This window comes from Notechis scutatus, chromosome 6, assembly GCF_049901735.1.
Source record: "Notechis scutatus isolate UNSWTSFEM ecotype Mainland chromosome 6, rNotScu1.2, whole genome shotgun sequence".
Taxonomy (NCBI): domain Eukaryota; kingdom Metazoa; phylum Chordata; class Lepidosauria; order Squamata; family Elapidae; genus Notechis; species Notechis scutatus.
Window position 1 is genome coordinate 37642340 of NC_142014.1, and position 131029 is coordinate 37773368.

The 131029-nt window shown below is 36.7% G+C and overlaps 1 protein-coding gene across 1 annotated transcript; it reads left to right on the forward strand.

The window, feature by feature from the left end:
• Positions 1–26821: 26821 nt before the first annotated feature.
• On the forward strand, positions 26822–121678 carry LGR5 (leucine rich repeat containing G protein-coupled receptor 5). The gene is given in 19 exon segments (XM_087967998.1): positions 26822–27571; positions 47042–47113; positions 52464–52535; positions 54894–54965; positions 91858–92073; positions 94161–94232; positions 95483–95551; positions 97556–97627; positions 101035–101106; positions 101202–101270; positions 103814–103885; positions 107233–107298; positions 107728–107799; positions 110063–110134; positions 112925–113050; positions 114645–114790; positions 115789–115872; positions 120457–121480; positions 121482–121678. Coding segments are annotated over 19 exon segments (2706 nt in total). The 5' UTR covers positions 26822–27365; the 3' UTR covers positions 121534–121678.
• Positions 121679–131029: the final 9351 nt, after the last annotated feature.

The following is a 131029-nucleotide window of genomic DNA, read 5'->3' on the forward strand; positions in this document are numbered from 1 at the left end:
GACATCATCTTCTTGATTCCCATGTCCTCCATAGTTCCATTATTATGTGTTGGCTAACTTCCAACACATAGAAAGGGCTCCACATTTGGAAAGGCTAATATAATGTATATAATATAATATAATTATAATATAATTATAATATAATATAATATAATAATAATATATTATAATATAAATATATATATAATATAATATAAAGGGGGCGTGCATAAGCACACCAACGTGCCTACCGTCCCTGTCCTATTGTTTCTTTTATTTTTCTTATATGTATCCATGTATTCATAACTATGTTTTTACTTATACCTATTATCTTGTAAGCAATTGACAAACCAAATAAATAAATAAATGTGAAGAAAGGCAAGGAGAACAAATGAAAACACCTTGAGAAAAAGGTTTGATGGGCTGACTGTACCATGAAACTGAGTAACACTATTAGCTCAGGCAGCACATGAACATGAAATTAAAAGGAATTAAAAGGAATAACTGATTACATGTTTGGAAGAGTCCGACATCATGTGGATGTTTTCTGATGTTGTTATGCTGAATGTGATAAAGTACCTTGGTTGATTTAGACTATTATGCATTTTGATTTGGGATGTAAGTGACATTGGCTTCTCTGACTGCAGCAGCAAACTATCTTTGGATAATCAAGTTATTTTTGGTTGCTTGTTTTTTTCTACTGATATTTGAATACAATAATTAAATGGAAAAAAACATGAGATTGTTTCACATAAAAACAGGACACCAATTCACTAATAAGTAAACCACTGAGAACCCTTATCTCTAAGTTTCAGTGCAAGATTTAAAACTTCAGGCACGGTCCCAAAAAGTGAGATCTGCTGCATATGGGCAATCTAACATACATTGAAATATTCTTGTTTTTAAAATAAGCAATGAATTTGCCTCAAAATAACCATTTGAAGTAAAACTGCGCAGACCTTAATTTAACAAAAACGATTAAAAATAGGAATATAATGTGACATGGAATGTTCTTGTATTTCTTTATCCCGTCCCTCCCTCAGAGAAAGATAGAAAATACTGTCCCGTGAATGTCTATGTGTCTATGACAATTATTTCCCCAAAAGAGAAATACACTCAAAGCAAGACCGTGTCATCTGTTTCCTTTTTATTTAGCAGTAATAATGTCCAGAGTATTACAGATAGCAAATAATACCACCTAAGCCAATTTTAAGTCAATTTAAAAGTATTTATTCATTTTTTTCATTTGACAAGTAGGCAAACAAATAAAATACGCCATCTTCTCTAGAACATACCGCCCGCGTCCTTTCTTCGGTACCTGAGCGCGCAGCGCTGCAACTCGCAGCTTCCCACTTTTGCTTCTACCGGACGTGACTGCAAGAATCGGCTGCCCACCGTGCTTCTTGGGGATTGCCTACGCTTGTATACGTGGGGCCGGTAAACCCGGCAGTGCAGAGAAGTTGCTTTCGAAGACGTCTCGTCCATGTTGCGCTGACCCACAGAGTCCCCTCGCGAGCTCCTCCGGTACTGCTCGAAGGGACCGCTGAGGTCACGGGATGGCTGGCAGGAGGAGTTCTCCGGGATTGTTGCTGTTGTAGCTGGTGTCTTTTTTGGATAAAACCTGGCGGGAGTCCTTGCCGTGGCGGACGTTGCGACGATTTAGGTGCAGTTGCTTGAGTAATATTTGCTTCATGCTTTGTCAGGAAGGTGGTTCAATTCATCTCGAGAACAGAAAGAGCTAAGCCTCTAGCCAGCTGACAGAACGAGCGAGTTGGCGAGAAAAGCAGTACCTGATGCCAATCGGTCTATTGTTTCTCAGTGACATTTTTGCTGTATCTGTTTTTCATTTTAAAAGCAGAGAAAACATTTTCCTGGAAGTGGTTTCTTGGAAGAAAGAAGGGCAAGTTCTGTGATCATTAGTTATATTACTGGAGGGGAGAGTCTTAGTTAACCTCATGGAGAGTATCTCCACAGTGATCGTTCACCTAAAACCACAGTTGTGTGAATTTGCTAAGTTGCAAACATATTTGTTGTGGATGATTAAAGAGAACATGAAAGGAGATATGTAATTATTAAATTAGAAATTGCCAAATCTTTAAGGAGTACTTTTATTACTCATTCAGTATTAAGTACTTATATTTCTTTTAAAAATATGTTCAGTTTAAAATCGTTTTTGCTCTTGTAGTAGTTTTTTTTTTCTGGACACAACATCAGTTTCATATAATTAACCACCTCTGACTTTATCTTCAGAAATTACCACTGAATATTTAGTAATTTTTTAAACTGTGGCAATACTAATTTACTGCACAGTTCTTAAATCCCAGAAGAGGAAACTATATAGAATAGATTCTATACATCAGCGGGCTGAATCTGGAGATGAAATAGAGTAAGACTGCCTCTGTGTGTCATCCCATGATACAAGGAGAAATTCTGCTTTGCTCCATCAGTGCATGGCTGTTCTCAGCAAAATTTAAATATGGGGGCTCCACACACATACATCAATGTGTTTTCCTCCTATCCCTGAGTGGCCTTTTTATCATGCCTCATGCTGCAAGACCAATACAATTGCTACCTGCACGAAAGTTAATACATATTACTTTCTGGGCAATGGTGGTTTGTTGTAGACTGGGGAAAATAAAAACAGCACTTGCATTAGGAGAGTGCTCTGCGTTACTTTCTTCCATTTTAGAAGAAACAAGTGCTGTGTGGACAGCAGCTCACCTCTACCACACACACACAAACACACATGCATGCACACATACACACACACACCACTTTTCTTCTCTCTTTATGACTAGAAAAAGTAGCATATGATGCCTTTTCCATTACAAATGTAGTGAGTTAAGTCCAGTTTGTCAATGGACATGCCCAAAATGGCGATAGCAAGATCACAAGGGAAAGATCATGACATTTTGGGCATGCCCATTGTTATTTTTTCCTTCCCAGTAACCAAAAATCAGCAAAGATATTTAACATGGGAAACAGAAAATCCCACAAGCATGCTAATGTGCGCCAAGAATGTATATGTGTATTAAAATATGACAAGTTATCGGGATTTTTCTACCTTTTCAAGAGACAACCCTCCTCCCAACCTGTGGCCTGATTGCAGTACCATCTTATACATTTGTCAATGTCAACCTACTAGAAGACTTACTTCTATAACATTGATATTTGATTAACTAAAAACAAAAAGGGAATGGAATGGAACGGAACGGAACGGAATGGGACAGGCTGTATCAGCAAAGTTCTACTTTTTCTCGGAACCAGAGCAGAAATAGCTATGGAACCATAGAATCTGTCAGCCAGATAGGAGAGGAGTGGTCCTTAAATGAGCTTATTGAACCTCTACAGATCACCATCTTCTCTCAGGCTTCTCCTCCATATGATGCATGATATTTGCATAGAGATATTATTGAATCTTCCACTGGAAAATAACTGTTTGCTTCCAGATCCCTATGGTCGGGCTTCACTCAGCCTCAATAAGCAGGCTGTTAACACTGTAAAAAGTATACTCCGATCCAGGGCAAATAGGTTGTAGGAATGGACTTACAATTATGTAGCCATAATTACAATATGAAACTCAAAATAGAATTCATTAGCAAATATGACAGTAGAATAGCATTTCTAAAAACACTCTAAATATTAAATAAAGAAAGCAATTGTCTCTCTTAGATTCATTTACTCTTTTCATGCATGTTTCTGGAGCATTGAAGACAAGACAAGTCTATATTTGTTTTTGATTGCATAATATTAAACACAACTTTATTTTTTTAAGGAGTGATGCATGAATTCAAAATTAATTTATTATAATTAATTTTCTGCGATGCTCATAGTTAAGAAGCCGAACATGTTTTTCTCAAGAGAATTTGTATCTGTAATATCCAGATTATACTTTTAATAACTGAATGAATAAAGATACAATTTTTAAGTTGTTATTTCTTAAAAAAATACCAATCATGCAGTCCTCCTCAAAGAGTATCACAGCATCATGCAGCTATTCCATTAAGGACTGTGCATGCTTTATTTATAATATTTTCCGGAAGTGATGTAGTTTATTGCCAACACTTAAAGAAAATCCCTGGGTAATTCACAAAAAAGGGTTACCTTTTTTAGAAATCTTAGCTGTTTTTAATATTTTTATGTACTATACCATTTTATATTTTCACTAAACAACACTTGTGAGAAATTCTGGTAGTTAAATTGTTTCATTTAGCAATTTTAAATGTCTATCAATCTTCTGGAGAAGAAAATGACAAAAGGCTCAGAGGTATAGCAATATTGCTTTATATACTAACACTGGTACAGCTAATGTGTTTGTGTCAAAGTAAATCATATTTTTCTTGAGGAAAATGGCTACTGCTGTTTGATCTTTTTCCTTTCACCTCTAATTGCATTTCCTTTCAGCACAGAACTTTTAATCAAGTAATGGTAGGCTGCTTTTTGTTTTCTGCACATTGGTGCCCTCTTATATCACAAGCCACTTGATACAATGTATTTCCCAAGAAAGCTCCTGTACAGAAAACCATACAATTCCTATGTAATCTGTTTGTTTATATTGGTATGAATGTGTCTTTGCATAATTTTGAGTATTCATTTCCAGTATACATAATGATATACAAATGTGTGCCATCAATGTTTATAATAATCCCCACCTTTTTCAAAGTTCTTATGCAAGTGCCTATCTAAACCGTTAATCTATATATGTTGTTATATATTCTATAACATTTTCAAAAGTTGCTATTACTGATATTATACAAATGTTTCAATATCACAGTTAAATTCCATGTTATACAGTTTCTGAATACAGTATTATTTTCAGTAGATTTTCATTATTAGCTATAATTTTGAAAAATATTATTTCGACTTTCCTGGTACTGTAGGATGAGGAGACCAGAAGTGGCAACTTCACAGAGAGCTGCTTTCACTGAGTCATACCACTCGTCTTTTCAGCTTGGCACAAATCCACACTGATTGTTATTAATTGTTCCAGTATTTCAGACAAGAGATCTGAGAAACAGGAATACAATAGAAAACTGAGCCTTCAATATAGCAAAAATATCATTTACAGGAGGAGGAAAATACCTGCTAATTGCGCGTCACTATTAAAAGCAAAACTATTTAAGAATAAATATATTGATTGTAAATATAAGATATTACAAAAAAAATAGCCTACAAAATTTTGAATAATTTAGAAATATCAAAACGGAAGTGTTTATTTTAGAAAATGTAATAAGATTCTCCAGAATATCAATTCCAAAGTGAGAAATTATGAGAGACCTCCACAAAAAATACTTAAAACCAAATTTCAAAATTTTGATGGCCACCCTCCTTTCCCATGTCAAGTGATTGCATTATGAATGTTGGCAACTGGCATATCTTCATGGCCATTTGCAATGACCTGCAGTCACATAACCACAATTTGTGTGGTTTATGCCAGTTTCTGGCATTTATTTTTGGTTTTTGTCAAGGCTTCGACTAATGAACTCAAGCAAATCAGAACCCTGAGACTTGGATAAAACAGATTTGCTTAACAATCATTGTGTTCATTTAATGACCACATGTGCTGCTCCCCTCACACACACACACATATGTACATCATGAGTTCTAAAGCTGTTTACTCAAACCCCCAAACAGGTCCTCAAAAAGCACCATGTTGCACAAGTTTGGATTCTGAGCTCAGCAGGACAAGAGTCAGTGGGTAAACCATGTCTAAGGGGCATATACAAAGTCCAGGAAACAATCCACAAGTCAGATGGGTCAGGATACACAGCATGAACATACCAGGCAAAGAACTGGGCATGTTTCTCCAGTAACGCTCAAGTCCTCAGGGATTAAATAGTGTAGGAAGTTAGCACCCACCCCTCTCCTAGAAAAATGAAATATCCTAGGAAATATTAAAAAGGCAGAATATTTCCCCTAAAAAGGGTAGAAACTCAGAAGCAGAAACTCACCTCAGAAGCAGAAGCTCACCACCACCTTTGTTAATGGGTGAGTCATTAAGGCCTGGGCCAGAATATTCTACATAATAAAAATCTCCAGGTAGAGCTATAGGAATTGCCCAAAGCCCTTTCATTACATCATCATCCAGCAAGGCTCAACCAAGCCTGGAACTCAGGTGAAGCCATGTGGTCCAGACAAAGCCTACAAAGTTAGCTAAGACCCCCACTCCTGGGAGTCTGACAGCCAATGGGATACATTTCTTGCACAAGAACAGGAAACACTAAGGTGGGGCCCAACAGAGGGTATATAAGGGTCTCTCAGTACTGACTGGGAGTGCTGAGAATTAAGCAATAGCTGGACAATTTCAACAAATTTCTTTTCTGAGGTAAAGATTTTGGGTCTTTTTTCTTCTCCTGTCAGACTCGGTATCCTTCTTCTCAGCCACACCCTGGCTTATACTTGTTCTACTCTACTGCTAGGAATTTTGAAATGCCTCTAAATTCAGAGAAAAGCCATTGGTGTGGTCACATGACCTTCTATGGCTTCCCAGGACTGGATAAAAGTCACACTATGAAATTTGTGATTTTCTTCTTCCTCCCTTTCTTAAGTGAAGAAAGTAAAATAAGCAGCATTTATTGTTGAAGAAGTGTAATAATGGTGTTGCAAATAAAACTTTTCTTCTTTTGAAAAGCTTATGTAACTAATACTGAAGGTATTATATTCATTGGACAGTTTTGAAAGATTTTAAATAAAGAGTTTATTTTTAAATTGAAGAATTAATTGAAGAATATTAGACAGATATATTGGGAATTTACAAGTATTTTGGAATAAGGAATTTTTAAAAGACATTTTTGTTTTAACAAATGTTATGCTTTAAAGAATATTATATATTTTTCTTAAAATTCTAATATGTGATTATTTTATCAAAATACTATTGTTATGTTTATTAGATACTAGTAAATAAGAAGAGTTGAGTTTCATTCTCATGCTGAAAATGTAATATATTTGAGAGTACATTGATGAATATGATAGTTTATTTTACTTTTTGCATTATTCAGTGTATTTATTCTTATTTACCGGTAATAGCTATAAAATAAACAAATATGAGCTATTTAGTTATTTTTTTATAATTTTTTTTTTAATTTTTGTAACAAAAACAAAAAATAAAACCACCTTTCAGTTATACAGTGTGTCAACTGGGTACATATATCTTGTGCACATATTAATATTTGTATACATTTCTTACTAAGTTTACATTCATATTATATCCTATAATATCATTATATATCATTATAACAATATCATTTAATTTCTTACTTTATTTTCCAACTATTTAGAAAATAAATCCCAAATCGTATAATACTCCATTTCTTGTTCTCTAATTGCCAATGTTAATCTACTCATTTCTGCACTATTTAGTTCTATTGTTATATTATGGGCTAATATCAATAGGATTGTTAATATGATTTTGGAACAACTGCTATTGAAGATGTATTCTGAGGAGGATGGGTGGTTCATAAATGTAAAAAATAAATAAAAATATTTTTCTTAGTTGTATCTACAGTATTTGGAATGTATCAAGATATCAAGAACTATGGATCTCAGCAAGGTTTCGGCGGCAGCAGGGATTCGCGATACTGCGCGATCCCTGGTGCGTTCGCCGCCAAGGTTCCCCAGATCCGTTTGGATCTGGGGAATATAGCTGCCCCATAGAGGCAGCTGAAGACAGGGGGATCTGGACAGGGGCTTGGGGTGTCGCAGACCCCTCCCCAGCCAGCAAAACCCCTTTTCCCAAGGCGGAGGAACGGCGGTCAGCAATGGCCGCCACGAAGAAATCTGCAGCCGGACAAGCAGGTGCAGGAGGAAAAAGTTGGAAGAATTATGAAAGCTGCTTTCAACCAGGACAAGGCAAGAGAAAGTGACCTGGAATCTTGAAGGCTGCTAAGTATACATTGTTTCTAGTGAGAGTTACAAGCTGCGAATATCCTAAAAGGGAAAGTTTTTTTTCTTTTCGTTTCACTCTCCTTCCTAACGTGACAGCGGATGGAAAAAATATTTTTGGCTGTGAGTGGGAAGGGAGAGGGGGAAAAAAATTGGAGCAAAATTTGAAAATAAGGAGAAGATTGCCTAGAACTTTAAAGAGTTACTAAACATCAATAAGGCTTCTAAAAGATATATTTTAAAGGGAACTTTGTGATTAAACTTTAACCCCAGAAAGAGAAAGTGAAGAAGGAGAAGGTATTTAAAAGAAACAGCTTGTTTGGATTGTTTGGTGATTTTGGAACTTCTGAGAATTATTTCTGATTAAAAGCACTTGGGTGGTTGTTTGGAAAAACTTTTTCTATACACAATGGCATCACTTGTGGATGGACTGAAACTTGTATACCAAAAATATGAAAAAGAAAAGCAAGAAGGGAAAGATGTCCTTGGCACTCTTTTTCAATTTTTAGAAATGGCGGTTTATACTTATGTAAAGCTGAATGAGCAACAGGATGATGGGGACAAAGAAGAAGCCATTTGTTTTTTTTTTCAAAGAAGAAAGATAAATGGATAGCTGGAAATAGAACAGACAAAGAATAATAAATATTATGATTCGAATTGAGAGGAGATAAATAAAATAAAATTGAGAAAATTTAAAAGAGAGGAGAAGTTATATAGAAAATTGAAAATGTTAATAAGATATGAAATGGTATGTAAAATGAATATGAATTTGAATTTGTGTCTGTACCAAGAGTTTTAACCGGGACCAAGCAACTTTCAGAAAAGAGATTTTTATGTTTTTATGTTTTGTGTTTTTGTGTATCTATGTTTTGTATGTCTTTAAAAATTAATAAAATTTGTTCAAAAAAAAAAAAAAAAGAACTATGGATCTCCCCCCTCCCACTTTTTAGCTACAGCTGACTGGGATTTTATATGGAAAAAGCATCTGAAATTGGTATGAATACTGACAAAGCAGACTAGAGTTCTCTGTAGTGTTATTTCTATACTCTTTTTTAGCCACATCTTTATGCCTCCTGCAGGGTGACAGGAAATTGAAACTGAGCAGCAGTCAATACTTTCTTGGATTAAGTTGACATATTCTTTCAAAGAGACCATTATGTCTCCTCAAGAAACCATTACATGATCTAACAATTTTGGACAACTTTAGAAGAAAGGGGGAAGGTGATAGAGAAAGTGTTGGTTCTGCAACTTGAAAGGATCTAAAAGAATTAGATTGTCTGAACCCGAGGCAACCAGCTTTTAAGTCAGGATTCAGCATGGAAAATGTATTGCTCATGCTTTTTAGAGATCTTTGGAAACATAAGTACAGCAGTACAACCCTCCTTATTCCCCTCATCAGTGATATCTAATGCTATTTTTTAGTGTGGCTCCTATTTCCAAAGTGGTTATTTCCATTCATAAGGTAGGGATTAAGAATTATACAGGTAGTCCTTGATTTACAATCATAATGAAACCAAAAATTTCTGTAGCTCTGCTAGTTATTATAACTTATTATTTAGCTATATTATTTAGTTATTATTTAGTTATATTATTTAGTTATTAGTTATAATAATTTATTATTAAGTAATTAAGCGAATTTTATCCCATTTTACGTCTTTTTTTGCCACAGTTGTAAAATGAATCACTGTAGTTGTTAAGTTAGTAACACGGTTATTAAGTGAATCTGGCTGTCATGCCCCTGGTGGAGACTGACTCTGAGGAAGAGGAGGAACAGCCAACAGGGAGTGGGAGTGTGGCTCCAGAGGTGGTGGAGGAGGCTGGGGAAGGGCAGAGGCCGGCTGAGCAATCAGAGGAGGATCCAGGCCCATCCCCTATCCATCCTAGGTCACGCAGGGAGGAGAGGATCAGGGAAAAGTGAGGTCTACTCAGGAGGAGATTACCATGATCCTCCTCGTGGCTTGCAGCTGGGAGCTATGTATATAAGTTTGTAACTGCGTAGTCAGAATTGCTGGAGTCAAAGTTTAGTTTTTTTCTTTGAAAGAGATTTATCTTTGCTGGCATTCTTCCCATGAACTCTCCTCAGTTATCTTCCTGGAATGTATGATTAATTATCTTGACTTGCTTCGAAACTCTCATCAATGAGGTTTGTTTTGGTTTTCTTTTTGCCTCATTATTTACTTTTGTGACTTTAAACTGTGCCTAATAAAACAGTGAAGTTAAGTTGAAGGCATTACCAGACTTTAATGTATGTTTTGGGGTTTGGGTTATTTTGAGAGACTACAGGTCATCACACTGACTTTCCAATTGACTTTGCATGTCAGAAGATTGCAAAAGTGTCTGAATTTTGATCACATGACCAAGGGGATGCTGCAATGGTCATAAGTATGAAAAACAGTCATAAGTCAGTTCCATTCTAACTTCAAATGGCCACTAAATGAACTGTTGCAGTCAAGGACTACCTGTATATAGAAATGTCTGAATGGGAATGCTGCAGGGCTCTCTACTTTCCCCATTTTTCTTTAGCGTCTACATGAAAGTGTACAGAGGTAATTCATCAGCACAGGCCTATTATATTGGTCCCATGCTAAACAGGAGATACTGTATTAATGCTGACCCAGAAACTCACAGACTCTGAGTTAAAACGAATAGGTTGAAATAGAATCTGCCCAAGACACAATGACTTTGCATCTATGGGCCAAACAATTCCAGAGTAGCATCATCTTTGGCTCAGAAGGGGAATTTATTACTCTATTCAGAGGTTGGCTGCATCTTGGGACTCCTCCTGGAGTCACAGCTACTACCCAAGGAGCAATTACTCTTGTGGCCAGAACAGGTTTTTCAGTTACATTTGTATACCAACTCTAACCATTCCCGGATCTGGAAACTGTGCTTACAATGTATTGCAAGAATGTGCTCTACAGGAAAGTGCCCTTAGAATGCATACAGAGATTGCAGCTGCCACAAAATGTGGTTTTTCAGAAGATGATGGATTTTACCTCTTTTACTCAGGAGAATCTGTTTCTTCGGGAACAGCTCTAGTTATCAGTTGGCTTCTTAATTAATTTCAAAGTACTAATTATCCCTTTATGGCACTACAAAAGGTCTGGATCATGTGAAGGACTCATTTCTGGGTCCTTCTGGCCATTTCATGAGATTAAACAAGGTCTACTGCCTCCAGGTCCCAGTTCTCTGAGATTGCCTTCTAACAGAAGATAAATCGTTCTACTAACTTCAAAAGACACTAATCAAACCTTGTACATGTTAGCCCCAGAATTTGAATCTGATGCTCTTCTTCCCACTCTTTTGAGCCAAAGAACCTTGGCCTTTCTTATGATTGGAAGACTCATTGTTTACACAATGATTCTACTTAGCCTGAACAATGCTGTTCTCTCTTCATCAACTTGAACCCTTATGCACTGTGATTCTAGACCTAGAACTTAATGGATCATCTAGACCAGCGGTCACCAACCGGTGGGCCGCGGCCCACTGGTGGGCCATGGAAAAATTTGGGTGGGCTGCAGAAGAAATGGCCCCGCAAAGTAATTAATCTGGGCCATGCAGTTCTTGCACCTCCCAGCTCTCCGAGGGACCCCGGAGTCAGGTCCCTGAGATGCACATGCCAACCAGCAGTCCCCTCCCCCAGAACCTGTTGTCAGCTCTTCCCCATTAGTTCTCTAACTTTGAATTGCTCACAGCTCTCTCTCTTTCCTCCCCCCTGCCCACGTGCAGGCAGGAAAGGAAAGGGAGACGGAGCTGTGCACAACTCTCCCCTTTTCCAGCCCTTGCTGCCTCTCCCAACATTGAAGCCTCAGAGACGCAGGCAAAGCCACTGCAGCGGTAGTGTCCTGAGTTGCCTTAGCATGCCCGGTTAGTTAAGAATTGCCCTACCCAAAGAAGGAACACTGAGACATAATGGAGACCTAGAAGATGAACAGACCTATGGAACAGCTGTCCTGCCCTTCATAAGAGGTACTACAGACAAAATCAGTAAGATACTACACAGGCATCACATCAAGACTGCCTTCAAAACAGAGATTCGGTTTCCGGTTTGTCGGCTTCGCGGCGGTAGGGATTCGCGAAGCTGCGCGATCCCTGCCGCGCTAGCCGTTTTGGGGCTCCGACCGGACGGGTGCGGAGCAAGGCTGCCCTGCAGGGGTAGCTGAAGGTAAGGGGATCCGGAGGAAGGGTCTGGGGGTGTTGCAGACCCCCTCCTGGCCGGCAGAACCCCCTTTACCAGGACGGTGCAGCGGCGGTCCGCAATGGCCGCCACAAAGAAGTCGACAGCCGGGCAAGTATGCGCAGGAGGAAGAAGAGAAAGTTATTGAAAGTGAAAGTTCTTCTTGGTCGACCCAGGGCTTTGAGATTTATCTAATTTAATTCCTGGAAAAGATGTTTTTTGATGATTTTTCCACAAGAGAAAAAAAAAAGCGGCTATTTTGAGGTGCTGAAAGGAAAGTTTACTCTCCCTCCCGACGAATTAAGCCGGAAGGGAGAGGATAAAGAAAATATATAAACTTGGATCTTGTTGGAGGAGATGCCTTGAAGATTTGAGGACAGAAATATAATTTTAATAAGGCTTTAAAATATAGATTTGGACTTTTTTTTTTTTTTTTATTTGTTTGATACCACCCTGGAAGAGGAAGGGGAATTTTGGCTTGCTTGGATTTATTGAGGATTGTGGATTTTGGGATTGTTTTGCCTTTCTCTCGGAATATTTGGTTGGTGTAAGAAGAAAGAGGAATAAAGAAAAGAAAAGATTTATTTATAATGGCTTTCCTTTTTGAAGACCTGAGGGATGAATATGAGCAAATAAAAGCAGCCTGCAAAGATGGCATGGAAAAAGCTTTTCTATTTCTAGAAATGGCGCTGGTCAATTACCAACAGACAATGGAACAGATGGAAACGGAAGAAGAACAACAAGGAAGAGGCGAAGACGCCATCTTCATTGAATCCCAAAACTTATCTAAGGAAGAAGGAAGGAAGAGAGCAAGGAAAATGAAGGACTTAAGATCTAAAAAACATTTGAGAAAGAGAAAAATATGATGCAAAGCAAATATAATGATAGCAAACAAGAGAAAAAGGGAACACAACAGAGAAGGGATCCCAGCAAGGCAGAGGTTAGAAGAAGAAGGGGGTAGGAAGATTTGGTGGGGGAAGAAAGAAAGGGAAAAGGCGGAGAAAAGCCTCAAAGCTTTAAAATTGGATGGGAGAAGAGGATTTTTTTAGAGACAAAGGATGAAATATAAATTTTTGTAAGAAAGATTCTGCTAAGGTACAGAAGATGGTATTATAATATTTATATTTGAAATAGTAAATTAGAATGGTTTAAGATTTAATAAGAAATTAAAATGTTGAAGTTTTTAATAATGATTGATTTTTAAAATGTAATAAAATATTGAAGGAAAGGAGGATACAATGTATTTAAACATTTTTGGTGGATAGAATGTACCAAGCAGAACCAAATTGGGTATTTGTTATGTTGAATGTTAATTTTACTAACTTAGGGGGAGGATAGAAAGGCATCATACTCTGATTAGTGATTTCAGGAGAAATTCTTTTTACTATAAGAAGAGATAGAGGGATAATGAATGGGCAAAAGATACAAATTTAATGATTTATTAAGATGGATTAAATAAGATAGAATTGTGAAGAGTGATATGCGCTATTATTTTAGCCCATGCAAAGAGAGGTAACTGGGGCCAAGGTACTTTACTAAAAGATTTTTTATGTTTGTTTGTGTTTGTTTGTGTTTTATGAGAATATTGGGGAAATTATTGTAGAAAGACAGGGAAAGATTTAATATGTAATGATTTGTTTGTTGTTGAAACTTTTAATAAAACTTGTTTTAAAAAAAAAAAAAAAAGACTGCCTTCAAAACAGACAGAAAAATAGCAGCCATCCTTAGAAACCCCAAAGATAAAATTGACCTGGAAAAACAAGGCATATACGAAGTCCCCTGTGCATCATGCCCAGCCACATACATTGGACAGACCAATAGAAGAATAAGTACCCGCCTGGATGAACACAAAAATGCAGTAAAAAAGCTGGAACACACTTCCTCACTAGTCCAACATATGAAAGCTACAGGTCATAGCATCAACTTCAATGGCACCAAAACCCTAGCCACTATAGAAAACCCCAGCCACAGAATTATCAGAGATAATTATTATTATTATTAGAGATTATTATTAGAATTATTAGAGATTGAAAAAAGACCTGAAAGCATGAATAGAAGAGATGATTCCACCAGACTGTCAATCATTTGGAAGCCTGCACTCACAAACAAAAAAATCTCCACACTACAAGCCAGGCAAACACCTGGGCACAAACAGATCCCCATGGTATCCAGCTCAAAGACACCCCACCAGGCACCCAGATGAAACCCATCTTCCTAACAAATGATAGCCGTCCATTTACCAGGAGCCAAGCTGCACTAAAGGCCTCCAATACAGGAACACAATGTTGCCAGCCAATCAAGACACAAAAAGAGCCACAAAACAGACAGAAGATATTAGAAACACCAATCAAGCAGAACACAGCAAACTCCAAGACCAATAAACACAGACCAAGACTCCCAACCAATCAGGATGAAGAAAAAACCATTCTGGCACAGCAATAGGCTAGCTCCAAATTTAAACTGAAACATAAAAAATTATATTAAATATATTAGCTTTTTTAAAAAAATCATATTAATGGCCCTTGGGATTTAAAAGTATGTGTTTGGTGGTCCCTGAGATCCAAAAGGTTGGTGACCCCTGATCTAGATTAAGTTTCTCTGTGTGCTGACAGATGACTATTTGTCTTAGCCTGAAGATATTGAGGTGAAACACACCACTGTTCTGAACAAAGTCCCATTGCTTGTCAATTCTTAACTGTCAGAAGATCCCTGCTTACAATTTTTACAGAAAACAGATTGTTCCTTGCATGTAATTGTTTTTTTAAAACATATTTTAGAACTGCTATCCTATCTCTTTTTAGTTTTCTTTCTGCTTGGTTTCTAAACTCCTTATCATCCTGGTAGCTCTGATCTTGCTCCAGCTTCTCCATGTCCCTTTTAATGAATTTTGACCAGAGCTGGCTACAATACTCTATGTGTGATCTAGCCAGTGCAGACTACAATGGGACTTTATGATCATCTTGTGGTCTGGACACTGTGCTTGTTGAACGAAGCCAAAGATTGAACTGACCTTTTTAGCTGTTTACATTATATTGCTCACTCAAGTTTAACATCATTAGTACTCCGAGATCCTTTCCACACACTGTTGTTGAGCCAAATTTCCCCATAACTTTAAATACGGTTGGGAGCTTTTCCTATCCAGTTGCAGAACCTGACACTCATAACCATGGTTTTGTTCTGTTGAAGTTATTTTGATTTTGTCCTCTGTAATGTAAGCCAATCTCTTAACTTGGATTTATACATCAGTGATTTGTATATTTGTATATCAGTGTATTTTGTATGTTTGTAATTTGTATATAAGTGATTGCATGACCTCTGTAGATGGCATACACTAAATAAATAAATTAGCTTGGAGGTAATAGTTAAATGTAATAAGATTCTCCACCATTTTGTCTTTTAGGGGATTTACTGGACTGTGGACACTATCCTGGAGATCTCATTCAACATTTCCATCCAGATTGCGATCTTTGGGCATGTTGCAAATTAATCAGAATGTAATAACATCTAGAATACATGAACTCATTTTATATACAAACTAGTTAATGCATTTCTATTGAGTTACTGTTTGATAAATATATGTGTAACCTATGCACATTCCACTGAAATAAATTAGATTTAACATTTTGCCTTCTTTGTCAAATTAAGTCCACTGATCCTTAAGCGATTTGCACCATCATTCTCTCAATTTGCAATCTATATGTATTTACATTATATACATACATCTCTAAAGCAATGCAATGCAAAAAAGGAGGCAAATTTCAATTTGCAGAAGTATTACAAAAACAATTAGAGAAAAAACGAAAATTTTACATGCTTAGTGGGCATGTAATACTGTCTTATTGTTGAGAGTATTTTGTTTAGCAGTATGACAGTTTCCCAACTTTTTTTAAAAAAAAAATGGTAGGGCTGGATATCTGAACAGAAATCTATACGCACACTGACTGGTTTCAGTGGTGTCAAGCACAAAGAATCAGGACCTTTTGTATGTTTGCAACATAGAAGACTTTTTCAGGCCTATACACAATAATCTGATCAACTAAAATTCAACACAAAATTGGCACCTAATAAGGGTCAACATAATTCAGGAGGGTTTAGACTTGGAACACTTGTGGGAACGCTATGACTCTAAATTGATGATGCATTTAACTCCACCCCTCAGCTCCTGCTCTTCTCCTACACATGGTAAAGCCTGACTGAGTCAGACAGACTAATATTTCCAGACAACATTGTAGTGACCACCAGAATGAGGGCTATTTGAGCACTCTATTCTATTTCCTGCAATATTTTGTTACAGTTCACCCTTGTATTTTTATAGCATGAAAACCAGGTGATGCACTGTATATAGGAAAGTCTTTGAAAATAGGAGTTCTTTTTCAGAATGTCGTCAGATAAAAGAAAAAACAAACAACCTTCTACAGCCATCTTCCAGAATATTCCATATATCACACTTAAGGAATGCCTTTTACATTATTAAAATTCCATTCATTAAACCCTTCATCATATAAGCAAAAATATTCTCCCAAGTATTCCATAAAGTTGAAGATTATCCTCTTTAACCACATCCCTGTTCGGAATGAATGGGGGGATTCAGTCAATTTTGTTTGTAGTTCCAGTGAAAACAATGCCCCATTTGAGAAGATTAAGTGTGAATTAATGATGGAATATATTTAATACATCTTATTTACCAGACACAAGTCACAAATAAGGCTAAAAAAGAATCCCAGATACATGTAGTACATGTAGTACATGTACTGGTATAATGTAGTACATGTATATTTTTGTATTAGAGCAACTGCACCTTGGAAAGTGATCAGTAATGCTTTTAGACTATATCCATTTGATATATTTATCAGATCTGGCAAAGGATCTTTGCTTTGTTTGAATCATCAGTGAATTTGCGAAATGTTTTCCAAAGACATTAATGCAACATATGTGCTAGACTGTGAATGTTATCAGATGTATTTCTGAGTACCAATATTTTCACGGTGGCTAGAAGTGAAAGTTCAGTATAGTTGGGCACTGTAATGTCATTTACTGAGGAGAAACAGACTTTTAAATTGCTAAGATAATTATATTCTTACTTGATGCTTGTATTGTTGCCACTTTCTTTTCATCGAAATTATACAGTAAAACTCTTTCTTAATAATGATAAAAAGTAATCTTCTAATTCACAATTTTTTCATTGCTTTATCTCTGAATTGTTTTGCATACCTATTGTGAGAAAAGATAAGAGAGTGAATGTAATTTTCTATTGACAAAAATAGCCCTATATAATTACATTCCACTTCCTTCATCATCTTTTTATGGTATGTTTGGTTACTTTGTGTTTTTCATGATCGTTTTAAATATTTTTTCATATATTTGAATATTGCTTAGAGTTGTAAGATAGTGTCAGGATATATAAAGAGGAAGAGGAAGAGGAAGAGGAAGAGGAAGAGGAAGAGGAAGAGGAAGAGGAAGAGGAAGAGGAAGAAGAAGAAGAAGAAGAAGAAGAAGAAGAAGAAGAAGAAGAAGAAGAAGAAGAAGAAGAAGAAGAAGAAGAAGAAGAAGAAGAAGAAGAAGAAGAAGAAGAACGGTCACATTTACCTGACCCATGAGAGTGAGGAATGCTGTGAGTTCCACCCCTGAGGGAGATTCACCTAGTGGGACCCAGAAGAAGGGCCTTCTCCGTGCTGGCTCCTTCTCTCTAGAACATCATTCCCCCAGAGATTAGAATGGCCCCCACTCTAATACTCTTCTGGAAGGTGCTGAAGCCTGGTTCTGCCAGTGGACCTGAGAAACCCAGAGTGGGGTGGAGCCCATTAAATGGCTCGTGTGATCTGCTGTCGCCAAGCAGGGGGGGGGAGGTGAGGGGTGATTTTGTTATATTGTACTATATTAATTTTTTGATTCTTTTTGTTAGTTTTATTGTTTTAAATGTGGTTTTATATTCTGTAAGCCGCCTTGAGTCGCCATGGGCAAATAGGCAGCGATATAAATTCAATAAATAAATAAATAAATAAATAAATGAGCGAATAGTGCATCTTATATTTTACAAACATAGTTAAAATATGAGAAGTTTCTTGAATAATCATGCATAACACAGTTATGCCTTTCATCCTTCTTTCTATTGATAACTAGCACCTTATTCTTTTCCTCATCTTTTAAGTTCCCAAATCCAGAAATCAGCAATTCAATCTTTACTTCTTTAAACAAAAAGTCCACATAAGGTTTACACATGGAGAACATATTTCAATGAGTATCAGTGTGTGTTAAAGTTGCACTACTGTCTTATTTTTGGTGCTTTTGACATTTCCACAGCATAATCTACTTCCATGCAACAAGTCCTGAAGATGGCATGCTATTGTTTTTTCTTCTGTTAATCCAGAAACATTGAGAAGAATCAAAAATCACTGTCCAGCACTGCACTGCAGCAAATTTTTCCTATACTTTTAAGAGGAAGTATAATCAACTACTCTCTCCCCTCACACCTATGTACTTCATGTGGAATGTTTACAAATAACTCAAGGCAACAAGCATATCCAAAACAACTTGTTCTTCCTATTATCCCACAACAACAATCCTATGAGATGAGTTGGGTTGAGAGAGAGTGACTGGCCAAAATCACCCATCTGGCTTTCATGGCCAAGGAAGGACTTGAACTCAGGGTCTCCTGCTTTCTAGCCTGGAGCCATCAGAACAAACTTGAACAAATGTGACAGGCATTTTAATAGCTTGATTGCAAAGAATTACAACACAGAAAGTCCTGTATTCTGTACACATTTTTTGGATTTAATCTATTTTTTTTCTGGGGGGTTATCTTCAACCTTACAACCCTAACCCCCTCCCCACAAATTTATGGGCATTTATTATATAAAATTGTGTTTTATTTTCTCCATATACCAAGAGTAATGCCATGGTTTCATTGAATAAAACTTCAGAATCAAGAAAAACTATTATATGAATGATAAATTCTCAAAATGTTCAACATCATGTCCTATTGGGATATTTCAAAAGATCTCAAGACTTTCTAACCAAGGTATGCATTGAATCCACAAAACTCAGTTTTATTGATTAGTTCATTGACTTTATCAAAATGCAGGTCAACATCTATATGTAAAAATGTAAAATAAATATATTCAAAAATATAAAATTTACAGAGAAGATTCACATTTGTTGAAATCTTTTCAACCATCAGCTATCTAAAAGGACATTGTGGTCAGTGATATCAAAAGATGTTGAGATGTTACTAGTAAGGGCAATTGCCCTTCTCCTCTTCAATTGCTTGCCTATCGGAACAACCAAAGTTACCTCCATGGTGTGACCAGCCAGAAACTTAATTGAAATTGATCCAAAAATCAGTTTTATCCAGGTGCATTTCAAATTGGCAACCACCCTCTCAAACTTTTTGGCCAAGAATCAAAATTCTGATGATGATATTTTATTTTTTTCCCTCTGAATTTATTCTTAACTCCTCCTCCCGGAAAAGTCTCTGCAGTTTTCTTGGAAACTTTTTCAGAAGTGAGTTGCCATTTTCTTCTTTCTAGAGCTAAGAGAGAATCACTGACTTTGTGCCTGAGCAGGATTATTGTTCACATCCTTCTGATTAATAACCTGGTAACTTTAACCACTAACTAAAGTAGCTCTCAAAATTCCGACACTAATCTAAACTTATTAAAAAGGAATTGATCTAAAGATAGTATAGTCAGGATGAGATGCACCACAACTCCCTCAGCTGATTCTTTCCAATCAGTACAGCCAAGAAACTGCATCTAAAGATGTGAAATAGTACAAACTTATCCTAACAATTTATCCTTATCCTCAACAAGCACTAGCTGAAATTGATTCCACAGCACAGGAAAACAGGTGTGTGTCAGCTTCTTGTCTACTATCATTGCTAATGGTTTATCAGAAAGTAAAAAAAAATCATAAATGTTGCTACCTATAGCACTGGCAGACCAGTCCCAAGGGCTGCTTCAGTTCTTAAAATATTTTTCTAGCTAATTTCCAGCAGAGGCATGCTCTAATGAGTTCTATGTTGTGCTTGGTCATGTTTATGACTTATGCCACCAACTCTCTATATGTCTGCCTGCACATTTCATTATCTATAGTTCCTCAATAAACTATGGGTTGGAGGAACCATGGTTGGAGAAATAGACAAAGATTCCAAACCTTCATTCATCCTGGCTTGAGTTTGTCCCCTTGTCTTCTCAGTTTATTTGATGAAATTTTTAGTTAATTTGATGAAATAATGAAGATACACTGAGACAGAAATCTACAAAGATAACTTATTTCTATATTTATTACAGTAGCAAAATGCCATAGAGCCTGAGCTCAAATCATATCATGCAATTCTTATCAGTTTCAGTAAATACAGAATACATTTGAAATTAATCAGGCAATTTCTTGATTTCTTTTATTTCTACTACTTTATAGAACACATTGTTTTCATTCTTTTTTACATATCAGAGAAAGGTATCTTAAACCAAAGCTTCTTACAGTATCACTGACCTTATTATTTGGCATTCCCTCAAATAGTCATACCAGCTTGAAGTGATAATCTTGCTTGAGCAGGAAATAGAATGACTCATTGAATAACTCAATGAATCACTCACTTTGTTTAAGAGCCTAATTCTGATACTAGAGTTGGTACTATGTTATATAAAATCATTAAATAAAGTGTATAGTCAAATGTATCAGTTTTCTAGATAACAGGTTCACATTCAACAGGTTGTGAAATTCGTTGATAGTGAAACTTTTTAACATGATGGAATTTCAATTTCTTCAGCTAGGTAGGCTATCTTTTGGTAACTCAGTACTCACTAAAACATTTTTGAAGGGAAAGTCTTAAAATTATGTGAATGAGATAGTGCCTATCATTTAAATGGGTGGAGGGAGGAGCTTCTACATTAAAAGGTTTGAGGAGTGGGTATCTCTAATTTGGAGCTTACTTTACACAAAGTAGATGCGCCTACTTCGTGAAGATAGGTATTTCTGATCCCTAATTTGAAGAAATTATATAAATATTTCATTCAAAATTGTCAAATTATGAGAACAGATCAATATGGACTACCATCAAGATGAAAGAATTATATCAGACAGGTATCACAATTTAAAAATTAATAAGGTAATTTTGTAAGCGCAAGCAAATAGGAAAAGGGAAATCATTTTCTTATTTCCCACTATACAGAGTTAAAACCAGTTTGATTATTTTTTCTATCACTTAATATATGGGTTAATATATTAAATGTAGGGGCTCTGTGTCAAAAGTAGGCAAACCTTTGGATGCCAAGTACTAAGCAACATAAGGAAAGGTAAAAGTTGCAATTGATGGTACATCATACATAAAGGGCAAGCCTGTTTTATAATATGATCAGGGCTAGGATTTTGGAGGAAAGAGGTTCCAGGTTGGGAACTTGTTTTATTCAGGTCTGAATTGTAAATATAAGTTTATATATTCAACTATTTTCGTGTGTTTTGTAGGACACCGGCCTCAGAATGCTGATTTTCAGTAATTATCAAAAAGTTGCAGTGCTCCAGAGGCTGCAAAAGATTTCAAATGCTGTCTGAGTACTTGGATAAGATAAATTAAAGAGAAGACAGAAATGAAGTAATCTTGACAAAGATGAAAAGGAAGATGATATTAGGGAACAGCATAAATTTGGATGAGATTCATGGGAAATGTAGTTATTGGGGGAAAGAGGGAGCATGGAGTTAAAATCAATTGGCTATTTCCACCCTGTCACAATTCCCATTCTTTATTTCCTGAAAAACAGTTTGAAGATGATCCATGATTGTCTTCATTCCTGACACTGCAGAAACACAGAACAAGTGGAAAACACCCTTTTCTATCTTGGGCTGATGCAGGTCCTTCAGAAACCGAAATCTACTCAATCCCAATCCATGCAAAAAAGAAATAATTACTTTCACTCATAAATGTTCCACACGCTTATTCCCTTGTCTGCATTTGTGTGATCATATAAAAAAGAATTCTAGCAGTTTCTAAGAAGGACAGTTGGAAATCCTGAAGTTATACTGAAAGGTTAGGGGCCAGGTAGCATACTGAGTCATAAGATCCTCTGAATGGAGGGATGGGGCTCATATTTCTCGTTTTACTTCAAGCTCAAGTATTCCATAGTTGAACAAGAAATAAATTTGACCAGTTCTTAAACACAGCCAGCATCATAGATCACAGACATTTGGATCTGCTTTTGAACTGTCACACAATTCTTGGATGAATATACCCTTAAAAAAGAAAAATAGAACATTAATTTCTGAGTTGCCTGTTGATATCTAATAGGTGTTACTCTTTAGTCTTTGAGCCAATAGTTGTGTGTTATGAATTGATACAATTCTGTGTGGGACTGATCTAGAACACAGTTAAATAGTTATGTAAACATCAAGTTGACTCCAAGTTTTTTTTCATCATTCAGGACATATCTTTTAGAAAACCTGTAACTGCCTTAAATTTAAACACTGGTCTCTTTTCTTGGCTTTTCTTTTTGTTTTGCACCCTATTTGTACATTGATCTTTCTCTATCTCACTCTCACTCATTCACACACAAACATACACACATTAAAGCAATCCGAGATTCTTTTTGTTTCTGTGAAATCCCATTCAACCGATATTATCTCTACTATAATTACTCTAGTTTTTACTTCCTAATTTCAGAGCCTCGGCACAATTATTCTTTTCTTGATCTATTTAACAGTCTCCTGGTCCAGAAAAGTTATTTTTCCCTTAAAAAAGGACAGCTTGCTAAAGACAAAAGAAATACTTGTGTATTGCAACAGTAGTCAAATGATACCATAAAATTCTTTGCCAGTTTGGATACTGTTCATGCTTCACAGTTGGATTCTTTTCCACAACAGGCTGTAGATCAGACACTTTAAAGGTTCATAAGTTTATTGGCAAAGTGTGACTCTTAATAAGAGGGGTAACAGAAATTTCTACTGTTCCTGTTCCCATCAATTTAATGAGAAGAAGGTACACATGTCTCCTTAATTATGTACAGGGATAGAGAGACCATATGAACGAAAATACTATAATTCCCAAAGCTTTTTCTAGCAAGTCCACCTTATCCAAAACAAAACTACAAACATAATGGAAAGTCTGAGTCAATGTTTTTGGTTTAAGCAAGCATAAAAATTCAAAAAATACAAGAATGGTCAAATTTAAGTTCCTCTGTTGAGTTCTTAGTCCTCAAATCAGTGTCCCTATATATTCATACAGCATATTCCAGGAGCTGCCGATGGACTAGTGTATTGCCCAAAGCTCTGTGCACATGCCTAAATTTGGATCTAGTCCAATATCCTATTTTGGAGTAGTAATTGTGATTTCCTATATGGAATGTGTTGAGAGATCTTACATAAATGAAATTCTCAAATAACTTGAAGGGTCTGCTTTAAAGTACAGATATTTGGCATGAGCACAAAATAAATAATTCAAATCCAATCATACCCTGCTTCCAATAAGATAAAAACACAGTACTTAAATTCTAGGGCTAATATTTATATTACTGGCAATTAAATAACCCAGGGCCAACTGCACCAGCATATGGTCTCACAAGGGGTCTGAGGATCTCATCTTGGTACCTAATGGCAGTCAGGCTACCTCTGGCGAGCACATGGAGGGCTGTACAGCCCCTAAAGAAATGCCACCCCACACCATTACTGACCCACTGCCAAACCGGTCATGCTGGAGGATGTTGCAGGCAGCAGAATGTTCTCCACGTCTGTCACGTCTGTCACATGTGCTCAGTGTGAACCTGCTTTCATCTGTGAAGAGCACAGGGCACCAGTGCGAATTTGCCAATCTTGGTATTCTCTGGCAAATGCCAAATGTCCTGCACGGTTTTGGGCTGTAAGCACAACCCCCACCTGTGAATGTTGGGCCCGCATACCACCCTCATGGAGTCTGTTTCTGACCATTTGAGCAGCCACATGCACATTTGTGGCCCGCTGGAGGTCATTTTGCAGGGCTCTGGCAGTGCTCCTGTCCCTCCTTGCACAAAGGTGGAGGTAGCGGTCCTGATGCTGGATTCTTGCCCTCCTACGGCCTCCTCCACGTCTCCTTATGTACTGGCCTGTCTCCTGGTAGCGCTCCCATGCTCTGGACACTACGCTGACAGATACAGGAAACCTTGCCACAGCTCGCATTGATGTGCCATCCTGGATGAGCTGCACTTCCTGAGCCACTTGTGTGGGTTGTAGACTCCGTCTCATGCTACCACTAGAGTGAAAGCACTGCCAGCATTCAAAAGTGACCAAACCATCAGCCAGAAAGCATAGGAACTGAGAAGTGGTCTGTGGTCACCACCTGCAGAACCACTCCTTTATTGGGGATGTCTTGTTAACCGCCTATGCTTTCCACCTGTTGTCTATTCCATTTGCACAACAGCATGTCAATCAGTGTTGCTACCTAAGTGGACAGTTTGATTTCACAGACTTGGAGTTACATTGTGTTGTTTAAGTGTTCCCTTTATTTTTTTGAGCAGTGTAGTATCAATTAAAATGAAGCAGGGTTTTCAGGCTCTGAACTGTGATTCCAAATTGACTAAAACTGATTAACAATTCACAATGATTGTATAAAAACTGGCATTCATTTGAACTGCAACCCAAGCAATGCAATGGTGGGATTGGAATAACTTAACCAGTTCTCTGGCTGGATAGGCGTGGCTAGTTGGTCATGTGACCGGGTGACATCACTCATCACACCCAGCCCTGCCTCCCAGCCACTTGCCTCAAAGGCAGAGGTAGGATTCAACTGGTTGGGGCTAATCCCACCACTGGCTGGCCCCGCCCCCACCCGTTTTTTGCTTGGTTTGGGGGATGTTTTCAGGCCGTTTTTGGGCTGTTTTTGGTCCAAAAAACCAGCCAGAAAACAGCCAGAAAAATGGCCAGAAATGGTCCAAAAATGGCTAAAAGCAGGCCATTTTGGCCTTCTTTGGGGCTATTTTCAGGCTGTTTTTTGGGCCATTTTTGGCCCCAAAATGGTCTGGAAAACAGGCCAAAAATGAGCTGGGGCAAGGCCAGTCAGTGGTGGGATTTTCCAGTTTGTCGAACTGTGCAGAATATTAACTACTGGTTTGCCTGAACTGGTGCAAACTGGCAGCAGCCCACCTCTGAAGCAATAGTACTTTGTGAAGAAAAAATCTTTACTCAGTGTACTCAGTGAACCTTTACTCAGTGAACCTTTACTCAGTCACATTTACTGGATTACCTTGGCTGTATAAATTGGCTGTGGAAGTGTAAATCCCCAAAATGTACTTCCTCTGTGGGATGAAAACAGAGATTACTACAAAAATCAAACCATAGAAATATTGCCTGTATCTTCCACTAACCTTTCCCCCTCCCCCTTCCATTCAATCAGGTCAAATTCTTGGAGACTGCCTAGACAAGTTTTCTTGGCGAGGTTTTTCAGAAATGATCTGCTATTGCCTCTTTCCTAGGTCTCAGAGAAAGTGGCTGGCCCAAGGTCACCCAGCTGGCTTCATACCCAAGACTCAACTAGAAACTCCAGCCTGATGCCTTAACCATTTTTAGCCTGATCCCTTAACTGTTGCACCAAACTAGTTCTACAATTCCCTGCCTAGTATGTTTGGAATACATTGAATTTCAGCCCCATTCAGCACAAGTTGAAGAGGGTATTAAATGAAGGAAGCCTCATCTATAGTATAGTTCCACATGGAATCACAGAGTCTTTTTCCATTTGCACTTGACCACCTAAGACATAAGCATCTGTCAAAAAAAACATAGTTTTTCTTATGTTGCCTCCATTTCAGTCCCAGCCCTTGAATGAGGCAAGGGTTAAGTTGCCCTTTGCCATACAGGTATTAAAGTTGCATTTTGCCAATTATTTAAACATCACCCAAAGCAGCCTTGAGTTGTTTGAAATCTGTTAGGTTTTGTCACCCGTTACTTTGGACACCAGTCCCTCACCCCTTTCCTAAGAGGTCTGTAGGGGGTGTGCATAAGTGCACCAACGCCTACCTTCCCTGTCCTATTGTTTCCTTTTATTTTCTTATATGTATCCATTTCATGTATTCATAATTATGTTTATACTTATACCTATTATCTTGTAAGCAATTGACAAATCAAATAAATAAATAAATTTGTTGTGGCTATTGCCAATTTCTATGCAAAACAAAGGCAGTAGAGACTGTCTTCAAATTGGCAATAGGCACAACAAACTTCCATGTCAAAACACTTCAGCTCAGCAATTCAGAAAGTTTCATAAAAATATTGACAGTAAAAAAAAAAAAGCGATTTAGGCCACAGAAGTCAACTTTTATGTTCTGTCAGGAATGCAAAGGAATGCAAGTGACCGCCTCCAGCCTGTGCTTGAACCCAGCCAGTAAAGGGGATCCCACCGCTTCTCTGGCTAATTGATTGTTCAGTGGAGGAAACTTAGTGTTAGGAATCGTCTCCTAACATTCAGCTAGAGTGGCTTCTGTAATGCGAATCTCTTTGGATGACAGAGTAGGCTTCTTCTGTACTGCACTCTCTGTGGCTGCACCTGCTGACTTCGCGCCACCTTCCAACTTTTATAGACGCGTCTGCGGAGAGAGCGCGGAAAATTGGCAATCCGAGTAAGGCAAACTACTCCAGGTGGCTCCAGAGATGGGTGGGGAGCGGGAAGAAAACAACCTTTTATCTCAGCCGCCTTAATTGCGCAAATGGCCATCGCCTCGGACACTTGAGCTGCTGCCAGCCAAACCGACCTTTTCCCGTTTGGCACAAAAAGCCGCCAGGGAGGGAAGAGGGAGGGAACCTGCTCGCTCTGCCTCTCAGCGCCCCCGACTTGTTTTCGCGGGCTCCAGCGACACGAACCGCGACAGCGCCAGAAGCCCTCCCCTGTTCTCCCCACGCGCCCTCCCGGTTTCAGTCCAGCTCGCGAGTTTTGGCTGGCTGAAGCAAACACGACCTCCGGCGTGCAGCGGCAGGAGCTGCGAGCTCGCAGAGCAGGCAGCGCTGGGGCTACGTCAGTAGGGGCGCGCGGTTTAGACTTCAGCTCTTTAAAAACGGCGTGTAAACTGAGATGCTCCCATAGAGAGCCGAGCGCGGCAGCAGTCTTTTGGGTTAACGGCAGCGGGCGGCCTTCCAGCGCCCTCACCCACAGCTGCGCTGGCACGTGCGCGCTCCGCCACCCCTCGGCCTCAAGTTAGGCTTGTCCCGGAAAGCTTCAGACCGACCGCCTTCGCCCCCCTTCCCCTTCCCGCTCCGGCACGCGCTCCGTCTGGTTAGATAGTTAAAGGGGCGGGGAGGGGGGGAATGTCAGAAGCTCCTTCTACTTCTGGAAAAGCAACTTTGCAGCAGTCCCCGTTTGCCCCCGCGCTGCTTTGGCACCATGGACACCGCCGCGGTTGCAGCCGTCCCTGCCCGCATGTTGCTTCTCCTCAGCTTGCTCCGGTTGCCGTCCGGACTGGGGACGCGCCAAAGAAGCTGCCCGGGCTTCTGTCACTGTGAGCCAGACGGGATGCTCCTGCGGGTGGACTGCGCCGACCTGGGACTCACAGATATGCCCGCCAACCTCAGCATCTTCACCTCTTACCTGTAAGTACAGAATAATAACAGAATAGAGTTGGAAGTCTAACCCCTGCTCTGGCAGGAAATCCTATCCCCTTCCAGACAAGTGGCTGTCCAGTCTCTTTCTTAAAAGCCTCCAGTGACAACTTATGAAGGCAAGCTGTTCCACTGATGAACTGTTCTCACTGTTAGAAAGTTTCTCCTTAATTCCAGATTGCTTCTCTCCTTGATTAGTTTCCAACTATGTGTCTTATCTTGCCTTTTGGTGCTTTGAAAATTAGGTTAACCTCCTCTTCTTTGTGACAGCCCCTCAAATATTGGAACATTGCTATCATGTCACCCCTAGTCCTTCTTTCCACTAGATTAGACAAATATAATTCCTGCATATGTTTTAGCCTCCAGCCCCCCTGATCATCTTTGTTGCTCTTTTCTCCACTCTTTCCAGAGTCTCTACATCTTTTTTTTATAATATGGTAACCAAATTATAAAATATGGTACGATTGGCTCAGAAGGGAGCAAGGAGGGGAGAATTATTTTTTGAAGCCAAGAAAAGGAGCAGATGCTTTCCCTCAAAGGTCCTGGATTACTTACACCCCTCCATCATCCTGTTAAGATGGAATGCATATGCTATTTGTAAAGGATGAAGAAGCAACAGGTTGGTGGAATTTGGGATAGAAACTAAATTCAACTAAATCAATCATCCAGGAAAACTAAAGTCAGTTAAATTCATCACCCAGGAAAACTAATAAGCACTGCATAAGTTATAGCTAGTTCGCTAAGCAGCATCCCTCCTCTGTCTCATCTGGTACTTTTGATCATATCATCCAAGACTTGTGTTAGCAAAGTGTTAGCAAAAGCAAACGAGGAGGTAGGGGGAATATATTTATTTCTTTGCATCTGGCATAAACTGACTCTAATTATTTCTCAGAGACTTGCTTCCCTGGGAATATTACAGAAATGTGGCATTTTATAAAAGCAAAGACATTCTAGATGAAGTATGCATCTTGTGAGAAGAGTTGGAATGAGGAAGCAGTTCTATGGGTATCATATTTTGTATGCCCATTTTGCAGATACAAAGATAAGATACACTATCACAAAACGGAAAGTTAAGGAGCTGGGGATATATAGTCAGTTTCACAAATAGTTAAAAACACTGTGCAGCAAAACCATGTATGGAAGTGCCAGATGTGATCCAGGGTATTTTCTGCTACAGACTGTAGTAACAATGTACGGAAAATATTAAGAATCTGGATGTCCATGATTCCATCAAATCCCTGAACTCGGGTCTATACTGTCACACTCAGTAGGATAATGTCAGGCTAAATAATTTGAGAAGAAATTTATTTAATTTGGGTTATGATTTTTTTTTTTTATATTCAGAACTGATATTGTTGAAGGATCATGGAAGGAATGGTGTTCTGAAGTCTGTTTAAAATATATATTCTAAATCTGATACAGATACAGATAATCAGAGTTGGAAGGGACCTTGTAGGTCATCTAGCCCAACCCCCCGCCAAAGCGGGAGACCCTACACCATTTCTGACAAATGGCAGTCCAATCTCTTCTTGAAAGTCTCAAGTGCTGGTGCTCCCACAACTTCTGAGGGAAAGCTGTTCCATTGGTTGATTGTTCTCACTGTCAGAAAGTTTCTCCTTGTTTCCAGGCTAAATCTCTCCTTGTTCAGTTTCCATCCATCCATTATTCCTTGTCTGGCCTACAGGCGCTTTAGAAAATAGATTGACTCCTTCCTCCCTGTGGCAGCCCCTCAAATATTGGAAGACCTCTATCATGTCTCCCCTGGTCCTTCACTTTAGTAGAGTAGCCAAGCCCAGTTCCTGCAACCGTTCATTGTATGTTTTAGCCTCCAGTCCCCTAATCATCCTGGTTGCTCTTCTCTGTAATCTATATTAAAATTTCTCTAATTTGCTTGTCAATGCCAAAGTCCATGTCAATGGAAAGAAAGATCAGAAGCAACTGGTTAAATGATGGGTTATTATAGATTAATAATGTCTTTTTATTTTGTGTTTTCCTGTATTTCATTGTTTTATACAGCAACTGTAATTGAACCTATAATACTTTAATTTGACACTAATATTAAACTGGCCATATGATAAGGTTGGTATTTTTTCAAAGTTTGTTTCTTATGTTTTCAAATGCATTGAAATGCAAATGTTAAAAATGTCTACATGGGAAGTATTTGTATGCAAAAATTAATTTGCAACTTATAATTATGTTATATGATTTAATTGGTTTTGTAGTTTTAGTGAGAAACTGCTATCAGATGTACTATCTTGATATGTGTAACTAGACAATCTTTCAATATTCAAGGATTAAAACTGTATTGTGCAAACAAATTTGGGAGCCTGATGCCTGGACATTGAGGTGGTAGAGCATAATACTTTTTTTAAAAAAAGAATTGAAACAGCTTTTTCTTAAAAATGTTTTGATCATCTGTTTATCAAAAATGGGATAAAGGCCATTTGCAGACTTTACTGAGATGTTAAATTACATATGAAGTATTTTTTATAAATAATATATTTTATTTATAGCAGTTTCCCCCATTTGGTGTCCTCAGTTTTGTGTGAAATTACTTCCAACTTTTATGGACGATGGCACTTTGAGAAAGTCTAATATATAATGTGTGTAAAAATAGCCACTTTTATAAATATGATTACACCTGCTGGATGTTATCTTTACTAGGACTTCCAAGTCAAGTCTTTGAGTGGCATTATTTAATCTTTAACTAATCCTGAAAGATACAACAGGTATCTATAAAACAGAGTAAATGTTAATGCTCTTAAAGTATGAATGAGGGGGAAAAAATCAGGAACAAATCTATTATATAGAATCTATTAAGAGTATGAGTAAGCTCATGATCAATTTCTTTTTTTTAAATGAAGGTTGAAGTAACAAGATACAAATTTTACTTATTTGTGAACTACACAGCATTGTTCTAATTAAGTGGGTTTCACGATTTTGCATCAGTTATGCATTCTCTTCACTGAAGTTGTGACTGTAGGTTTACAGTTTGCAACAATAACTGGGACAAAGTATCCTCAAACTAGTGAAGTTTACTCCTTAATAAAGGTGCAATAGATTATAGTTATTGTTAGGGATATACACCCTAGCAGAACATGCAACGGCAGTCTAGCAGGCAAGCAGATATGTGAGACAAAACGTTGTAGTAGCTTACACTCAGTAAGACAGATACACTGTGCAAGTTAAATAGTTTTTATTCCAGCAAGAGTTATAGCATAGTCAAACAGTCCATATGTCATACACTAAGTTCAGTCAGTCCGGGGGTTAATCAGTTTGCAAAGTCCAGTGTAGAAAAAGAGTTCATTAAACTTACAATCAATCAGTCCAGTGATATATCTCTTTTGCAGTCAGAGATATGAAGAAAAATCAAACCCCTTTTCTTCTCTCAGCAAACACGCAGTTATCACCATCAATCCATCATTGTCAGCATTCCAGTAAAAGCCAGGCAAACAGTGAGCTCTCTTGCTCCCTCTTATGGTGATTTTACAACCGCACCCAAAATACTTGGTTTGCAGTTTAAAGTGATACATACACTTAAACTCACTAACATAGTTTATATATATTATTTTACCCAAACTAAGTTAGGTAACCAATGTTATCCCTAACATTCTCCCCTTTTGGGTACTATAATAATATATATATCTATCTACAATTTCAACCTATAGTTTTCACAATTTTCCTTGTGCTTTACTGCACCTTGGGCTTTTGTAAACCCATCTGCAAAATTTTCTTCAGTTATGCAGTATTCCAACCTTATCAGACCATTTTTCACAGATTGTCTAACATTCAAATATCTAAGGTCAGTGTGCTTAGATCTAGACTTTACAGCAATATTTGTAGCCAACCGTATGGCTGCTTGATTGTCCTCATACACTACAATGGCATCCTTAACAGTTACTCCTATATCTAACAACAACTGTTTATACAGAATTAAATCAGTACATAATAATGATAAACATGAAAATTCTGCTTCCATTGTGGACATACTTATATGTTGCTGTCTAATTGACCTCCAACCAATCAGTGTTTTACCTAGTAGTATAGCCATACCTGAAGTTGATTTTCTAGTTTTTATATCTGTTGCAAAACTTGTATCAGCATATGCACTTAAAATCAAATCATCTTTTGGCTCTAAATACAATGCATAGTGCATTGTCCTTTTAAGATACCTTAATATACGCTTTAGCGCTTGCCAGTGACGTTCATTTGGTTCAGCATTAAATCTTGCCAATTGATTAACGCCATAAGCAATATCTGGCCTTGACCAATTACTTATATATGATAAACTACCTATTAATGTCTGATAAATAGTCTTATCGAATTTTTGAACTTTGAGCATCAGTGTGACAAAATTCCTGACTCATTGGAGTTTTTGCCGGTTTACAAAGTTCCATTTTATACCTTTTTAGCAATTGGTAAATTTTATCTTCTTGTGATATCTTATAGCCACTATTGGTTTTGTTTATTGTCAATCCTAAATACTGTCTTATTTCTCCTAAATGCTTTAATTTTATCCTCTTACTTAATAATGATATTATCTCAGTAGCTTCATTATTAGTCTTCGTTATTAAAGCAATATCATCTGTAAACAACAATAATAATGATACTATTCCATTTGTCTCTCTCTTGAATAAACATGGATCAGCTAAACCTGCTTTAATTCCTATATTGTTTAACTCTTTTACAATATATTGGTCCCATTCATAACCAGATTGTTTCAATCCATAGATACTCTTTTTCAGTTTCCAACAGTCATTATTATTTTTATCATCTTTAATACCTACTGGTTTTCTTAAATATATAGTGTGCTGCAATGGTGCATGCAGATAGGCAGTTTCTACATCTAAATGATTTATAATATAATTTTTCTTAGCTGCCCACACTAAAGCTGCTCTCAAGGTTATTGCCTTTAAATTTGGTGCAAATACTTCATCATAATCACATGCAGTTTGATTAAATCCTTGAGCTACCAACCTAGCCTTATGGGTAACAGTCCCATTTTTACCAGTTTTTAACTTAAATATCCATTTGCAACCAATGGACTTTTCACCTGGAGGTAATTTGGCATTTTCATAAACTTTCATTTCCTTTAATGAATTTAGTTCCTTTTCCATTGCCTTATTCCAATTCTCCTGATCCTTTGCAGGATACATCCTAAGTTCTTCAACACTAGTTGGAACTTTACTAACTTGGCAAACTATACTTGCTTGATACCTATCAGGTGGTCTGGTTACACGTGTAGAACGTCTAGGTATTACAGGGCTTACAGGTGGACTTACATGTTCTACCTGTTCCTGATTATCTATTTCTTCCTGTTCTGGTCCTATATGCTCTTCATGTACTTCCTCTTTAATTGTACTCTTCTTATTACTGATTTTTTCTTTTTGTCTTTTGTAGGGTTCTATAATTACTTCCTTACTTGAATCTTGCTCCAGTTTTTCCCATCCTACATGTTCTAGGAATTGTGCACTAGCGCTACAGTAAACTCTAGATGTACCTTTTTCCCAGAATCTGTATGATTTGTGATTAGATTCATAACCTACAAAAAATAACCTTTTAGCCCTATGTTGCCCTTTCTTTCTCAGTTGTGTAGGGATATGCACCCATGCTGGTGCTCCAAATGTGTGCATGTAGCTTAGGTCAGGTTTTCTGCCATGCCACCGTGTGAATGGTAATTCACCAGTTGTTGAGTTAACAACATTATTCAATATATGATTACCACACATTATTGCTTCTCCCCACAAAGTATCAGGTAATCCTGAATCTGACAGCATAGTACGAGCCATTGCTTGTAATGTTTGGCCTCGTCTTTCTATAAAGGCATTATGTTGTGGCCTATATGGTGCAGATTTTTTATGTTCAACACCTGCCATCTTCAGTCTATTTTGGAATTTATTGTTTATAAATTCCTTACCATTATCAGTGATAAGAGTTACTAATTTCCTTTTAGTTTTTCTTTCTGCGAATTTAAGCCAATTAAAGAAATTTTGATATGTTTCCGTTTTGCTTTTCATTAGATAACAGAAACCATATCTGGAATAATGGTCCATTATACTTAGTATGTAACGAGCACCTCCCACGCTTGGTTTCTTAGGACCTATAATATCAGCAAATACTACCTCTAGAGGCTCTTTTGTTTTAAATCCATTAACTCTATTTGCTGGTATCACCTTGCTTTTCTCTTTACTACAAGTATTGCAGTGCAAATACTTACTGCAAGGTTTCAGTTTTATACCTTTAGATAGTTCTACCATTTGTTTAAGCATTTTAAAATTTATATGCCCTAAACGTCTGTGTAACAAATGTATGCACTCATCATGAGGTTTAACATTATTATAAACTGTGTTAGCCACCTCTAAATTATCATTTAACACATACAATTCACCTTTTAAAGTTGCAATCACTTTTTTACCTTCTTTTTCAATTATGCAATTGTCTCCCCTAAAGGTAATTACATAACCTAGTTTAACCAAAACTCTAACCGAAAGCAAATTAAACTTAAGCTGTGGTACATATAACATTTTTACATTTTCTTTTATGCAAGAACAATATGCTGTACCTTCACCTTTAGCTTTAAGTTTCCAACCATTAGCTAACGATATCTGCTGTGAACTCGTGGACATCTTAACAAATATTTTCTTATCTTTCGTTATGCAGTGCGATGCTCCACTATCTATCACCCATAAATTATTATTCACAGTTTCATTGCTATACATGGCTAACTCTATGCATTCTTTATCCTTTTGATGCCTTTTAGCATTCTGGCTGGCTTTTTGGCTTTTTGCTTTCTTGCAGAATCTAGCCAAATGTCCTTTTCCTCCACAGTTAAAACATTTTCTAATTGTATAGGCTGACGAAGATATTTTCTTTTCTTCACATTGTGGTTGTTCCCTTCTGAGTTGATCCCTTTCAAGCCTTCTCCTGGCTTCTTCAATTAATCTGCCAGTAATGTCAGTTAATGTAAGGTTATCTTTTGGCAGAACTTCAAGTGAAGTTACGTAGTCATCGTAGCTCTCATCCAAAGAAGACAAAATGATATAAACTTGATGTAGTTCAGTGAAGATAAGTTCTTTTTCATGCAGTTCCTGAAAAATTCTCTTCATAGAGTTTATATGATTCAGCATGTCTCCATTCTTTTGAAGATGTGTTCTAAACAGCTTCCGTGTAAGATTTATATGTGCTCCTACGCTGTCTCGAACATAAATCTTCTTTAAATTCTCCCAACACTTCGCAGCTGTTTCTTCTCCACGAATATGGACAAGCTGTTGGTCAGAGAGTGTCAGTCCTATTATACAGAGAGCTTGCTCATTCTTCAATTGATATTCTTGTATTTTCTGGGCATCATCCTCATCCTCCGGATCCCATGCATCTACTTCTGGTGGGTTTTGTATTATACTCCACAAACCTTCTCTTTGTAGAAGTAGGTGCATTTCATAGACCATGAAACATAGTTTGTTCCATCCAGTTTGGATATTAGAGACAAACTTGGTAAATTGACTTGTGCCATCTTTCTCTGGATATTAAACTATAATTAATAAAACACAGCTGTCTGTTTACAGTATTGTGTAACTACACAAACTCTCACTCACAAGCCTGTTATATCCTGGTTAGTCTGACTGTGCACCTGGGCCCATAACCAGTGTTAGGGATATACACCCTAGCAGAACGTGCAACGGCAGTCTAGCAGGCAAGCAGATATGTGAGACAAAACGTTGTAGTAGCTTACACTCAGTAAGACAGATACACTGTGCAAGTTAAATAGTTTTTATTCCAGCAAGAGTTATAGCATAGTCAAACAGTCCATATGTCATACACTAAGTTCAGTCAGTCCGGGGGTTAATCAGTTTGCAAAGTCCAGTGTAGAAAAAGAGTTCATTAAACTTACAATCAATCAGTCCAGTGATATATCTCTTTTGCAGTCAGAGATATGAAGAAAAATCAAACCCCTTTTCTTCTCTCAGCAAACACGCAGTTATCACCATCAATCCATCATTGTCAGCATTCCAGTAAAAGCCAGGCAAACAGTGAGCTCTCTTGCTCCCTCTTATGGTGATTTTACAACCGCACCCAAAATACTTGGTTTACAGTTTAAAGTGATACATACACTTAAACTCACTAACATAGTTTATATATATTATTTTACCCAAACTAAGTTAGGTAACCAATGTTATCCCTAACAGTTATCTTCCCTCTTCCCTCCCTATGAATAACATTTATGGTTTGAAAGCTCATGAAATCTTTCCCAAGACTATTCTAAGAACCAGTGGTGGTATTCAGCCGGTTCGCACCGCATCGGGTGAACCAGTCACAAGGATTTGGTGTGGGTTGCCGAACTGGTAGTAAGTTCTAGCTGGCCACACCCCCGACCCGGTCACTGGGTCACTTGGTCCTTCCCAATGCTCGCTCAGCCTGCCCGCCTGACGCTGGCCCCTTAAGATATTTCTTTCTTTCTTTTCCTTCCCGACAATCAGCTGTTCATACAATCAGCTGTGGTGGGATTCCCCTTGCTGAGGCCCAGGAAGGCAAAAAATGGAGGGAGAGGCTGTGGTGGGAGGCTCCTCTGAGGCCAGGAAGGTCCCAAAATGGAGCGTGGTGGGGTGCTGCATGCCCCTCCCATGCTTGTTTTTTCTCTTCCTGAACCTCAGAGGAGCCTTCTGGGAGCAAAAATGTCCCTCCAGGGGCTCTTCTGAGGCCCAGAAGGCCCAAAAATGGGTGGCGGTGGTGGGCAACTGCAAAAAAAGCCACGCCCATCCAGTCACATGGCCTAACCATGTCCACCAAGCCACGCCCACAGAACCAGTAGTAAAAAAATTTGAATCCCACCACTGCTAAGAACTCATTTCAGCCTTTCAGGATTCTTTTCAATTCAGGCTCAGGCTACCCATAACCCTGGTATTCCTTGATCCAAGTACTAAAGAGGCTTAATCAGTTTAGCTCCTAAGGTTAGCTACTTGCTTGTAGTCTATATGTCTGTCATTGACTTTTCCTGTTTTTGTTTTTGTTTTACTCCTAGCCTTATAGGGGTTAAAATTAATAACAAGGAACATCAGGTGGATTGTATTTGCTAGAGCTTCGGTGGTGCAGTGGTTAGAGTGCAGTACTGCAGGCTACTTCTCCTGCCTGCTGGCTGCCTGCAATTTGGCAGATCGAGTCTCACCAGGCTCAAGGTTGACTCAGCCTTCCATCCTTCCGAGATGGGTAAAATGAGGACCCAAATTGTTGGGGGCAATATGCTGACTCTGTAAAACTACTTAGAGAGGGCTGTAAAACGATATAAAGCGGTATATAAGTCTAAGTGCTATTGCTAATACTGTGAAATTCAGCAGGATAATTCATCTCTAAGAATAATGGCCTCAAGATTCACTTTATCTAACTCTGAATAATGAACTCCAATATTCCCAGATAGAGTTGTGGGGTATATTCTGTTAGAAAGTTCTGTCAGAAAGACCTAAGATAGTATTACATTTTATGACTATTATAGAACTACTTGATTCTTGAGACTCCTTTAAGAGCATGTGGATAGATGAAAACTGATCTTCCAACCAGAAGGGGGATGCTGCAACTCCATCTTGGTAATTTTAAGCTATTGACTTTTAAGCTAGTCAATGTGATTGTATTACAAAAATATAACTGATAATTAAAATATGTTGACATATTTTAAAATCATCTAAGTAATTAAGAAATTTGCCTTTTCTTTTAACTAAATTTACAATACATTTCATTTTATTCCCATCAGAGAAGGACTGTTACTAAAAGAGAGCCAGTTTGGTTTATTGATTAAGGCACCAGATTAGAAACCAGATGACTATGAGTTCTAGTCCTGCTTTACCCATGAAATCCAATCAGGTGACTTTGGATCAGTCACTCACAGTCCATGATGTCAGCCTTGGATGACAAGCTGGTTGGTCAATTTCTGTTGCAAGTAAATGGATCAACAGTCAGTTGATCTGGAAAAAAATTGATCCTTCACTTGAGGGAAAACACTAGGAAAAAGAAGTAGTCAGATTGTTACAATGCTATATAGTGTTGTACATTATGCATACTACTGTATTACTATATTATATTAGATATTATATATTTTGACTTCTATCCATTTTCTATCCCAATTTTGACATTCATTTGAAACATTGTTAGGCATAGTGTTTTGCATAGTATAGTGAAGTGCCTTCATTCAAAATTGATTTTTTTTTTGTTTAAAATATTTTTTATGTTGTTTGTTATCTTTTTGGAGACATTTATATTCTCTGGAATTAATCATTTTCAATGTTTGATAAATAATTATAAATGAACTAAGGTGGTGCAGTGGTTAGAATGCAGTATTGCAGGCTATTTCTGCTGACTGCCGATTGCCAGCTGTTTGGCAGTTCGAATCTCGCCAGGCTCAAAGTTGACTCAGCCTTCACATCCTTCTGAGGTCAGTAAAATGAGGAGCCAGATTGTTGGGGGCAATAGGCTGACTCTGTAAAATACTTAGAGATGACTGTAAAGCACTGTGAAGCGGTATATAAGTGTAAGTGCTATTGCTAAATGTACCATAAACAAAATTTAAAATGCTAGAAACAGATGAGGTTATGCCAGTTTAGTTATTAATCTACTGATGCCTTATATGCAAGTATATTTAAGAACTCTTCATTTTCAGTTGTACCAATATCCTATATCTAAGACAATTCACTTATTAATGTACACCTTGATTTGTCCTAACCACAGATATTTCCAAATGTTGATTAACATACCTACATAGTCCTTCAGATCATACTTGGGGCTACTGAATCATTCTGTTTATAAAGGTTTCTGCATTAGGAAAATGAATGTATTTGTGTAATTGTTGAGACAATAGAAAGTAAAATCATCTCTAAATGATACGTCAGCATTTAATATGTCTGAAACCATAAAAAATAATGTTGGTTCTAAATTGTGACTAGTGCAAGTATTGATTTCCCATGATGTCTAAAATAAGTCACAGTATCATTTATGGCAGTGGTAGTCAACCTGGTCCCTACTGCCCACTAGTGGGTGTTCCAGCTTTCATGGTGGGCGGTAGGGGTTTTGTCCCCTACTTTATAAATCACCATCACTGTGGAACTGGTGGGCGGTTAGAGAAAATTTTACTACTAACAGAGACACAAAAGTGGGGTGTAGGTATAAAAAGGTGGACTACCCCTGATCTATGGTCAAGTGCTATGTTTCTATGTTATGAATACAAATCACTAATAAGGATTGTTTAATTATCTGTCTTTTCTATCACCATTCCCAGCATGGCATATATGAACAATTATGGATTTCTCATTTATAGTACTAAACTGGGATTTGTGTTAGGAATATATCCAGTATTTAAGTTTGTTAATAGTGGATTACCCAGGTAATTGTCTTATTTCCTGAGTTTGTAGGCTACAATCATAGTACACTGACTTCTGATTTATATTAATAGGACGCACAGTTTCTAAAGGCTTGTGACATATTATATAGCATGTAAAAAGCTACGCAAATTGAAGCAATTTTATATGTTCTTGGATTTGTTTTTTAGTTATTCTGAGATATCTGTTTATCAAGAAGAAGTAAAAAGTTCATAGACATGAGCTAGAAAGTTTGTTTCTGTTATATTTGGGGATACCAGGTAATATAAAAACAATTTTTCTCTTTACAGATAAATGTTAAGAAATATGATGGTTTCCCATTCATTTTACACTTAAGAGCACATGTGGGATATTCACCCATGTTTATACAATGGGATTCAACATGATGTGATTAAACTGGTCGCCTTTGTTTATAGTTACTGATATTACTTCCCTTGTTTATACATAACACTAAGCCATATTTTATTTGTTTTTGACTTAGTAATAGTCCATACCTAGAGGGGGAAAGGGTGTTGTTGTTTTACAACAAATGAGAATTTGAAATCAACTAGGAAATAACCAAAAAAGTCAAGACTATCTCTAAGATTCATCCTGGTTTTTTTTTTTTAATTCAGCAAGCCTGAAGGAAAAAAAAAAAAAACAATCCTGACTTGGCATTATGTATGAGCCCAGCGATTTTGTCAGCCTGGTATTGTTTCATTGTATATAACAGACATAGATCCTTATCCACAGATACTTCATAATATCTTGGAACAATGCACTGCCATAGCCTAATTGTGACCCAGTTTAAAAAAGAACAAAACAGATGTGGGGAGGGCATTCTTCATTTTAGAACTAATTGTGCAGCCAAAGACAAACTGAAGTTTCCATCATCATTTATGGGTCCATTCTTGTATTTAATAATGGGTGATCAGAAAACAGTTAGGTTCTAATAAAGAATCTCTTTTCTACACAGATTCTTCTTCTCCCACAAATCTATAGTGCTCTCTCTTCTCTAACCATCTGCAAGTCTAAAGTTCTTCTTTTTACCTCTACCAATTCTGCGTGCTTTCAGAATCCGCACAAACTTAGCAAAGATTAAAAAAACAAAACACATAAGAACCATAAGGTTGTGCTATCATAAGTGTAAAATAAACCAACTTTCTACTAATCTTTTGCTGATTAAGCTATATTGTCCCAAAGATGTTTGTTCAAAAGGCAACTGGATTTTTTGTTTTTCATTGACCCCACTGAAGAAGCCTCTTGGATGGAAGTGAAATGTCTTCAAGGAAAAACAAAATCTAATTGCCTTTTGAAAAAGCACCTTTGGGACAACCATGACCTAAATGACTGAGAATCTCCATGGACATTAAGTTATGTTGTTTTTTGCCATAATAAATGGAACAAAGATCGGACCACATTGCATCCAATAAAAGTAGCTGATTTATTTCATTGTCTGAAAACTATTGTGCTTCCCAAATATCCAAGAAGGCAAAAAAAAAAAAATGGAAGTAAAGTAAGAGATTACACCTTTCACTATATACTATAAAATACAGGGAATATTAAGTGAAGTCACAATCTGATTTTATCTGCAATGGAGAAGAGAAAGCTACTTCCAATTAAGTAAAACTACTTCGTCTTAAGCTACACATAATATAACCTATAATATTTGCTTAACTGGATTTCTTTGTCAGAAGCATCCCCAGACTTCTTTGTTCTCTGCTCTTGGCAAATTGATTAATTGATTGATTGATTGATTGGTCATACTTCTTAACCATCCATCTCCCTCACAGGGGCTCCAATTAAATGTGCACCTTCTTAAAATGGAGTTTATAGAAATCTAACATATCTGCTATGGTTCCATTGTCAAAGATAGAAGGATGTATGTATGAATAGAAGTTAGATGGATGTATTGGATTAAATGGAAACAAAGCTTTTATAAAACAACAAAGTACATTTAAATGTCACTCCTCCCTTTTAAGATAAGAGACAGAAACTATAAGAAAAATGAAAGTTAAATGAGAAATAAACATTTTGTGGCTCAGAATAACATTTAATCTTGAACATACACATTCTCATTTTAAAAAATGTGGCACATTGAGTTTTTACTCATAGCTCTATACTGGGAAACATACCAAAAGCTTAAGTCCAAAATAGGTGTCATAAAATTTATAACCACAGGAAAAAATAATTCCAAAGATCCAGTCCCAATGTCCCATCCACTTGTATAATTACCATAGCCATAGTATGTAAGCCCCTGTCCCTGTAGTTCTTGCTGTACTTCCCAATCATATCATGGAAACAAGTGGAGACAATTGTCTATCCACAAATTTTAAATCTTGAGAGTTCTGATTTTTATTATAATGAAGGACTAAAACATCACTACATTCTCTTACAACTGTTTTTTTCTTGGCTTATGGTCTCATCTCAGTCAGCCAATTTAGTGACTATAAAAGATTTTTCCAAAAGTGAAAAAGAAATGCAAACCCTTTTCACCACCAGACAGCCACATGTTAAAACATATTTTTCAGTTTATGCCTTTCCACTAAAGCAAACTCCCTAGCTAAAGACCACCCAGGAATACTTTAAAAAATTACACGACAACTATTGTTGGAAAGGTATTTTATTCCCAAAAGCATGAGCTACTAATGAACAAAAATAATTATTTATTTTTATTCTACCAAGGGTTTTTAGGTGTAATGGATACTATAAAAAAGCATCATTAGTTGTGCAGCCTTATTGCAAATTATATTTTAGTATCTTAGTACTTGTATCTATGATATCTTTATAACAATAACAACAAAATTGTTTTGTTTTATTAAGTTTTATTTGTAAATATAACACATTATCAATATCACTGTCATCACTATTGTGTTATTGCATTGTATATGTATCACAAATTAAAAATGCTAATATTGAGTTAATCCTCATTCATTAAAAATATGTAAGAGAATTTGCAAACTTAATATAACAGAAAAGCAGAAGAGTCATGACTCACTCAGAGTAGTTGATGAACTTGATAAGCAAATCTGCAATCTGTATTTTCCCCCATACAACACGACAGAATTATGTGCTTGACTCTGCAGCCCTTGCAGGATCACATCTAGCTGCACCATTTGCATAACATTTCCATGGTCTAACTAGCTTTTCACTCACCATTGCAAATGCTCTTGATGAATAAGGGAAATTGGGGAAGAAAATACCACAAATGCAACAATTAGATAATCACTGAGCTGTGGTTTGCATAAATTAAGTTAGCCTGATCACACTGATGTTCAGATCTTTCAGAGACTGAAAATGGTTTGAGCTTCATATCAGCTTACTTGTTAGTTTAATTTTGCATTCTGCCCAAATGCTGTCTATAGTTTCTATTCTTATATTATTACCTAGCAGTATTTATTTAATATTTATGCCAACTAGATATAATAATGGGCTTTTTGCTTAATGTTTTATACCAAAACAATATAAATACAGTCAAATTATGCATTAAGTTTTGTTTTCTGAAACTTCACTGTGAATTCAGTACAAATGTCTCTGATATAAATAAAATTAAACTGTATTGTTTGTTTATAGTCCAGACAACTTAGCAGACTGTCTTAGAAATTCATTTAACTCATTAGATTTAAATCAACAATCAAGGTTTCTCTGGCTAGGAGGATTAATGTATTGGCATGATTGGGACAGCCAAGAGTAAACATTTTTTCAATGCTGAAGGTTTTTTTCCCCCTTCTTCTTAATAAAGTTTGATGGTGGATTAAAGAAAATAACTTCATCCTGATATCTGTGAATATGGAATATGCAATAATTATAGTAAACTTGAAATATAACTCTGCTTAAAACACAAGCATCACTCAATATAATACCTTTTAATATTTTATTGGGAACAAAACTATAATTGCCTATGCATTGCTCTGAATGCTATTACTTTAAATGGCATGTATGTTAAGAATTTAAATATGAATATGAATGAAGTAAATATAAATAAGAAATATGAAGGTACATGTAAAATAATTTTCACCAGCATATTTTAATAAGGCAAATAAATTAATGTTATAAAAGATATTCATTTTCACCAATAAAGTAAACTTTATTACATTTTAACCCACTCACAGAGCTTTCAGAATCTATTTTTCAGGCGAACCCAAATAAATTCTTTTAAAAGATGGGAAACAATTAAGTTTATTTGACAAGATTGCAATAAAAACTTATGATCAGAGTGCATATCAGTTATGCGTCCTTTTATTGGATTTATTTTTCTTTAGAAAAATGCAGTGACCACTTTGTTGACTGAAGGCTAGTAGGGTTGGACTCTCTGAATCTTAATTAACACATTCAGTCTCAGTGGATAACTCAGTGATACCTTAAAATCTTGCAACTGGACTGTAATTCAGCTAAGTTGATGTGTTATAAGCACTGGCAGGAGAAATAAAGAGAGTTATCAATAGTCATTTTGATTTTTATCTACTGAAGTGAAAGAAGTCAACAATTTTATTTTCAATCTGGAACTGAATTCCGAGGTTTAAATGGATCTAAATATAACAACATACTGCAAGGAGGCGAAATTGATGAGTGGCTAACATCTGGCAGAACCTACCTGATAATGAAAGATCCAACAAAAGAGACAGCACCAGGAAACTATAGCCAATTACCTGCTTCCCAACAACCTTATTAACTGGTGTGGTAACTGATGCAGTCCAACACCATCTAGTAAACAATAAGCCTTTTCCACCTAGGCAGAAAGGAAACCACCCAAACAGCAGAGGAACAAAAGATCAACTTCTAATTGACAAGATGATTCTGGAAAACTGCAAGAGAAGGAAGACCAACCTGAACGTAGCATGCATTGATTACAGAAGGCATTGGACTCCCTGCTGCATGATTGGATAATCAAGTGCCTAGAAATAACAGGAGTCAGTAGAAACATCAGAAGCACTGCAAAAATCAATGGCACAATAGAAGACATGGTTGCTGGTCAATGGTAATAGAATGGAAGAGATTAACATCAAGAGAGGAATCTTCCAAGGAGACTCACTATCCCCACTATTGTTTGTCATTGCATTGATTCCTCTGAATAATCAGGCCATACCTACCAAACATGAAAAACATCTGCTAGGCTATCCCACTGGAAGAGCAGCTCCCTGGTGTGCATTCCTGTGCTGGCACCCACATGCCAGAAACCATAAGTTCAACTGCTCTTCTGGTTTCCAGTGATCCCGTGCGCACGTGCCAGGGAGCTGCTCTTCCGGCTTCCAGCCCTTCCCTGCCCACATGCGCATGCTCCCGTTTCAGCACTCAGTGTTGAAAAGGTTCACCAACACTGTCCTAGAGGGTTTTGAAGATAGGACTGGCTAGAATCTCTATGCTCTATACCTTAACACCACAATGGGTCCTTTGCTAGGTTACTCTCATCTTTGTTTATCCTGGTACTCGCTATCTTAATCTATTCTATAGCCAAGAAAAGATTGCTATTACCTTCATTCTTAGCCTTCAATTGTAAATTATTTTCTAAATCTTAAAACATTAATCTAGATTTTTCATTTTTTTTTCTTTTGATTATATTGAATTATTTAAAATCAAATTTTTATTTCCAGATATAAAGTGATTTTATGGTAAGATCTTAAATTGTTAGTGTTTGACTTTCAAGTTTAATTCTGCCTGTCATTTCTTCTGCTATTCATATGATATATTTGCTATATAAAGTGGCAACACTATATACATTCTTGTTTTATATCTTTTTCAACTAAAACTAGTTAACAAAAAAAAACCTTCTTTTTTATATTGTCTATTCTTTCCATTCTGCATTTTAGGTTTAACTCACTGACTACATGTTCATCTGGCTTTTTGAAAAACTTCATTTATTTCTCTTTATACATAATCAGTTTTTAGAACTGATTATAAATGTTTTTCAGAAGTTAACATCCTGAAATTGTTTGGGCAATGTTCTTTCATACTTTCACAAAAGCTGTCCTTAAAACTGGAATTGTTGCATTTTTCAGTTCATAGAATAATGAGCGTTTGAAGGAAAAATGAGGACCGCATGATGGTGATCTGCTAAATCTAGCCCTTCTTTGAGCTTATTTGCTTCATTCTTCTCACTTCTATGTTTCTGGTTTACTAAAATGTTTTTCCTAGTTTTCAGCTGTACAGCAACAGTGGCTTGGCACTATGACTTTTTATGTCTGGTTATACACTAGATTTTGAATCAATCAGTTTATAGCTGAAAACTGCTTGGATTATGCTATAATTACAGGTAGTCCTCTACTTACAACATTTCATTTAGTGACTATTCAAAGTTACAATAGCATTAAAAAAGTTACTTATGACAGTTTTCAGAGTTACAGGTAGTAACAGGCAGCATCCCATAATCATTTGATTAAAATTCAGGTGCTTGGTAACTGGCTAATATTTATGATGCAATGTCCCAGGGTCACCTTTGATCACTTTTTGTGACTTCCTGACAAGCAAAGTCAATGGGTAAGCTAGGTTCACTTAACAATCATGTTACTAACTTAATAACTGTGGTGATTCATTTAACAACTACGACAAGAAAGATCATTATATGAGGCAAAATTCACGTAACTACCATCTTACTTAGCAACATAAATTTTGGGCTCAATTATGGTCATAAACTGAGGATTACCTGTAGTAATCTTTGTAGAAAAGGGAAAGAGTATAAAATTAGTTTCTGAAGGACTGACTAATGACATAAATGGTTCTTAAATTATCTCCAGAAATAATGCCAGCACATACACTTGTGACAGACCCTACAACCTGTGGGACTACAACTAAACAGTCATATAGTCTTTATTTGAAAAATTAGAAATACTGAATGTAAAATTAGTTTGCGTATTTTTCTCAAAACTACATTGTGTGACTATTCATGATTTATGTCCCACAAACCATTGACCAAATACAATGTTAGTCTGACATCTGAATTTTCTTTTGTTTTCTTGATAATTTATTGCTCACTATATTAAGTCCTTTGATTTCTTTCTATTCCTGCTCATATTAGGCATACCAATCCAGGAAGTGCCATAGTCAATGTATTAGTTTGGTTGGTTAATACATAGCCAATGTATTTAGTACCTGAACAAAGGCAGTTTGTGCTTCTGAAGCCACCTTGCCTTTGAGCAATGAGTCTCATATTTTAGGAAACATGCAACATTTTTAGAATACGTTGCCTACTTCTGAAAACTACACATCCAAGGACTTCCATTTTGTCTAGATTTATTCTATGTTTATTGCTCCAATTCAACAGTGTATTTTATGTATCGATCCAGCAGCTACAGATCATATTTAATTCTGATGACAATGAGCAATAGAACTCCTATTGTCAGTATGTAACAATGTTGTCCCAATGTTGCATCCAACTAATGTCGCTAGTGATTTCTTATAATGATGAAACATAAGGAGGACACAAATGCTACTATATGAAATTCTAGAATGTAATTTTCAATCTAATAGGATATAATGACTGATAAAATTCAAACCTGCCAAGCTTTGAAGCCCAAATATAGAACTAATCTTTAGAATTTCATCACCAAAAATAAAGTGTCCTAATATTTTCCTAATTGATTCATTAGAACAATTACCTCATTTTATATACTACTAATATGTTAACCAATAATTACTTTTCAAGGATACTCCATTATATTCAACTTTATCCTAGGTGTCTATTTTGTTTTTCAGCAATATGAAAGTCCTTGTTAAGCAGTACATTTTAGATTATTTCCTTTCCTGCCCAAAGATACTGTCATAAACCCTGGTATTTTTAAAAAGTATATATTATATTTAAAATCTCTGATATATTTATTCTAAGCTTGTATACAGAATTAGAAAACACTCATTCAGTACATAACATGGTAATAATGTAAGTAAATATTAAAATAATTTTAATAGTATAGAATTATACATGGTATCTTTTAACATTTTGGCACACAGGGCTGTAAACCAAAATATATTTTGTTTATGTTGTTAACAGCAGAAGTTATATAACAACTTAATACTATAGGCTCTGGGACAAGAAATATTTGTATTTGTTGATATTTACAAATTCCTTAAGATGTATTATTTATCAGCTATACATTGCAGTTATATTTCAGTCTTTTTTATTTTTCCTTTACAGAGACCTCAGTATGAATAATATCTCTAAACTGCCCTTGAACTCTCTGCATAAATTCCGCTTCCTTGAAGAGCTGTATGTACCACTGTATCCTTGACTGGCATAGATGAAAATTAAATATATTTCTGGGATTTTCTCTTCTACTTACTTTGAATATCAGTTAACATGACATGAAAAAGCTGTGAGTTTTGACACATACGGGAACATTTAGTTAAAACGCACTTACCCCTCCCTCCTATCCATGCTGGGTAAAATGTTACCATGAGGCTGCAACTTTTTAAAGTGAAGACAGAGCTCCACAAATTAATTTTGTTAACGGTTGTTTAAAAAAAATTAGTTTTTATTTGGATGTACTTAAGCAGCAGGATATTAAAAGTTTGAATGCTGGCTCATGTTTATTAAAATGGCAAGTAAAGTTATAATCAAAACCAAAACCCACTGACTATCAAGGACACTTGCATTCATATTTCAGACTACTAAGTCATCTTGTAATCACTTTTAATTACTGTTTCCTTACTCTTGAACTTTCAGCATCCCTCAAGGCTAACTATTCATCATAGCACCCCATGTAGCTTAGGTTTCTCATTCAGTGATTTGCTCACTTAAATTGAAAAAAATGCTCCAAAACCAAGTTAATCAAACACAGCATCACAAGTGGAATGATGGAAAACATTCAACAAACATAAAATTTGGTTGTAGTAATCAAACATGAAATTAGGAATTTGAAAATGAGGTATCACAAGTATTCAGTAAACAGAGCCAAATTTCTCATCTCTCTTACAAAATTTACTCTACCCTTGGATAGTCACCAATTACTTCTGTAAGATTCAGTATGCATAGAAGGATCTTCATAGCCCATAAAGATGCTGTCCCTATTAGGTGACAGCTGGTCAATATGCCAAACTTCCATATGAAGATCCAGTGTGTATTGCTCAAATACAGAGATTGAGTTTGTTTCATACATCATTTTAAGGTGATCAGTCATATACCAGATTTGAAATCCCATAGTAAGAAGATTGGGGTATTCTTATTACATGATCAATATCCGGATGTTTTGAAGGCAGTAGCAAATTTTATTTATAGCCTTAGTTAATAGAAATTGTTTGATGTCTTCAATGAGTTGTTTATTTTACAAAGTTTCTTCCCTAAATGTGTGTGTGTGTGTGTGTGTGTGTGTGTGTGTGTGTGTTGCTAGATATGTATGTGTTAAGAGTATTTTAATTTTTGTGACTTGGTCTTGGGCTATAAATAAAAAATATATAAATATATAAATAACCTGAGCTCATATTTCTTCATAATGTTAGCTATCTATAGCCTGTGATCCCTAATTACTGATGAGTCACAAAAAAACCATCTATAATTTAAAAATATAATTCTGTTTACAAGAAAAAATGTATCATATTCTCATTTCCCTTTTAAAATGCCAAAATTAATTTTTATTCACTTAAGAGTAGAGTGCTATTGGAATTAGCGTCCCTTGTTTTAGGTGCTTTGTTTTGTATTTTCCTCCAAATGGAGGCTTGAGCAGCTGGTATTAGATAGGCACCCAATTCTATTATAATACAATTTTTATCTTTAAAACACATCAACACTTTCACTGTCTTCTATGAACACTTAGGAACATCCCTGTGTAGAATCTAGCCATTTGCTGCAACCTTAGGGAGCTCAACCCAGTGTATTCTATTATCCTGCAGAGTCTCACCAGTCACTCTCCTACAACTGCATATGAACACCATGTACTGTAGAACTTGCAGGCATGATTGTTTCTACAATTCTGACAAAGAAAGCCAGCAATGTTATTGGAGCTAGTCATGGCACTGTTGAGAGAAACGTATCTGATTTCTTTTCTAAGGCTGAAAAATCACCATCTCAAACAAAAGCAGAATGGGCAAACCTTCAAGCAGTTTTTTGTGTACTGCTATTATTCAATAACTAAAACAGGTGCTATTAGTAGAATAATGCAAAGATAAATTCACTTGAGGAGAGATTTGTTCTTTCTTTCCTTCCCTGTTCCAAAAGAATTATTTGGCAGCTGGTTTCAGATAACAACCATTGTGCAGAGTACGTGACAAATGTTCCTTAAAATGTAATCAATATAACTAAGTTTCATGCCATAAAAAAAGTGGGATGAAGAACTTGTGTGCTTTTTAACATTTCTTTGACCATCACTGAGAAAAAACTTTATAACATTATTATACAACATTTGGTAGGAAAGTACCAGGTTAAGTAAAATAGACATTTACAATTTCCGAATAAAGAAAAATGCTGGTTTATAAAAACTGAAAATTTAAAAAATAAATATTACTCTTTTTATTTAATTGTGATTTCATATACTGCCACTTTTAAAATGGATAAAATGTGTCACTGTGGAAGAAAGGCTGGTTCCAACTGGCTTGCCATATTCGCTATATTGCATTTAAAGGTATCTTAGTCTGTAATGATAACATATAGTATAAGATTGTAATTGCAAGTGCTGTCCCATATCTGTAACCATGATATTCTACTGTTTGGTGGGAGTGTCGGAGAAGAAAAAAGACCCTGCCCTAAACCATGCGGACGGCTTCCAGGAATTCAACATTAAAATATATCTGGGATTGATCCAGGCTGTTTGGAAGTTTTACAGATTTATCTTTGTAAGCCCTATTTGGTGCACAGAACAGCAGCCCAGAATAAAAGAGCAAAGCTGAAAATGAGAAGTAGTTTCCCTTCTTTCTGACAAAGATTAATGGGGATGAAAAGTTCCAGGCTGCTGTAGTGTTTTCAGTGATTGCTTTAAAATGAATGGGTTGCTTGATCTTAATAGCCTGGACAGGTAAGAATTCCCACCAACAGAAGAATGGATTACCACAAACTCCAGCAGTGCAAAAGAAAAAGAAAGGCAAGCTTTCTTTTGATACAGTGCAGAGATAGTGGAGAAGAAAGGAGCTCAGCTTTTAAGATTAGTTAATGTCATTTGATCAAACAGGTGCCAGTTCAATTTTGAGCTTGGAAAAAGTGACCATGAATTAAAAGCAATTATTCTCATTTCAACATGATTCAATTAATATGCAGCAATTTATAAAAAAATAATATGGTAAGTCATCAGGCTAGAAAGTAGGAGCTTATGAATCCCACTTTAGGCGTGAAAGCCAGCTGGGACAGTCACTCTCTCACTGGTTGTATGTTGTGGGGAAAATAGTAGGAGAAATGAGTATTAAATATATTTCCCGCCTTGAATTATCTATAAAAATAATGAAGGTGAGAAATAAATAAAATGCACGATAAATGGGATTCTTTGTCAAGTGGAAAGATGATAAATTATAGAACTAAATTAAAAAAAATAACAATAAAATTTCCAGCAATATTCTCTTTATTGAAAATTCTAAAACTGATCACAATGAAAACAGATTCCTGGATGACATGGTATTAATGCAGATACCAGCTTTTGATGATCTATTCTAAAAATACTGTATAGTTCTCTCTGTAGTGATGAATTGTTTTATATTCTGTTTACAAAGCATGTATATAGTACAAAATATTTAGTTATATTTTAAAGTGCACTTATATTTATCTGTAAGACATGTCTGTCCCAAGCAGGAGGTAATACATTGTAAATATAAGTCAGACTTGATAATGCAAATAAAGGCACTATATCATTGTTTAAAACATTAAAAAGTTAATGAAATTTTATTCAAGAAAATGTAACAGATTCTGAACACCTACTATATAATAAATAATAATGAACTCAACAAGTAAATAGAACTATATTGTAAATAATCCATTAAAAGATGTGTATGGGTACAGAAATGAAAACATGGATGTTCAGCATAATGTATGCCTTTTTTAAGAAACTGATTGAACTTCAAACTTTTATATTTGGAATCTTATAAATTTAAAATAGAACAGAATAAAATGAAAACACTATCAAAGTGAAACCAGATCAATACATAATTAAAATGATTTTATTCCAGTGTTGGGCAAAGACAGAGGAGTTCTATATGCCTCTTTAACATGTAAACATAATGGGAAATTTTTGAGCCAACCATTCTTATTAGCCTATCTTATCTCACAGAGTTGTTGGGATCAGATGAAGGGAGATCTCATGTAATTTGTCTTGACCTCTGAAACAAAAAATGGATATAAATCTAATAAAGAAAAATTATATTTGTACAATACATTTACTGAATAATCAATAGAGAAATTTAAAGGTATAGTACAATGTGATTTGGTTTTGCATGATTCATTGTTTTCTAAAGAACTGCTTATGGCTTTTTGGATTGTGAGAACCCATCTAGTTAATCAACAAAGCATATTTGAAGCTAATTGTGGCTTCATGGAACTTGTAAGCCCAATCATGGTTGGCCATTATGTTTCTCATAATACTTGAAAAGTATATGAATACATATTATTTGACAGCTAACAGTATACAAAATTAACTAATAAATGCTGGGATCCTGTCCCATCGCTCCTGATAATATGGCTTTTAAGTGAATGCATCTCAAAATTCTTCAGGCTAGAGATTCTTGCCATTATTCTTATAACATCTATGGCAATCTATGGATTGTAAAATCACAGTCAACTATTCAAGGGCTAAGGCATCAAGTTTATTCCAAGAAATTTGAAAACATTCTAGCATAAATTCCAGTGCATCCAAAATGTTGTTGCTGTTGTTTAAGATTCTTATGGGTACATAAAGTTCTGAAGAGTAGACATGAAGAATATAAAGGCTTTCTCATTTTGATAGATAAGCCAATGAGATAACTTGATTAATGTTACATCAATTGAAGATAATAGGCCAGGCCAACAGGGCAGGCTGTAAACCAGACACACTTCTATTTTCTAGCAAAGGAAACAACTTGGGAATTAAGCAGGAAAAGCTGTAAGAGGAATGGCAATCCAAATCCAAAACTATGTTGTTTATATAAAAAAGACAATGTAAGAATGATTGTGAAGTTTTAAAAAGAGATTATTTTTAATTTTATCTCTTTCTGCCTGTTAGAAAGGAAGTGTTTATATATTGATTGGAGCTCATTTGCTTATGTAAATTCAAAGCTAATGAAGTTTCTACTTCAGAAAAAGTGCTTCCTCTGACTATGTTTGTGTCTTGTGGAAGAACTATAAAGTTATCATAATAATATACAACTAGTGGATCATCCACAGTCGACAATGTTGAATTATTTGCTACTGAAGCAGAACAGATTGAACAATTACACATGTAACATAAACTAGATTTATTGAGGCAAACTACATTTGCCCAGCTGCTTGTAAATGGACTGTAGAGTTACAGGATGTTTTGCACAGAACATTAATTATGACAAAACAGAGCTCTTAAACAACTACTTCTGGCTCTCTGGTGGTTCCAACACTGCTGTCTTAAACATTTTAACATCCAAATTAATTCCACATGAAATGAAATCTGTTTATCTTTTATCTTTTAACCCTGTAGGCGTCTGGCAGGAAATAGCTTGACATATATCCCCAAAGGAGCATTTGCTGGACTCTTTAGACTTAAAGTATTGTAAGTAAATTATAGTATTGTTTTATACGTTTTAGGCTATGCATTAAAATCTGGGGATTTATGTTAATTAAAGCACACTGTATTTAAAGCTAAAATATTGCTTTGATAAGGTCTTTATAATAAAAGATGTCCTTACTTTCTTAAAGAATTTTCCAAAATCAATTTACTCATGACATTAGCATCTTTGAACAATATCAGAGGAAATCTGATTTTATATAAATGGTTGCTTCTTTAACTTTTAACAAAGGATATGTTTTATTTCCAAAATAACATTCTATTGATAATTCTGCTGATGAAAATATTAATTTTTATTTCCAGTTTCATTTTTAATAGGGAAAATAGAAAATGATCACATTCATTACTATAACATAGTAACTAGACTGTAGATAATAACTTTTTTGTCTTTATAGATACACTCAGTCTAGAAAAAATATTGTTATTTTTGCTTGAAGCTATAGAATTTTTTTTTACTTTCCTAGGATTGTCATAATTTAATTTATGACCCTAAATTAACACTATATATATAGTGTTAATCTGCTTGCACTGGCACAAAGCCGAAAGCACCAGCCTGAGGATGGCGAGTGGGACCTCGCTGAAACGTCGCCAAGATACTCTTAATCTTACACGGGAAAAGACCCGAACACACCTAGACCTACATACCTGTACCCGTGAAAATCTATGAAAACAAATACATACATACATACATACATACATACATACATACATATATATATGTGGATCTTTGGTTATTCTGGTTTTCTCCCGCGTAAGATTGGAAGTATCTAGGCAACGTTTCGATGAAGTCTCATTCATCATCTTCAGGCTTGTGTCTTCAGCTCTGTGCTTCTCAGAGTGATGTGAGCTTGCAGCTGCTTCTTCTTTTTAACTGCTAGTGGGGGTGTGACTTGATTGGGTGGGGGCTTGGCTGTGTTCTGATTGGTTGGGGGTTGGCCATGTTCTGATTGGCTGGAGGTGTGTTCTGTTCAGATGGGGGCTTGGTTGTGCTCAGGTTAGTCTTAGTTGCTGGGGGATTTGAGCTGGTGAGCTGTGATCTTGCTGTTTGGCTTCGAGTTCGTGGTCGAAAATACCCGAACAAAGCTGAATGCCATATATATATATATATATATATATATATATATATATATATATATATATATATATATATATATGTGTGTGTGTGTGTGTGTGTGTGTGTGTGTGTGTATGTGTGTATGTGTATGTGTATGTTATATATATGTTATATATATGGTATTCAGCTTTGTTCGGGTATTTTCCCACGTCATTATAGTTATATATGTTATATAGTATATATAATAGTCATATAGACCTAGCATTTACAAGCATCTTGCATTACTAAAGATTATCCCATAAACTGCATTAGATAAGGAATTTGATATTTGGTAAATGCTATATCAATAGCAGCATTCAGATGTATCTCACAAATCTATCATAGCAGATCTTTGAAGGGACCAATATTCAATTTTCTTGCTAAATAACAATCAGGATGCAATTTTTTGTCTAATTTTTTTTTTCTTTTGGATTTTTTATTTTAATCTCTTGAGTAAAATAAAAAAAAACGTTTAAAAAAACTAGGTTCTGTCTTCTAGCTGAGCAAATGCAAATTGTAGCCTGCCTCAGTTTTCCTAGTCAGCAAGATAATATTTTTATTGATCACTTCATTTGATCATCAACTCTATAACCTAAGTAAATTCTACAGTGAGAAACTAGATGAGCAAAAGCTAGGCCAAATATGCAGCTAATCAATTCAGCTCTAAGTAATATTCATCAAGTCAGGTTCCTCAGTAATTACAGTTTTGTTATATACCCAGCATACTCAGCTGATGGAAAGCTACTTAATTTAACTCTCTTACATAAGGGTCCCCAACCCCAGTCTGTGGACCGACACTGGTCCACAGCATGCCAGAAACTGGCCCACACAAACAAGCGAAGCCCCATCAATTGCATGTAGGCATCAGACAAAATCATGTCTCCTCCAGTCCAGGGAAAAACCTCTTTCCAAGGAACCAGTCCCTGGTAGCCAAAATGTTGAGGGCCACTACACAGCTTTGTAATATAGATTAAACTGAGGGGTAAAGCAGGTTCAGTTTTTTTAAACAGTTTCATGACAGTGGAAAGTTAAAATGAAGTTTCTAATATTCTAACCCTTGAATAAAGTTTACATTACATTGACACTTTTGTAATATCAACAAAACAGTTATTGTACTTGAAATTCAGGTTTTGGAAAGCAGTAATTAGCAAGATTTTTCTGTGGAGTGATTAATGTAATTTATATTTGTAGTTAGCATAAGACAGCAAAATTAACTATTTTTTGTTTACCTATTTTATGTACTAATATAGAATGCTTCAGAATAACCTGTTAAGACAAGTTCCTTCTGAAGCACTTCAGAACCTACACTCTCTTCAGTCTCTGTAAGTATACACATATTTGTTATGTCAGCGTGTATTTTTTAGAGTTAATCCCAAAATATATTATTCAAACTATCTTCAGAACTGTAGCCTCCATTTGTGCTGACATATTTGAAGAGTGCTCAAGTGGCAGAAAGCTACGTTTGGATCTTCGCAGTTCTGACTATTTTCTGCATATAATAACAGGGAATATATAAACACAAGGAAATAATTGCGGCACTCCATTTTCTTCCTGGCCTTTTGTTTTGTTTTGGTTTTGTTCCTTTTCATTATAACAAAAAGGAAGATGTTTGTTCAATGTTTAGTCCAGCAATAGAGTTATCACTGGCAGATCTTTGCTACTTCAGTTCACAGAACCACACTGACTCCAATAACTTTGTTCAGCTGCCTCACTTTATAGATGTGGCTTCTGTGCCCCAATGCAATACCTAGAAAGGGGTGACCATTTTACTGGGCCCTATGAAATGGAGGCTTTATTTAAGTAGTATATTAGGGTTTTGTGCAGGCTAAATAAACAACAGCTGAGTCTAGAAAACATCAGAGAGATGGGGAGAGATGGGGGAGGGGAGGAGATTTGTTTGGGCACCACTTGCAGAAGAATCCTATTATATCTCTTCTTTGACTTTTCTAATGGTGGCATTTCTGCCACAGACAGGGCTGGGTAGGATACAAAATTGGAGGTAATGCATGCATGACATCAGATCCAAGTATGTAAATCATGGAATTTGCAGTGTGATATTGCCTTATGTTTTGTCATTGCCCCCTTGTGACCACTACAGATGCCTATACATGTACAATTTTAATAAATTTTATTTCCAAAGTTAAAATGCAAACTTCAACAGAAAAAAGGAAACAAAAACAAAGCAAAACTAAGTGCCCCCAAGTTGAACACTATAATAAATATATTTCAAAAATAATAGTTCCTCCCCACAAAACAGCTCTATAATTTATAATCTTCTACAACATTATTTGCTCTGCTAATTTGACCTACCATCTATCTACTCTTAAAAAACATTTAACAAATAAACCCAACACAAAACAAAACTTGAAAGCCCTCTGTTAACAATCTATTATTGTATTTCACAATTTCACAATACAATATGCAATAAGTTTTTTAAATCAATGCTGCTTTCAGCCTTCTCCTACAAGCCTGCAGTTCTCAAACAAATTTCCTTCTCCTTCAATTCTATCAGCCTCAAATTGACTTCCAATCCACCCAGAGGTGGTATTCTTCTAGAGAACCATCAGCAGAAATTTTTAATAGTTTGGAGAATCAGCAAATACCACCATTGACTGGCCCAGCCCCCATCTATTCTCTGCTGAATCCCAGCTGATCGGCTGGGTCTTCTTTTGTTGCCCTACACAGGAAAATGGAGCTGGAAAGCAGGTTAATGGGGTAGGGAGGGAATGGGGATTTTACAGTAACCTTCCCCCGCCATGCCCACCAAGCCATGCCCACAGAACCAGTAGTAAAAAAATTTGAATCCCGCCACTGAATCCACCCAATTTTAAGAATGATTTAGCTGCTGTTACCTGTATCCAAATGTCATCCTTAGGTTGATTTATAACTGTCGTTAAATCATTGAACCTTTTATTGAAATTTTCATCTAGCACTTTCTTTTCAGACGCTTTGACATTAATTTGATGTGGCTCTAGCCTTTCTTTTATGTCTCTTTTTGTGCGCATTGTAAATAGTACATAATGTACAGTATAATGTTCAATATCCCTAATTTATTGTTATTTTCATTTTTAAATTTGTTTTATAGCCAAACTTTCACAACCTAACACAGACAAGTCCTCTCGAGGACAAAAGAAGTAGATGTTCCATAACAAAATGACCACAGGAAAAACTAAAATAATATTTCCCATGATAGAGAGTAAACAGAAAAGAAAGGGAAAATTCTCTCTTTAGAAAAAAAGAAAAGAAAAAAGACCAGAGATATATACAAAAGAAAAATAAAATGGCAAAGTTCTTTTAAAAGCTAGTAAAATACAAAATACTTGCAGTAGAAATCTGATGCAAATGTAAATGAAATTACTTTCATTACCAAGGAGAAAGTCTTTGCACCATTGATGTCCATGTGGCAAAAGCAAAAATGTTTCATAACTCCAAAGCAAAGAAGTAAAATCAGGTAAAATTTACATTTTATGTCCAGCAAAGGGGTATAAAATCAATCAGCATTCAACTAGACAATGAATTAAAGATGTAAGTTAAAATTTAAAAAAATAAAAAAATTCAAAAGCTGATGTTTAAAACCTGAAAAAAACACAACCAGTGACAGGAAAAGATAGAGACCCAATCCTCTAACCACTCTTACCAAGAATTGCAATTATTTAGATTTTTCCTCCCTGGCAAGTACATGGTCATCTGAGGATCATCTTGGGTCATTCCTAGTTTTCCCATTCAAATCTGGGGAGCCCACTGTCAAAGGACCGCCTTTAGCAACAAAGTCAACTGTTTGTTGGAGGAGAAAAAAAATAATCCTGGTGCTCAGCCATTTTTTAGAAAGCTCCTACTTTTAAATTTTTAAATCATCAAATTGAAAATAATATGTGTAATTATTTTATTATTTTATTTCTGAGTTTAGAAAATCATTCTTTTACATTTAAAATAACTGAATGGCTAAAAATCAGTTATGCATGTTTACATGTGATGTTGATCATTTATGACAGTAAACTTCAAAGTCTGGTGTTAGAAGAAAATGGACTGTAATGGATTGACAGTTCATATAAACAATGGGTCCTTTATTGAGGCAGAGATACTTAAAGCTTCAATTCCATTTCTAAATAACTATCTCACTGTCCTTTATTCTTGGTTTAAATATCTTTCCAAAAGGTAGGAAAGGTAAATAAGTAAGAAAACAGAGGAGTTGGGAACCCTAGCTAAGCACTGGTGTTTGGTAACAGAATTAAAATAAAAAGAGAATGAGAGTGGTCAGCAGGAACTTTAAACAGCTGTGGATCAGGCTGTAGATAAAGTGATACATTCATGTGCAGAATAACTACTATCCATTTGAAAGAAGATAGTGGGCAAATGCAACCTCTTCAACAAAAAGAATTAGAACAATTTATTTTGTTGTAAATGAGCCTGAATCTGTTGAGATTCAGTTTCTTGTTCTGTATAGCCTAGTAATTTTCTTTCTATAGTTTGCTTCTAGTCTTGGTTTTCTATTTAAAAAGTAATTCAAACATTTGTTCCTCTTTTTTAATTTTCAACTTTGAAACTATGGGGGGGAGCAGTTGTATAAAAGGTAATTAGATCAGTTTACAAAATAAAATTTCTTCAAGAAATTACAAACTTCATAATTAGCATTAATTTGATGTGAATATTGTTAACCACTTTATCTAATTTAGTGATAAATAAATGAATTTACTGATGTCTAGCTAATCTTACTGCTCTTCTACAGATTGCACACTGTTCTGTAAATACATCTGATATTTTTCCCTGAAACTATTCACTTCCAAATTCATTTGTTGTATAGCATGAAATAAAATGTTTTTATACCCTGAACTTTTCCAACTTCAGACTGCTGTAATGCTATTGTTGTAGGAGTATGCAGTCATCAAGTAATACATCTTAACAGATTGTTGGTGGTAGCTGCATAGATCCTGCATCTAGTAAAAATAAGAGCAGTGTGCATGTAAAAGCCCAGGCCTCTTGATGCTCTCTCGAAGAATTTTGCTTAATGTGGTATATGCAATGGCTGTCAAACTAATTGTTTATTTTCATTCAGTCTGCAGCCCAGTCTACAAAGAATTGTAATTAGTTATCATATGTTTACTAGTCTGCTTATTGTCTTTTAACTAAAATGAAACATGGCTTAAAAAAGCATTCTAAAGCAATAAGCATACTTTCTTTGCTCTTGACGTAATTTGTATGTTTTAAGACCAAAATTTTGGTAATTTCTTCCAACAATAATAAATGTGTGTTCTTATAAACAAAAGACTCTCTGGGCAACATGTCAAAAAATCAACATACCAGTTGTAGCAGCACCTTTTGTCTTGGTGTGCAACATTTATGCATGTACAAAAGGAGGAGCACTTGTGTTACACTGCCACAACAAGCCATCTTGACTTTTTTTTTAACCTTCGAGGAGACTGCAAGTTACTTTCATTTCATTTCATATTTGAGTCATATTACTGCATCACAGGAGTCTTACAACTCAACAGAACATGAAGAGATTAATACATATTTAATGTTATTTCTTAATGAAAATGAAAATAATTTAAATGTCTAGTATTGTTTTCAGTATTATTTTCTTGTGCCTGCATAGCTCTGTTCCATCTTCATCTTCAGACTGTATTAACATACTATCAAAAAAGAGCCATAGTTATTATGGAAATTTTGTGTTATGGTCACTGCCATAGCATTTAGGGTATACCGCCAGATTCCATAGCTATAATCTTTAGTGGGTTTATGACACATTTTGTTTCTGCTTGTACCAAATGAGGGAATAAATAAACTTTTTTTCTGTTACTGTAGTCAAAGCAGAAGAAACTAAGATTCTTAAAATAAAATTTACATCTATGAAATGAAAATATGTATTTTTCTTATTTGTGTCTAGTTAAATGCATAAAACATTTGCTCATTAGTGAAAGAAATATTTATCAGACATAGATAGAAAAAATTAATGACTTGGGCGATAGCTTCAGGGAGAGTTTTCAAAAACCTTCTTAACTCTTTCCTCCTTCCCTCAAAAAGCGGCCCTGGCCCCAGGTTGTAGAGTAGAGGAATGGAAGCAAAAAGGAAAGAAAATACTTCTGCAGCTTTCCCCCTTGAACTGGAGAAAAAACCATTTATCTCCAAGCTACTGTACAGTAGAAACACGTGCAACAAAATGGGCCTATGCAAGCTTTAGCTGTCTGTCTGATTGCCTGTAGAAGGCAGTCTACAGTCTAGTCTTTAAGTCCTTAGCTGGGCTCTACAAGAAGTTAGACAGACACTTAAAGCTGACAAAGACCTAGCATCCCCCATTTTGCACAAGTTTCTACAGTATAGTAGTCAGCTAATTTTGGGAGGTGAAGGTTTTTTTCTACCCAAGTTCAAAGGAAAAGCTGCAGAAAGATCTTCTTTCCTTCTATTTTTCAGCCTGGAGTCAAAGTAAGGTTTTCAGAAGGGACAAAGATTGGAGAGCAGAGGTTTTAACAGCTAATTGGGGTGGGGGAAAGGGGAAGATCTACAAGTCTGTCCCTTGCAGCTTTTTAAAATTTTATTTATTGAAGAAATGTGGCTTTCTGGGGAAGGGCGGGGGGGTTAAGTAAGAGAAAGGTTTTGGGAAGGTCATCCTGAAGCTGTCACCTTTTATGCAAGGGTGAGGCTTCCCAAAACCTAGCCAGAGGCAGGAGAGGCTTGCAGCCTCCTGAGGATCAGCTGATCAACGACCAGCTGATGGGCACAGAAAGCTGTGACAGCAGTCACCATTTGTACAAGGAATTGTTGGGATCCTGATAGTGACAGCTGTTTCTAGGAGGCGTGGGGAGCCGTCCTGTCAGGGTGGGAGAGAAGAGAGGCAGGAGGATGCTGTAGCATCCCCAAAGTAAGGGTGAATGACCACAAGGCCATTAAAACTGACATAACTTTGAAATGGAGTAGTATGTAGTTTTGGAGTGTTGGTTATAACTTTGAACTATCTTTAAGAGGCCTGTTATTTCTCAAGGACTACCTGTACACTACATTATTTTGGACAATACAAACCAGGTAGTTATACCTTAGATGTCAGTTAAGAACAACTTCTCTTTTGAAAACACATACTATCATTATTACATACCCGTGTTTCCCCGAAAATAAGACAGGGTCTTATTTTCTTTTGGGCCCCAAAATAAGCACTAGAGCTTATTTTTGAGGGGGTGTCTTTTTCCCCCATATACAGGAGGCCCACTTCTTCTGCTTGCTCACACCAGGGCAGGAGGCTGTGTGGCATGCCATTGTTGGCACTAACAGGCAGGGGGATGGAGCTGCCCCATGCACCCTGCACCCCTCAGGGCCCTGCATCCAGGCCACTCATGCTCTAACACCTGCCTTGCTTTGTGACAGTGGCTCCACCAGTCCCATCCACCAGGACCCCACGTGGCCACCGGCCCACTTGTTCTGCTTGCTCACGGTGGCAACAGAGGGGAAGACTGAGCTATTCATCAGTGCTGCGGCCACAAGGCAAGCTGCCCTGTGCACTCTGTACCATCCTACCTCAGGGCCCCCATAGTCAGGCAATCCTTGCCCTGACAGCTGCTTTGTCTCGCAGGCATGGCACTGGCATGCTGCTCGGCCTTCTGCCCAGTTGCAGCCATGAGCAAGCAGAAGAAGTGAGCCAGCTGTTAATGCTGTCATTGTGAGGCAAGTGTTGGGATGTGGATGTCCTGGCTGTGGGGGTCCTGAGGCAGGGTGCATGGGGCAACTCCACCACCATCCTGCTTTGTATTGTGGCCTCAGCACCATAAGCAACCAGACAGAATGGACAGGTGGCTGGCTGTGCAGGCTCTTAAGTAAGGCTTATTTTGAGGATAGGGCTTATGTTAGGCACACACATAAAAACATGCTAGGGCTTATTTTCGGGATATATTTTATTTTGGGAAAAACAGGGTATTATTTACTGATTTCCTATAATTTTATTTCATGACTATGGCCCATACAAACATTGCAATGCTGTACTACAATAAAATCGGTATTTTTTAAAATCCTAGATACTGCATTCATATGTAGTATTAAAATACTAAATGTTCTTGTACTAACTGTTCAGGGATATATTTTGTTAAGCTATAGAATATATGGTCAAAACATATACAATATACTGTATTATTAAAATTATGCTGGATTATACTCTTTAAACTGCATGACTTTTTCTTGAATGATCTGGGCATTTTAAGTGAGTTTGTAAAAAATTTCATGTAATATTCCCCCCCTTTTTTTTTAAACAAGTTTTATTAATTTTCAAAACACACAAGTCATCATTATCCATTACATATTTAAACCTTTTTCCATTATAAATTTAACAAGTCAGATGAACTATAATTCTGTTTTAAACCATTTCCATATAAACATACAAAAACCTCTTATCCACTTTCTCTTTATTTCTCTTTACTCTTATTCCATTTTATTATTATTATTTCATCTATTTCTTTCTGACTTGGTTACCATTATTCTCATTCTATATTTCTGCAAGGTTTCATTAATTCTCCCCCAAAAAAAAAAAAAAAACATATATACACAACACACAAAACATAAAAAAGATCTTTTTGGAAAGTAACTTGGACCCAGGTATCTCTTTCTTCATGGACTTCAACTGTATTCATGCTCATCTTACATATCATTACTTATTTTATTTACCATTCTAAGTCTTCTATATTAACTTCTCCACATATTTCACTCTTTTTAATTCTATCTTAATTAATCATCTTAATTTGAGTCATTATATTTGTATCTTTTGTCCATTCTTTATTGTACCTTTGTCTCATTCCTTATAAAAAGAAAGAAATTTCTCCTGAAATCACTAATCAGAGTATGATGCCTTTCTATCTCCCCACTAAATTAATCAAGTTAATCTTTAAAATAACACCCAATACCCAATCCGATTTTGCTTGGTACATTCTAACTGAATAATACATCCAGAATAATTAAATACATAATTAAACAATAGATCTAAATATTAAAAACAAATACTATAATAAAAATTTTATAATAACATCAATACCATAATCTTATTAAACTCTTTAATTAAAACTCAATATTCCAAACCTCCCCTCATATTATTAAATTTTAAAACCAATCATTATTAACATTTCAACATTTTAATCTCTTATCAACTCTTAAGCCATTTAAGTTTTCTATTTCTAATACAATACTACAATATCATCTTATGTACCTTGCAAAATCTCTTTGAAGAAATTATACTTATCCTTTATCCCTAAAAAGATTCCTTTTTCCCATTTAATTTCAAAACTTTGTAGCTTTTCTCCACCTTTTCCTTTCTTTCTTCTCCCAACAAACCTTTCTACCCCCCCTTCTTCTAGCCTCTGCCTTACTGGCTTCCCTTCTCAGTCGTATTCCTCTTCCTTTTGTTTACTATCATTATATTGATTTTGCACCTTATTTTTCCCTTTCTTAAATGTTTTTTAAATCTTAAGTCCTTTATTTCTCTTCCTTTCCCTCTTCCTTCTTTCTTGGTCGAGTTCTGAGATTTATTAAAGATGGCTTCCTCTCCTTCTTCTTCTTCTGCTGTCTTCATCTGTTGTAATGTTTGTTGATAGTTAATGAGCGCCATTTCTAAAAAAAGGAAAGCGTCTTTCAAACCAGCTTTACCATTTTTTTGCTTGTTCATAATCTTTTCTCAGTTCCTCAATAGAAGGAGCCATTATAAATCTTTTCTTTTCTTTTCTCTTACAACAACCAGAATATTCCAAAGGAAAAATAAAACAATCCCAAAGTTATCAATCAGTCCAAACCAAGGCAGAGTTCTCACTTTCTCCTCCTAGAGTAGTATCAATCAAAGAAAAAGAAAGTCCAAATCTGTTTCTTAAAATCTTATTGCAATATATTTTAGTCTTTCAATCCTTAAGGCATCTCCTCCAACAAAGTCTTAGCATACAAATATTTTTTTTTAGTCCTCTCTTTTCCCACTCATCGCTTAAAGCCAGTTTTCACCTAAAAAAATAGGTTTCTTAATATTCACTTTTTAATCCGTAGAAAAAGAGGGTAAGCTATCCTTTCAGCACCATCAAACTGCCGCTTTTTTCCTCTTCTCGAAGGTATTCAGAAAGTCATACTTTTCAGGAATTTTGTTAAATATGTCTTAGAGTCCTAGGAACCAAGAAAAACTTTCTCCTTTCGAACACTTTCTCCACTTCCTCCTGCGCATTCTTACCTGGCTGCCAGCTTCTTTGTGGCGGCCATTACGGACCGCCGCTGCACCATCTCCTGGGAAGAGGGGTTCTGCCGGCAGGGGAGGGGTCTGCAACATCCCCAAACCCCTCTCCGGATCCCCCTACCTTCAGCTGCCCCTGCAGGGCAGCCTAGCTCGCACCCGTCCGGATCGGAGCCCCAAAAACGGCTAGCGCGGCAGGATCGTGCAGCCGCGCAAATCCCTGCCGCTCGCGAAGCCGACAAACCGGAAGTCCCCGTAATATTCCCTTTTATATGCTCTCTATAAAACAAAACAAAATATTTTTGGATTTCTAAGTTACTTGTCTTTGGGGTATAACATAGCTTTTAAACTATCTGCATGTTAACCATGTATTATAAATTGCATATAATGTATTGTTTATGAGTTAATGGATTTAGTTTTGAAAGTGCCAAAACTTTGATCAACTCAGCTGAAATAACTGAATGAAAACTGAAGGTTTCGTTGCATGCGTTAGAGATTGGCATGCCTTATTTACATTATGATAGGAAGCACAATCACTAATTAAATATTTTACTATCTACAAATAGAACAATGGTTCTTAAGAATAAAATAAAAGATCAGATAGACAGGAAACATTTGTGGCAGTAGATTTTAAGAGTACTTTATAAACCCTTTAACTGCGTTAAGTATTCTGTAACATATTCTACTGTAACTTCTTAGCTTGGTATTTTGAAAATTAACTCTGCTGGATTTGAATAAAATGTAACTTTATTATATTTTTACCAATGTACAGTGTATACTGTATTTGTTATACACTTTTTTTAATTTAAGAGATGAACATCATGAAAATGAATTTAAAACAGTTGTATCCAGATCTGAAGTTTTTTTTAGATTTTTAGACAAAGAATTTAAAATCTATAAATATTTCATGTCATGTGTAAGGAATTCTGAACTAAGATCCTAATTCAGTTAATATTGGCTAATTTAGGGGAGTGAGCAGATTTGAATACAATGGGGCTTTTGCATAAATGTTCTTAGAACAGGAACCAGTTTGATATAATGTCACAGCATCAGGCTGTGGAAGACTGCTCGTCCTGTCTTAGCACAACAAAGTCAATCTTGTTTGTTGCTCTAAGAAGCAGGCAATGGTGAGATAACTTCAGGGGCTTGCTCAGCCATTTTTAGAAAGCTCCTACTTTTAAATTTTTAAATCATCAAATTGAAAATTGTTGTAATTATTTTATTATTTTATTTCTGAGTTTAGAAAATCATTCTTTTACATTTAAAATAACTGAAACTAAAAATCAGTTATGCATGTTTACATGTGATGTTGATCATTTATGACAGTAAACTTCAAAGTCTGGTGTTAGAAGAAAATGGACTGTAATGGATTGACAGTTCATATAAACAATGGGTCCTTTATTGAGGCAGAGATACTTAAAGCTTCAATTCCATTTCTAAATAACTATCTCACTGTCCTTTATTCTTGGTTTAAATATCTTTCCAAAAGGTAGGAAAGGTAAATAAGTAAGAAAACAGAGGAGTTGGGAACCCTAGCTAAGCACTGGTGTTTGGTAACAGAATTAAAATAAAAAGAGAATGAGAGTGGTCAGCAGGAACTTTAAACAGCTGTGGATCAGGCTGTAGATAAAGTGATACATTCATGTGCAGAATAACTACTATCCATTTGAAAGAAGATAGTGGGCAAATGCAACCTCTTCAACAAAAAGAATTAGAACAATTTATTTTGTTGTAAATGAGCCTGAATCTGTTGAGATTCAGTTTCTTGTTCTGTATAGCCTAGTAATTTTCTTTCTATAGTTTGCTTCTACTCTTGGTTTTCTATTTAAAAAGTAATTCAAACATTTGTTCCTCTTTTTTAATTTTCAACTTTGAAACTATGGGGTGGGGAGCAGTTGTATAAAAGGTAATTAGATCAGTTTACAAAATAAAATTTCTTCAAGAAATTACAAACTTCATAATTAGTATTAATTTGATGTGAATATTGTTAACCACTTTATCTAATTTAGTGATAAATAAATGAATTTACTGATGTCTAGCTAATCTTACTGCTCTTCTACAGATTGCACACTGTTCTGTAAATACATCTGATATTTTTCCCTGAAACTATTCACTTCCAAATTCATTTGTTGTATAGCATGAAATAAAATGTTTTTATACCCTGAACTTTTCCAACTTCAGACTGCTGTAATGCTATTGTTGTAGGAGTATGCAGTCATCAAGTAATACATCTTAACAGATTGTTGGTGGTAGCTGCATAGATCCTGCATCTAGTAAAAATAAGAGCAGTGTGCATGTAAAAGCCCAGGCCTCTTGATGCTCTCTCGAAGAATTTTGCTTAATGTAGTATATGCAATGGCTGTCAAACTAATTGTTTATTTTCATTCAGTCTGCAGCCCAGTCTACAAAGAATTGTAATTAGTTATCATATGTTTACTAGTCTGCTTATTGTCTTTTAACTAAAATGAAACATGGCTTAAAAAGCATTCTAAAGCAATAAGCATACTTTCTTTGCTCTTGACGTAATTTGTATGTTTTAAGACCAAAATTTTGGTAATTTCTTCCAACAATAATAAATGTGTGTTCTTATAAACAAAAGACTCTCTGGGCAACATGTCAAAAAATCAACATACCAGTTGTAGCAGCACCTTTTGTCTTGGTGTGCAACATTTATGCATGTACAAAAAGGAGGAGCACTTGTGTTACACTGCCACAACAAGCCATCTTGACTTTTTTTTTAACCTTCGAGGAGACTGCAAGTTACTTTCATTTCATTTCATATTTGAGTCATATTACTGCATCACAGGAGTCTTACAACTCAACAGAACATGAAGAGATTAATACATATTTAATGTTATTTCTTAATGAAAATGAAAATAATTTAAATGTCTAGTATTGTTTTCAGTATTATTTTCTTGTGCCTGCATAGCTCTGTTCCATCTTCATCTTCAGACTGTATTAACATACTATCAAAAAAGAGCCATAGTTATTATGGAAATTTTGTGTTATGGTCACTGCCATAGCATTTAGGGTATACCGCCAGATTCCATAGCTATAATCTTTAGTGGGTTTATGACACATTTTGTTTCTGCTTGTACCAAATGAGGGAATAAATAAACTTTTTTTCTGTTACTGTAGTCAAAGCAGAAGAAACTAAGATTCTTAAAATAAAATTTACATCTATAAAATGAAAATATGTATTTTTCTTATTTGTGTCTAGTTAAATGCATAAAACATTTGCTCATTAGTGAAAGAAATATTTATCAGACATAGATAGAAAAAATTAATGACTTGGGCGATAGCTTCAGGGAGAGTTTTCAAAAACCTTCTTAACTCTTTCCTCCTTCCCTCAAAAAGCGGCCCTGGCCCCAGGTTGTAGAGTAGAGGAATGGAAGCAAAAAGGAAAGAAAATACTTCTGCAGCTTTCCCCCTTGAACTGGAGAAAAACCATTTATCTCCAAGCTACTGTACAGTAGAAACACGTGCAACAAAATGGGCCTATGCAAGCTTTAGCTGTCTGTCTGATTGCCTGTAGAAGGCAGTCTACAGTCTAGTCTTTAAGTCCTTAGCTGGGCTCTACAAGAAGTTAGACAGACACTTAAAGCTGACAAAGACCTAGCATCCCCCCATTTTGCACAAGTTTCTACAGTATAGTAGTCAGCTAATTTGGGAGGTGAAGGTTTTTTTCACCCAAGTTCAAAGGAAAAGCTGCAGAAAGATCTTCTTTCCTTCTATTTTTCAGCCTGGAGTCAAAGTAAGGTTTTCAGAAGGGACAAAGATTGGAGAGCAGAGGTTTTAACAGCTAATTGGGGTGGGGGAAAGGGGAAGATCTACAAGTCTGTCCCTTGCAGCTTTTTAAAATTTTATTTATTGAAGAAATGTGGCTTTCTGGGGAAGGGCGGGGGGGGTTAAGTAAGAGAAAGGTTTTGGAAAGGTCATCCTGAAGCTGTCACCTTTTATGCAAGGGTGAGGCTTCCCAAAACCTAGCCAGAGGCAGGAGAGGCTTACAGCCTCCTGAGGATCAGCTGATCAACGACCAGCTGATGGGCACAGAAAGCTGTGACAGCAGTCACCATTTGTACAAGGAATTGTTGGGATCCTGATAGTGACAGCTGTTTCTAGGAGGCGTGGGGAGCCGTCCTGTCAGGGTGGGAGAGAAGAGAGGCAGGAGGATGCTGTAGCATCCCCAAAGTAAGGGTGAATGACCACAAGGCCATTAAAACTGACATAACTTTGAAATGGAGTAGTATGTAGTTTTGGAGTGTTGGTTATAACTTTGAACTATCTTTAAGAGGCCTGTTATTTCTCAAGGACTACCTGTACACTACATTATTTTGGACAATACAAACCAGGCAGTTATACCTTAGATGTCAGCTAAGAACAACTTCTCTTTTGAAAACACATACTATCATTATTACATTCCCATGTTTCCCCGAAAATAAGACAGGGTCTTATTTTCTTTTGGGCCCCAAAATAAGCACTAGAGCTTATTTTTGAGGGGGTGTCTTTTTCCCCCATATACAGGAGGCCCACTTCTTCTGCTTGCTCACACCAGGGCAGGAGGCTGTGCGGCATGCCATTGTTGGCACTAACAGGCAGGGGGATGGAGCTGCCCCATGCACCCTGCACCCCTCAGGGCCCTGCATCCAGGCCACTCATGCTCTAACACCTGCCTTGCTTTGTGACAGTGGCTCCACCAGTCCCATCCACCAGGACCCCATGTGGCCACCGGCCCACTTGTTCTGCTTGCTCACGGTGGCAACAGAGGGGAAGACTGAGCTATTCATCAGTGCTGCGGCCACAAGGCAAGCTGCCCTGTGCACCCTGTACCATCCTACCTCAGGGCCCCCATAGTCAGGCAATCCTTGCCCTGACAGCTGCTTTGTCTCGCAGGCATGGCACTGGCATGCTGCTCGGCCTTCTGCCCAGTTGCAGCCATGAGCAAGCAGAAGAAGTGAGCCAGCTGTTAGTGCTGTCATTGTGAGGCAAGTGTTGGGATGTGGATGTACTGGCTGTGGGGGTCCTGAGGCAGGGTGCATGGGCAACTCCACCACCATCCTGCTTTGTATTGTGGCCTCAGCACCATAAGCAACCAGACAGAATGGACAGGTGGCTGGCTGTGCAGGCTCTTAAGTAAGGCTTATTTTGAGGGTAGGGCTTATGTTAGGCACACACATAAAAACATGCTAGGGCTTATTTTCGGGATATATTTTATTTTGGGGAAAACGGGGTATTATTTACTGATTTCCTATAATTTTATTTCATGACTATGGCCCATACAAACATTGCAATGCTGTACTACAATAAAATCAGTATTTTTTAAAATCCTAGATACTGCATTCATATGTAGTATTAAAATACTAAATGTTCTTGTACTAACTGTTCAGGGATATATTTTGTTAAGCTATAGAATATATGGTCAAAACATATACAATATACTGTATTATTAAAATTATGCTGGATTATACTCTTTAAACTGCATGACTTTTTCTTGAATGATCTGGGCATTTTAAGTGAGTTTGTAAAAAATTTCATGTAATATTCCCTTTTATATGCTCTCTATAAAACAAAACAAAATATTTTTGGATTCCTAAGTTACTTGTCTTTGGGGTATAACATAGCTTTTAAACTATCTGCATATTAGCCATATATTATAAATTGCATATAATGTATTGTTTATGAGTTAATGGATTTAGTTTTGAAAGTGCCAAAACTTTGATCAACTCAGCTGAAATAACTGAATGAAAACTGAAGGTTTCGTTGCATGCGTTAGAGATTGGCATGCCTTATTTACATTATGATAGGAAGCACAATCACTAATTAAATATTTTACTATCTACAAATAGAACAATGGTTCTTAAGAATAAAATAAAAGATCAGATAGACAGGAAACATTTGTGGCAGTAGATTTTAAGAGTACTTTATAAATCCTTTTAACTGCGTTAAGTATTCTGTAATATATTCTACTGTAACTTCTTAGCTTGGTATTTTGAAAATTAACTCTGCTGGATTTGAATAAAATGTAACTTTATTATATTTTTACCAATGTACAGTATATATTGTATTTGTTATACACTTTTTTTAATTTAAGAGATGAACATCATGAAAATGAATTTAAAACAGTTGTATCCAGATCTGAAGTTTTTTTTAGATTTGTAGACAAAGAATTTAAAATCTATAAATATTTCATGTCATGTGTAAGGAATTCTGAACTAAGATCCTAATTCAGTTAATATTGGCTAATTTAGGGGAGTGAGCAGATTTGAATACAATGGGGCTTTTGCATAAATGTTCTTAGAACAGGAACCAGTTTGATATAATGTCACAGCATCAGGCTAAAAACTGGAAGACTGCTCTGGTCCTGTCTTTGGCACAAATACAGCGGAGTAATCTTGAACCAGTCACCCACTATCAGCTCTAAGAAGCAGGCAATGGTGAGATAACTTCAGGGGCTTGTCTAAGTTGTTGTAAAAAGTCAAAACTGACTTAAAAGCACCAAAAAATAAAAATGTTCTTAGAGTTGCTCTACAAATACCGTGTTTCTCATATAATAAGGCTGGGTCTTATTTTTTTTTTGAGCCCTGAAAAATGGCTAGGCCATCTTTTCGGGGGTGACTTAATTCCCCTTGCATCTTCAGGCAGGCAGGCGGCGATGGCTTGGATGTTGACCTCGGCGTTGGTGGGGCACTTCGTATTGGGGTCAACGCAGGCAGCACCATATCCGGGTGTGCAACAAAAGTACTTGCTAACGGCAAGCCCCCCACTATTCCCCCATTTCGCATGTTTTAATATAGGCCTTAATTTGGGGGAGGGGCTTAATTTCATTTCATGCATATAAAACATGCTGGGACTTCCTATTGGGGGAGGCCATATTGTTGGAGAAACAGGGTATTACTGAACGCATAAGCTTGGTCATGGTTGTGTTCTGACCCAAACTTGGTTCCAAGAGAGCAAACACAAGACAAAGGCAGCAGCACAACCTTTTAATGTTTCATATATGAATTCTGTTTCTTCACAGATAAAAGGCTGCTTCCAACTAATTAGCTCTGACAAGAAAGAGCCTTGCCAAGTTTTTTCCAAGGCTGCCAAAAAACAACAGATAAGAAATAGTTTACAACACAAGAGTCTTCAAATACCAACTGTAATGTCCACAAGGCTGAGTTTCAAAATGTCTTTGTTTCCTACAAAGAACGTTCGCTGCACAGCCTCCTTCTTCTTGAAGGAGGGGCCATTACCTTGCAGCCTTACCCCTGAGTCGCCCATGCTGCTGTAGCTGCTCTTTCCTGCAAGCAATCCTGCGTGCACACGCACTTGGCACAGGCTTCTCGGGAACCTTCTCATCGCTGCTGCCAGCCCCCACAATCTCTGAAGGTAGCAGTCCACTCCCTAATGATCCTGGCCCCTCATCTGAGTCTTCGCTCTTCTCAGCCATCCACACCTGCTGCCGGCTAACCACAACAGATTGTTATTGTGGGATTCTAGTTATGTCCCCTTCCTGTAGAGCAGGGGTGTCAAACTGGTGGCCCGCAAACTGGATGTGTCACGTACAGGCCACACCCACCCCAGCTTCAGGTGAGGGGAAAAGTCATGATAAATCATGTGACTGCAACATGATACCGCAAGTTTGACTCCTGTGCTATAGAGGATTTTGATGGGAATTTACTTTCCTGACTCTTCTATGAATTAATTGTTCAAAGTCGATCAAAAATAGCATTAAAGCCTTCCTGTTATTAGTAGTAAATATAACAATATAATAATTCAGCATAAATAAATAATTTATTGTATAGATAGAAGATACCTGCCTCAAAAACAGTCACTTTCTGGGTTCAGCTTTTTTTTAATTAATGAAACAAAAGGAAAAACATTTAAAAACAATGAATGTGGTGCATACATCCCAACCACACCTGCTTATCTTACATCATCAAATAATACATATAACAAAAAAATACAAATTTACATATATACATAAACTTTAGTCATCTTTAATACATTTATTCCTTTCTTTTTTTTAACCAGTGATAAAACTTCTCCCAGATTTTGTAACAATCAGATTCAGTCTTATTTTTTAGTTCCTGAGTTACTCTAACCATTTCAGCGCGTGTCCAAATTTTCTTAATTATTTCCATCTCATCTGGCATATCATTACCTTTCCATTTTTGGGCAAGGGCTAGCCTTGCAACAGTGGTGACATGGACTATTAAATATGTTATCTTTTTATTATATTTTTCCACATCGATTGCCAGTAAAAAAGATTTCAGGTCTAAATTCTATTTCAATTTTACACATTTCTTCTAACCAATTTCTAATTTTCAACCAGTATCTTTGTGCTTTATCGCATTTCCACCATACATGATAATATGTTCCAATTTCTTTATTGCATTTCCAACATTTAGGGGATAATTTCGGATACATTCTTGCCAATTTTGATGGTGGGATGTGCCATCGATAAAACATCTTTTATAAATTTTCTTTATACTATGCTGCCAAAGTAATTTTTTTGTTTCTATCCTATAAGATCATCCAAGTTTATCCCATATCCAAAATCCTTCAACAAGGCCAACATTGTTTCTTTTACCTTTTCTTCTTCCAATTTGCATTCCAATAATACTTTATAAATTTTTTAAATCAGTTTCTCGTCTGTTCCTAATAATAATTTATCTAATTCTGTTTTCCGACTACTGATTCCCCATTCTTTCATATCTTTACCATATCTCGATTGTAATTGCAAATAAGCCCACCATTCTATCTCAAATCCCAAGTCTTTCAACTCGGGTCTGGTTCTTAATTCTCCCTTCTCATCTAATATATCCTCATATGTAATGACCTCCCCTCGATGAAGTAGATGTAGGTACATTAACACTTCTATTACAGATAACCAAGTTGGTATTTCAACATAAATTTGTCATTTAGTTTTATTCCATACATTTAGTAGAGCCTACCTAATTTTATGCCTTTGAAAATATCCGTGAATTTGTTGTTTGTCTTGCCACAAAAATGCATGCCACCCTGCCTGTAGATTATATCCTTCTAATGTTAACATTCTTTTATTCTTGACATTTATTCAGTCTTTAACCCAAGTCAGAATAGCCACTCTATAATACAATTCCCAGCCAGGTAGGCCAATCCTCCTCTTTCTGTAGCATCCTGCAACAATTTTAGTTTGATTCTGGCCTTTTTTTTTCTGCCATATAAATTGCGATACTAGCTTATCCAATTGGTAAAAAAAATAATAATTCTAATTTTACAGGAGCATTTTGAAATAGAAACAATAATTTTGGTAGTGTGTTCATTTTTATGGATGCAATTCTCCCCATAAAAGAAAGTCTTAAATTGTTCCATTTCTTAAAATCTTCCATTATTTTTTAATTAATGGAGTATAATTATCCTCCTTAAGAGTTATACATTTCACTGAGATCACAATTCCCAGATATTTAACTTTGTTGTCTGGATGTCCGTTATCCTTCTTTTTGTACATTTGTCATATTTTTTGTAAGTATTTTAGTTTTTTCTCTATTAATTTTTAGCCCCGCGACTTCTCCAAACTCTTGTAATTGCTCTATAAGTTTTGGTCCCGAATTTTGTGGATCTTCTAATATAAAAGCCAAATCGTCAGCGAAGGCTTGTAATTTATACTCTTCTTTTTTATTTTTAATCCCTTTATTTCTGATTCTTTCCTAATTATTCTTGTTAGTACCGCTAGTGTCGAAATAAATAATAATGGTGATAATGGACATCCCTGTCTCATTCCTTTTTGTATCTTGAATTTATTTGTTGTATAACCATTTATCAGTATCCTGGCTTCTTGTTTATTATATATTGCTGATACTACATTTAAGAATTTTTGCCCAAAATCTATATACTTAATTTGTTGCAGAACGAAACCCCATTTTACATTATCGAATGCCTTTTTGGCATCTAAAAACAATAGTGCTACCTGTTCTCCACTATGATCTTTGAAGTACTCTATGATTTCTAAAATTGTCCTTATATTGTTCCATTCTTCCATTCAATATACTTTTTTCTTCTTCTGATATTCTCGGGAGATCAGCTTTCTTTAGGTAATTTATCCATTTTTCTTCTATTAGGTATTCTTCTTCTTTATATAGGCTCTCATAAAATTTCTGAGCTATATTCGTTTTCGCTTCGTCTTGATAGCATATCTCCCCCTGTTCATTCTGTAGCTTAGTAAGCCATCTTTTTTCTGCTTGTTTTTTTCAGTTTGCAGGCTAACCATCTTCCTGGTTTATTGGCATTCTCAAATGTATTTTAACAGATAACAGATAATCAGAGTTGGAAGGGACCTTGTAGGTCATCTAGTCCAACCCCCCGCCCAAGCGGGAGACCTTACACCATTTCTGACAAATGGCAGTCCAATCTCTTCTTGAAAGTCTCAAGTGATGGTGCTCCCACAACATCCAAGGGCAAGCTGTTCCATTGGTTGATTGTTCTCACTGTCAGAAAGTTTCTCCTTATTTCCAGGTTAAATATCTCCTTCAGTTTCCATCCATTATTCCTTGTCTGGCCTACAGGCACTTTAGAAAAGAGCTTGACCCCTTCCTCCCTGTGGCAGCCCCTCAAATATTAGAAGATGGCTATCGTGTCTCCCCTGGTCCTTCTCTTTACTAGACTAGCCAAGTCCAGTTCCTGCAACTATTCATTGTATGTTTTAGCCTCCAGTCCCCTAATCATCCTGGTTGCTCTTCTCTGTACTTTTTCTAGAGTCTCAACATCTTTTTTATAATGTAGTGACCAAAACTGGATGCAGTACTCTAGGTGTGGTCTTACTAAGGCTTTATAGAGTGGTATTAGTACTTCCCTTGATCTTGATTGTATCCCTCTGTTAATACAACTTAAGATTGCATTAGCTTTTTTGGCGGCTGCTGCAAACTGCTGGCTCATATTTAGCTGGTTGTCCACTAAGACTTCAAAATCCCTCTCCCAGTTCCTGCTATTGAGCCTGGTTTCGCCCAGTCTATATGTGTACTTTTGGTTTTTCTTGCCTAAGTGTAGGACTTTACTTTTCTCTACATTGAATTTCATTTTGTTAGATATGGTCCAGTGTTCTAGTCTGTCAAGATCCATCTGGATCTTGAGCCTATCTTCTTGGGTGTCAGCTATTCCTGCCAGCTTAGTATCATCTGCGAATTTGATAAGTTCCCCTTCTATTCCCTAATCTAAGTCGCTAATGAAGATATTGAAGAGTACTGGGCTTAAGACGGAACCTTGTGGCACCCCACTGCTTACTTCCCTCCATGTAGACTTAGACCCATTAAGGACTACTTGTTGAGTACAGTTTGCCAGCCAGTTGCGAGTCTAGTGGTGGTGCTATCTATTCCACTTTTTTCTAGCTTACTAAGAAGTAGGTTGTTTTATTCTTTTCAGTTTGGGGGCTAGATCTTCTTTTTCCAACAGATTTATTTCATGTTTAATTAAGTCAATTCGTAGTTTTATCTCTTTCTATTTTAGTTTTTCTTGTAGCTTCATCTCCAAGTTTCTATATTCTATTTCTAATATTTTTCATTGTTGTTTCTTTTCCTTGTTTTTGTTTATCACCACCCTTCTCATAAATGCTTTAGCCATGTCCCAAGTGTTTTGTAGGGATGTGTCTTCTTCTTTATTCTCTTCAAAGAAGAACTTTCCTTTTCCAATTTAATTTTAAATTCCTCCTCCTTTAAGATCGTTCTTTTTTATTTTCTTATTTTCACCTTTATAATCCATTTCTTTATCTATAATTGCATTAAAATCACCTAGAATGCATATCTCTTCATATCTCAAAATTAAGTCCTTAATTTTGTTATATAATTTTTGAAAAAGGTTTTCTTTTGGGCCATTTGGGGCATAAATTTCTACCAAAAGAATCTTTCTATTTTCTAATTCTATCTCTACTATCAGTATCCTACCATCTTTATCTTTAAAATTTTCTTTGGCCAAAATCCAATTTTTTATGTATAACACCACCCCTCTTTTCTTTTGTTTATCTAACGACACAAAAACATTCCCTAGTTTTTTATTATTTAGCAGATATTTTTGATTCTCTTTTATATGTACTTCTTGTATGACTATTATGTCCGCATTCAATTTTTGTAGATTATGAAATATTTTTTTCCTTTTTGCCGGAGAATTTATACCATTGATATTCATCGATATTACTTCACATTTCTCTCTTTTCTTATCTGTTTCTTTGTCTCGTGCTTCTTTTTTTTTTTAAACAAGTTTTATTAATTTTTTCAAAACACACAAATCATCATTATCCATTACATGTTTAAACCTTTTTCCATTATAAATTTAACAAGTCAGATAAACTATAATTCTATTTTAAACCATTTCCATATAAACATACAAAAACCTCTTATCCAATTTCTCTTTACTTTTCTTTACTCTTATTCCATTTCATTATTATTATTTCATCTTTTTCTTTCTGGCTTAGTTACCATTATTCTCATTCTATATTTCTGCAAGGTTTTATTAATTCTCCAAAAAAAAAAAAAAAAACATATACATACAACACACAAAACATAAAAAAGATCTTTTGAAAGCAACTTGGACCCAGGTATCTCTCTCTTCATGGACTTCAATTATATTCATGCTCATCTTACCTATCATTACTTATTTTATTTACCATTCTAAGTCTTCTATATTAACTTCTCCACATATTTCACTCTTCTTAATTCTATCTTAATTAATCATCTTAATTTGAGTCATTATATTTGTATCTTTTGTCCATTGTTTATTGTCCCTTTGTCTCGTTCCTTTTTTTTTAAAAAAAGAAGTTTCTCCTGAAATCACTAATCAGAGTATGATGCCTTTCTATCTCCCCCTAAATTAATCAAATAAACCTTTAAAAATAGCACCCAATACCCAATCCGATTTTGCTTGGTACATTCTATCTAAATAGTACATCCAGAATAATTAAATACATAGTTAAACAATAGATCTGAATATTAAAAACAAATATTATAATAGAAATTTTATAATAACATCAATGCCATAATCTTGCTTTCCAAAACTCTTTAATTAAAACTCAATATTCTGAACCTCCCCTCATATTATTAAATTCTAAAACCAATCATTATTAAACATTTCACCATTTTAATCTCTTATCAACTCTTAAACCATTTAAGTTTTCTATTTCTAATACAATACTACAATATCATCTTATGTACCTTGCAAAATCTTTTGAAGAAATTATACTTTATCCTTTATCCCTAAAAAAGATTCCTTTTTCCCATTTAATTTCAAAACTTTGTAGCTTTTCTCCACCTTTTCCCTTCCTTTCTTCTCCCAACAAAACTTTCTAACCCCCCTTCTTCTAGCCTCTGCCTTACTGGCTTCCCTTCTCTGTCGTGCTCCTTTTCCCTTTTGTTTACTATCATTATATTGATTTTGCACCTTATTTTTTCCCTTTCTTAAGTGTTTTTTAAATCTTAAGTCCTTAGTTTCTCTTCCTTTCCCTCTTACTTCTTTCTTTGTCGATTTCTGAGATTTATTAAAAATGGCTTCCTTTCCTTCTTCTTCTTCTGCTGTTTTCATCTGTTGTAATGTTTGTTGATAGTTAATAGCGCCATTTCTAAAAAAGGAAGGCTTCTTTCAAACCAGCTTTACCATTTTTTTTATGCTTGTTCATAATCTTTTCTCAGTTCCTCAATAGAAGGAGCCATTATAAATCTTTTCTTTTCTTTTCCCCTTCTTTCTTCTTACAACAACCAGAATATTCCAAAGAAAAAATAAAACAGTCCCAAAGTTATCAATCAGTCCAAACCAAGGCAGAGTTCTCACTTTCTCCTTCTGGGGTAGTATCAATCAGAAACAAAGAAAGTCCAAATCTGTTTCTTAAAGTCTTATTGCAATATATTTTAGTCTTCAAATCCTTAAGGCATCTCCTCCAACAATCTTAGCATACAAATATTTTTTTTTTTTAGTCCTCTCTCTTCCCACTCATCGCTTAAAGCCAGTTTTCACCTAAAAAATAGGTTTCTTAATATTCACTTATTTATTCCGTAGGAAAAGAGGGTAAGCTTTCCTTTCAGCACCATCAAACTGCCGCTTTTTCCCTCTTCTAGAAGGTATCATTCAGAAAATCATACTTTTCAGGAATTTTGTTAAATATGTCTTAGAGTCCTAGGAACCAAGAAAAACTTTCTCCTTTCAAAAACTTTCTCCACTTCCTCCTGCGCATTCTTACCTGGCTGCCAGCTTCTTTGTGGCGGCCATTACGGACCGCCGCTGCACCGTCCTGGGAAAAGGGGTTCTGCCGGCCAGGAGGGGGTCTGCAACACCCCAAACCCTTCTCCGGATCCCCCTACCTTCAGCTGCCCTGCAGGGGCCTAGCTCCGCACCCGTCCGGATCGGAGCCCCAAAAGCAGCTAGCGCAGCAGGATCGCGCAGCTTCGCGAATCCCTGCCGCCGCGGCCGACAAACCGGAAGTTCGCGTGCTTCTTGTTGCTCTTGTTTCTCTAGGTTCTGTATTCTGACTTTCATATATTTCCACCTTTCTTCTTCCGTATCTTCTCTCCTTATTATCTAGTGAACTCTCTTCCTTATTTGCTGCTTATGCTCCTCTTTCTTCTGTCAAATCCTTCCCTTCTCCCACTTCTGCTGCTGCTGCCTCTTCTTCATTAACAAAATGTTGGCCGTAGAACTCTTCTGCTTTATCAAATGTGTCCAATCGGTATCTTTTCTCCTGCCAGTTGACCATAATTCCCTCCGGCATCAACCATCTAAAGCTAATATTATATTTTATAAGCTTCGTTGTCAAAAAGTGGTAAGGTCCCCTTAAGTCCCTTACTCTTCTCAGTACCTGTTTATGGATAATTATCTGCTTTCCACTATATTCTGCTGCGTCATCTCTCGTTCTATGCAATATTTCATCACGAGTCAATTTCTTGATTAATCGGACATGAACTTCTCTAGGAAGGTTGTGCCTCCTTGTGTAATTTGTCTGCACTCTATATGTTTCGTCTATTTCCTTCACAATTTCTTCTTTTTCAGTTCCTAATATTTTCGCAATTATATTGGCCATCACCTCCAGCAAATCTTTTTCCTCCTTCACATTTTGGAATCTCAAGTAGTGGGCTGCTTTTTCTGCTTCCAAGAAAATTACTGTAGATTCCAAGTCCTTATTTGTTTGCATCAGCTTATCAGTCAAGTCTTCCACTTCCCCCCCCCTCTTTTTCCATTCTAGATTCTATTTCCGCTATTTTTTCTTGATTTTTCCACATCTATTGTTGATAACATTCAAATTTTTCATCTATAATTTGAATTTTTTCTTTTAACTCAGATCTTACTGATCCTGTCTCTGTCTTCAAGTCTTCATGATTTTTGGATAACATTTCTTGCATGCTCAACATTAGTCCTTGTAAATCTTTTATCAAATTTTATCTCTCCCTTGGAATTATTTCGTCAATAGCTCTCTGCGTGGAGGGACTTGCCATTGTTGCCATTTTCAATGTTTGCGTGGGTATTTTTTTCCAGCTCCTACTTTGAGTAGGAGTTTGTGTTACTTGTCATATTAAATAGCTTTACTATAATATTATTTTTCAATCACCTCTTCCAATTTTTCTCTTCCCTTTCAAAACTCTCCACATCTATATATTCTAACTTTAACACAGCACACTACATTAAATAGCTTCTTTTCTTATGTCAATTCTATATCGACTATCAGATAACTTATATTAGTGATAGGACCCATGTAGTATCAAATATTCCATAATATATTAAGTTATGTCAACAATCAATATGTAATTAATAATTTTAGCAAGTACATTACTTAGGATAGTCCCAATTAATCAATCCTTAAAGACAATAATTGTGTGTCTAGATAGTCTATAACAGTGATGGCTAACCTATGACACGCGTGTCACTCGTGACACGCCGAGGCACTTTGACTGACACGCCTGTTGGTGTGGGGAAAACCTGCACATTTAGAGGCTGCCTGTGCTCTGCTCCAATCCCTGCTCCCTGCTTGTTGCGTGGAGGCTTGGTGTCACCGCTGCTGCAAGATCTTTGCAGCAGAGAACCAGTTTTAACCACCATAAACTGAGGTTTGTCAGTTTCATTACCTCAGGAACGCTACAGGAGGAAAGGAGATCCATGAGGTTCACAGCCCTGTAAGGTGGCCTTCCGATCCCCACATCCTGCACCTGCAGCCCTGAGACCAGGGAGACGAGTTTCACAGCCCTGTGTGATCACTCCAGCCCAGTCCATCATAAACCAAATTATTGATATTTCTTGAAGTGACACACGACCCGAGGAAGGCTACACTTTTTCCCGATTTTCGACACACCAAGCTGAAAAGGTTAGCCATCACTGGTCTATAATATAGGACATCAATATATTAAAATATGTAATAATAAAGAACTTCTCTTATAATTATATGAATTGACTTAACTACTAAATATATAATATATAGTTTATATTTGTATAATTGTATCAGACTTATATTATCCTATATATGCAGAGGCTTAAAATTCAACAAAATCTTATATTTACCTATTTCTGCAAAGATTTAGAAGTCAGCAAAACAAAAACAGAGAACAGAGGCTTTAACATAGGAGAAAAAGAAATCAAGTATCCCCCCTTTTTTTACTTGTTACAGTTTCTCTTCAGCTCAGTGGCCAGCAGGTTCTCTCACCAAGCGCTACAATGTCTCTTTGTCATCTTCAAAACTGCCATCTCACTGTCCCTGTATCGTCCATTTTAATTAGTTCAAAGTTTCTTTATTGAAAGGATTCAGATCTGTTCAAAAAGAGGTGTAAAACAAAAGATTAAGAAAATCCAATTTTGTCTCAGTATCTATTTAATCGCAATTATCAGTTCTCTCAGGCTTTTAATTTAAATACATTTAATTCAAATCCATTCAGAATTTTTTTCTTTGTAATCCCCACAAGACTCACACCACAGCAGCTCTTAACACTCTCAAATGTCACCGTTCCCCAAATTAAATCCAAGATTCCCTTTGGGGGGGGATCTTCTCCCATTCTAACCGCCAGATCTTCTCTGTTTTTTGGCTTCCCTATCTTCTTCCAATATCTTTGCCCGCCATTAAATTCGCCACTCCATCCGCTCTTAGCTAGGGCTGGCTCTTAATGCTGGGTTTTTTTTCTGTTCAGTTCGCTTTCGGCGCCCCTTTTCGTTTTACTCACTTTCAGGTTGTTAAGGCTGTCAGTTTAGTATGCACCTTCATTATGCTGTTTCACCGATAGTATGACCAGCTGCCAGTTTCTGTGGATGGTCTGCCAATCATCCTTCCTTCGTTTGCTCGATCCAGGTTCTCTCCATTCTCCCACATGAACTGCTGCCTCCTTTTGACCCCGAAAGGTCCTGCAAAATGAAGTTTTGAAGATCATGCTTCGCAGAGACTCCTGCTCGCATGTCCCAGACAGCTGGCTCCGCCCCTCCAAAGTTCAGCTTTTAAGTTTCAAGGCAGATTGTGTTACTTCCAATGCTTGAAGCAAAACATCAAGCTTTTAATCTCTGCCTTGAACAGGCCCTTCTCTAGATCAGAAAGCAAGTGCTCTTGCAATTAAACAATGCTTGCAATATATGGGTTTCTATGTGACATATTCTCCATCATTCTACTTTGTAGCAGAAAGAAAGCTGCTTAAAGGGCTATTTAGTCCAAATCCAGTTTTAAATAACAGAGCTATAAGAAGGGAGCACTTTTAGCATCTATTTGGCAAGTAAAGCATACTGTTTTTCAATATAACTGGATGCCCGTTATATATCTTTCCGAGGAGGCACACTCAGTTGTTAATCAATGAAACTCTGAAGAGCAACGCGGCGTGATGCTTATGGCTTAGTTAAATAGATGGCCAGTAGGAAAGTGTAGAAAATGTAGAAGATGATAGAAATATTTAAGAACCATTAACTAGATAAAAGATACTGAAAAACTTTTTAAGCCCTAAGAAACAAAATAATATCTGTAGTGGCTCAAGCAGAAGCTTTCCTTATTCACTGGAATATAAATCAGTTTGGTGTAGTGGTTAACCACCAGGCTAGAAAGTTGGAGGCTGTGAGTTCTAGTCCCATCTTAGCCATGAAAGCAGTTGGGTGACTATGGGCCAAACCCTTTCTCTCACCTCACCTTACCTCACCGGGCTGCTGTTGTGGAGAAAATATGAGGAGGATGGTGTTTTGGTTACATTTGCTGCCTTGAGTTATTTATAAAAATAAAAAAGATGGAATACAAATATATAAAAAATAAGAGAGAAGGGAAGATACAACAGATTTGTATCTCAGATTTGCAAGAGTCTGTCATTATAACCAATATCAATTAAAGTAGTCCTGTATGGGGCCCCAAACCAAGAATAATATGCAACAATACTTCCAAGTTGAATATTTTATTGTTTCACAGATCTTGTCAAACTGAGGATTTTATTATCTGCATCTATAATATACTCTAAACTTTCAGGGAAGGGCTGTCTTCATTCTCTTTGTCTCACACATAATATTTGGTCTAAGTTGCTTCTTACCCCTCCCACCCCCTCTCATCTTGGAATCCATCTCCTCACTACATTCCATCACTTCTTCCTGCAGAGATGATTTCCTGTTGTAGTCTACCTGTTGGAATGACGGAAAGTGTGTGACAATATTATAACCACCAAAGTAAAAATATCAGTGAAAAGGACAGTTGCATAGGAAGCAGTAGCAGATCCTCTTCCCATTTCAGGAAGCCATAGCTTTAGTCAACTTGGTCTGTTTTTGGAGTTAGTACATCATGGCCATTTAAAAACAAATAATTAAATGGTGGAAATTATAATATACCTTGAAGATGCTAACCATAAATTGCTCTGCTACTTTATGATTCCGGGCTGGAAGGATCATGCCTGGAAAGCTTGTAATCTAGGGATACACTGGAACAAGTTCATGCAAGGTGCAGGCATTCTTTGGTTTATTATCTAATTTTAGATTATACAATTGTTTTTTTAATAATTCAATTCATGCTATAGATTATGCCATTATTATTTTCCCAAAATATATTGTGTGGACTATGTCCATGAACATTGTATCTTGTATCAACAGCAACCTGAAATTATAAAAGAAAGAGTGGCAAGATCTAGGTCATATACAAGGCAGTTGTTAATCTTGCTGGAGGAAGAAAAACATGTGAACTGATTAAAGAGGAAAACAAAACAAAAGCAAAAAAGCTTTAATCAGTGTAACTGTCAAGCTGGTGCAACTCTAAAGTCCTTGGTTTAGACAGAAACATCACATAGACAAGAAATTTATTTCTGACTAAACATAAAGAACCCCACATTTTCTTTTCAAGTATATTTTATTTGAAAGCACAGCACAAAATATGTTCCTTTATTTGAAAGGAAAGATTCAGGCTGGGCATTTCTAAACATTTCCAGCTTTTCCAATTAGTTGACAAAATGTGAATTATTTTGGAGCTTTGTCCCTGTGGCTTGTCATGTCAGTTATTATATTGAAAAATTACTTATAAAAAGGCTTGACACTGAACTTTATAAATTTGTTCCAACTGACCTCGTCTCAATTATTTGCCATTCTAGCACATTGTTATGTGCCTTGTGAAACACTAGAAAAAACTGTAGCAAAAGACCTAGAATTTTATGTGCTTACAAATAAAGAATCTGCTTTAAATAAAGAAACCAACATGCTTGTTTCAAAGCCCATTTTCTCTCAGATGTATAAGGTTTGCTTTTTGTAGAATTCCTCATAAATGCTTGCATGTATTTTTCTTTTTAATTCAGTGAAAATGAACATTTAAACATTTGTAAATTATCCTTCTTTTCCCTGCAAAGTTTAAGCTAACAAAATTAATCTACAATTTCTAAATTTTCAGAATTCTATCTAAACTAATATTGTGGTTATATTATCAATCAATTTAGAATTTAGAATAGAATAGAACTGGAAAACTCTGTCCATTCTTTTCTTTAAAACTTCCAGTGATGGAGTGCCCACGATTTCTGAAAGTAAGCTGTTGCATTGGTTAATTGTCCTCACTGTTAGAAAGTTTCTCCCTAATTCCAGGATACTTCTCTCTTTGATTAATTTCCAACCATTATTTATTGTCCTGCTTTGGAAAATAATTTGACCCCCTCTTCTTTGTGGTAGCCCCTCAAATACTGAAATACTGCTATCATATCACCCCTAATTCTTCTTTTCTTTAGACTAGCCAGATCCAAAACCTGCAGCTGTTCTTCATATGGTTTAGTCTCCAGGTCTCTGATCATCTTAGTTGTTCTTCTCTGAACTTTTCTAAAATCTCAGCATCTTTTTTGTGGTATGGTGACCAAAATTGGTTGCAGTATTCCAGGTGTGGTCTTACTAAAGTGGCACGAATACCAGTGGTGGGATTCTACCAGTTTGGTCCAGTTCGGCTGAACCAGTAGAAAAAACAGTCCAGCTGAACCAATATTTCTTTTTTTTTCCTCCTGACGATCAGCTGTTCTGACTGTCAGCTTTGGAAGCCATATTGAGATTCAATGCTCCCAAGCTGCCACAGTTGGGTCTGTGAAAGTGGGAGGGAGGAATTCATTTGAATATATCTAGTTAGACAAATTCTCCTACAAATTCCAGCACCCTAAAAGGGGGCTGTCAGAGGTGCTGAGCCCCAGCACTGACTCCAAAATTGGAGCAGTGAGAAGACTCAGTGAAGATGAAAGGAAGGGAAAAAGCTACAGAAGGTGCTAGGGGTCTTGACACCAGAGAACTAATTGAGGCCCCCAGCTCCTTTTCTGAAGATTTTTTTCAAGCGATAGAAGCCGCAGAGGAGAGACAGAGATCAGGCAACCAGCCTCAGGAGTGGAAAAGCTGCCAGACAGAGCTGAATCCAGAGATGAAACTGGAGGAGAACCTGCCTGAATCCCTTTCCTTCTCCAGCCCTCTAAGGATGGCCCATGAGACAGAGTGGAGAAGTGGGAGAACATTGGAATCAGACAACTCCTAAGACTGGACCCTGGTGCCTCCATCCTGAAACCAGTCATTGGCAGGGATCCCAGAGCATTTCCAGCCACTTATGGTGGAAAGTTATGTATCACAGCCTCAAGCTCTCCAGACAAGCTGGGTCTTAATGCAGCCCACCTTTACTTTCCCTAGTCAAAATTTTGACAGTGGAACCAGTGTGGCATCGGTCGGAGATTACCTAAGGATTGCCCCAGTCTGGCAGACCCAAGCAGCAAGGAAGAGACAGCAGATACAGCAGATACAGCTGACATTGGGTACGTTACAAACCCCAATTCCTCACCCTCCACAACCAGCAAGGAGATTAACTCCTTCAGAGAGTATTCCTCTAGGGTGGGGATTTTATCCTGGTCAGGGGTGTGTCCAATGCCAGTGAATGCCAGCACCCATTGCACCACTTGGTTCAGGAACACCCTGGGCCCAAAGAGAAGCAGCAATCCCTTCTCAACAAAGAGATCTGCGCAGGCAGCAGACTGCAACCACACTCCTCTTACCATCCCAGAGAAGAATTCTACAGGCGGGCCCCGCTCAGCAGGTTCCAATTCAATCACCCTTTGGAGTACCCCTACAGGGCCCCAACATTCCACAGCCAGCTCAACACATTCCAGCTCAGCCCACAATTGCTATGCTGATCCCCCCACCCCTCCCTCAGACCAGATAAAGTGGCTTTCAAAGCAACATTTGATGGACAGTGTGAAGACTTTGCTTATTTCCTTACTCAGATCTGGTCCCACATAGATCGGCTTGGAAACCAATATGCAACAGATCACAACCTGGTTTCCATAATCACAGATGGAATGAATGAGGGGGATGCTTCAGATTGGGTCACTCAACTGTGGAGCTACAGTATCGGCCTTTCTTGAACTCCTTAGGGCTAGGTTTGAGAATCCTGATAGAATTGGAGAAAGTGAAGACAAAATAATGGAAATGAAACAAGGTAAGCGACCCTTTCAAGACATTGTATGGGACTTTAGAAGGGTTGCAAGCAATCTCAGGAACTGGCCTGACAGAATACTTCCGCATTACTTTAAGAATTCAAATGACCCAGAAGTTTAAAAAGCCTGCAACATCAGAGGAATACCACAGACTTTACAGGATTGGTGTGCCATGTCCCTTAGGCTGGATAGAGAAATCAACCCATACAGAAAAACCCTCTCTGAAGGCCCTCCTAAGAGAACGGTGGCCAGATGGTCTCTGACCAGACCTGCTGAAGCTGCTCCTACCCAACCCACAAAGATTATAAAGTGCTATCGATGTGGCCAGGCTGGTCATAGGGCAGCCGACTGGCTCCTGCACCTGTTCCACAAGTGAGGCCTAATACAGCTGCCAGGGGCCGAAGGATTCCACAGAAGCCTCCAGACACTAGACAGTTTGCTACACACATTGTAGAAGGTCCCCTACACATGGAATGGAGCAAGGAACTTCTGGCCCAAGAAATCCTCCCCCCAGAGGCAGATGAAGAAGAGGACCCCATGGTGAGTGTGGCCATTCCTCCTTTTACAGTTAAAGTGAAGTTGGTGGTGCTTGACACAGGGAAGGCAGGAGAGATAGAAGTAGTAATACATACCAGGTGTTCCAAATGCCTTATTGGCCTCCCCATCATTGAACAATTAGGAATAAAGACTAAAGCCCTGAAATGCCCAATCATGTTTGAACAAGTAGATGGAACTTTAATTGGAGGAGTTCCCGCCACCCAAATTACAGAGTTAATCAAGCTAGAGATGGGCAGACACCATGAGCTCATACGTTTTGTAGTGGCTGCAAAAATGTCGAAATCTATAATATTGGGATTGGCTTGGCTGGATAAATGGGCCCCTACCATCAAGTGGGAAGACGGATACAAAAAAATCATAATTGGGGTTGGCCTGCTGCCCCCCTTCCTCCCACAAAGAAACTGCCACCCAACAGGGATCCACAACCAGAAACAGCAGCCACCACTTCAGACTCTTCTCCAGGTGAGCCCCAAGTCCCTAAAGAAAACAGGGATTTGGCTGAGGTGTTCAGTGAAGAGGAATGCAACATTTTACACACACACACCCCATCGAGCCACTGATTGTGCCATAGAGTTAGAACCCGGGGCAAAACTGCCAAAACCAAAGATGTATTCCATGGCACCATCTAAAATGACTGAGTTGAGAAAATACATTTGGACAGAGGTTTCATTGAACCTGCCAAATCTAGGTTGGCAGCCCGAGTACTGTTTAAAGAAAAAAAAGATGACAGCTTAAGATTATGTGTAGGTTTTAGGGGCGTCTTCAACTATCTTCAACTACCCTCTGGGTAGTTTCCAATTCCGAGTCATGCCTTTCAGACTCCAGGGCTCCCCCACAGTATTTATGCAACTCATCAATGAAGTGTTACATCCACACCTCTACAAAGGGGTTCTTGTTTACTGGGATGACATTCTTATATGAGTGAAACCATAGAAGAACATGTCAAATTAGTCAGACAAGTACTGAAAAAACTTTTAGCTGCCAAGTTATATGTAAAGCTGTCAAAATGTGAATTCCATAAAGAGTGATTGGATTACCTGGGCTACTGAGTGTCTAACCAGGGGATTGAGATGGACCCTGGAAAAGTGAAAACAGTGCTAGACTGGCAACCCCCCAAAACATGTAAATAACTTCAAAGCTTTTGGGGTTTTGCAAATTTCTAGACAATTTATTCCTTCATTTGCTGAGGTCACCCCCCCCTTAACAGAGTTACTGAAAACTGGGCCTTCCCCGACCAAACCAAAACCCAATCAACCCCTTGCTTGGATAATGGACTGTCAGAAGTCTTTTGAAACTTTAAAATGCCTAATTGTTGTTGAGCCCATCCTCCAGTACCCGGATCCGACCAAACCTTTTATAGTCCAAGCTGATGCTAGTGACGTGGCTGTCGTGGCAATTCTCCTCCAAAAGAACTCTCAAGACCAGCTGATGCTTGCGCTTATGTGTCCAAAAAGTTGACAGACACAGAGCGTAGGTGGGTGGTTTGGGAAAAAGAGGTGTTTGCCATGCGATGGGCTTTACTCTCTTGGAGGTATTTCCTTGAAGGAGTGAAGGAACCTTTTGAGGTGTGGACTGATTATAAGAACATCAAGGCTCTAGGGAAACCTTGAAAGCTATCACCTAAACAAGTCCGCTGGGCTCAATACTTCAAGAGATTCAACTTTAACATGAAATACAGTATATCCCAGGAGGGAAAAACACATTGGCAGATGCCCTGTCAAGAAAACCCCAAATTAACAATTGTCGGGAAGAGCTAGTGCAAACTATGATATCAGAAGCCCAACCCGCAGGACAAGTAACCACCCGAGGTCAAGCCAACCACAGATCCAGACACCCAGAAGACAAACTGACAACCCAGTTGAAAGCAGCACTTTTCACCAACCCATGGTTTGTTGAACATCAAACTGATTTGATAATTATTGTCTTGGAAAGGAACCAAAATTTATGTACCCAATACTCTAAGACTGATGGTCTTGAAACATAGCCATGACTCACAGTTGTGGGGACACATTGGGTTCTTTAAAACCCTATATTTAGTCAGGAGACAGTTCTGGTGGCCAAAATGAAAACTGATGTCGAAGACTATGTGAAAAGCTGCTCAATTTGTGCCACGATGAAACACAGAACTGGAAAACCCCTTGGCCTCCTTCAACAAGTAGCTGTACTAATGAAGCCATGGAAAGAAATCACAATGGACTTTATCATAGAGTTACTGGAGAGTGAAGGAAGTACCGTGATTTGGACTGTTATCGACTTATTTTCTTAGCAAGCCCACTTTACAGCATGTAACGGACTACCTTTGGCTAAAAAAGTTGCAAAATTGTTTGTGAAGCATATCTATAGGTTCCACAGAGTTCCTCATAGAATAATCTCAGACTGAGGTGTACAGTTTACTGCTAAGTTCTGGAGGGAGTTTTTGAAGTCCAATGGGTCATTCCAAGGGCTTTCCTCAGCGTTCCATCCCTATGCTGGAGTTACCTAGGGAACCCCCAACATCCATGTCTTTAACGGAATGGATGGACTCATTAAAGAAAGGTTGGGAGGATACGAAAAAAGCTTGAACTAAAGTTGCTGAGGAATATAAAAAACACAGTTTAAAGTAGGGAACAAAGTGTTTGTCATGCCCCTGGTGGAGACTGACTCTGAGGAAGAGGAGGAACAGCCAACAGGGAGTGGGAGTGTGGCTCCAGAGGTGGTGAAGGAGGCTGGGGAAGGGCAGAGGCCGGCTGAGCAATCAGAGGAGGATCCAGGCCCATCCCCTATCCATCCTAGGTCACACAGGGAGGAGAGGATCAGGGAAAAGCGAGGTCTACTCAGGAGGAGATTACTATGATCCTCCTCGTGGCTTGCAGCTGGGAGCTATGTATATAAGTTTGTAACTGCGTAGTCAGAATTGCTGGAGTCAAAGTTTAAAAAAGTTACTTTGCTGGCGTTCTTCCCATGGACTCTCCTCGGTATGTATGATGAATTATCTTGGTTTGCTTCGGAACTCTCGTCAATGCAGTTTGTTTTGGTTTTCTTTTTGCCTCATTATTTACTTTTGTGACTTTAAACTGTGCCTAATAAAACAGTGAAGTTAAGTTGAAGGCATTACCGGACTTGAATGTATGTTTTGGGTTTTGGGTTATTTTGAGAGACTACGGGTCATCACAGTGTTTTTGTCAATTAAATATCTCAAGTTGAAACTTCCCAGTAGGAAGTTGGGCCCTAAATTCCTGGGTCCATTCCCTATATCTAAGATAATCAATCCAGTGACACTCCAATTAAGTCTCCCTCGGCTATTGGGGAAAATACACCCAGTCTTTCATCGTAGTCTGTTGAAGCCTACTGTAGGTCAAATCTAAGGCTGATACCAGCAGCTCCCCCTAAACCTCTAATTGTACAGAGTGAGACACATTTTGAAATAAAGAAGATCCTTGATTCTAGATTATACCGAGGACGATTACAATATTTGGTGCTATGGAAAAGCTACTTAGGTGAAAAGTTTGGATATACATGCAGATAGATTGGTTAACCAATTCCATGACAAATTCCCTGACAAGCCAAAGGATCCCCTTGGAGAGGGGAGAGGGGGTTAAGAGCATTGCATTAACCCCTGGTTGTGTTTCATTTATTGTATCATCTAGGATGTGATTTGTTTAAGGGGGGACGCCTGTCAGCTTTGGAAGCTGTATGGAGATTCGATGCTCCAAGCTGCCACAGTTGGGTCTGTGAAAGTGGGAGGGACGAATTCATTTGAGTATATCTAGTTAGACAAAATAAAAATTCTTTTGTTTGGTTCATCATGGTATAATGAAATGGGAATCTTACTTTAGGACGGATGGTGATTGGACCATGTGATGTAGTGATGGCTAAGGGGGGATGGATTTGTGGTTTTGACTTTTGTAAGGAAGCCCTGAACTTTCAGAGGCTTCCCTGAGGCCCAAGAGGCCAAAAAAAATGGAGTGTGCGGGGGGATGCTGCACACACAAAAATAGCCATGCCCACCTAGTCACATGGCCATACCCACCTAGCCACGCCCACAGAACCAGTGGTAAAAATATTTGCATCCCACCCCTGATTAATACTTCATGTGATTTTGATTCTGTGCCTCTGTTTATACAACCCAGGGTTGTATTAGCTTTTTTGGTGGCTACTGCACATTGCCGGCTCATATTCAAATGATCATCCACTAGGACTCCAAGGTCCCTCTCACAGTTACTGTTTTTGAGCCAGGCCTCGCCTAATCTGTATTTATACCTTTGATTTTTCCTGCCTAAATGTAAAGTTTTGCTTTTCTCCACATTAACATTCATTTTGTTGGATAGGGCCCATTGTTTAAGTTTGTCAATATCTTTTTGGATCCTGATTTTGTCTTCTGGGTTGTTTGGCTATTTCTGCCAGTTTAATATCATCTGTAAATTTGATGAGTTCTTCTTCTATTCTTTCATCTAAGTAATTTATAAAGATATTGAGGAGTACTGGACCTAAGATGGAGCCTTGTGGTATCCCAATGCTTACTTCTCTTCATGTGGATGTAGTACCATTAAGAACTACTTGTTGAGTATGGTTTGTCATCTAGTTACAAATCCATTTGGTGCTGATGTTGTCTATTCCACATTTTTCTAACTTACCAAGAAGTAGATTGTGGTCTACTTTGTCAAATGCCATACTGAAATCTAAGTATACTATGTCCACAGTATTTCACTGGTCTACTAATTTAGTGACTTTATCGAAGAATGAAATAAGATAGGTTTGGCAAGATCTGTGTTTAACAAACCTGTGCTGGCTACTAGTTATAATTTTCTTTGCTTCCAGTTGTTCGCAGATCTGTTTTTTTATTATCTTTTCCAGGATCTTCCCAGGTATTGATTATTTTGTAAATAATGGTAGCAAAAGACTAAAATTTGAATGAAAAAAACCATGGGACCTGCACACATCATGCCAAATTCTAAGTTTCTGTTCTGCTAAAGTGTTTGTGTCATCTGCTTGGTTTATTACAGTACTGAGAAGTTATAGCTCCTTTAATGTATTGTGCAAAAGAATATATACACTCAAGCCTTTGTGGTTTGTGCTATATGTTTATTTTAAATCTTGTAGAATTCTGAAGCAGCATGATATTAACTTCAACATGAAACAATATGTTATTAATTTCAGCATAATTCATATCCATAGATGGTTTCATATTGGATGATGCATTAGGACGCACACATCAATGCCTGTAACATATATAAAAAAGCCATGCTATCCCCAATTGGCTAGGTTTATGCACCATATTAAATAAAAATATGTTTGTGGTTCATCATGTCATGCCAGTCTTCGTGGTTTGTTTAATGGATTAGAACATTATATGAGCTCAACAAGGTATAGTTTATGAATGAATCATGGGTAAACAAACCACGTCCTAATACAATGAACATACCAAATCTATAAAATACAGTGAGAATGACCACAGAATTAAAAAGAAGTTTCAGAAATAGAAATGAAAATTAGACTATGTAACTAAAAATTATACAGATTCAGCAGTGGAACTGATTATAATTAAGGTGTTTTTTAAAAATGCAGAAAATACTACTTTTGTCTAAGTCCATTTATTTATGAAACACTTTTTAATGATATTTTATATTTATGTTTTTTTTTCAGACGGCTTGATGCTAACCATATTAGCTTCATACCTTCCAATTGTTTCAGCGGCTTGGTGTCACTTAGATACCTGTGGCTAGATGATAACTCTTTGACTGAAATTCCAGTGCAAGCTTTGAGAAGTTTGCCAGCACTTCAGGCAATGACACTTGCACTCAACAAAATCTGCTACATTCCAGATTATGCTTTTGGAAATCTCTCCAATTTAGTAGTGCTGTAAGTTTGTATTTGATTTTAGACATAAAATTTAATTAATTTTTAAGAGCTTCAACTGCTGTCTTCAGGAAAGTACATGTTTAATATACACCTGGTTTTTTTTTAGTAGAGCAGCAAATATTTAAGTCCAAAACCTGGTTAATGAAGCTAATTGAATGTTAATATGAGGGAAAAGAATCTGAAGCTGAAAATACTGGTGTTTATTTTTGTATATTTTATTTTGGCCATATGTAGAGTATGAATAAAGTGTTTATAAATAAACTTTATTGCCAGTTTAATCCTGAGATTAGTTGCATTTGAAAGTAAATATCTTGTTAAAATGATGCGTGCATCAATCTGGAGCTCTGTTATTGGCTGCAGAGGCCTTTCCTGAAGGCCTCTGACAGCAAAACAGAGGCTGGGGCAACGCACACAAGCAGCAACAAGCAGTTGCAGAAGTAGGCCAGCAGCAGGCTTCAGCTGGGCAGGGCTGTTGGTACTGTCACTGCGAGGTGAGTCAGTGGAAGACGCCCCCTGAAAATAAGACCTGGTGCCATTTTAGATGGCAAAAAAAATATATATGACTGGGTCTTATTTTTGGGAAAACATGGTATTTTCTTGAAGTGGTGATCAGCAAATAAAAACTCACATATTTTAGGCATCTAGTATGAGCAGATGATGTGCTAGAAAATATTTTACATTGACAAACTTAAAAAATATATTAAAGGACATTAGATAAATTGCATAGAGAGGAAGATAGAGATTACTGAAATTTTACTGTAGATAAGTCATGTAAGCATTTGTACACAGAATGGGATTTGGTCCTGACTCAAGAGCACCTAAATTAATTTTGTAAAGAGCAAGAAAGCACCTAATCATATGTTGAAGTAAGAAAAGAACATGAACAATATGAGAAGAGAAGTCACAAAAATAGAAATTGTTTATAACCGGATAGAGGGGGAAAACCTCCTCAAAAAAGGAAAAGTCCAGAGAGAAAAAACAAAAATCTCTCCGCCCCCCAAAAAAGAATGATTTATGGATGGGTGTTCAAAAGATGCAGCAAAAAGAGATAAAGGGCAGGTCGAAAGGAATATTTAGTGGGCACAAAAACATCATAAAAAACAATAAATTTTTCCAAAAGAACAATAAGTTTCCAAGAGAGAGAGAGAGAAAAAGATGATTGAGAAACTAACAGATGATGGAACTCCAAAGAGACCAAGAGATGATGGATAGCGATAAAACGCATTAGCAAAAACAGAAAAGTAGAAAATATAAACAGGGAAAACAGTAACATACAGTATATACTAATAGCAAATAGAATTTACTCCATTTAAAAATAAGTTAAGTGTAGAAGGTGGAAATTTAGGATTAGGGAATTTAATGGTATTATTAATATTAACAGTGTGTTAAAATATACTGTGAATTATAAACTTTTAAGGATTAGAAATTGTGGGGAGTGGGAGATATAAATCTGGAATCGATTGAATACTGTTAATATTTGGATCGATTAGTAGTGTTGGATATTTGGAATATTGAAAGCAGGGTGGAAAAATAAATAATTTTTAAAATATCAAATGCAAGATAAGGGATAATAAATAATGGCAAAAATAAATGTTATGTATGCTTAAATGAATCAATGGGAAAAATAAGAAAGAATAGAAATAAGAAGGGAACAACAATACACATATTTTAATATAACAAGATCTATGCAATAACAAGAGGGAGGTTTAGAAATTGAATGGTGATAATATTAGATATGTTTAAATAACATGCAACAATTAAAATGAAATGTAATAACCATGAGTTACAACATTATATTTATTTGTACTAAATGTATGATACCCAGTTCATACATTGATATGTATAAGTAATATAAAATAAAAAACTTGACTAAAAAATAAAAATTGTTCATTTAAGCAGATTAAGCAGTGCAAATGAAAATGCAAATAGAGGCACAATTGGTAAAATATATTCTATACTATTCAAATGTTCATAAAAATTACTTTCACAAACGATGGGAGAGCAGGAGTAACTATTAAAATGTTTTCCTTTGCTTTAGTTTACTATACATATTTTTTTTCCCTCATATTCTGAATGGTCTGCTTCAGGCATCTTCATAACAATAGAATCAACTTCTTGGGAAAGAAATGCTTCAATGGCCTCCATAGCCTAGAGACTTTGTGAGTTCAGCTTTTATATGCTTTTTCCAATGTTTCCACTGACATTCTGCAGATCTTTTTTTAAAGCCTAAATGCAGATTTAAAGACGTTATTGATGTTGACTCTATAGTTAAATTTTTAGGATGTAATCCAGTCCACACTTAAATGAAAGCCAGTTTTCCTTATTTTATTTTCCTTTAATTTATAGGATTGCAGTGCTATATATTAACTTTTTTTATTTTGTAGACAATGGGCATTTGAAACGGCTAATGGATATACACTAAGAGAATAATTGATATCTCACTGTGACTAATTAAATTCTTGATCAATCTTTGAAAAAATATGCCCAAATTAAACTATAGTTTTGTTTCTATTTGCAAAAACAGGTTTTACTTATGTAGTTAAAATTGCAAATGCTAGCAGTGTCTACTATCATGGTGTGATTTTCCCAAAAAACCCCACAATTTTCTTATTTTTCCTGTAAGATTAATTTAGTAAATGACATGAACTGTAAAGATGATAGAGTATAACTTAGTCTGATCAACTTAGTAAAAAATCTAAAGTTCTAAAGATCTAAAGTTAAAGAGAGCAGATTAATCAAGCAGAATATAACAAATAAAATATTAAGTAAATGTAAATATCTATTATATTTATAAAAATTCATTAATGGGCATGGATCCAGTCTACTTGAGGAAGCATCTCACCCCAATGGGACTGGCCCATCCCACCCACAATGGCAGAGGGGGCACATTGTGAATCCTGAAAATTCCTTTCAGCTGGTGGATTCAAGGAGAAGAACTCTTCCGTGGCTCCTGCCCTTTGGAACATCTTATCCCATGAGGTGAAACTGGCTCCCACCCTCCTAACATTCTGCAGGAACCTTAAGACCTGACTTTTCCAGATGGCTTGGGGACCCAATAGGAAAGCTTCATACTGGAGGTGGTTGATTAATTAAAGTTTAACCCCTCTCCCCACCCCAGGTGTTCAGCTCCCCTCTTTGCCAGATAATGTGTCCATAATTTTATCTGCTGTGTTTTTATTATAGATGATATTAATGTTTTTATATTGTAAGCCATCCAGAGTCATTGGGTACAAGATGTTACACTTGTGTTGCACTTTTAGATTTATACATTTATAGAACCTTATTAAATAAATAAAGTTCTATAAATGTATAAATCTAAAAGTGCAACACAAAACAGGTAAGGTCTTTTCCTTTTAAGTATAAAAATTAGTAGTGTCTAATGTGAGGTGGATTTTTTTTCCCAATTCAGAGATTTAAATTACAACAATCTGAATGAATTTCCCACTTCTGTCAATGTCCTCAGAAACCTGAAAGAACTGTGAGTACAGAATTTTGGTCTTCAGCTCCTCAGTTTCCAGTGTTCATTTTGATTCATTTAAGTCCTGACATATTTCTCATTGCAGTTCAAAAATCACTACCTATTTTTCAGAATATACATTTCATTTTGTAGACATTATTTTTTTTTCAACTTGGTAATTCTAGTTGTCCAAAATGAAAATGCAGGAATAAATTATAAAAAAGCAGCATATTCAAACATGTTGCTGTGGCTGTCTGTAATAGTGGAGTATTTGATACTGTGCTAGTATAATTTTAGAATTATAATGCAATATACTTACAAATGTTAGATTATTATTAAATATTTAAGTCTTGATATAAGTGCATTAAAATAATATAAGTAGATTAAACAGTAAAAACATCATTTCTATAGAAATTTACATTATTAAGCATATTTGTTTCTCTATTACAGTTTGTAGTTTAAAAGATAAATTATTTTTGCCAGCTGAATCTGTTTTCTAATATCCGAAACTGGGATGGCCAAAATTAATTCACCTACCTCTTCTTCCCTTTTTAACAACTGATTCTGTCATGTGGCTTGGTGGGCGTGGCTTGGTGGGCATGTGACTGGATGGGCATGGCTTGGTGGTCATGTAACTGGGTGGGCGTGGCTTGGTGATCATGTGACTTGGTGAGGCACCAAATAACCCAGATGTCTTCTGCTAGAGACAGTGGGTTGGACTAGATGACTTCTGAGGTCTCTTCCAGCCCTGGATTGCTATGCTGTTTCAAAGCACCCATGGAAAGAGTAAACATAGTATTTCCATTAGTCTAATTGTGTTACTGGCATGCTTACAAAGTCTCTGCTGTGGAAGGACCTGAGTTTGAGATTGTTGAAATAACATTGTCCATGTTTTTTTCATTCACACAATCTGTTAAGTGGGAAATAGTTTAAATAGCTATACACTTCCACACACATACATACTGAGGGAGTATAAAAGAGAAAAATGCATGTTTGTGAGATTAGAAAGGAAAAAAGATGGTAAATTTGTCTAAGTGAAAAAACAACATCTTGGGTAAAACTTGATCTTTATTAATATTGTGTAAGTCAATAGGAAGTTAATAGGAAACTGATAATAATAGACATTTAAAAATATATATGCAAGTGCCAACAGCCTTCCACTTCATTTTTCATTTTCACTTTGTTTTCCTACAGTTATATTTGTTGTGGTTCCTTATGCAATCAATTTCCAAAAAACAGCCATTATATAGTCACTAATAATAGCAGCCGAAACAATGAAACAAGTTTAGCAAACCATGCAATATTTTAGTTTCAACTTGAGTGACTTCATTTGTACCTCAATGGAAAAACAAATATTTCCCATGCGATCATTATTATTGTTGTTAAAACTTTAGTGTTTTGTTCTCGTACTAGATTATTATGCAAGCAAATAATATACTTCATTTACTTGGAAGCGTTATTGTTTGGTTTGGTTGTGGTTATTGGGGGAGAAGTAATAATGTCATAAGTAAATTAATTTGCACAGATTATTAAAAATATGAAAGAATTGAAAAAATGACACTGTTGCTAAACATTACTTAAATCTAAGCATTCATTTATTGATTTTATCAGATGGTAGCCTCTGACTCGGCTGGGAAGCTAAGCAGGGTTGGGCCTGTTTAGAATTTGGATGAAATACATCTTGGAATACCAGAGTTTCAAATGTACCAGAGTATATTGAAAGTAAAATGAAAATAAAAACCATTTAGGAAGATGTATTTGTAAATCAATTCAATTTCCCAAAAAAGGTATATAAGTGTATCCATGAACTCACCAGGAACCAAATTTGATTCAAAGGAGATTTTACTTTATCCCTATAGTGTTTGGAGGATCTTAGTGAGAACTAAAAATATCCTATATTGTGATAGTTGGTACCTTTCTATAGAAGCTAATTTATTTAGAATAACTGTCTTTGGGTAACTCTAAAGAATTTTTTTTTTCTATGTACTGTGTGCATGTACTCTATTTCTGTTATTTTCTATCTAGAGGATTTCATAATAATAACATAAGGTCAATACCTGAACAGGCATTTATGGGCAATCCATCACTTACAGCAATGTAAGTTATAAAAGTTTACTTTTTCTATAAAATGTTTTTATTTCTTTTTCTATTAATTATTTTATTTCATTATAGATTAGTTTTTTAGTATTTTATATGATACAACAATGTTTCTCAAATGTTATTAAATTAAATTCCAGCTTTATATACACACACACACACACACACACACACACACACACACACACACACACATATATATATATATATATATATATATATATATACATATACATATACATATAATATATATATATATATATATATATATATATATATATATATTCTTAAGTTTTCGCGGGTACTTACATGTATGGCATTCAGCTTTGTTCGGGTATTTTCCCACGTCATAGTAGTGGTGCTTTTAAAGTTGTAGCAACGTTTCAGCAGAATCTCATCTGCCATCATCAGGCTTCTGTATTGTGTTCGTCGACATATAATGACGTGGGAAAATACCCGAACAAAGCTGAATACCATACATACATAAATAATTTATTCATACATATATATACCAAAACACACACCATGTTTCCCTGAAAACAAACCTACCCCAAAAATAAGCCCTAGCCTGGTTTTTTTTATTGTGCACCTAATTAAAAACCCTACTTTAAAAATAAGCCCTAGTGAAGTGGGTGAGGGTGGCCAGCACAGGAGGTAGCCCAACCACATATCCCCTCACAAATATGGGCAGTAATCCCTAAGACATGGTGGCTCCTTCCCTTCCCTGGTCACCTCGTGGAGGCTTGACCCCTTAATCATGGCCCTGTGGATTGGCTGAGCCAGCAAGGGCCAGGAGCTGCATCTCTTTCTGTCTCTCTGAGCACCTTGAGGTTTTTTCGGCATACTCTCACCAGCCCTGTCCCTGCCTGTGGTGCCAGGAAACCTTGCAGCCAAGGGCCCCTCTCTTTTGCAGTTTGCCTTGTGGGTCTGGAGCAAGTGGTGACCACAGTTTGTGCTCCACCAGGCCTGGAGCTCAAGATATGTTGTGTGTTGGGATCAGCTCCCTCTCCCATAGCTCTTCCTGACTGCTGGGCTTGTTGCATCTGTTGCTGCTGGCCTCATGGGGGCTCTTTGCCCTCCTGGCTGTGCTGCTCTCAGCCATCCTGCTGGATTGCTCCTGCCTGGCATGGAGCAACTTGGCCAGATCCACAACCTCCAGAGCACCTTGCTGCTGTTGCATTCAGGCTGCACCCCCTTCCCTGCCCTGCACAAGCTCCATGGCAGCCCTGCAGTAGGAGGAATGGGAAGGTTGCTCCTTTCTCCTTTGTATCCCAAAATTCTATCTTCCTTGTCCACCAAGCCAGACCAGCTGGGACAAAATTTGGTCAGCAGAAGCTGCGGAGGGCTCTAGCCTTGTAATCCTGTGCAGGGAAGGCTGTTCTGACCCAAACCCTTGTCCAATAAAACAAACACAAACCAAAGGAAACAGAAACCTTTTAATGATTCTTATGAATCCCCAGTTAAAAGGCTGCTGCAAACTAACTTTGATAAGCATGAGCTCACCAGAACTGTGCGAGGCAGCCAAAAATAACAGATAAGTTTACGTAGAAATATTTTACAACACAAGAGTCTTCAAATACCAACTAAGATACTGCAATGTCCATGAGGCTTGAGCTTCAAAACATCTTTGCTTCCTGCAAAGAACATCCAATTCACAGCTGGCTTTTATCTTCTTGAAGGAGGGGCCATTACCTTGTAGCCTTACTCCCGAGTCGCCCATGCTGCTGCAACTGCTCTTTCCTATGAGTAGCCCTGCACTCACGTGCACTTGGCACAGGCTCCTTGGGAACCTCCTCATCGCTGCTGCCAGCCCCCACAATTTCTGAAGACAGCAGTCCGGCTAATGGTTCTGGCCCCTCATCTGAGTCCTCGCTCTCCTCAGCCATCCGCACTTGCTGCCAGCTAACCACAACAAAGGCAGAAGTTTGCTCTGAAGCTGCGGCAGAGTGTTGCACTGGGAGGACTCCTCAAGTATCAATAACATTGAGTTGTGTGTCTTGCTCCAGTGAGAGGTGTGCAGGCTGGGGACTTGGCAGCCAGGGCAGCGGCACAGGGCTGGGGAGGGGCATTGTCCAAAGGCAATGGCAGGTCAGGTGCTCAGGAGAACATAGATCTGGGCCAAGTTGCCCCTCACCAGGCAGGAGCAGCCCAGCAGGGTGGCCGAGAGCACTGTAGCCAGGAGGGCGAAGAGCCCCCATGAGACCAGCAGCAGCAGGTATAGCAGGCCTAGCAGCTGGGCAGAGGCATGGTGGGGGAGCTGATCCCAATGTGCCACATGGCCTTCTACCTTGTCATAGCAGCAGCCTGAACAAGACCCAAGCTCTAGAGTCCAGGAACAGCAGGGCCAGGAGGCAGGGCAGTCAGAGGCCAGGGCATTCTGAGTGCTTGATGCATTGTGGCTGCAGGCAAGTAGTGGTGGGATGAAAGTTCAGGCTGGTGGTAGCAGCGCTCCCACTCCCATTGGTCCCCGTGCTCACCACCTCCTGTAGGTGGAAAAAATAAGACACCCCCCAAAATAAACCCTAGTGCTTATTTTCAAACCCAAAATAAAATAAGACTGGGTCTTATTTTTGGAAACACGGTATTGTATCTTTAATCTGAATCTACTCATTGGCGCCATCTGCCATTTTGTAGTTTCCATATTCCTTAATTTGATAAGCCATTCTATATTAGTCTTACACATTGCTCAGCTGAGATAACAATTACATTTGTTAATTCCTGAAGTTCCAGAGAGGCCTAATGAGCATAAGCTTTCTGTTGGCATGTATCTATATAATACCCTTTTACACTGAACTTAATTTTGAGAGCAAAATTTCTTACATAACTGTAACATGTTTTATTTTACTAAGCTAGAATGTGCATAAACTTTTTGATCCCCAGATTGCATTTTCTTATTGGCTGTTTTCTCATATCAGTATATTAACAGAAAGAATTGATTATTTGGATTCATTCAAACTGGTGTTCAACACAGTCACCTTTGTGGATAATTAATACTGTAGAAACCACTTATGCTTTTAATGTTTATGTGAAACTACTATATAAAGTCATTTGAATTCTGGGCAAAAAATGTTATCTGTTTCATAGACAGTTATATTTCTTGCCTCTATTTTCTATTCCTGTGGAGGCAAGAGAAATCTTTAAAAGATGCCTAGCAATAGTTTAGAGGGGGGGGGGACTTAACCTAGATTAAGATTTTGGACTTAAAGATAAGGAGAGATGTTTGCTCAGTTTTATTTAAAAATGATTTAGCATGTATAATTTGGGGAGCAAATAGTTCTGGAGATAAGCATTCAATAAAAAGATTGCAGGCAAAAAGATTGCATAAATCCTTTTATGAGAATATCCAGTAAATTGCATCAGACTTTGAAGATTTAAATCTTACAGTGATTAATTCATTTTCTTCGCAGCCATTTTTATGATAATCCTATCCAGACTGTGGGAAAGTCTGCTTTTCACCATTTACCTGAACTCAGAACCCTGTATGTATTTGCACCTTTAAAAGCACTTTAGCTCCAAACAAAAATTCTTTCACTTCTTAAACCACAACATTAATACATTGTGTTCATAATTATAGAACATTAAATGGTGTTTCAGAGATGACAGACTTTCCTGATTTGACTGGGACAACAAACCTGGAAAGCTTGTAAGTATTAGATCTATGGTTTGGTTTTTTTTAAAATAGATGGTAGCAATTATTTTAGATGTCCAGTTTTTGTTACGATACTATAACATCATATGTCAGTTTTTGTGAAGACGTATGTGTGTCGACCAGAAACCTGTGAATATACAGTAACACTAAACCATGGTTTACAGCTAATCTTAAGCAGCTATGTCGTACCAAAGAGGAATCCTACAGAAAAGGTGATAGAATGCTGTACAATCAGGCCAGAAATGTATTAACAAGGGAGATCAGAGCAACAAAAAGAAGCTACTCTAAAAAGCTAAAGAATCAGTTCTCAACGAATGAACCAGCAAACATATGGAAGACTCTTTAAAATATCACTGGTTACAGCAAACCTCCTTCCCATGCTGAAGGAAATCAACAACTGGCAGATGACCTGAATGTGTTTTACTGTAGGTTTGAGAGAAAACTACTGCCACCTATCTCCACAATCCCCACCCCAGACACACCAACAAAAGCCAAGCCTCCTACAACTGACCCCAACCCATTGAGCCCATCACCTCTGGTGATTACAGAAAATGAGGTGCCAGGTCTATTTCACAGACAAAAGCCAGGAAAAGCACCAGGACCAGACAAGATAACTCCTTCTTGCTTAAAAGCTTGTGCCACCATCTTCACCCTCATCTTTAATAAATCACTAGATATGTGCTATGTTCCTTCTTGCTTCAAACACTCTACTCTCATCCCAGTGCCAAATAAATCTTCCATCAAGGAATGGAATGACTTCAAACCGGTTGCTCTAACATCTGTAAGTTATGAAAACATTTGAAAGGCTAGTGCTGGCTCGCGGATCTGCTGTTAGACCCTTTGTAATTTGCCTACTGAGCAAATAGATCGACAGATGATGTTGTTAATATGATTCTGCAATACATCCTACAACATCTTGATTCTCCAAAGATCTATGCAAGGATCCTCTTTGTAGACTTCAGCTCAGTATTCAATACCATCATTCTAGATATTCTTCTAACTAAACTAAATCAGCTAGCTGTACCTGACCACACTTGTAAATGGATCATAAGCTTCCTAACAGACAGAAAGCAGCAGGTGAAGCTAGGCAAAATCACATCAGATACCTGTACAATTAGCACAGGAGTCCCTCAGGGCTCCTCTCTATACACTAATGACTGCATCTCAAAAGACCTTTCTGTTAAAGTACTGAAATTTGCAGATGATACAACAGTGATTGGTCTCATTTGAGATGACGAATCGGTATACAGACAGGAAGTTGAATAACTAGCCTTGTGGTGCAACCAGAACAATCTTGAACTAAACACACTCAAAACCGTAGAAATGGTGGTAGATTTTAGGAGAAACCCTCCTAAACACCGCCTTTTACAGTACTAGACAACACAATATCAATAGGAGAGACCTTCAAGTTTCTAGGTTTTATCATATCTCAAGACTTAAAACTGACACCTAACATCAAAAACATTATAGCACAACAAAGAATGTTCTTTCTGTGCCAACTCAGAAAGCTCAAATTGCCCAAGGAGCAAGACAGACACAAACTTCAATGGATAATTAGAACTTCAGAAAAAACAATTGCTACCAACCTGCCTTCCATTGAGGATCTATATACTGCACAAGTCAAAAAGAGCGCTGTGAAAATATCTACAGACCCCTCACATCCTGGACACAAATTATTTCAACTTCTACCCTCAAAAGGACGCTATAGGGCACTGCATACCACAAGGACACAAGTTTTTTCCAAATGCCATCACTCTGCTAAACAGCTAATTCCCACAACACTGTCAAACTATTTACTAAGACTGTATTACTATTATTCTTCTCATCCTTCCTAGTACCTATCTCCTCCCACTTATGACTATAACTATGTTGCTTGTATCTTTACAATTTACATTGTTTTGGTTCCCAGCATGATTTGATTGCTTATTAATAATTAATGACTCTTGGTGAATTTTTTTTCTTTTCATGTACACTAAGAGCATATGAACCAAATCACACTTGGCTAATAAAGAATTCTATTCTATTGTATTCTATTCTATTGTATTCTATTCTATTCTATTCTATTCTATTCTATTCTATTCTATTCTATTAAGACTTGTTCTTAAATCTGTAATATATCTGTAACCCAATGTACAAAATCATTCATCCTAAATTTGTGATAGATTTGAATTAGCTTATGCTCTAATTTATATATGCTTACTGAGCCATTAGGCTTTTTGGTTGGTTGATTGACTCCCTGGTTGCATAGTGGAGAACCAGGTGAAAATCCATGAGATAGGTTCCTGATATGATTTTCTTTTATGTTTCAGCCTTATCCCTGTACTTACCCTCTTAAATCTATGTACTGTACATAATATTGATTATAGATAGGTTCCGATATGCTGTTCTTCAACAGAGAGAGAATTAACACTTTTTAATTCTTATGAATTAAACCAATAGCACCGAGTTATATTATTCAGGACTTCAAATTAATTTGCTATGGACTAAGTTAATTCCTATTGTAATTATTAACTATTTGAAATTTCTTATCTTAATAGGATCCTTACAGGATCTAGGATCACAACTCTTCCAGAATCAATTTGTGAGCACCTCCCTAATCTCCAAATACTGTAAGTATAGTGGAGAGAGGATGTTAAATCATACCATTGATTCAGAGAATACATACAGTATTTGTTATGGGGGTTAACAACTATCTAAATGATAAATCATCAATTGTATAATGACTTTTTAAAAAGGGAAATCTGGACTGAAATTAGCCATACATTTACTATAGTAATTTGGATAAAGAAACAATCCTCCCTAACTTTGTCCTGTCCAGATGTGTATTGGTATTGGGAAAGATCTTGTAAAATGGGGTGAAGAGGTGCAGCCTAGGGAATAGTCAGATAAGAGATAGCATAGTCTACACTTGGAGGGGCAGGAGGGTGGGAGGCTCAGAAGGGACACTCTCTCTAGTTTCTCAGTCTATAAAGGAGACAGTAAGAAAATTGTACTTTCCAGCTTGCAAGATTCTGTTAATGTATCTTTACAATGAAGTAGAATTAGCTTAGCTTGTCTGTCTGAACTATCTGATACGTCTGACAAAATGTGACACACCATAACTCTTAGAAATTCCCAGGGAACATTACCCATTTGGAGGGTGTTATTTTAGGATGCTTTTAAAAAGATACTTTTGAAAATCAAGTTAATATAGGGTAGAAGAAAATATTACAATTGGATAATTCTAGTAGATCAAGATAAACAAGCAATACTGTAAAAATTTCAGATCAGAACTAACAACCTGATTTACTTTATAATTATTTTTAAGGGGGAAATTTTAAGAATGTACACAATGATGACATTATTTACATATCTTCCTATTTTTCAAATTATTTTTAAGTCATCAATTTTTGGAAAGCACCCTGGATGACAGGAATATCCTGTTTTCTTCACCTTATATCAAATCCAAACTCCAAAACTTTTTTGACAGGATAGGATGCTTTACTGAAATATGTTTTTTAACATGTCAATATATGTTTACATTGAAATAAAGTACACACTCTGTTCTTGTTTAGATATGCTATTAAGCAATCCACATTTGCAACATCATGTTCTTAACTTTTTTCTTTCTCTCTTATATTTATTCAGTTTGAACATCAAATAGTAGCTCTGAGCTCTTTTTCATATAATGATTAACCAGTATATTGTTGTAACTTTCAAGAATTCTATGGAGGTAGTTTAATCACTATCAAAAATAATTATTCTGTCTGATTCTTTGTGAATCAGCCAAGTATAGTTTCCATTTACCATTACAGCATGATGAATGTATCTGGTACTAGTCTGCCCAGCCAACATGCTAGCTACATTAATTATAATATATACCCAAAATATGTTACAAAGCCACAATTCTGAGAAAAGAAAATACTTCATTTACTGGAACTATATTACTTATTGTTAGCTAGATGTCTCTGTATTATTGAAATGCCTCTTTATGAATATCTAATACCATTAATCTAAATTGATTTGATAGATGATAGATAGATAGATAGATAGATAGATAGATAGATAGATATCAGCCATTTGTACATGTTACACATTTGTCTGTCTAGTGTATTGTTTGGAGTTAGTCCTTCCTACTTACCTGTCCCTTAGTCCAGTGGCCCCCAACCTTTTTTGTGCCACGGCCCGGTACCGGCATCACAAAATGATCCATGGCCCGGTATCGGCATCAGCACGCATGACAAGGCAAGGCGAGCTGAGCGACCGTCCAGCCAGCCTTCTCCCCGCCACCTTCAACTCCTCCTTTGTACCTTTGTCGATGGGCTTCGCTTCGGGACGGCTTCAGGATGGTCGCTCGGCTCGCCTTGCCTTGGGTGCTGAAAGAATCCTCGCGCCTTAGTTTCGTTCGAAGCCCCCCCCTTCGATGAAACTAAGGCGCGAGGATTCCTTCAGGACCCAAACGCCACTTTCCAACCGGAAAAGCTCACCCGGAAGCACTTTCTCGTCAAACAAGATGGCGGCGCCCAGCAAACCGGCGGCCCGGTAGGAAATGTTCCACAGACCGGTACCGGTCCGCGGCCCGGTGGTTGGGGACCCCTGCCTTAGTCAACAAGTTATCCAAGTCTCAGTTAATAGATGTGGATTGGCTTTCTCTGTGAACTAAGATGCATCATCTCAGATTGGTTGAGGCTCTGAACCACAACTTTCCTCAAGTCTTTCCTGCCAAGGTATTGAAATCAGTAATAGGAGTTCCTTTCTTTAATGCTCTTTTCAATTTTATTGCATTGACCATTTTTGTATCTGACCTTGGACTGCATTCTCCAAGTGTTTCTTTTTTTTTTTTGGAAAAATACTTTATTAGTTTTACCTTTAAAAGAACAACACAACTACAAGTTATGTACAACAAAAAGACAAACAGGCCTTAGCATAGGCCAAGAGGGAGAGAGAGGAAAGCCTAAGAGAGGGGAAAGGGAAGAGTAAGGGAGGGGAAGGGTAGAGTAGGGATCTTATAGACAGTCACAAAATATGGTTTTATTTTAACTGTTTTCCCTACTCTATCCAAGTGTTTCTTTATGGATTCATGTTTGTGAAATATTTAGCTGTGTGAAAGTTTGTAGTGTTCTATATGCATGGATTTTTGGTTTGGTTTTGGTTTGGTTTTTTATCCTCACTTTCAACTCACTAAATAAGTCTCTTTCAATAGTCTTTTCCTGGATCTTGCTGGAAGGGAAGGGAAATGTAAAATGTTTTCATTTGTATAAAAATAACTGCTGTTTAACAACATTTATCTAAGGAATTTGAAGCCTGGACAACTATATTTATCTTTTAAAAATTAGTATAGGAATAAAATCTTACCATTTATGGCTTTAAAAGGAAACAATAGGCATATTCCTATGTCCATTCTCATTTTTTAATTTACAGAGACAAAAGTCTTAATAAAGACCATAGGAGGTTACCCTGCATAAAGGAGTACAGGATACAAATCTATTTCCCCTTTTTTCTTTCTTCTTTTTACAATTTCTGAAAATTACAATGGCTTGTTTTTGATTAGTTATATTATACTATAAATGAGTCCAGATGTTTCAGTTGTTCTGTAATCTGTTAGGTTTTGGCTGAAAATATTTGAAGAGATTTTTTTCTCCTTGTAATGATTGATTTTCAAAGTGACTTCTAGTTCCCAAACCACTTTTCTCAACTCAAGATATAGCAGTTCTAAAGGTCAGATGCAAGATTGCTTAATTTAAAGTATAGTCTGGGAAGCTTATTAAATTTTGCTATGGTTGCTGATAAAAATGTGGGATAGTCCTAAAACAAAAGAAGTAGATTATGTAAAACAATTAAAAGAAGTATGTTTTATAAGAAAACTGGATCTAGTGTTCTTCTAATAGCAGTCTCTCTGCAAAAAAAAAGTTGTAAAATACATTTTTAATTTATAGCAGAACCATATGCCATTTTGGATTTCTACTTTGTTTTTCAGAGACCTTTCATATAATCATCTGGAAGAATTGCCCTGTTTTACAGCTTGTGAAAAACTTCAGAAAATGTAAGGTTTCTAAAATGCTTTGAATTCATGCCCAGAAAGAGCAGGATTCCCTATCTTTTCCAGTACAAAGAATGTATGGATGTAGTAATCTGAATCTTTGTTTGTTTATATTCAGATTTTGATATTTTAAAAATAAAATAGTCTACCAAACTGTCGCTGCTTGGGCATGTATAGTTGAATATAAGCTCTCTGGAGGAGAAAAAAACAAGGGTTTGAGTTGTTTATGTCAGAAAAATGTTTGAGAAAGTGCCACAGTTTAATATTGGAGTCATTCTTTTTACCTTACCTGAAGTGAATTTTCTAAAACAAGATTGGAATATGCTAGCATGTTTAGTAGTTGTGAAAGTTACCCTTGGAATTTCAGCATCAATAGCAACTTTCCTAAAGTTTTTGTCTATACATTCTCTCTTTTTTTTTTTGCCATTTCAGTGCTTTACATCACAATGAAATATATGAAATCCACGCAAATGCATTTCAGCAGCTGGTTGCCCTCCGTTCCCTGTGAGTATCACCATAAAATAGTTCTTTATAGTACTTGATACTGAGAGGCATGGAAGCTGACATTCCTTTCTCCTGCCCGATCTTACATATTTTGTTTTTTCCTCCTTGATTGTTCAAATTGCTGCATTTGATTTGCCAAAAGAAAACAAACATTCTGACATTGACAATTTCCAGCAATGAATTCACACAGCCATGCATCAAAGAAAAAAGCACCCTTGAAGCAGATTTAACCTGTTGATACCACTAAAGAATAAGCCATTTGAATGATTCATGTAAAACCTTTTATTATTACTTGAATGAATAGCAAAGTAAAATGACTTTTCTTCAGACTACAAAATTGCAGAAAGAATGAATAGATTTTGTATTGTAAGTTTTTTATTATTTTTATATTAAAATATTTCAGCTTGTTTTTCAACTGAATTATACAGCTTATATGTTATACAGGTAGTCCTCGGCCTACAGCAGTTCGTTTAGTGACTATTCAAAGTTACAAATGCCCTGAAAAATGTAACACGACCATTTTTCACAGTTACGACCTTTGCAGCATCCCCGTGATCATCTGATTAAAATTCAGGTGCTTGGCAACTGGTTCATATTTATGACTGTTGCTGTGTCCCAAGGTCATGCAACTTTCTTTGCAACTTTCTGACACGCAAATTTAATGGGGAAGCCAGATTCACATAACAACCAGGCAATAACTTACCAACTGTAACAAGAAATGTCATAAAGTGGGGCAAACCTCAATAAATGTCTCATTTTAGAACAGAAATTTTGGGCTTAATTATGATCATAAGTTGAGGACTACCTGTATTAAAGATGGAAAATATTCTGAAGTAATTATTTTTCACATTTCCAAACTGTGGCATTTTAACAGATGTACGTAGACTTTTTAAATCCACTGAATGCCTATAATAATGTAATCTTGCCGCAAATAAGCCTGTGTATAATAGAGATAGGGCCAAAAAATAGTGAAAGAAAAGGTTGCAAATAGAAGCAGATTGAAGAAAATTGGCAGGGATAGACAGAGAAACAAATGGACCAAAATGAGAAAGAGAAACAGTGGATAATATCAATGGACTTGCCTTATTGAAATATAGACACATGCAGGCATGCACCTCTACCTGTCACTAATTCTCCTGCACAGTTTACTGAGGATCTTAACTAGTTGTGACACTAGTTGTGAACCATAATTGCAGATCATAACTTTGATTCTGACTACCAAGTCAGATAAGTAAGTTCAGAGACAAAGGTGATTTAGTAGATCAGAAGTGTTCTGTGAGCGTGGATGTGTGAGAGATGAAAGGAAAATGATTGGAAGGAGTGAGAACTAAAGCTTGTCATTTCTTTACATAATTTGTAGGAACAGCAGCATCACATTGCAGTTAGGGCAGAGATTACCCATCAATTCCTGATTTGGTAGGGAGGGAGTAAAATAGGAAACAAATGCATGCTTTTAATTGACCAGCTTAAAATTTAGTTGAAAATATTAAATTTGACATTAATAGATTCTTACTCAGGGGAAAAAGGTTTTGTATCTTAAAGCCTTAATAAAGATTAAGGGGACTTTCATACTGTTACTGTTTCTGCTTTCAGCTTTTAAAGTACTTTAAACTACTCAAAAGAAGATCTGAGACTACATCAATGTAGCAAAGCTGAGAAAAAGGCACAAAAATCATTGCCTTGCCCCAAGTTGCTACAAATTCTGGAGCAATAAACACCCCCCCCCCCATTCACTCAAAGCAAAATTAAAATAAACTGCTTGCATGCATGAACATTGTTCATCCATATTTTCATTTCATTTTCAGTCAAGCTACATTTCTATTAAAATGACCTGCTTTAGTGGTCAAAACCCAGGAGGAGAAAAATGGGATGAAGCAAGTGGGTAAACATAATTCCACAAATTTTGAAAGAGGGCAGTATTACAAGAAAACATCAACAGCTTCAATTTCAAATAAACTGCAGTGGATCAAAAAAAAATTATATGGATGGATGGACGGATGGATAGACAGACAGACAGACAGATAAATGATAATTAGATAAATTTGCATGGATCCACTATTCTGAAATAGTGATATCCTTGTAAGTCAGTGCCTTAAAAATCTATTCTCACAAGCTTTTGTGACTTTCAATCTATTTCATCATTAATTTAGATATACATTGTCCTCTAAAATAAATTATTGGAAGAAATTTCTTACTGATAATATTTTAATAAAAATATTCAACACTATACATTACTAAGCACATGCCTTTTTTTGTCTCGTAGGGATTTAGCTTGGAATAAAATCTCCATTATTCATGCCAATGCATTTTCTTCTTTACGGTCCCTTACTAAAATGTAAGTATTTCCCTCAGAGCCATTAAGCTCACTAGATCTTTTTGGGGGGGGGAGTCATTCACCCTCTCTGCCCAATCATACTCATGTAGTTGTTCGGGAGAAAATCTATATCTATCTATCTATCTATCTATCTATCTATCTATCTATCTATCTATCTATCTATATATATATTTATATATTTGTTTGCTTAAGTTGTAGCACGTTCGGCAGAATCAACTTTAAAAACACAACTACTATGACGTGAACCAACAAAGCTGAATGCCATACATGTAGCAAAACTTAAGAAAACAAAATATATATATAGGCTTTTGTATTGTGTCGCTGTGAGTTAGACTTTACAGTGGTTTCAGATTTAAATTTGGGCAGCCTATTTGGCCAGAATGGTTTCTTCATCCTGATTGGTTGAGAGTCTTGGTCTGTGTTATTGGTCTTGGAGTTTGCTGTGTTCTGCTTCTAATATCTTCTGTCGTTTTTGGCTCTTTTTGTATCTTGATTGGCTGGCAACATTGTGTTACTTTATTGGAGGCCTTAGTGCAGCTTGGCTCGGGTAAATGGACGGCTATCATAGTAGCTGGTTTCAGGGTGCCTGGTTGGGGTGTGTTTGAGCTGGAAAGGGGATTGTGTGCCAGGTGTTTTCCTGGCTTGTGTTGGAGATTTTTTGTTAGTGAGTGCAGGCTTCAAATGATTGACAGCCTGGTGGAATCATCTCTTCTGTTCATGCTTTCTGGTCTTTTTCAATCTCTATTCTCTGATGATTCCGTGGCAGGAATTTTCTATAGTGGCTAGGTTTTGGTGTTGAATGATTCTATGACCTGTGGCTTATGTGTTGACTATGAGGAAGTGTGTTCCATATATATCCATATTCATATATATATATATATATATATATATATATATATATATATATATATATATATATATATATATATATATATATGGTGTTCGGTTTTCTTAAGATTCGGAAGTATTTTCATCACGTCATTGTAGTTCTTTTCTGATTGGTTGGGGTTGGCCAGTTCTGATTGGCTGAGGTGTGTTCTGTTTGCAGCACCACTACACCCGGGGCTGAGCGCCCCGAGCCCGAGGCACCAACAGAAGCCCCCAAGCCCCCCCAGAGTAAAAGAAAGAGAAGCCGAGAAGCACAGGCAGCAGAGTAAGAGAATGAGACTCTAGGGGGAACTACTACGGAGAAAAAAACAAAGATCAATTATTATATGACACACACACACACACCAAATAATTTGGAAATTTATGTTTCATAAGGTTTAAAACTCTTCTCAAGTATGGAGGAAAGTAAACATCTTTAAGAATCATTGGTCCTACATTTGCTGGACAGAAGAGAAAATAACAATTTTTTGCTATCCAAAATTATTGCCCTGACATGAGGGTAGAGCTGTGGGCTGTAAGGCAAGCATTGAGGTACAGTAAAGTTAGGGAGAGGAGAGAAAAAAGAAAGGTGAGGAATTTCTAGGATAGTTTTCACCTATCTTGCAAGAATGCTTACTGGAATGGAAAAAATCTTATTTTCTCTTCTATCCAGCAAATATGGAAGCTTGCTAGAGAAGAATAAAACTAAGCAGTAGAAGTTACTGGTAGCTATAGCAGCTGTGTACAATATCTTTCACAGGGTTGTGATTTCTTTCTGAGCCTTTAAAACCAAAAAGAAATTGTTTGATGGGAAGATTTTCTCTGTCAGCTCTGTCAGGTTCCTTCTCCATGCAAATCAGAATTTTTCATGGGAAGTTGTATTGCATGGTGTATGGAGGTTGTAAGGTCTAGATCAGGGGTGTCAAATTCAAGGCCCATGGGCAGGATGTGGCCCACAAGGTGCTTAGATCTGGCCTGCAGGACTACCCTGGAAACAGCAAAGTATTGGCCTACGGTGCCTCTGCAGCAAAAATGGAGCTTGCGAGGGCCCATGCGGTCCTCCTGAGCTCCGTTTTCACTGGCAGTGGGTTGCAGGAGATCATCGCAGCTGAAAACAGAACTTGGGAGCGCATTTTTGCTGGTAGAGCATTCAAGCCACAGGCACGCCTGACACAAGTGAATCAAGCTGGCCACGCCCCACTGGCCATGCCCACATTGGCCCCCCTGAGGTCAAACACAACCATGATGTGGCCCTCAATGAAATCAAGTTTGACACCCCTGGTCTAGATAAAGAAAAAAATAGATTCAGGTTAAATACTAGAAAGATGATTAATTCTAGAGATACAGTCCCCCTTTAGTTCTGAATGGAGTTGTCCATAAGGGGACTTGCTCACAGTTTGTGCATTCCTCTGAACTTCTGGCTCCTTCTTGAACAATAGATCTTTGCATTACTGCAACTGGTGTACAGTTTCAATGCCTTCTATGTGGAAGACTATTTGGAAGTTTCAGTTGGTCAGTACTGCAGTGGCCTAAGTAATCATGGGCTATATTTGCATAAGTAACACCTTTATTAAAGAAACAATTGCTTCCACTAAGTTTCTGGATGGAATTAAATGTGCTGTATATCACCTTTAAAGGCTTATATACTTCAGAGTCTGGATGTCTCCGAGACTGAATCTGCAGTGACATCTGGGAGAAAAGGCTTATTGAGGCATAGAGCCTTTAGGAATTTAATTGCAAAGAAACTGGGGACAGAAGAAACATTTATCTGTCAGATAATTTTTTTTTGAAAGTGCAGTATATATTTGTTTAGAATAATATTTATGTTGGTTTAAAAAGATAAAAAGTATTCACATATGGGGTAAATTCTGTTCTAGCATTGTAAGCTGATTTTTTTTTGGTTGTTACTTTGTTATTTTGCAGGGATCTGTCATCCAACCTTTTGTCTTCTTTTCCTATAATTGGTCTAGATGGTTTAACTCATTTAAAATTAACAGGAAATTATCCACTTCAAAGTTTGATATCATCTGAAAACTTTCCAGAACTCAAGTGAGTACCTCATTACAATTAATAGGGCACAGTTGTTCTCATGTGCAATGGAAGGAGTGTGACTTTACAATGTGTGTTACTTCTTATTCAAAGTCTTTGATACACTACAGTCAAACTAAGCTATACATGGCAAAAATTATATCCTTAAAGTATTCTTGTTTATCTTGAGAAAATGTAATTATTTTTAACATCCTGATAGCTGCTCATTCTAAAATACACCTATTTTCAGCAGTACTTACTTACACACACACACACACACACACACACACACACACAATATATATATATATATATATATATATATATATATATATATATATATGTATATGTATATATATATATATATGTATATATATATGTATATATATATGTATATGTATATGTATATGTATATGTATATGTATATGTATATGTATATTTCCAAGTTTATATATATTATATTGTATACTGGAATGTTTCCCCCTCCTTAAATGTTGTTTCATAAACTACAAATATTTTAAAATGGAAAAAATGGGAAGAAGGGGAAAAAGGCTTATATGGTTAGTTCATTTTTTCTTTACTTTCTTGCTATCCTTTTCCTGAAAGTGCAGGGTCCACATTTTCAGATCAATAGTGTTGATCCATTGGTTGTGACAGAAATTGGCCCACCGGTTTGTCACACAAGCCTGATGTCATGGCTAAGGGAGAGGGACTGACCCAAAGTCATCCAGCATGCAGGTCTAGAATTCTCAGTCTCCTAGTTTTTAGCCTGGTGTCTTAACCATTAGATCAAACTGTCTCTCTTATATAGTTGCCTCACTCTTAGGAGTAAAATACTTGTCATATTCACTTAATAAAAAAGAAATCTTAAAAAAAAGATTTTAAATCAAAAGTGACAGAGATTGTTCATGCCCTGTTCTTTTGGGCAAGGTGCTGGTATCTAAGAATCTATAACATATAGCTATATTTTAGAACTATTGATTAAGACACAGGATCACAATGCATTACAGTGCACCTACATCCAGAACCAATGAGGGCTATTTAGCTAGCATGGAAAGGGGCTTTGTACATCTGCCATAACATAAAGCATCATCAAAGAAAATGTGTTCATAAATATTCATTGGGAAATGAATGCCAAACATCATAATCTTGTGTGATTATTGGAAAATAGCTGTTCTTAACAGTCAGCCAGCAAATGTTAATGCAATGCAGTTATTGGACCAATTTACTTTTATATTTTATATTGGACCAATTTACTTTTTTCTTTTCAAAAATATCTGTATAGCATTAAACCTTGTGATTCTCTCAAGCCTGGGATAGCTTCATCCTGTATAAAAGTGGTAAAAGAACACTCACAACAGTAGCAGAAAAAATGAAAGGAATAATGACAACATATATACAATGTTCTGAAGCATGAAATTTGGAAGAATGGCTTAACTAAATTTAATATATCTGTCCAAAATCCTGAGTTTATATTGATTCAGTGTAATATTAAATACCAGTTTAACAAAAATGATCAGTGTATATTTAGACATGCTTACATATGTAAACAGTTTGGTCTACATCAAAATAACAAAATGAATGTGTGTAACCGGATATGTCTGTTATTCTTTAGGATGATGGAAATGCCTTATACTTATCAATGCTGTGCCTTTAGAGCCCAGGACAACCATTATAAAATCCAAAATCAATTGAACAAAGCTGAGAATGGCAGTGCTGATGAATTTCAAAGGAAAGATAGTAGCAGTTTCCATACAACTGGTAAGCATTGTAAACATGCATTAAAACATATTTTTTAAAAAGAATTTGCTTAAAAGTAAGCTATCATAATTGATTATCAATTTTTCTAATGTTATCATTTTAATGCCTGAATACAAGATGTCATTAATACAATACAAGATGTCATTAATTCCTATAAATCTATATTTTAATGTTTTATTTTATTCAGGTTGCAAAAAACTTGAGGTAATAAAAGATGTACATTTCCCTCAATGTATATATGGCTTAATAGTAAGAGTTATCTTAAATAGTCTAAATGCCTCATGAAATTCTATAATTCTAAATACCCAATTTTTTAACAACTGGTTCTGTGGGTGTGGCTAGGTAGATGTGCCCATGTGACTGGGTGGGTGTGGCTTCTTTTTCTTTTTTGCAGCAAACCCCCCCCCATTTTTTTTGCCTCCTGGGCCTCAGGGAAGCCTCCTGGGGGGTGTTTTTGTTTCCAAGAAGGCAAAAAATGGAGTGCAAGAGGGCGCACACACTCCTCCCTTGTGTGCCCCTTTTTGCCTTCTGGGCCTCAGGGAAGCCTCCTGGGTAAAGCAGTAAGACAGCGAGGGGCATCCCAACACAGCTGATCATCAGAACAGCTGATCATCGGGAGGGGGAAAAAGGAAATACCTTAAGGAGTGACTGGGCAGGGGGATAATGTCGTGCATGCGCACGATATCGTGTGTGCATGCACACGATGTTGTGCATGCACGATAAGGAGTGACTGGGCAGGGAGGGGAGGAGCAGGTGGGCGGAGAGGGTCAGGGTCAGCCAGGGGCACAATTTGCCAGTTCTCTGAACTGCGCAGAATCATAACAACCAATTCTATAGAACCTGTCCGAACCGGTGGAATCCCACCCTTGTAAATACCTGTGAAGAAGACAAATTTGATGTTTAATTAAGGTTTAAAAGCTCTCAATTCTCTTTATAGCTACAAATTAAATATTGTTACCAATATTAGTAACTAAATACTGTGATCTTCCTTCCTACAGATGAGCATGATTTTGTGGATTTTTCTCTTGACTTCAGTGAAGATCTGAAAACTCATCATTCAGTTCGATGTTCTCCTTCTCCAGGTAATAATAGAATTATTTGAGCAGAATTGTATTTTATGGGGAAAAAATTCCTGTGAAATTTTATTATACTTTCTAAGGGTTTTTTTTATTAAGCTATATGGAGTACTTGGGTATGCATCCATAGTAAGGGACATACATTTATTTTTTATTCATTTATTTTTTTAAAAAAATTAATTAGTTCCTCAGTAAGTATTAGTTGTCTAGGCTATATATAAAACAAACCAAAACATAATGACATAAAGCATAAATTAAAATGAATTTAAAAGCCAAATTTTAAAAAAACTGCACTTAAAATGTATTGAAACAGAAGTTCCAAAGAATTAAATAACTGACAAAAGTAATTTAAAATTCTTCATATACCATTGAAAACCTACTCCAGTACTGCAACTTTTACTATATGGAAATTTCACTACCAGAGAGGTTCAGTCAGAAGGTCCAAGGTACAGTGCTTGATATTTCAGGACAACTGAATTCCTGGAGAACTATTGCCTAACCTTTTTCTAATATCTAGTTGAAAGCAGCCTAAAGATAAGATTAGTTTCCCATTAGTACCTTGTAAGGAATAAAATAAAAGCATTGTCTATGGTATTCCTGTTCAAGAAACATTCTCAAAAGGAAGGAAATAGCAAATTGTATTTGAGCTAGATGAAAAAGAGATAAGTTAAGAGTCTCAAAAAAATGAGGGGAAAATGGATCTATTGCTATTTCTATAAACCAGCTGTGCTGGATTTAGAATATCAATATCTAAATATCTAATATTCAGTTGGTTTATTTTACTTTTAATTGTAATTTATTTGGTTTTGTTTCATGATATATGATTTTAATATGTAATTCAGCCAAAAACTTATGTGGAACATAAAATGGTATAAAATTGCATAAATAAGGGGACTTCCGGTTTGTCGGCTTCGTGAGCGGCAGGGATTTGCGACTCTGAGCGATCCCTGCCGCGCTAGCCACTTTTGGTGCTCCGATCCGGACGGGTCCGGAGCTAGGCTACCCTGCAGGGGTAGCTGAAGATAGGGGGGATCCGGAGAGGGGTTTGGGGGTGTTGCAGACCCCCTCCCCGGCCGGCAGAACCCCCTTTTCCCAAGACGGTGTAGCGGCGGTCCGCAATGGCCGCCACAAAGAAGCCGGCAGCTGGGCAAGTATGCGCAGGAGGAAGAGGAGAAAGCTTTTGAGAGTGAAAGTTTTCTTGGTTGATCCAGGACTCTAAGATACATTTAATATAATTCCTGGAAATGATGGCTTTTTGGATGATTCTTTCCACAAGAGAAAATAAGCGGCAATTTTGAGGTGCTGAAAGGAAAGTTTATTCTCCCTCCCGACGGAATTAGTAAGTGGATATTGAGAAACCTGTTTTTTTTCAGGTAAAACTAGCTTTATGGGATAAGTCGGAAGGGAGAGGACAAAAAATATATTCATCTGGTTTGATTTTGTTGGAGGAGATGCCTTAAGGATTTGAAGACAGAAATATAACTCCAATAAGGCTTCAAAATACAGATTTGGACTTTCTTTTTTCTTTTGTCTGATACTACCCCTGGAAGAGAAAGGGAAAATTTTGTCTTGGCTTGGATTGATTGAGGATTGTGGATTTTGGGATTGTTTTACTTTTTTTTGAAATATCTTGGTTGGTGTAAGAAGAAAGAGGGAAAAAAGAAAAGAAAAGATCTATAATGGCTTTTTTCTTTTGAGGAACTGAGGGAAGAATATGAGCAAACAAAAGCAGCCGGTAAAGATGGTATGGAAAAAGCCTTCCTATTTTTAGAAATGGCGTTGGTTAACTATCAACAAACAATACAACAGATGGAGGCAGAAGAACAACAAGAAGAAGAAGACAAAGACGCCATCTTTAATGAATTCCAAAATTTAACTAAGAAAGAAGGAAGGAAGAAAGCGAGGAAAATGAAGGACTTAAGATCTAAATAAACATTTAAGAAAGAGAAAAATAAGATGCAAAATAAATATAATGATAGTAAACAAAAGAAAAAGGGAACACAACAGAGAAGGGATGCCAGCAAGGCAGAGGCTAGAAGAAGGGGGGTAGGAAGATTTGGTGGGGGAAGAAAGAAAGGGGAAAGGCGGAGAAAAGCCACAAAGTTTTGAAATTAGATGGGAAAAGAGGAATTTTTTTAGGGACAAAGGGTAAAGTACAATTTCCTTAAAAAGATTTTGCAAGGTACATAAGATGGTATTGTAACATCTGTATTAGAAATAGAAAATTAGAATGGCTTAAGAGTTAATAAGAAATTAAAATGTTGAAATGTTTAATAATGATTGATTTTAAAATGTAATAAAATATTAAAGGGAAAGGCAATGGGAATGTTATAAGATTTAATATTTAGATTTATTACTTAACTATGTATTTAATCATTTTGGATTTATTACTCTGTTTTTATTGTTATTAAAAGAAAAAAATTAGTAGATAGAATGTACCAAGCAGAATCAGATTGGGTATTAGGTGTTATTTTAAATGTTAATTTAATTAATTTAGGGGGAGGATAGAAAGGCATCATACTCTGATTAGTGATTTCAGGAGAAATTCTTTTTTTTTTTCATTATAAGGAATGAGATAGAGGGATAATAAAGAATGGGCAAAAGATACAAATATAATGATTTAAATTAAGATGGATTAAATAAGATAGAATTATGAAGCGTGAAATGTGTGGAGAAGTTTATATAGAAGATATAGAATGGTAAACAAAATAGGTAATGATATGTAAGATGAGCATGAATATAATTGAAGCCCATATAAAGAGAGGTACCTGGGGCCAAGTTACTTTCCTAAAAGATTTTTTATATGTTTGTTTGTTGTGTGTTTATGTTTTTGAGAGTATTAATAAAACCTTGTAGAAATACAGAATGAGAATAATGGTAATCAAGTCAGAAAGAAATAGATGAAATAATAATAGTGAAATTGAATAAGAGTAAAGAGAAGTAAAGAGAAATTGGATAAGAGGTATTTTTATGCTCATATGGAAATGGCTTAAAATAGAATTGTATTGTATAAAATAAGGTTTTATCTGACTTGTAAAATTTATAATGGAAAAAGGTTCAAATATGTAATGGTTGATGATGATTTGTTTGTCTTTGAAATTAATAAAATTTGCTTTAAATTTTTTTTTTTTTGCATAAATAAGGCTTGAAACTGTTTAATAGTCAGAGGTGACTCTAGGATGCTTGCAACCAAGAAAAAACACGAGAAAATATTTAAAAATTAAGATAATAAATATTAACAAAATTAACATTAAAATTCACAAAAAAGAAGCAAAGTGCAAATGGGGAGGAGATAGAATTTTTCTCTCAATCCATTAATCACCACCAGTATGACATGCCCTCATCGGATCCTCAGGTGAATTGGCAGAGCCAGATTTTAAGGCCCCATGAAAGGCAACAGTGTGGTGTGTCCCCTTGAGCTGAATGATATTCCAGAGGGCAGGAGCCACAGCAGAAAAGATTCTTCTTCCAGATCCCACCAGCCAGAATTCCTTCACTGACGAGGTGTGCAGCATGCTCTTTCTGCCAGTGTCGGTGAGGCAGGTCAATCCCTCTGGAGATGGTTCCTTAGGTAACCTGGATTGATGCCATAAAAGGGCTTCAAAGGAAATGACCAACACCTTGAATTTGATCCAGAAGCAAACTGGCATCCAGTGCATCTTGCCCAACAATGGTGTTACATGGACCACCTTATGGGCCCCAAGAACTATTCACATAGCTGCATACTATGCCAGCTGAAGCTTCATAGCCCCATGTAGACAATAGTCCAGACTGCAATAGTCCAGACATGAAATCTGAATCACTGAGGATAGGAATTCACAATTGAGGAAAGGGTGCAACTGATGCACAACACGAAGTTGTGCAAAAGCTCTCCTAGACATGACTTCCACCTGCTCATTGAGTAAGAACTGGGAGTCCAAGAAAGCCCCCAAATTGCGCTCAGGGTCTGTCTGGGGCAATGTTACCCATCCAGAACTACAGATGTTCCAGATCCTGAAACTTCATTCACTTAAAGCTACTCAATCTTACCAGGGTTCTTCAAAAGCTTATTGTCCCCTATACAGTCTCCAGGCACAATGGAAGAGTAGTGATACATTATTGGGTCACCAGGGATGAAGATATGAAGTTGAGTATCATTGGCATATTGATAGGACCTCATCCCATGATAGCAGTTTATTTCACCCAGAAGCTTCATGGAGAGTGGAATGCAGAAAGTCTGAACTTTGTGCTACACCACAAAGGAGCAAGCCTTGGGCTGGACCTCTCACTCCCTATCAATACCATTTGGGACCATACTTGGAGAAAGGAGACAAACCGATGAAAGACTGCATTGCCCAGCCCCAGATCTCACAGCTGACCCCAAGGGATATCAATGATGTTGAAGGCCTCTGACAGGTCAAAGAGAGTAAGGATGGATGCACTGCCTGATCCCTTTCTTATGAAAGATCGACAAGTGTGACCAAGGCTGTTTCTGTTTCTCACTAATTATCCTCACTATAGTCTATTATCTGTGCAGTCACCACAAAAAGTTATGAAAATTGGACATAGATAAGCTTACCATGACTTTACTTTTTCTTTATTTTTTTGTAGGACCTTTCAAGCCCTGTGATTGCCTCTTTGGTAGTTGGCTGATCAGAGTTGGAGTTTGGACCTTAATATTTTTAGCCTTTATTTGTAATATACTGGTGATTGCAACAATCTTCCAAGTTCCACAGTTCATCTCCTCCATAAAGTTTATAACTGGACAAATAGCTATTGTGAATACTCTCATGGTTGTGTCTAGCAGTGTGCTTGCTAGTGTGGATGCATTAACCTATGGAGACTTTGCTCAATATGGAACTTGGTGGGAAGATGGAATTGTTTGTCATATCATTGGAATTCTTTCTGTCTTTGCTTCAGAGGCTTCTATTTTCTTGCTCACCTTAGCAACTGTTGAGCGTGTGTTTTCTGTGAAATATAGAACAAAATTTGAACACACTCTAGCTAATATAAAAATAGCCATCATCTTTTGTTTTGTACTGGCTTTAATAATTGCTGTGATTCCAGTGCTTAGTGACAGTGAATATGGAGGTTCTCCCTTATGCATACCACTACCTTTTGGAAGACTATCAGGTGTGGGTTATACAGTAGCAATGGTCTTAATGAACTCTTTTTGTTTTCTTGTAATGACAGTAGCATACACAAAACTCTACTGTAGTCTGGACAAGGGAGAAATGGATAGTATTCTGGATTGTTCCATGATCAAACACATAGCCTTATTACTTTTTATTAACTGCATTCTCTATTGTCCTGTGGCCATCTTATCATTTTCATCATTATTAAACCTTCGTTTTATTGGCCCTGAAGTCATCAAACCAATACTTTTAGTGATTGTTCCCCTTCCTGCATGTCTAAACCCACTTCTCTACATACTTTTTAATCCTCATTTCAGGAAGGACCTGAGAAGCTTTCAAAAGCAGTCATTTGGATGGAAAAAAGCAAAAGATGCTAGTTTGGTTTCTGTCAATTCAGAGGATGCAGAGAAACAGTCATGTAATTCAACCCAAGCTCTAGTAACCTTTGCAAGTGCCAGAATATCATATGATATTGTTCCCAGCAATCCAGTAGGGCCATCAATTCAGTGAAAGCTGTAACCTTTCATCCATCACATTTGTCCCATGCCACTAACTTCATTCAGAGGTAGTGATGAGGTTTACAAAAAAATTAAAAAATAGATGAATGTGCATGTGTTGCTTGTAAAGAGAGAAGCAACCAATTACTCTGGTTTTATGGGAAAGAAAACTGAAATTGTGAAATTTAATACAGATAGTCCTCGACCTACAATCACAATTGAGCCCAAAATTTATGTTGTTAAGTGAAACATTTGTTAAGTGAGTTTTGCCCCATTTTACGACCTTTCTTGCCTCAGCTGTTAAATGAATCACTGCAGTTGATAAGTTAGTAACCTGATTGTTGAGTGAATCTGGCTTCCCCATTGATTTTGCTTGGGAGGAGGTTGCAAAAGGGGATCATGTGACCTTGGGACACAGCAACAGTCATAAGTATGACCCAGTTGCCAAGCATCTGAATCTTGATCATATGATCATTGGGATGCTACAAAGTTTGTAAGTGTGAAAAATGGTCATAAGCCACTTTTTTCAGTATCATAACTTTGAACGGTCACTAAATGAACTGTTGTAAGTTGAGGACTACTTGTACATACCCAATATTATCTGTTTTTTCAAAAATGCATATGCCAGTGATCTTTTAGAATCCTGAAAAAATGTAAAGGTTGGTAGCATTTATGCAATTAACTCTGAATTTTGCAAAGGGAGAAAGGAGGAGGGGAAAGAGAAGGAAAAGGAGAAATACAAATTCCAAGGAAAGTAAATGAAAGTTCTCTCTTGGGATCTTTTTTGTTGTAATGAAACTTCCACTCAACTATTGAAACTAGAGAGGGAATAATGCTTTATTTAGGGACCGTTCAAAGTTACAACAGCCAGTTGTATAAAAATACCAGTTTTAGACCAGTCCTTGCTTTTATGACCATTGCAACGTCCCACAGTCACATGATCACCATTCACATGTTTCACAACTCGCTTCTGACAAGCAGAGTTAATGGAGAGTGCAGAAGTAAAATTGCAAGTCATATAAGTCACATAATGTCTTGCTTAATGACCAAATGAGAAATGGTGCCATAAGCCTGTCAGAAATGGCTTCTGACCTTTGCATAACTTGTTGGCATCTGAGATTCAGTTGAGTCTTAGGCTATCTATTAACTTAGTGGACTTGTTCAAATAAGTAATAGGAATGATATGAATAGAATAACTTACATGAAGTTCTGTGCTGTGTCAATTGTATTTAAATCGTGTATTTTGAAACAGTGAAGCGTAGAGCTGGAAGTCTATTCTTCCATTTCAAATTAGAGATCATCTGCCAATTCTTGAAAACGTATCTTACTACATTTATTTAATTTTTCACAGTGGTTTGCTAATATGTAAATTTTTCTCATGACTGTATTTACATTACTATACAAATTTAAGAAGTGAAAGAAAAACATCTAAGAAATTAATATTAAAATAAACAGCAGATAACATAAATCAGGATATAGCATATAATATTGTATAAAAGCAAGTTAAATTGCTTAAAAATTCAATTTAGAAATATTAAAATTCAGAGATTTTAAAATACAATGTGTAAATATAGAATTATTTTTCTTATAGTAAAATCATACTCAAATATGAGAATAAGGTATGTAGTTTCATGTTGCTTTAATTACTAGATTTCTATTTTCAGCTCATATCTGTTTAAATTTGTGATCTGTAAATATGTAAATTTCTACTGATTGTAAATACTATTGCTTTTTTCTACTGATGTTTTAAACATGTAATAAAATTTGCAATTACTCTTGAAGGATCATTTAGTACTTTAATTCTCAAATTATTTTGCAGCAATTCCAGAATATTCTTGTAATTTAATTGCAAAATTAAGTTTGTAAGGTTTCTTTTTCCATCAGAAGAAGTAATACAAACTTTCTCTTAGTATAAACATGTGTGATTTCCACCACCACTATCATCAGCTAGGCAGTGTTGAGATTCAGGATTTAATAACTGTAGACCAGACAGATTTCCTGCTGGCAACTGTGCCTGTTATCTTCAGAAGCAAGGTGGTCCATTGGACAATTGAGCAGGGACTGATTGGCCTATCTTTGTAAGCAGATGACCTGATTTCTGATTGGTCTTTAGCTGAGCTTGTTTCAGTTTAGTATAGGTTATTTATTGGTCTTCACTAATGTTCTCAAGTTGACACTACAACATATCAAAAAAAAAAAAAAAACTTCCTTGAAGACTCTGCCAGCCTGTACACTACACCAGTACATTGTTCACCTCTATGGGGAGAATGTTTTCTATCAACTACATGTCTGGAATCTCTCAGAAGCAAGAAAATCTATCTTCTTTGTTCCCTCCACAACAGTTCTAAACTTCCTGAAAATGAAAAGAATTTTCAAGTGTCCACAATCACATTAGCTATACAACTGCTTAGTAGTGCTACCCTTTGGTCTGCATAGCAGGCTACCTTGTGTCTGAAGAGGCAACATTCTCGGGACTTAGTATATTAATGGATATCTTCAGTGCAGGGGGATTGACTGTGCGTGCATAATTGCATCTTCTAAATGCCTCAGTTTACGTATTTGTATTAGACATTATGCAAGTATGTAATTGTAGTATTCACATGAGATAATATTATTTCTGTTCAGATGTGTATTTCTAGGCACTAGAAGAACAATGAAAATGTAAAAGTTTTCCATTTGGAAAAAGCACAGATACTTATCTGAACCACAAACTGCAGAAGGTCACACTACAGCACACCATCTTTTGGAAAGTGGGATCTAAGAGCAATCATGATACAATTCAATGTCTTTTGGTCTACAGTTTTATTCTGGCTATCTTTTGGCTGGAGTCCTATAGAGCTTGCTGGATGCTGCAGGGGAAGAAGAGTTTTCCTCTGGGGTAAAACCAATGGTCCAACCTTGGGGTTTAGATTCTTAGTTTTCTTAATATCTGTGGAGTGAAAAGTGGCAGTCCATGCTTTTTACCTCTAGAAATCTTATGTTGGAGTACAAAAATGAAGCATTTCAGAATTTAATTGTTTCCTCCTAGCATCAATGAGACAAGTTTTTTTTTAAAAAGTAACAAAATAAGCCATGCCTTTTTGAGTGAAAGTTATCTACACCCCTCTGTCAAAAAGGTTAACAGCTTTAGAATCTTCAAAATGAATAATGTTGTTGCTCACAATCAAATTACAGAATCCACACTGGGAGCACAATAGAACAATTTTGTCAGATTTGGAATAGCAAGAGAACAAATGGATCAGTAGCTTGATATGAAAAAAAAACACATGCCTTTTCTGTTGCATCCTCTTCCTGTGGGACTGGCAGGCCCCCACTCTTTAACCCTCCACACAGCACTCAAGACCTGGCTCTTTCTCCAGATGCTGGGATAGGGTAAGGTCATAATAGAAAGAGAATGTGATGGGTGGCAGCAGGAATGTATGGTTGCAGCACCAGTCACGTCAAATCTTTATTATGGTCATAGACCAGCATAAAGAGGGTAGGTACAGTCAAATTAAATAGAAGCAGAGGTGGTATTCAGCAGGTTCTGACCAGTTCTGGAGAACCGGTAGTGGAAATTTTGAGTAGTTCAGAGAAACGGCAAATACCATTTTTGACTGGCCCTGCCCCCATCTATTCTCTGCCTCCTGAGTCCTAGCTGATCAGCTGCATCTTCTTTTGTTGCCCTGCACAGGAGAATGGAGCTGGAAAGCAGGTTACTGGAGTGGAGAGGGAATGGGATTTTGCAGTAACCTTCCCCCAGGAGTGGGGAGGGAATGGGGATTTTACAGTATCCTTCCCCTGCCACACCCACCAAGCCTCGCCCACAAAACCAGTAGTAAAAAGTTTTGAATCCCACCACTGAATAGAAGATACATCAGATGGGTAGATATACAAATGTTTTGAACGAACAGATGAAGACTGAATGAACAAATGAAGATAATGAATGAATGAATGAATGAATGAATGAATGAATGAATGAATGAATGAATGAATGAATGCCCTTTGGATTCCTGAATATATTCCTGAATTAAAATTAAGTGTCATAAGAGACCCAGTTGGGTGCAAAGGTTAAAGATACCAGGCCAACAACTGGGAGATTTTTAAAAAATGTTGCCAAGAGAATTGCATGGGTAAGGCTGACTCAAAGGTACTGGATACATAGAATACATGACAAAAAGTAACTATCACAAGGGTTGCCAAGTTGGTGCTTTAGCAATTGAAAGAGAGACCTTCAGTATTGGGTCAAACATCCAATTTCAGCTGTAGGCTGGCCAACTAAATATCCATTCTCGTGGAATCTTAAGGTTTGCAACCTGAGTGCTGATAAATGTTCACATACATCAAACATTCACAAATTTTGAAAAATGCAGAACAAAAACTCCTTTAACTTATAGAAGAACATGAGCAATTCAGTTACTTTCAACTACAAAGATGTCAGGCAGGGAAACATACTAAATCATTTTGCAACTAATTGTCATTAGACCAGAAAATAAAACAATAATATACAAAAATAGCTAAACAACGAACCACATGCATATAAAAAGAAATTATAGTAGAACTTTCAGTAATGATGGGATTACCAAAACCTATACTTATGACAGCATTATTTTCACTTTTCTATTTTAGATGGATTTTTTTCTAATTAGTGATAATCTGAGAATTCTAGAAGATTTATCACAATTTTTTTTTTTAAAAAAAAAAGTTTTATTTTCAAAACAAACAATACATAAATACACATAAACACAAAACATAAAAGCATAAAAAATCTCTTTTCTGAAAGTTGCTTAGTCCCGGGTTAAAACTCTTGGTACAGACACAAGTTCAGTTTCATATTCATTTTACATACCATTTCATATCTTATTAACATTTTCAATTTTCTATATAACTTCTCCTCTCCTTTAAATTTTCTCAATTTTTTTTCCTCCTCTCAATTCATATCCTAATATTTATTATTCTTTGTCTGTTCTATTCCAGCCAATCATTTATTTTTCTTCTTTAAAAAAAAGAAGAAATACTTCTCCTGTACACTATATGGAGTATGATGCTTTTATCTTTTTCCCTTATATTTATAGTACTTAATATAAAATACATAACATACATTGGGATTCTGTCTGGTACATTCTAAAATTATACTATATTATCAAAAATAATACAAATCTATTCATTAGTATTGATATTCATCTTAGACGTTTAACTCATTACTTTTCAATTAAATCACATGCTTTTATGAGAGCCCTATTTTCCATAATTATCCCCCCACATCACATATTATAGCTCAATATTTCGTTGAAATGTTCCTCCTTCTTCTACTTCAAATCTCATTTCACAAAAGATTTTGCTAGTATACCATGTTCTAATCATTAATTTTAACAATCATTTATATCTTAAACATTTTATCCATTTCAATTGAATATCATGCCTTTGTGGGAACACTTATGCTTTCCACGATTATTACCCCCACATCACAATCTTGAATCATATTTCATTACAGTACTCTCTTTTTCTTAACAAAAATTTCACTTATTTATGTTAGATATTTTATCACATTTTAAGCTACATATTATTTCTAATTTTCTATAATTACTTCTAAATACAGATATAAAAATGCAATCTTATGTACCTTTCTAGAATCCATTAACAATAAGATCTATCCATTATCTCTGAAAAACTTTTGCTTCTTAATATCTTGCTCCCCACCATTAGAGCTTCTCATCCCTTCCTTTCTCCCTTGCTTCTTCTTCTCCTTGTCCTCTTTAACCCCTTGTCTCTCCACCTCCCTTTTATTCTGCTTTCCCCCTTTCTGTTGTTTCTTAACATAATGTCCCTTTTTCACCTTATTCTTCTCTTTTTGGGCTGTTTTTCAGATCTTAAAGACCTCTTTTCCTTTTTCTCTTGCTTTTTCCCGTCTCCAATCAAAGTCCTTTTTCATCAAAGATGGCTTCTTCTTCTTCTTTGTCCCCATCATCCTCATTCTGCTTCGCATAAATATAAACCGCCATTTCTAAGTATTGAAAAATAGTGCCAAGTCCATCTTCCCCTCCTTGTTTTTCTCTTTCATATTTTTGATATATAAGTTCCAATCCATCCACAGATGATGCCATTGTGTAGAGAAAAAGTTTTTCCAAACAGCCACCCAGATGATTTAATCAGAAATAATTTCCAAAGGTTCCAAAATCACCAAACAATCCAAACAGACTGTTTCTTTTAAATACCTTCTTCTTCTTCACTTTTTCTTTCTGAGGTTAAAGTAATCACAAATCCTTTTCAAATATATTTTTGGAAGTTTTTAAACTCTTTGCAATTCTAGGCAATCTTCTCCTTATTTTCAAATTTTGCTTTGATTTTTTTTTCTCTCCCTTCCCACTCACAGCCAAAAAGATTTTTTTCCCCCCGCTGTCACTTTAGGAAGGAGAGTAGAACAAAGAAAAAAACTTTCCCCTTTAGGGTATTCGCAGCTTGTGGCTCTCACAAGGAACAATATATTCTTAACAGCTTTCAAGGTTCCAAATCACTTTCTCCCGTCTTGTCCCGGTTAAAAGCACCTTTCACTTTCTCCAGCTTTCTCCCTCCTGCACTTGCTTACCCGGCTGCAGCTTTCTTCGTGGCGGCCATTACTGACCGCCATTCCTCCGCCTCGGGAAAAGGGAGTTTAGCCGGCTGGGGAGGGGTTTGCGGCACCCCCAAACCCCTTGCCGGATCCCCTATCTTCAGCTGCCTCTACGGGCAGCTATATCCCCAGATCCAAATGGATCGGGGAACCTTAGCGGCGAACGCAGCAGGGATCGCGTGGTCGCAAATCCGTGCCGCCGCCGAAGGCTAGCAAACCAGAAAACCAAGATTTATCACAATTTTATGGATAAATCTGAATGATTATTGTACTTTTCAAGAATTGGGTTTCTTTTGCACTATTCACTGTTGAATTTAATTATCCTGATAAACTCAAGCCAAAAAATTTGCATGCTACTTTATTAGAAATCATATTTGGACAAGAGATAGAAATGTGCTTTATGGTTCTGGATTTTATAGTGCTCAACTGACTCATGAGTTCTATGAACAGAAAACACTATTTTGCAGAGATTCGGGAATATTCCATCTTCTGAACTACACTGATTTTTACAATAGTATGTTAAAGCTTAGGGATCCCTTGTCAAAATGAAAGAATCGCTAAGTGAACAGAAACTGTGAGAGAAAGATTCCTTACATATATTGCAGGGGTCCCCAACCCCTAGACCAAGGCCCACTACTGAGCTATGAGATGTTCAAAACCGGGCTGCCTGAAGCGGCGGGCAAGAATGCACGTGTCCCCCCCTTGCACAGGCAGCAGGCAAGCATGTGCACGTGCACTCCATTTGCGTGAGTGGCAGACACACATATATGCCACTTGTGCAAATGGAGCTGTGTGCAGTGCGAGCTTCCCCACCACTCACACAGAACCACTTCTTCTCCTCCCCCCCCCCCGACACCAGTCCACAAAGCCAGAAAGGTTGGTGAACTATGATGTTTTAGACCTCCTCACTTTCTATAATATTCAAATTTGTGGGCTGTGACCGCCATTCAAAACCTTTATTTTGAGCTAGAAAAGTTTTGGGCCGGGGGGTGGGGGGGGGGGGGGGATGAAAATAAGAAAGCAAGAATTGATTCTTAGCTAGAAATAGGAAATATTTGAAAACTGCAATTCTTGCCAAAGGTGGCATTATAAAGTTCTGACAAAAAAACAACTATTGTAGTTATTTTCTCGTCATGAATCTGAAAACAACCATACATAGAATTTGTATTCAAATTTATAGAGAATTTGAAGACATTCCCCGTTCCTCTTGAGAAGGCTCCTATATTTTTATCTTTCTTTTCAGGCCAGTTTAAAATTCTAATCTGGTCTCAGGTCAGTTATCAAAGAAATCACTTCTTCTCAAGTAAAATCTTCATTGTAGGTGTCCCATAAATGAATTGAAATAGTGGCTATTCTGGAAAGAGAAGAGGGACTTGGTAGTACCCCTTAACACAGAACAGCTTGCTTGACATTTTACATGTGATTTTCCAGCTTTGAAATTTGTGAGTATCTACATTTTTGAACTGTAATATTTAGCAACATATTGTCTTACTATGCTTTCTTTGATTTTCTCCTGCAGATATTTTTAATCTGAAATACATTTTTTTATTATTTTCAGTTTTTTAAGTATGGTGCCTTCATTTCACATTGGCTGTATGCAGAGTAATAGGTTACTGGGTAATATATAAATGCTATATTAACAATGAAGTAATTTCTTTCAACACATACAGTATTGCATTTTCAATGATGAATGTCATTCATTAAATAACATTTGCAAGAGTATTGCTAAAATTATTCTACTGTCTCCTGGGAAACAAAGGAAGGCTCTTAAATGCCTCTTGATCAGTTTTGTTCCTTGTCAACAGGTGCAAACATGAAAGGATTTTATGATCTGAGATGACACTCCCTTCAGTGGAAAAGTAAATAAATCACAGGGTCTTTGCCAACAATTGCTCCAAGATTGGTTTCAGTTACAAATAATCTTGCTTTATTGTACAAGATAGGCAGGAGTTAATACATCCCCAAGTGCAATAAATTCTAAAAGAAAAAAACCCTGCCCACCAAATCTTTCTATTTTACTTGGGATATCTTCACTACTTGCTCAAATCAGAATACAGCCATTTCTTTAAGAATGTAAACCTGAATTACTTTTGGCAAAGAAAATTTGCTTTTAAAAACTAGCCCTTGGATTCTTTTCAACTCTTCTATGATTCTGAATTTTCTCCAGTGACTCAAAAATCAATCCAGAAAGGATTAAGTGATCTTAAAAATGATCTAATTTTTTGTTTCTTAGATTCTACTCCATTGTACAAGGGATAAACATGATGCATGTAGTAACCCTCGTTTTTGTAACAATCCTAAATGGTAATGTTTTCTATTTTGTCACCTTGCACAAATTTTGGTGTGGCATGTGGACCTGCATTTACATTACCAACAATGCTGCAAACAAAGAGTAGCATTGTGACAGGTCTACTGTTCTGATTTCTACCTTTCCTACTTACTCTGACTCCATGTAATTTAAGTTGATTGAAGAGTGATGTCTACATTTTTCGGGCAGATTCTTGGTTTATCTACTTGAATTCTCTCTTTTTTCACTGTTTTTCCAATCCCCACCCCCCAAATTTAATTAATACCACTCCCCCTACATTATATAGGCTTAAATTTGCCAGCATGTGAAGAACTAGCCCATGTAGAGATATATGCAGAATATCGTACTAGTTATTTTTAACCCATCATTATCATTTTTACAAATAACCCAAGAGGGCAAACATAACCAACATATCTGAGGTGGATTGGACTGAGAGTGGCTTAAGATCACCCAGCTGGCTTTCATGGCTAAGTGGGACTTGAACCCAGTCTCTTTCTTTCTAGCCTGGTGCTTTAACCACTAGACCAACTGGTTTTTTGGCACCATCATATCAGACCTCATTATCATGACTAGTCCCTGATAAAAAATATACAGAGCCAGTTTGGTCTAGTGTTAAAAGTGCTGGCCTAGAAGCCAGGAGACTGACTTGATGCAT